Genomic DNA, 130,750 nt, shown 5'->3' on the forward strand with positions numbered 1-130,750 from the left:
ATGGGGCCAGCCAATGTCTAAGATCACACATTTGATCTTCTGCACTACCAGCGGCGTTGCGTTGCCTGGCGTTGATTATGAACTCATCGTACTCTTAGGGCTCGACCCATGCGTCAAGAGGTACATGATGTACCACCAAGGTTGCTTCGCTGGCGGCACTGTCCTTCGTTTGGCTAAGGACTTGGCTGAAAACAACAAGGATGCTCGTGTACTTATCGTTTGTTCTGAGAATACTGCGGTCACTTTCCGCGGTCCCAGTGAGACAGACATGGATAGTCTTGTAGGGCAAGCATTATTTGCTGATGGAGCTGCTGCGATTATCATTGGTTCTGATCCTGTGCCAGAGGTTGAGAAGCCTATCTTTGAGCTTGTTTCGACTGATCAAAAACTTGTCCCTGGCAGCCATGGAGCCATCGGTGGTCTCCTTCGTGAAGTTGGGCTTACATTCTATCTTAACAAGAGTGTTCCTGATATTATTTCGCAAAATATCAATGACGCACTCAGTAAAGCTTTTGATCCATTGGGCATATCTGATTATAACTCAATATTTTGGATTGCACACCCTGGTGGACGTGCAATTTTAGACCAGGTTGAACAGAAGGTGAACTTGAAACCAGAAAAAATGAAAGCTACTAGAGATGTGCTTAGCAATTATGGTAATATGTCAAGTGCATGTGTGTTCTTCATTATGGATTTGATGAGGAAGAAGTCTCTTGAAGAAGGACTTAAAACCACTGGTGAAGGACTTGATTGGGGTGTGCTTTTTGGCTTTGGTCCTGGCCTTACTATTGAAACTGTCGTTCTCCGCAGCGTGGCCATATAATGCACTTAATTCTGCATATATGCGATTGTGTCATTTTTTAATAATTTTTTTCCTCTAAAATAAGGTCCTAAATGGCTCATATATTATTAGATGAGTGAAAAATTAGAAAAAGATGTCTAAATTTAATTCTTTATGCAAAGATCATTCAATATCAAAGTTTGTAATTGTTAGTAAAAAATATATCAAATTCTTTTCCATTGAGCAGCATAACACATGCTATTATTGATTGGGTTGTAATTTCATCTAAAAACAACTATAAACACCTTCGGATGAGGTTTCATTAAGATAAAGTCATAAAAGAATTAGGTATGATAGTACAAGGCTTGATGTGTTATGTTTGTAATTTTTTATGTTATCGTGTACACATGTGTTTGAACTTGGAAGCATCTCATATAATTATGTCATAATGTTAGTTACTTTTATTGTCTAATTTTCAATATGTTGTTATACAAGCTTAAATATAATAAAATTAATTTTATTGAAAAAGAATACTCATGTCATGTTTTTTCCTGTCTCTCAAAACAAATGCAGTCTATGTGACCAACTGACCATTTTGTTTAAACGTAACCCCCCCCCCTCTCCTCTTCCCGGGTTTCTAATTTAAGACTGATTGCACTGTGCACAACATTTCAAAAGTATATGTCTCCTATTCTCAATCATATGAAACCGTTAGAGTACACAGCATTTTTTGATAGGGTTGGTAATTTTGATTTGTTAGATTAGTTTGTTAGGGTTTTGTTTTTCATTTTTAGAGAATTTTTATTCTAATTTAAATATACTGATTTTTAGGGATTTTTGTATTTTAAATATATGAGAAAAAAAGTGAGACGTTAATTTCTAAAAAAACGAAGTGCTAATTTGGTTCGACAAAACTTTGGAAGATCAATTTGAATTACGTATGTGAAATTTGATAAATTATTTTGGCTATTTACTCCTAAAAAGTTATACAATGTGTCGTTGTATTTATAATTTTTTTTATATTAACAACGGAACTTAAAATCCAAAAAAAGAATAAATTAAAAGACAACAATTTTTGAAAATGGGATGCCGATAAAATCATCATGAAGACGGAGAGATACAAAAAAGTAAATTAAAAATTTACAGTATTCATACTAATTAAAGTAATATATTTATTGATATCTCTTTTTCTAAAATTTAGCTGGTATATGTATCTGTGTTTTGCACAGAATAATACAAAAATATATAGGCATTTTTTAAAATTTTTTAAATAAAAACATACATAGTAACTTTTATTATAAAAATTTTATAAAATTAATTAAATTTAAATTTTAACTATTTACAATACTAAAAATAAGAAAATCAATGCTAATGATTTTTTATTTATTTTTAAAGTATAACAATCACTCATTAATAATAATATATAGTTTGTGATTAAATTAAAATATTTATATTATAATTCTATCTTTTTAAAGATTTCTTTTTAAATAATAAATAACATTATAGGTTGAATTTGTAGGTTTTTTCTCATGATTTATGAGTAAAACTTTCAAATCCTCTTACTCTAATTTTAAAACCGATTTGAGCAAGTATAATTTAACATGAGATAAAAAAAAATTTCTTGAATTACCTTTTTTGTTATCATATCCAAAGAAAGTATTATGGAAAACTATTTTTGTTAAAATCTACTTAGAATAATTGTTTTATATTCTAGTAACATATTCATTTTTGGAATTAAAGTAATATGACCAACATTGTCATTTGTTTAAACTTACCAATATATTTTGTCTATTCTTGAGTTAAAGTAGCTGTATTTATACCTAAAAACGGTTTTATATTTTTTTTGTTAGTTTAACACTTACCAAAACTGCTAAAGATAAGATAAACGCACAACACTACAAAAAAAACGCTGAGTACTGTCGTGTTCTTCAAATATATCCGACGGCAATGAATTCACCGTTGAAAATGACTAGACGATATAAATCTTGCCGGTAAATATTTACCATTGGATTTATTTCGTCCAACGGTAATTACCGTCAATCACCGTCGAATTTTGTGATGGATTGCCAGCTCAGGAAATCAATTGGTTACCGGTGAATTTTTCTAATGATAACGTTGGTGCCAAAAAATATTGTTTCGCTCCATGTTACCGTTGGATTATTCCTACGGTAATTCCGACGGTAACGTCACTTTTTCGAATTTTAAATAAATGGTCAATTTTAATTTTAAATTTAAAATTTTTCATACAATTAGTGGTCAATTCATAAATATTGCATAATTTTTATTTAAAATTAGTAAATAATACAATGTGTAAAATAAAAGTCAGGTACACCAAATAAATGTATGAAACAATAATACAAAAACCTAATATCTACATATCCAGGTAGTCATCGTCGTCAGACAAAAAACTTGATGAAGAGATTAATGCCGATTTAGAATTTCTCAGTAGAAAAGAACTTCGTTGCAAGTATAGTCCAAATTGACAATTAAACTCTAAATCAAAGTTTAAATATAGGTTGTCACTAAGTCAAACCAATATAAAAAAATCGAGAGTATTTAAACCTCGGGTCGTTCTCCCTAGAAATTGCAATCAAGTGCTCAATTATTGGCTATGAGGGAAAAAAGGGATTTGATGGTAATTGACAAGAAAATTAAAAGTTAAGAAAGTAAATAAGCATGCAAGGGAATTAAAACTCAAAGCACGTAAATCAAAAATGGAATTCAAATGGCAAAAAGAAACTCTTTGCAACGGTTGAGAATTAAGGATTCCTATCCTAGTCATCGACCATAAACATGGTAATTGTGAAGAATTAATCCCAATTAGTCAACCCTAGTATCGAGGATAAGTCAAAAGGGCATAATTGATCTCAATCCACAAATCCTAATCAACTCACTAATTAACTTAGTGAAATGCTAGCGTCAGTGGAAATGGCCCTAAGTCAGCGGTGCAGGAGGCGGTGACGATGTCCATGTGCCACCAGCATTACCGTTGCCACTAACAGGGTCGATGCTAGCGGTGCGTATCTGGGCCTGGTACACCTCCATCGGAGCCTCCATACGTTGCATCCACTTCAGCGACTCCTTAAACTCCAGCCTGAGCTCATCCGTAGAAGATGTGCGGGTGAGGATTTCCTGATACCTCTCTCAATAATCGTTAAGCTCCTGAGCATGCTGGTGAAGGCTGCGCTGTAGCTCCTACACCTGGAGCCTCAAATCCATGCCTTCATCAAATCCATCGACGACGTCCTCCCCACTTTGATGAGACTGTTAAATCGCGGTCTCCAATCTCTGTGTGTAGGACTCCTATACAATTAACACAAATTACTGTGTGATTAGTAAGCTAAGACAGATATACAGTTAATATCTAATAATTTCATAGCAAAAGATAATCAGACGTATGTTTACTTACATAATAGTCCTGAGACTGCTAATCAACAAATCCCGTTTTTTTCTCCTTCAGCATGTGGGTGTACTTGAAGGTCTCTGCCAATATGGCCCCGCAGTCTAACGCCTTCAACTTCACAAGTTACATTGAAATACAAAATTATTAGAATTCCTAGTAATGATATGAAAAACAGATAACATAACGAAGTTATTAATAATATTAAGGAACTACATACCAGCCTGGTCTTCGACTTCATGAAGGTTGCTGAGCCGCCAGTGTACTTTGACAACCTCTCCGATGTCCTGTTAGCTCGGTTGGTGAGACCGCCGATGCTTGAACCCCGCATCGGTCTCCCAATGAGAAAACATGCCCTTCTTTACCTCCGGTTGGATCTAGCACATCCGCTGGTCCTGGCCGTGGCGAACATCATCCAGCATCTACTGGAGCCGCCGACCCATCCTATAGTCGAATATCTTCCATATGGTCAAGTCATGCTCAACATCCTAAATAAAGTGCAGTTGCAACAAAGAAACTTTAAATTTAGTTAGACAGGATAGAGAATATAAACTAGATAAAAAGAATTAAAATAGAAATAATGAAAGTAATTACCGCCCATTTCTCAAACCAACGCTTCCTGGTCTCAGCGGGGATCTTCGTGTAGCTAGGCCAGGACTGGTCATACATCAGCTTGATGACATTCGTCATCTCCTGAGTACACCCGTTCGGGTTCAGTAAAAACCTAACAACAACCCATAAAAAGGAATCAACCTAAATTCATTAAACAGGAATCAATTTTTAGGAAGTCTCAGCAACAACAGGAACCATAAACAATAAAACTAGATAACAATAACCAACAGCATTCCAAATCAACCTAAATCCACTAAACATGAATCAATTTTCAGAAAATCTCAGCAATAACAGGAATCATAATCAATAAAACTAGAAAACAATAACCAGTAGCATTTTAAATCAACCTAAATCCACTAAACAGGAATCAATTTTTAGGAAATCTCAACAACAACAGGAATTATAATCAATAAAACTAGAAAACAATAACCAACAGCATTCCTAATAAACTTAAATGCACTAAACAACAATCAATTTTTAAGAAATCTTAGCAACAACAGGAATCATAATCAATAAAACTAGAAAACAAAAACCAATAGCATTTCAAATCAACCTAAATCCACTAAACATGAATCAAATTTTAGGAAATCTCAGCAACAACAGGAATCATAATCAATAAAACTAGAAAATAATTACCAACAACATTCGAAAGCAACCTAAATCCACTAAACGAGAATCAATTTTTAGGAAATCTCAGCAACAACAGGAATCATAATCAATAAAACTAGAAAACAATAAACAACAGCATTACAAATCAACCTAAATCCACTAAACAGGAAATCTCAGCAACAACAGGAATCATAATCAATAAAACTAAAAAACAATAACCAGCAGAATTTCAAACCTAAATCCACTAAACAGGAATCAATTTTCAGGAAATCTCAACAACAACAAGAATCATAATTAATAAAACTAGAAAATAATAAACAAGAATTACATGAGCATTGAACGTGATACTTACCCCGTGCCGCCATCAGGCCAAATGCGCAACCGTACGATGGTAGGTGGTGGAGGGGCATTAGCTGCTGCCTCATTGCCGTGGCTGGACTCGGCGTCGTCGTAGATGCGAGCTGCTGAGCAGTAGGAGGCGGCGTCATTACCGTGGACGACAGTACGTAGTTGTGGTTAGGGACCATGATGAGCGGCTAGTCTACTAAAACCGCAACATGTGGCGTGACCGGGTTAGTCGGAGCAAAGGGAGAAGATCCGGAAGTCCTGAGGGTACTGGAGGAAACCCTCCCTCTACCCCGACCATGGCTATGACCATGACCGGCAGCCTAATTCGCAATATCTCTGTCTGTAGACATGTCTGCAAATAACAGTCATCAACACAGCAATTAACGCAATTAGACAATTCCAAACACTTCAACAATTCAAGACCTAATGTATTGAATCTAACCTAACTTAATCAACCTAAGTCAACCAAGATTAGAAAACTAACACTGAACTAACTTTGAAACTGATTCAAAATTGAAATTGAAATACTAACCAAACCTAAACTAAATTAAACTGAAATTAAACAATTAGTAAATAATCTCAGCAACAATTTCTCAGCAAAACAGTTATCAACTCAGAAAATAACAAAATTAGTGAATTCTAAACACTTGAACAATTTAAAACCTAATGTATTGAATCTAACCTAAATTAATCAAACTAAATTACAAACCCTAAACAAATTGAAATTACAAACCCAAGAATCACAATAGCATGCTTAATTACCTATGAACCAAGAGAAATCCTAATAAAAAAATTCTAATTTTACTCTAAATAATCCTAACAGCAAAAAGTAGTTTAACTAAACCAAATTAATAATGAAAAATTAAAATCTAATTAAACCATAATGAATTTAAAATAGAGAAGATTAAATTAGGAATTGACAAAATTTTAAAACCAACCTCAGAGCAAGAAGCGTGGAGCAACGGTGGAGATGCAAGTTGCGGCAGTGGAGGTGGCTCGCCGGAGTGTACCTCGGTAGAGAGAGCGGCGGATGTTGCAGTGATGGAGGCTTGACATCGTAGTGGAGAGAGTGTTGAACGCGAAGGTTCTGGCTCACTGAGAACGATGGAGCGGCGGCGGCAGCGATGGTAGGGGGCCGAGAATCGGCGGCAATGGTGGAGGCAGTGATGAGAAAGAGGGTGGAGATGTAAAGAGAAAGGAGGAAATTCGAAATGGGAGAGATGAAGGTTCAAGCTATAATTAAGGGCACGTTACCGTCGGATTTACCGTCGGACAAATTCGACGGTAACGTTTTTTTGTGTGCCTAAAACGCAGCGTTTCACTAAACAAGGTTACCGTCGTATTTACCAACGGTAGTGGTGCACGCCATAATTTCCTTTTTTCCTGCCACATATTATCGTCGAAACAACAATTCTGATGATTATATTTGACGGTTACGAGTTCATAGCCATATTCGGCGATAAATTCAACGGCAAACTCATTGCTAACGTTCTCTAAATCCAACGGTACTCAGCGTTTTTCTTGTAGTGCAATATCTTGTCTTAACTCTTTTGAAATGATAAAAAGAATTTGTGTCTAAAGTCTTGAATTGTCCATACCTAAAATAATAATTCATGATAGAAATAGAATAGATACTGATTATTCAAAAATTGAAGTCGATTTTTCCGTCTAGTACAACTACTTTTTCTCCAAGAGGAAAACCTTTGATATGTGTAAACAAAATCAAGATATCACTCAAGTATTTATCAACTAATTTTATGAGTTTGATTTTCGCTAACAACATTGTTTGAGGATAGTCGAGTTAGATCTTGAATATAGAATCTTCAATTACATTTGGTAGTATTGTGAATCTTAAGTGTACCACATATTTCTATTATGAAGGAGTAAAGATGCAGTAATATTAATTGAATTAAAATTTAGTGCATTACCCTTTGAGTAAATTTTAACTAAAATCAATTTTCAAAGAAATGATGTTGTCGCACCCATGATCATAAATAAAGTCAAAACCTCTTCTTCACGATACACAATCGTGATAACTTTATCAAATGTGTAATTTCCTTTTTAGATGTGTTACAAAGATCAATGTGGTTGAGATTATTTATTTTAACTCATTCCTCTTAAAGTTTAGTTCTCCTATAGCTATTCTTTTAGATAACAAAGAACTATATACTTCAGTTGCTAAAGACATAAGATGATAGTCTTTTAGAATTTTATCACAAGATTGTGAAATTTTATCTAAATCAAATAAGTAAAACTTCTTAATCTCATTATTTTACATGGTTAATTCTACACATAATATATAATAGTGTTAAAATTCAATCAACTTAAAATGATCAATATAATTAAAAAATTATATTTATTATAGTTAATAAAATTCATCCTTCATGTTTAGTACTATTCTTTATTGATATAAAATATCATTAAAAGCTCATGTCAATAACTATTACTATTCTATACGTGTTTTGGTCTTGAGAAATTGTTGGAAGGTAATCAAATGACAAACAACCTCGTGATATATGATATTGAGGCCTATGTACTTGCTTCTTTATTAGCATCATTAAATTCTCTATCCTCTTGTATTAATCCAAAAGAAAAATATGCATCCGTATAAAATTATAAATAGCATAGAATATTCTTTGTATTATCCTTATGTCTTGAAAATTCATACATTTTTTTAAAAATATTTAAGAGAAATTGATGGTAAAATCTTTAACATTTAAAGAAACATCAATTAGAATTAAACTTCTCAGATATTTATGTGGTAATTACATATGCATATAAAATAGCACTAAATTATAGTAGCTAGCTAGAAGTTACCTGAATCACAACTAGAAAATTGCTTAATATAGACAGATTTACAGACAGATTTGGTCTTTATTACAGACAGATTTTTGGTTACTGACGAAATTACCGATGGATTTCTCAGGTACTTCCTGTTATATAAAGATATTCAAGCAGCAATTATGAATAAAAACTCATTCAACCAAGTTGTAAACTATAAATGTTAATATCCTTTTTTGTCAAACCTGTCTAGCAACCCCCAAAGATCGGATCCCACGGTCAGCAAACTTAACAATAGTTGCATAGCCTTTCTCCTCACATCCTCTTTGCAGTTGCAGAGGTTCAATATCTAAACCGGGAGAAAAGAATATTGTTAAGTCCCCTGCACAAACATAATCAGCTGGTGCCAATAGCAAAATATTTTTACCTGCTCAGGAGCACCTTTGCTGGATCTATGCCAATTTCCATCAGATTCAATGTAAGTTAGAGCAGTCCTCTTGTCTCCATGATTGAAAGGGAAAAAATGGACCTCCCTGATTCCAGCCTTTGCCTGCAAAATTTAAATTAAGATTTAGAAATTCTTACCTTTAAATTCAACATATATTTTTTCCCTTTTAATTTCTTATATTGAAAAATCAATTTGGGAATATATTTACCTCCTTTGGATCAGCAAGCATACCAACAATTGCGGCATATATAGCATCTTGATTCTCAGTCCTATATGGAAGACCAAGTTAACATGGACACTAGTCTTCAATCGCTGAGACACTATGAATCAACAAAAACCTAAACCCCAAAAAATTCAACCAAAATGAAACTAGTCAATGCATTCAGGAACCTTGATTTCACAAACAAGTTTATAAGAACACAAAATAAAGAACTGTAACCGTTACTAGTTCTTATCATAGAATAGGAAATAGAATTAGAGTTAGCGATGGAACATAGGATAATATAATTAGAGTTAGCAGTGAGATTGAATGAAAGAAAACAGCGATGAAAGATAAAGGAGATTAGGGTTACGTGCACAGCTGAGGCAAGATCGAAGAGAGAAACGCAGCAACACACGGAGAAGAGCAAGCACTAGTGGCGGGATCGAAGAGAGAAACGCACATTAGGGTTCAAAAGGGAGCGATGCGAGCAAGGCCGACGGAAGGGGTGCGACGGAGAAGAACCGGGAAGAGGTATGATAGAGCCTTGGTGCGATAGAAGTTCAGTGCAATGGAAGTTCGGTGTGACGGCGATGCAAGGCTGATAGCACCGCCGATGGAGCATTTAGAGGGGATGATTGTGGAGGAGCAAAAGTGTGGTTTGAAATGAAGAGGAGAACGTGATCCTAAATCTTTATTTTAATATTTCCGATGGAATATTTTAAATTATAGATAGATTTTTTGTCTGTAATAATTTAATAAAATGCAGTGTATTTGTTCATTTAATTACAGACGGATTTTTCGTCGGTAATTATATCCCACGAAAAAAATTAATTTTTTCTACAGAATTATCGACGGATTTTCTTTTCTATTTGTAATTTATGCTAATTCATTTTTCTACGTTTCTGACAAAAAATCCCTCGCAAAATCTATTTGTATTTCCGTGGGATAAAATCTGTCGGAAATATCCATCTGTAATAACTAGTTTCTAGTAGTGTATATCAGTAAAAATTTTTTATATCATTAGTAAATGAAAAACCTTAAAATAAAAATTATAATCTAACTTAATATTTAACTTATTGTTATTGTTTCACAAATTATAATATTAAATTCTCTAATCTCATCTTGAATATAATTTTGATTTGCATAAATTTAAAATAAAAAAATTAATAATCTTTTATTTCATGATTCTTTGTATTGAATTTCTTGTATTCCATCTGGTTAAATATTTGTTTGAGATTGAATTTTGATTATTAACATTTTAGAATAGTGAATAACCATATTATACAATCAATGCAACTATAACCACAATTAGTTTTAAATTAATTTTAAAATTGAAAACAAATAAATAAAAATTCATTTTTTAAATTTCTATCTTCCTTTCTTAATTGCATTAATCAATCATAATTGAATTTTTAAAACGCCTTCTTTCATGTTTTTTTAATTTGATTTGCATATAGAAATATTTTTAATATGTATTAGAACTAATTTCCTAAAACATAAAAATTAAATATTTATATTAATCTGAATTTTTTATTATACAAGTCATGATATGAAACTATATGCATGACGAATAAACGTCTCACTAAGTTAATTATAAAAATATAATTGAAAATACAATCATCATCTCATACTCTAAATTATAAAAATAATTGTATCACACAAGTTTATTAACCCAAATAGCTATTTACATTCAATCTCTTGCATCTATATATGCCTAAATAAATACACAAACGAAAGTAAAAAATTATATATGTAATTTACTTTAATCAAAATAAAAAAGAGAAGCGAACGAACACTACAATATTTTGGGTCTATGCCTATGATTTTTTTGGTCACGGTAAAAAACCGTGACTATAGACCCTCTATGGTCACGGTTTTTCAGCGTGACAAAAAAAAGCTATGGTCACGGTTTTTTTGGAAAGGGTGACCATAGAGTATCTATTATGGTCACGATTTTTTAAAAAAAGGTGGCCTAAAATGGTCTATGGTCACGGTTTTGAGGGGTGGCCTAAAAGGGTCTACGGTCACGGTTTTTTACAGTAACAAAAAAAGGTCTATGGTCACGGTTTTTCAAAAAAGGGTAACCTAAAAGGGTCTATGGTCACGGTTTTGGAGGGTGACCTAAAGGGGTCTATAATCACGATTTTGGGGGTGGCCTAAAAGGGTCTATGGTCACGGTTTTGGAGGTGACCTAAAGGGGTCTATGGTCACGGTTTGGGGTGGCCTAAAAGGGTCTATAGTCACGGTTTTGGGGGTGACCTAAAGGTGTTTATGGTCACGGTTTTTTATGGTGACAAAAAAGGGTCTATGGTCACGGTTTTTCGGAAGGGTGACCTAAAAGGGTCTATGGTCACGGTTTTTCGGAAGGGTGACCTAAAAGGGTCTATGGTCACGGTTTTAGGGGGGTGACCTAAAGGAGTCTATGGTCACGGTTTTATGGGTGACTGATACGCGAAAAATTAATTCTCACGTATTTACTACCGGCAAGTATACCGGGTCGTATCAAGTAGTAAAACTCACTTAGAGTGAGGTCGATCCCACGAGGATTGGTGGATTAAGCAACTTTAGTTAAATGGTATTTTAGTTAAGCGAACGATGTCTTAATTTCATGAGATTTGAACACTTGAAAGAAATTGCAAAGAATTAAATGACAAGAAATTTAAAGAACTAAAGTAATGAAGGAAAATTAAATGACTAAAAGTAAATAACGGAAACTTAGATTGCAAGAAACTTAAATGACATCAAAAGTAAATTGCAAGAATGTAAAAATGCGGGAATATAAAGTGCAAAAAATAAATTGCAAGTAATTGAGAGCTGAATTTAAATGGCAGGAATGCTAAATTACTTTAATATAAGAGGGAATTGGGTAGTGGGCAATCAAATAACTAGAGAACAAAAGAAATGAGAATTAATGATGGAAGAGATCATTAGGGATCAGAGATGCAAATTCTCATGAATTGATGTTGATCAATTCCTTCTCAATCATGGGTATAGATCCATGGCAGATTGTAGGTAATTGAGTTCCAATCTCTTGGTAACTCAATTTCTCTCAACATAACCAATTGCCACTCTCGTGATCTAATTGTTCATGAGAAGAGATGAAGCTCATTAACTAATCCTTCAAGCCACACAATTCCCAGGATCTCAACCAAGGGTGGTTACATCTCACATACCAACCCAAAGTGTATTAATCAAGGAAATTATGAAAGGATGAACTCTAAACTGAAATATATGGCTCCTTTCTCAAGTTCACCACACAATTCATATAGATTCAACCCCTCTCTCGATGGTGATTGAAGCTTTGAAGAACAAGAGTTTCCTCATGGATGAACCACTTGAAGTGAGAAGGAAAAGAAGAGTTATCAACCCATTCAAATAAACAAAGCTCCTCCCCCTAATGAAAATGGGGTTTAGTGAATCATAGCTCCAATTTCAACAATAATTGCCATAGATGAAAATTAAACTAAATGTCGAGAAGAATGAAGAAGAAGAAGAAGAAGTTCTTAAAACTGAAATTCAAAGTTGCAAGAAAAACAAAATAGAAGACCGGTGAGAAAAAGTAAAAATGCTAATGTAATAGAAAAAATGTCTAAGTGTCAAAGAGTCCCCCTAAAGTACAAACTCCTTCTGTATTTATACTAGTCCTAAGAGCCCTTAGAGAGATCCTCAATTGGGTTAACAATGTGGGCTTTATCCTTGTTGAATTCGCTGCCCCTTGGAGTGGAGTTGCTGGCCTTTTTCAGAAAGAGAGGAAGCAGAGCCAATTATCATCAATTCTGGCCCAGTGAATGGGTGTTACTGGCAAACACGCCAGTGTAAACGCACGTTGGCAACGTGCTCATGGGTTTCCTGGGCTGGGAGCTTTGTGTTGGGCGTTGTTAGCCTAAGTTGTTGCTAACAACTTGGCTTTTCTTCTTCTTGGCTCCACTTTTCATGCCTAATGTTGCCTAGAATTTGAGCTTCAATCCTCAGCTTTAATATGGACTATCATACATCATTGGAAATTTCAGAATGTCTTCTTTCTAATGCACTTGGGCTCATCTCAATTGGATCTTTCTAACTCAAGTTATGCTCCATTGAAGAAGGCAAGGTCAAGTTGCCTTGGTTGTGGGCGTTTTTATCAAACACGCCAGTTCATTCCAAGTTGGCAACGTGCTAGTGCCCTTCCTTGGCCCAAATTCATAATTCTTGACCCCTTGGCATTGTTGATGAACACGCCTTCTTGCTTCCAAGTTGGCAATGTGCCAAACCTTCCAAGGCTGAGACATAGAGCTGGCGTTGTTGATGAACATGCCAGTTCATCCTCAAGTTGGCAACGCCCTCGAGCTCTTCCTTGGTCCAGCATCCTTGCTTGCCTGCGTTGCCAAGGAACACGCCCCCTTTCTTCAAGTTGGCAACGCCCAAATTCACTCTCCAGGGCTGCCTTGCATTGTTGATGAACACGCCTCCTTGCTAGCACGTTGGCAACGTGCTCGATGCGTGTGAAATTGTCTTCCAGGGATGCCTTGCTTGTTTGGCGTTGCTAGCAAGCACGCCCATGTTGCCAGCGTTGGCAACGCTAGCTTCTTGCATGGTCAGGCTTTCTTGCTTGGCGTTGTTTGCTGGCGTTAGTCTCAAACATGCCTTTGCTCACCCAATGTCAACAACATGCTCGAGTCTTCCTTATGGTGTCGAACTTCGCTTGCTACGTTGCCTTGGAAAACGCCCATGGAACTTGGCGTTGGCAACGTACCCCTTCTTGGACCAAGTCTTCTAGCTCAGCGTTGCCTTGAAACATGCCAATGGAGGCTGGCGTTGGCAACGTGCTCGAGTGGAAGCCAGGGTTGCCTTGAGTGAGTGCCCAGCGTTGCCTTGAAACACGCCAATGGAAGCTGGCGTTGGCAACGTGCTTCTCCCTTTCCTGGGCAAGCTTTCTTGCTGCGTTGCTTGCCTGTGTTGCCATCAAACACGCCCCTACATCTCTTGGCTGGCAACGTGCTCGAGGTTAGAAGTTGCCCTCCAAGGTTGCTTGGTGCGTTGCCAAGGAACACGCCTTCAGAACTTGGCGTTGACAACGTGCTCCACATCATTCCTATCCAAGCCTTCTTGCTGCTGGCGTTGTCACCAAACACGCCCTTGTTGGTGGCGTTGGGAACATGCTCGAGCCCTCTCCCCTCTTGCCATGTCTTGCCTCTTGACGTTATTGCCAAGCACTCAAGTAGTAGTGCAAGTTGGCAACGTGCAAACTCCTCTAGGATCACTCTCCAGGGCTGCTGGCGTTATCATCAAACACACAAGTGGTAGCCCAAGTTGGCAACGTGCGATCCTCTGCTTCCTTGCCAAGCTTGATGTGTCTTCAAGCCTTCTTGCTCCAATTCTTGCTGGCTTGACCTTGCTATTCTATCACCTATCATTAACCAAAGAAACTTCCTCAAAGTCTTGCCATTCTATGCAAAAAATTTCAAGGGAATCATTCACATCAATTTGTTTATTAACTCCTTGAATTTGCATGAATTATGCCAAATTTCACCTAGTTCTTGGTATATGAATGCATGGAGACATAACCCATAAAAATACTTGTTTATTTCAAAGATAATGGATGAAATTAAGCTAAAACTAATTAAATTAACCAACTAATATAGCAAATATGCGAATGCATCAGTGACCTAAAGGAGTCTATGGTCACGGTTTTTTACAGTGACAAAAAGGGGTCTATGGTCACGGTTTTTCAGAAGAGTGACCTAAAAGGGTCTATGGTCACGGTTTTGGGAGTGACCTAAAGGGATCTATGGTCACGGTTTTAGGCGGTGACCTAAAGTCTATGGTCACAGTTTTGGGGGGTGACCTAAAGGGGTCTATAGTCACGATTTTGAGGGTGACCCAAAAGGGTCTATGGTCACAGTTTTTTGAAATGGTGACCTAAAAGGGTCTATAGTCATGATTTTGGGGGGGTGACCTAAAGGTGTCTATGGTCACGATTTTGGGGAGTGACCTAAAAGGGTCTATGGTCATGGTTTTAAGGGGAGATCTAAAATGGTCTATGATAACAGTTTTGAGAGTTATTCTAAAAGGATCTATAGTCACAGTTTTAATCATTTGAATTTAAATTAATTAATATTTTTATATATTTTTTATAATTTTAAATATTTTATATATTTAAAATTTAAAAATTTTAATAATTAAAATTTAATAAAAATTTTATGTGATTTACTTTAAAATATTAAAATTTTAAATTTAATTTTATAAATAAAAAATTAAGTTGAATATTATTAATTTTAAATTAAAAAATGATTTAAAACTTAATAATTATTAAGTTTTGTGCTTTTCTAGGAAAAAAAAACAAATAAACGTCAAAACCCTAAAACTAAAGAAGCTAAGGAAACCAACGCAGCCACACCCACACTCACCCAGCACCACGATCCTCTCCTCTCTGAAACTACACAGCATCAACGAACTAAACCTAGCCCCCAGCCATCTAGCACTGTAGCCCGCCCCCCGTAGCCATCGCAGTCTCTGCCGCTGTAACATCCCGCATTTTTGAAAATCTAAATATGAATAAATTGTGATTTTATCTTATTAAGTTTAAACTTTATAATTTTAGAAATTATTTTATTAGAAATAATTAAATAGATTCGGAGATAATTTTATTTTGAATTAATTAATATTCTTAAGTAATCTTATTATAATGAAATTTTTTGTATAATTTTAGTAATTAAAAAAAATAGAAAGAATTGTAGAATTTAATTTAAGTAACTTTTATTACGAATGAATTATGGTTTATTTTATTAGTTTGAGCTTTTAGAGATTAATTTATTAGAAATGATTAAATTGATTTTTATAAATACTTTGAGTTTAAGTTAATTAATGTTTATGTAAAATTTTTATTATAATAAGTTATTTTATATAAATTAAAATTAAAGTTTCGATGATAGAAAAATAATGAAAGGTCATGATTTAATTTAGATAATTAATATTTTGAGTTTAAACTATATTTTATAAAATGTGATTAGTATGCTTACTTTATGATTTAAATTAAAGATAATTATTTGAGTTCATTGATATATTGATAAATAAAATCTTACGTATTTTGAAAGTAATCTTTATAGTATTATATTTGATTTCTGAATTGTTATTTTATCTCAAATATTTTATAAAATTATTATATTACTTGTATATATTTTATCCTAATCCTAAAAATTTCTAATAAAAACCCTAATATCCCAAATTTCCCAATTTACTACCCTAAATCCCTAACCCTACGTTCAGAAAGGGAAAAAAAGAGTAAGGAGAAACAGAGAGGGAGCAGAGGGGAAACGAGAAAATAGAGAAAAGGGAGAAGAGGGATCGGGGAAGCCAGAGGAGAGGGTTCGTGGTCGCCACTGTCGTTGATGACGGACTAGGTTGCGTCCTAGCTGCCGGAGCCGCCATCACCATGACCTTGTTGCTTCGGGTCAACCATGTCTCTGCCTCTGATGAACCTTGTCGTGCCATATCTGTTGGAACTACCATGGTTGGAGCTTGTTATTAGATAAAGCAATTTGCTGCCACCATCTTTCAGTCTAGCCAGCATCATCCTCTTTGTTCCAGTTCCAATGCCAATTTTCTGTTTCTTAAGCCTGTACGCTTTCTTCTTTACTCTTCTATCATTTTGTTCATCCGTTATACTCTGTCCTAATTATAGTAGCATATGGTTTTGTTTTAGTTGTCAATTTATCTCCTGAGCAATCACAATTGGTGTTGAGGTCGTTGATGTTGCTGCTGTTATGCTATAGCTAGTCGCAAGAGTTTTACTACTGCGGGATTACGTTGAAATTGTCGCTGCTGCTGTGAATTCAAAATAAGTGGGCTTATCGTGGTCAATTCGTGCGAGTTCAGCTAATCGAGGTAGGGGGTTTAATTTAAACGGTTTTAATTTAAAAATGCCCACAAAGTTTATTGGATAACCGCAAATAGGTATAATAGTTGTGAGTAATTGATTGATTATGTGAACGTTGAATTGTGGCTGAAATTGTGATTGGAATGATTGAGATTGAGATTTGGAATTGTTGATTTAGTGCTATTGAATGATTATGTGGATTGTGAATTGTTTGACAAATAATTGTTGTGAATGCTGAGTTTGATGGATTATATTGGTTGATTACTATTGAGTTGGTTACTAAGTATATTGTAATGGTGGTGGAATTGATTGGTGATTGTTTTGAGATTTGATTTTGAGAGGTATTAAAGGGGTTGAATTTTAAAACACTAAACTACTTGTTGAAAATCTGAGTTTTGAAATAAAACGGCAACTTTGAAAGTGAACCAGCAACTTAATAGAGATTGGAATGATATGAGACTAAAATCTAAGCAAACTATAACAAGTATAGTTATTAATATTCAATTTTGAAGGTTTCGTATTAACTGAAAAATTAGTTATGATTTTTCAAAGTTGAATTATAAAATCTGATTTTCTGCATTACTTTTAAACGAAGTCAGAAACTTTGAAAAGCTATAACTAATTCCGTGATGATCGGAATTGTATGGGACCAAGTTTGGATTAAACTTGGGAATATGTAGAACTGGACTGAAAAATTTAAGGTCTTTTTGTTAAATACACAATTTATGGAAAATTTTTAAAGTTGAGTCATCAAATTTGTCCTGCAGCAGAGGAGTTCAAACAGGGCAGCAACTTGTTTGTCTTGCTGCGACTCCTCCGAGCTGAGTTTTGGAGCGAAACTAATTTTGTTTTAAAATTTGATTAACTTGGTTTATTTCTCTAAAATTTCAGGATTTTAGGAGTTAAGGATTGGAGTTGTGAATTTTTGAAAATTGGTGATCAAAGCTGGAAAGAATCAGTTTTCAGCAAGTTATGCATCAACTTCCAATGCTTGTAACTCTTAGAATTGAGTAGCAATTGGGTTGCAACCAAGACACACTTGTTTCCAAACAAGTTAGGAGTCTCCAAACCAAATTTTAGCCTAATTGAGATTTTGTAGTAAAAGTTGTACAAGTTCAAAGATACTAAGCTCGTTGGTGCAGTTTCTCTGGCTTTTCTTGCTTTGGGTCAATTGCTTGTGTCTTCATAGTTAACTAAAATTCTACTAGCTAGAAACTTAGACTTCATTTTTCTAGTCCTTTATCTTAAATTTAAATTATCAGTAGGTGTTGGGAAAAAATATAAATAAAAAATTGTCTCTGCTATTGAACAAGGTAGCTCCTTTGATTTCAAAAATTAGGAAAGATAATAAAGATGATGAAGCTTAGTAGAAGAGGTGATAATAAAAAGAAGAAAATAGCATTTGATTTGATTAGTAGGTAGTATTTACATTAAGGAGTTGAATGAGTTAATAAGAAGTAGTAGCTAGTGATGGTAAGAGAGTTGAAGACGGTGAGAGCAGAGGGTACAAAAGTACTGTCGCTTGATGTTGAAGCACATGGGCAAGAAGCTAAAGCAGTGGAGTTGTTTGTATGTATTAAGGCTACATTATTTTAGCTTGAATTTTTAATATAGCTGGTAAAAATAATATTTTATTTTAATCGGATTGAAACTGTTAAAACTATTTTTGCTTATTCAAGTTTCTATTATCATATGTGTGTATTTGTTGTTAAAACTATTAATCTTCTTCTCAATTCTCATCCACTACCACTGAAAGTTCATATTAACACTCACATTTGTCATACCCAGAAAGCATTCGCTGTTTTTGATATAAAAATTTTACTTTTTTGAGAACTGGGTAGATTTCGGTTCTTTATTTTGTGTGTTACCCATAGTCAAAGATCTGAGCTTTTTGGGTTTGGTCTCTTTGTGTAAAAGGGGTGACTCATGTTAAGGGATTTCAGAGATCTGGAATTTGTTTGACCTTGTGAATCTGAGTCTGTAGAAATAGGTAAGAGTTAGAAAGACTATGTTCGAATACTTGTATTACTTAGAATGCTTATACTTATGTAATAATATCTGCTAACACAAGTTGGTTTATGATGTAAGTGCTGGATATTCTGTTTCCTTTTTTAGCCTAATTATGTTGTTGTAAGGCATTATGATGCTTGCTCACATTGCTTTTTAGTTAAATGGTATCCATCAATTAAGATTCCAGGGTCTGATATACGCATGATGTTACCTATTAATTAACGAAAAAATTGAATGTTGATGCGATTTGTTTAATGTTTCTTTCTTATCCAAATTTTGTTTGTTTGTTTTGTTACATATATTGTAGGCATCAAGGCTTTTTCTAAGAAATGGGTTCTGATCTGAAAGTTGAAATGTCCAAGAGAACTCCTTTTTTTGTTATTAGTTTAATTAGTTTTAATTTAGGTCTTTTGTGAAATTGTAGCAGTGTAGCACTAATGCTGTCCGTTCCTTTCTTTTAATCAGTTTTTATGTATAACTAAAATTGCTCTAAGTTATTCTTAGTAATTTATGAGTGTCAAAATAGGTAAAAGTTAATGTTGCATTCTTTTAGAATTAAATTGAATAAATAATATATAGTTCAACACAAAGTTATCATCATCGAATTATTATATTTTATTGAAATCATATTAAACAACAAGGACTGCTATATGGAATTTGGTTGTGTTAGTGTTAATAATTATTTGAAGTACAACTAAGAAGAGAAGAAAAATTAAAGTCTTCATGCAGACTTTCTTTTTCATTTTTCTGTTGGGATAATTTAATTACTTTCATGCAATTGGGTTCTAAGTTCTTGTATCTTGATGGAGATAACTATGTAGGGAATGCTTTTTTCTTTTATCTTTTTCTTTTCGTTTCTTTTAGGATTAGTATTTGTTAATTGATTATTTTGTTTTCCTACTCTCGAATGTTCTTTACCTTCTCTTGAAATTTGTTTTGGCTTTGTTTTGTGTACAGGATAATTTTTTCGTACTGGTAAAGACAACAGGAGTTGACTAGTTGCTGTGGCACCGTTTATAACAACTTTGAATGTTCTTTACTTTTTGACAAGAGACTTTATCTGATATTACATGAAATGGATAAATTACACCTTATTTTGATTAGTGTTGTAATGGATATCTAGTTTTTAATGAAACTTTTATGATTTAGTTTTATTGAATTTCTCATTCTTAGATTTATTTTGTGATTATCGTCATTTTGGAATGTGATTATGCTTTTAAAAAAATTAAATCTCATAAAACAAAATAGGCTATGGTCACCATTTAAAAATAGGGTGACCATAGATAAGCTATGGCCACGGTGAAAACGGTGACCATAGATAAGGCTATGGTCACGGCGAAAAACCGTGACCATAGATAAGGCTATGGTCACGGTTTTAAGGAGGGGTGACCATAGATAAGGCTATGGTCACGGTTTTAAGGTGGGGTGACAATAGATAAGGCTATGGTCACGGTTTTAAGGCTATGGTCACGGCGAAAAACCGTGACCATAGATAAGGCTATGGTCACGGTTTTAAACGAGGTGACCATAGAAGCTATGATCACGGTAAAAAAACGTGGCCTAAAGTGTCAGATTTTGAAAATTGAAACCGTGACCATAGATAAAAAAATCATGACCATAGACCTATGGCCACGAGAGAATAGACCACGGTAAAAAATCGTAACTATAGATCCAAAACCGTGACCATAGATCTATGATCACCCTTTTTACTAACTATGATCATGGTTTTTTTACCGTGACCATAGACCTTTTTTTTTTGTAGTGGAAAAAATTCGCCTATAAACAAATGTGACTACTGATTGAGAAGAAAGAAAGTTGTCAAAAAAAATTTGTATAAGTAATAAAAGTGATGACCATTAATAGGAGTGCACTAATAGTGTTAAAATTAGTTTAGCTTAAAAAAGTCAATAATATAATAACATAATAAACACGTACTTAAAATAAAACAATGAATTAATGAATATAAGGTATCATAACTGGTAGGAAAAAAAATTAATATTTTTTTTTGTATTTTGGTGTTGAATATGAAAAAAAAAATAGTTTTATGTTTTTCTCTTTTTCATAGCTTCAATCTTTCACATTGTAGGGTCAAAGTTAAATAAGAGAATTTTTCTAGTGAATAGTAGAATTAGGTGAGAAGTAAAAATTTTTATTAAATTTAGAAAGAAAATGTGTATTACACATAATAAATTTTTATTGATAAAATCTTTCTATTATAAAAAAAAATATTTACTATTCACCAAGATTTCACTCTTGTCTTTAGTGTTATCCGTCAAATAACATTAGTTAGTTCCGTATCTATACTATACTAATATGGATAGGTCACAGATATAGTTGGTCGTAGAGGAACAAAAATAAAAGACATCATGAAGGTCAAAGAAAAAAACCAATAAAAAAAGCTATAAAGTTATTGAGATATTGTAAATACTAAATACACTAATTTGAGTTTTGATCAAAATAAAACACATTCCCGTATAGGTTGAAAATTAAAATTTTTCAAAATTTTATGAAAGAAAATAAATCTGATAATGATTATTTTAGCTAACTGGCATTTTATTCTCAATATTATTTTCAATATGATAATAAATAAATGATTCAATTGAACATCAATTATGTTATAAATTATTATATTAATACCAAAAAATTAATTTAAATAGTTTGATATTTATTCTAATCAAATCAATTATATATATATATATATATATATATATATATATATATATATATATATATATATATTAGACAAACTATAATTAATAAGTTTAATAAAATCATTTGTATGTTGTTTTACACTTTTAAAAGTTAAGGTATTTTTGAAAGCTAATTTATGCTTATTAAAATTAAAAATTTTAACATAATCTTATATATTGATAAAATTTAAATTTATTTTTATATTTATGTCTATCATATATTTTAAATTTTAAAATTTATTTTACTAAAAAAATTTTAGTTTTTTGTGCTTACTAAAAATAATTTATTTTTAGTTTAATTTATCAAATTAAATATAAATGTTACAATTTTTTAAAAATCAAATTTGATAAGTTATTTTCGATAATTAAAAGTTTTAGTAAAATGACAAAGTAAAATATTCTAAAAATATTATTTGACTGAAATTCCTATACAAGTATATGAATAATTATTGAATTTGAAAAGTAAATATATAATTATTAAATTATGTATTGTACAATAGACTATTTTAATATAAAATAAAGATAGTAAAAATTAACTAATATTAAAGTAATTATTAGGAGCTCTAAGAGTATAAATGTTCTACTCTCGCAATTATTTAACTATGCCATATATACTAAAGTGACTTTGTTATAGATACGTATTAATAATGGTAAAATATAAGGTAAAGAGCAAAATTTAAAGATGTGCTTAGGTGGCAAAATCCAAACCATACATTCTAAAACCACACTTTTCACTTAAAACCGTAACTCTTCACAAAAGCGTCACCTAATGGAAAAAAGTAAATTAGAAGATTTAAGAGAAGAAATAATTAAGTTATCAAAATTAATAGATAAAAAATTAATGATTTTAACTAATGTTAACTGTAATGACACCGAATTCTTAAAATCAATACAAAATGATTTTTCTCAAAATCTTTATTTTACTATAAGTTTTATTGAAGGACTTCAAAAACCTGAAAAAACTTATTTTTCACATGGAATTTCTAAAAAATGTTACCATGGAAATGATTCACCACATCTTCATCATACCTTTAACCCACAATTAAATTCTATAATAGACATGCTTGAAGAAATATTAGTATCTATAAAATTTCAAAGAAATAAGGAAAAAGAGAATCCCAAAGAAGAAAAATTTCACAATATAATCAACATAACAGATTTAAAAGTAAAACCACCACTAAAATTATGAATATTGAAGAAAAATTAGAAGAAGTTACAATGCTTTTTAAACAATTAAAGATGGCTCAAGAAAATAATATTATGGAACAAGGTTTTCAAATAGAAGAAGAATTAGTAAATTCTGAAAATATAGACAATGAAGAACACATCCTAGATTATTCAAGTGACGAAGAACCAGCAATTCCAATACAAGTAAAAAATGAAGCTGGAACATCTAAGGATAATCAATCTCAATTTAAATGGGAAACAGGTTTTGATAATTATGCTTTTAAAAAAGGGTTTACAAATAAAGATTCAAAATATATTCCTAAAATCCAGGAAATGGAAGGAGAAAGAATGCTCGATTTAGACTGTAAAAAGAACGAAAAAGAAATTTTCGAAAATTGGTTGAATTCCTTTTTATTAGAAGCCTTTACTAATCCAAAACTTAGTGAATTGTCTGGAAGAGATATTTGGAATTACATAGGGTTTCATACTAAAGGAACTATAAGAGATTATATGACATCAATAGAAAACCAAATAATAGAAGAATTAGCAACAAAAACTACAGCTTATGATAAGATATTATATATAATGATGATTCTATATAAAGAATTTTTTGGTAAAAATATTATAGATCATAGACAAGAAGTTTATAATAAAGAATATCAAGAAGCAAAAAACCATTTAGCTAATATTCAAATATATGATCTATGTAATGTGGAGTCTTATATATGTGAATATAGAATACATTATTACAAATTAAAAGAAGAAGATAAAAATCATTATCTTAGTATGTATATAACAAAACTTCCATATCCTGCTAATGAATTTATAATGGGAAGATTTATAAGAGAAATAAATAGAGGAACAATTGAAAATAACTTTGGTGGAGCAACCTCTGCAATAAGAGAGGAAATAAAAGAACGTTGTATGCAAGAAGTAACTCAAAAAAGATTTGCAAATATAATTAGAATTTGATGTCAAGATAATGAAGAGATACCTCAAAAATATGGTCTTAATAAAAATTTTCAAAGAAAAAGAAAATATCAATTTAGAAAAAGAAAATACTATCCAAACTGGAGAAAAAAGAGATATTTTAGAAAGGAAAATAATAATAAAAACAAAAGACAAAGAAATAAATATTGCCCAAATAAAAAAGAAAATTGTAAATGTTGGTATTGCCAAGAAGAAGGACACTATGCAAATGAATGTCCGAAAAAGAAGGATAAAAAGGATCTTACTAAACAAATAGAAATTGCCAAGTCTTGTTTCATGGAACCTTTAGAGGAATCTGATGATAACTTAGACTATATTTTTGAATATGTCTCGGAAATAGACTCAGAGACTGAGTAATAATGCTACATTTATTACTATAAAAATAACAGAAAAGTTTATAAATGCTTTCATAGATTCTGGAGCAACACAATGCTTTGCTAGTTCAAATATAAAACTTGATTGGAAAAAATTAAAGAAACCATTAAGAGTTAGAATAGCTGACAAATCAATACATAAAATTGACCAAAAAGCAGAGATGGTTGAAATCTTTATTCAAAATTATAGGTTCATTGTTCCATCTATATATATGTTAGATTCTGGAATGGATTTTATTATAGGAAATAATTTTTTAAAGCTATATCATCCATTCATTCAAGAATTAACATATATAGTTTTAAAAGCTCCACACAATTCTTCAATAAATCAAAAATCAAAACGTATAAAAATACCGACTACTACTATAGATAAGATCTTAAAATTTAAAATATTTTCTATATTAGAAACATGTTATTTAAATTTATACTTTCAGATAAATATCCCAAAAAATAATCTTGAAATAAAGATAGAAGAACTTTTGGATGAAATTTGTGCTAAAAATCCTTTAGATATTAAAAATACAAATAACGAATTAGTAAGTATTAAATTAAAAGATCCTACAAAAGAGATAAATGTTTCAAATAAAATTCCTTATTCCGCAAGAGATAGAGAAGAGTTTTCACTAGAATGTAGAGATCTTTTGGAAAAAGGAATTATAAGATTAAGTAAAAGTCCTCATGCGGCTCCAGCCTTTTATGTTGAAAACAATAATGAAATTAAAAGGGGAAAACGAAGAATGGTTATTAACTATAAGAAGATGAATGAAGCAACTATTGGTGATGCTCATAAACTTCCAAGAAAAGATTCTATTTTAGAAAAAATCAAAGGAGCAACTTGGTTTTCATCTCTTGATGCAAAATCAGGATATTGGCAACTTCGTTTAGACGAAGAAACAAAGAAATTAACTGCTTTTACTTGCCCAACAAAAGAATCAACAAGTGTGTTGCTCTATGAATGGAATGTATTGCCATTCGGATTAAAACAAGTCCCAGGTATTTATCAAAGATTTATGGAAGAAAATCTAAAAGAGTTAAATGAATTTGTTTTAGTGTACATTGATGATATACTAATTTTTACAAAACAGGATAGAGAAGATCATCTTCAAAAATTATTAATAGTTTTAGAAAGATGTAAAGAAAAAGGATTAGTTCTTAGCAAAAAGAAAGCAAGAATAGCAAAACAAGAAATAGAGTTTCTTGGATTAATTCTATCCACTCAAGGAAAGCTAAAACTTCAGCCAAATGTCCTAGAAAAGGTAAATTTATTTCCTAATAAAATAGAAGATAGAAAACAATTACAAAGATTTTTAGGGTGTATAAATTATATTTCTGATCAAGGATTTTTAAAGAATATAACAGAATACACTAAAAACTTATTTCCAAAAATAAGTACTAAAAAAGAATGGAAATGGGATGAAAAAGATAGTATGAAAATTCAAAGGATTAAAGAATTATGTGAAAAACTTCCAGAACTTTATATTCCAGAAGAAAATGACTACTTAATAGTAGAAACAGATGCTTCAGACATAACCTGGTCAGGATGTCTAAAAGCTAAGAAAGCTATAAAAAGTTTGGAACAAGAAAAAGAATCACTAGATTCTAAAGATTCCCCAAAGAAATTACTTTGTAGGTATATTTCAGGGACTTTTACTCCAACAGAACAGAGATATACCACTCATGAAAAGGAAACTCTAGCAGCAATTAAATCTCTTAAGAAATGGAAAATTGATTTACTACCCAGAGAATTTACATTAAGGACAGATTCAAGTTACCTAACAGGTTTCATACGATATAATTTAAAAGTTGATTATAATCATGGACGATTGGTAAGATGGCAATTATTTTTGTTACAATATCCAATAAAAATTGAATATATTAAGGGTGACAAAAATGTTATTGCAGATACACTAATAAGAGAATGGAGTTCGTCTACAACGCATTAGATCAAGAAATTCAAAAATATGAGCAAGAACTTGAAAAATGCAAGCATTGTCAGCAAATAAGGACACAGATCCAATCTCTCAAGAAGGCCATCGAAACAATGAAATCAACACAACAAGCAAAACCATCAGAGTTCAGCCAGCTAAGCGTGGTGGACAAATCAGGTGAAGAAAAAATTTCAGAAAATAAAACAATTGCTGAAATCATTAAAAAATCCACCCAAGATAAAAAATATTATGTAATTTATAATGGCCCCATGAAAGGAGTATATGATGCCTGGGAAAAAGCAGCACCATTCACACATCAATCAAGGATAATTCATAAAGGAGGGTTTCTAACACTGGAAGAGGCAAAGGAATCCTTCAGGGAATATGAAGCTCTCCATCCAGAGCAAACCTTAAAAAGAGCAGATAAAGCTCCAATTCAAACCCAGAGAACAGGGATAATAAGAAACATTCCTACAAGGGCTGAAATCAAGGAAAAGAAAAGGGTCTGTAGATCAAATCTCAGAGAAACCCTTAACATAGTCCTGAATTGGACTGAAGAAAAAAGGACAATTTTGGGATATTATCCTATTGCCAAAGAACAGCTAACAAAGCTGGTTATATTCCCAGATGCTTCCCCATCTGACACCTATCAGTTTTTCCAATATGGATTAATTGATACAATTTTAATTTTTAATGATCTAAAAATTATTAGTGAGTTTCCTGCAGGATTCGTTGATGCAGTAAAGAGATTTAAAAATATGATTGATAATGTAAATCCAAGGGATATATCCCTAAAATTTACAAACAGTCAACCTATTTTTAATGAAGAAGAAGAATGCTTGGTTCCAGCACACCAAGTAATATTCATGTCCATCTTCCCAGGAAATTTTCAACCAATTGATCAGATTCAAGATTTAACAATTTACAGTCATGAAGGAAGGTTAGCCAGCACATTAGCAAGGGTCTTTGAAAGAACTCAAAAAATAACGAAGGAATCTCACACAAGGATTAATTATAAAAGTAGAAATACTCTGCTTGTGTCCAGTAAAAGAAATGAAATTGAAGAAAGAGAGATGAGACTCTTGGTAGAATTTGAATCAGCATTCTATAACTTATCTGGACTTTTAGAAAAGCTCCTTGAAGGGATAAAGAGGAATCTCTGCTATTTGATAAAAGACAGAGAAGACCATAAGTGCCAGCTATGTGCCTCAGAGATATCTGAAGAAAGCAATAATGAAACGGAATCAACTCACATGATGAAAGAAGGAGATAATGCATCTGAGGGTCACATGATAAAAGAGGAGGACAGTGCATCTGAAGCATCTCTCAACATTATTGCATAGTGACGTAAGCACTTAGGTCATAGAGCACCAACAATGTAGCTGGTGCAAAAGAACAAACAATGACGTAAGCAATGACGTCATAAGAAGGGTAAGGATGGGAATTGTCCATCAAATCCAACTATTATAAATAGGTTGCTTAGGCAATTGTAGAGGCATCAGACAATAGAAAGCAGGAGGCTAAGAGTACTCATATGCTAGGAGAGCAAGGAGGAAGCTGCCAAGGCGATTCTATAGTCTGAAGAAGAATTCCCTTAGGGAAAATAATTCTAAACTCCCCTCTGGAGTTAGTATCTACAATCTCCCCTCTGGAGATAAAAACCCCTTATGTAAAATATACTAAATAAAGGAAGTTTTTCTCCAGAAAGGTACATCTTCATCTTAATCTTTAAATTATGAATTATTTAGAAAGTTTAGAATTAACAGAAGAATCTGATTATTATAGATTAACTGCTTTATTAGATAATGAAAAACAGGCTGTTCTAAAAACAGAATTAAATCTCAAATCAAATGAAAACTTTAATAAACAAAATCTCTTAAAAGAAGTTTTTAATAGAAAAAATATAATATACTATAGAAAAATTCAACTTGAAGCCCCTATAAAGATAAAATCCGCCAATGGAGAACTTGAAATAGCTTTGATAAATGATGAAGAATTAAGTAAGCAGATTGAGAAAATTAAGGATCAACAAAAAAGATCTAAAATTGGATGGATTCATATTAGTACTATACAAGTCTTAATCAAATCTACATATATGAAAGGAATTAATTCACCAATAAGCTTAGCAATCTGTGACAAAAGAATTACTGATGATCCAATAGATCAAATAATTGGAATTGTTCATGGAAACTTGGCAAACGTAAATGTTAAATTCAATGCTCATCTTGGATATGCTATACCTTTATCAACTGAAAATCTTGGAAGATCTATAAGTTTAGCTTATAAATTTCACAGAAAGAATCTAATGGAACAAGACGATGAACCATTTTCGATTACATATGCAATAAATTATGCTTTAACAAATAGCCATCATAGTATAATATTTAAAAACAGAGAAAGAATTTATGTCGATGAATTATTTCAGAAAATTGTAAAAACAGAAATACCAAAATATAAAGCTATTGAAAACCCAGTTCTATTATTAAAAGAACCATCAGGAAAATTAGTTTCATCGAATTTCCAAATAAGAGAATCTAAAATTAATAGCCCTTTAAGTCTATCTAAGTTAAAAATTAAAGAAGAAAATTCTGAAATAAAAGAATTAACAAAAAAGGTCGAAAAGTTAAATGAAACCCTAAACACTAAATTATGACAATAAATAAAGAAGAAATATATATAACTTATCAAGACAAGAAACAAGAGCTCTTTGAAAGAGAAAATCGTTTAAATTATTTATAGTTTTCTGGAATAAATCAAAGGGCATTTGAAGCTCTAAAAATAATTTATGACAAGTTGAAAAGAGAAGTTGAAGAGCTAGAGAAATTAATAGAATCTCTGGAAAATAGTGATGAATCGATGATAGAGTTCGCAGAAATTCTAAAATAAATAATGAAGCATAAAAAGATTGAAAAACCAGAAAATAAAATAAAAAGAAAAAGGACGGAAAAATTAAAAAGTAAAATAAAGGAATATAAAAGGGAATTAAATAATCTTCAGATCGAAATTGATGACCTTATAATAAAAAGGATAGAAATAAGAATAAATATAAACAAGTTGGAATTAAACTTAAAAAATTTATAAATGCCTGGAAAACCATATTATGACTTAAAAGAATTAAAACTATTGAAAGAAAAAATGGAGAATGAAGTTGAAAAATTAAAAAGATATTTAGAAACAACAGAAAGTGTAGAAATAAAAGAAGTTCTTGAGGATTTAAGAAATTATATTAAAGAAAAAGACAAACAGATAAAAGATTTTATATACAATAATCCATGCAAAAAAGAATATTATAAACTAAAACAAGATTGAAAAACTATATAAATCAGAATTATAAATCAAGGACTAGTAAAAAATTGGATAGAAATGGTAAAATTTGGTATCAGAGCCAAGTTAACGATTAAGGGTAACACTTTTTCTTTAAGCAACACTTTTAGTGACACGCTTTTCAGCCACAAAAAGACAAAAATCTGTACACCCACATCTGTACACTATAAGGCCCCTTCAATTTTATATAGTATTGTGTATTGTTCCATAGCTTGAGTTACACACATTGAAGTAGCATATATAGTAGTTGAAATATATCCAGCATGAGGTTATCTGATTTTGTACCTCTATGAGCAGAATATGTTGAGAAAATAGCGGCATTTTTTGCAACGCCGGTATCTACAACTTTTGAAATGAAATTCAAATTTTTAGTTTTAATTCAATTAAACAACTTTAATTCAAGAAAGATATTTTAATCTTTTTATTGGGATAAATTATCAAAATAATATTCAAAAATTAATTTAGTTTATAAAAATAATCTAAAAAATTACGAAAAGCAAATAAGATTTTGAAAAAAATTAAAAACAACAAAAATATTTTCTTTTAATAAGTAATAAATTAATTTTGTATTTAAAATAATACTTATATATTTAATCTAAATTTTTGTAGAAATATTTGGATAAGTATTTAGAATCTGCATGCAAAAATCAAAACAAAATTTGATCACAAGATTTCTTTTCAGTTTTTTAAATTTGTTTTTTCAGTTTTCTACAAAAAGTTTACTTGGAACAAAATCACTAAAAATTTGAGGATAGAAATGTTCGAGCATATATTTGGTGTTCATATTTTGCCGTTGATGGAAAATAACTTGCATGGTATATATTTTATTCTTTTTATAATTAATTTTAAAAGATTTTGTCTTTTTAAAATTAACAAAAAAATATTTTAATCTTTTATACTCAAATTTTAATTTTGAATACAGAACCTTAATCCTGAAAAGAGTATTTTAGATCTTTTAAAATTAACAAAAAAGGAATATTAATTTTTTATTCAATTATGTTTTTTTCGTTTGCCTGTAATTCCTAACAAGAAAGTATATTATATAAATAAGAAAAGAACAACATAATAATATTTACATAGTTGCCAAAGAAGAATATGATAACGATATATGCCTCATACTATACATACACTAGAGGAGATGTATTATTGCATGCTGATGTGGACATAAATAGTGAAATATCTTAAACAAATATGATATGTTTTGCCGAACGTTTTATATGCCAATATCAACATGGTTGCCGCCATGTTCCTGTTGGGCCAACCGTGGAGAGTTTTCGACTATCGAAGAGACTTCGGGAAGGAATCAAGTAAGAGAACATAAGATGAGAAGACAACACATCCAACTCAAAACATTAAAATATTAAATTAATGGGTTTCTCTTCTTATAAACTCCTTACTCTTTCTTACTTTTTTTAATGTAGGACTAACTTCAACACTCCTCACACTTACGACGCTAACAGTTAATACATTCATCTACCCTTGATGCAAATCAAAACTGCATAATAGAATGTAGTGTTTTTCTTTTCTTAAATATATCGTAACAGAAATGATAGAGTTCATTACAGGATTTATAATTTTTATTTATTATTTAATTATTAATTCAGTTTTTTAGGTTTAATTTTTTTAGTTTAGTAATTTAACAGCGTATATTATTTTATATTTTTAGATATTAATAATTAACTGATGACTATATATGAATAATAATTTCTAATAATTTTTTAATATTTATCTACACCATAATATTATTAATACATACAACTGGCATAAAATGTTATTATATATTGTTTAAAAGTGATGCACAATTAAATGGATTCTGTGCACATTGTCATAAAACCAATTCTTTAATTATATAAAATAATAGTCAATTATATTATTGTTTAATTTGGTCAAGCAAGACTAATTAAATAAGACCAGCAGACTCATATATGGTGGTAGACTCCATTGTCATCCACCAAACTCCATCCTCACACACCCAGTCAAACTACATCATGTTTAATTTTAATATTGAAATTTATATAAAAATATACAATAAGTATCACTAATTATAATAATACACAAACATTTTTGCTTTGACGAGATTTCAAAATGACATGGATATAATAATGGTACTATGAAGCACGTGATGGCCAGCTATCTTTTTTTTTTTTAAGTAGAAATAGGTATTTAATTAATTACAAGGTCCAAAATATTACAAAAGGTCAAATTACAATTTTTATTGGTGCTTCTTCTTCCACCTACACTGTACTTAGTATGGTAAAGAAAATGTATCACTAAATTTCCTTTCCATTTCACATTTGGCTAATCGGATAAAATCTCACACCATTAAAAACATTAATAATAACTAATTGATGGCTATAAATAAAAAAATTTGCTGATCCCTAACATTTCTCTTTTAAATCTGTGTAAAAAAAGTTTTACAATTTGATATAATACCACCAAAATAAATTATATATGATAAAAGATATTTTAAAAAATAAAATTTATACACGGAATTCTTCCTACTCCCATTATATATAGGGTTTTTTACTTAAATAAATTAAATGCATTTCAAAATTACTTAATTCCCCTGAATCAGATTCTGCAACGTGATTATCCTTTTTGTATTATTATATAAATCGTCCCAGGGTGCAAAGGATTATATTAAACGTAAATCATCTCACCCTAGGACGATTAATGAATAAATTTGTGATGCAAAATAAGAGTAAATCGTGGTAGGGCTTCTTGGGTTAGGAGTTGAGCATAAATCGTCCCAGGGTAGTAGGTTTTACGAGTTAATGGGCTAAACCAAACTGGGCTGGCACGATTTACTTGTTTTTTCAGACCCTCAGGACCCTGGGACGATTTATGTGTTACTCTGTAACACTCAAAGGGGTGGGACGATTTATGGCCAAGTGATAACCCTAAGGACTCAACCACGATTTATGCAGCCAGAAACTCTATAAATAAACGAGTTTCAAACAGACGATACACACAAAACATATGTTGAGGTTGTGAGAGATGGCAGAGAGTATTTTCTTGTTAGTGCATCACCGGGGAAAAATAGATGAAAACACAAGTGAGGGTGTAACTTTTTCTAGCAAAAAGCAGATAGGAGTGTTTATTACTCCGTCGACGACGTTGATGGATCTGCATAGTAGTATATTAGAGAAGGCTGGAAATTGTGGCAAGAAGCGCGTGAAGCAATTATTTTTTCGTATTCCGATATCGTTGAAGCCAGGTTATGTTAAGTTTGGGAAGTACGCGATGTTGGGTGATGACGACATGCGAGTTATATTTCATAGTCAATCAAAATTTCCCGACTTAGGCGCGCTGGAGTTGTTTGTCAGAATGGTTGACGTGGAGGGCAGTAGCGGGGGGACTGCTCCGAATCTGCCCACTGGCATCATAGAAGGAACTTCCACCGCCGTTCCAACAAGGCAACCGGCGACTCCACTTGTTTTGTCCCCATCTTTTGCTGCTGATTTGCCTGTCTCGGGTGATGACTTGGGTGATGGGCGTAGCTTCGGCCAGGTTGCAGCTGCGATGGGAGCTGATCCTGTAGGGGACGGTGCACCCACATTCATGGAGGTAAGAGAGAGAGATCCGTTTGTGGAGGCTATAGGTGATGATGGGTCAGATTCGGAGCCACCAATTATTGGTGACGAGAGCGACGCTGACGATGACACCGCAGTTGCCGTGGGAGCTCAAACCCATGGTAGCAGTGGAACGCAGCAGTACCCTCGACACTTTACCACATTGAACCTTGAAGCAATGAACCCGGCCGCAAACTTAGATCAGCATCACCCGGTGATTCACGGAGAAAGGCCTAGCGTGATTGGCACGGACGAGTTTGAGGTTGGGCAAAGGTTTGAAACAAAAGAGGAAGCTGTACTGACAATAAAGAGTTATAATATTCGGCGGGGAGTCGAGTATAAAGTGTTTGAGTCCGACCAGTTGAAGTATCATGGGAAGTGTGTCCAGTTCGGGAATGGTTGTAATTGGCTGATCCGTGTCACTATGAGACAGAGAAAAGGCTACTGGGAAGTTAGAAAGTACAATGGACCACACACGTGTCTAGCAACGGAGATATCAATGGATCACAGGCAGCTCGATTACCATGTCATATGTGCCTCGATTTTATCATTGGTGATGGCTGATGCATCGGTGTCGGTTAAGGTGTTACAGAATGCGGTGTCATCGAAGTTTGGGTTCAAGCCAAGCTACAGGAAGGTTTGGATGGGCAAGCAGAAGGCAATTGCGCAGATATATGGAGATTGGGAGGAGTCTTATAACCACATACCACGGTGGATCATGGGGGTTCAGTTGTATATGCCAGGTACAATTGCGCTTTTGCGTACTTCGCCAGTGAGGATAGGTAATACCGTTGATGCGTCAACGGTTTTCTTTCATCGACTATTTTGGACGTTTCCTCCATGCATTGAGGCATTTAAGTATTGCAAGCCACTTATATCCATTGATGGGACCCATTTGTATGGGAAGTATGGCGGCACTCTGCTAATGGCTATTGCCCAAGATGGAAACTCGAACATTCTTCCAGTGGCTTTCGGGTTAGTTGAAGGCGAAAACACGGATTCATGGAAGTTTTTCCTCACTAATCTCCGCCAGCATGTCACCCCTCAGCCCGGCATTTTAGTCATCTCTGATCGGCACAATGCCATCAAGGCTGCCTTGCTGGCAGAGGACGGTGGATGGCTCCCACCGTCGGCATACCGGGCATTTTGTGTGCGACACATCGCGTCTAACTTCGCACTGTCATACAAGTCTAAGGAAGCCCGGAGGATTCTAGTGAATGCCGCATACGCAAAGACTGAGGAGGATCACCGGTATTACATGGATATTTTGAGGAAGGAAGATCCTGCGATGGTTGCATGGTGCGACAGGATTGGGTTGGAGTTGTGGACCCAATATCGGGATGGTGGTCGTCGATATGGTCATATGACGACAAACATCTCTGAGTGTATCAATGCCGTGTTTAAAGGCACACGCAACCTCCCGGTGGGTTCATTAGTTAAGTCAACATATGGGCGGTTGGCCGAACTCTTTGTGAGGAAAGGAAAGGAGGCCGAGTCTCAAGTCGGAGCAAATCAAGAATTCTGTCAGACCCTTGTGAAGGCGATCGAGAGGAATCTACAAGCCTCAAGGAATATGCGGGTGGATCTATATGACAGGGGAAACTCCGAGTTTGTCGTTGAGGAACTTGCGCCGACCGCGGGTAGGATTGCAATGAGTGTGTGTCGGGTGTCTCTATCCGCCCGCACATGCGACTGTGGGAACTTTCAAGCACTCCACTATCCGTGTCGTCATGTGCTTGCCGCATGCTCATTTTGCAGACTGGATTGGAGGACATACGTTGATGATGTATACCGCATGAAGACCGTGTTCAATGTTTACAAGATGGGTTTCTCTCCGCCTATCCACGATGATCTCTTACCCGTGTATGAGGGACCTCGTGTCATCCCCGATCCTGGCATGATGCGGGCTGTAGTTGGAAGACCTCGGAGCACTAGGATAAGGAATAGTATGGATGAGGCGGATCCAGATAGACCCAAGAGATGCGGACTGTGCAGGACCCCTGGTCATACCAGAAGAAACTGTCCACAGCGCCCGGGGGCTTCTGAATCGCACGAAGGTAGCAATGCGTAGGCACGGTTGGCTTAGGAATGTTTACTATACCTCATGCCTCTTTATAGTTTGTCGTCTATTTTTTAAGTTCACATTCGTGGTAAACCTTTGTTAACGTGATATATATGTATTTCAATTCGGTTGTTTTTAATTTGCGTTGACTTTGCTTTTTGTTTGGACTTATACTTAGAGTTGTTATTACCTCATGCTAGTGATACGCGAACTTTATATATACGAATTGAAGGAACATAAACATATACCGAATGGAAAGATACAAAACCATAAAGTAGCATAAACATGTACCAAGCACAAACATGTCCCCAAACGTAAAGATAAATAACAATGAACAAGCATCAACATAGACGAAATAAAAATAACAACTCTAAAAACAACAAAACTCCAATAACTAACACATGTGTGAACCAGTGCCACACTTTGCCGGCTTGATCACGCGCTTCCTCCGCTGTGTGACTGGGACAAATGCATCTGGGGGCCTGCTATCAGCGGCATCTGCAGGCTCCGGCTCAACAGGCGGTGGGTGTTGTCTCAGAACCCCAATGGCGGATGCCGGAGTGCCTCCCAAGGCAAATTCGCCTCCGTGATAACCAGTCGGCACCTCATTCAAGTCGACGTTGAGGTCCACGGTAACACCATCAAACTGTGGCCTGTAATCACCAGCTGGGCTCCCAAACTGGGCAAAATCTGCAAAGAACTCTGAACCAGCACCAAATACCTGCTCCATCTGGTTCGGGCTGCCGAAGTCGGAGAACAGCGTGGCCGCATCGGCCTGGACACCCCCACTCCCACCCTCAGTAGTACAATGGAATAAAGTGCCCTCAACCCCTACAACACCTGCATCAACTTGATGCCCAGTAACATGCCCTCCGGAGGTACTACCACCTCCCCGTGCTGACCCACCTCCTCCTCCACTGTCTCCTCCCCCACTGCCACCACCCCAACCCCAAACAGCTCCGCTAGCACCCCCACCACCACCGCCACCCAACCCAGATCCACTCGCACCCCCTCCCCAACCAGAACCCCCACCACCTCCTCCTCCCCAACCATCTCGACCACCCCAACCCAACCAAATGGCATGTGGAAGGTATGTGTTTCGGGACGCCATCTCTCCACAAAAGCACTGATCAGTGGCTCATCAAGCTTGAACCAGTAATCATTCAACCGAGCAACATGTAATAGGTTCGCACGATCTAAGTACGGGAGTATACGATCATGCAGTATCATCTTCTGTTGCCGATGCACGCTCCTAACGCACCGTGTAGGCTGAAAATACGCAAGAATAACCACATCATTATTTCGGGTACTTATACACACACACATAGAAAATAACTTATGCCATGACAGATATCCAACTCACAGATGCCATCAAAATGGATATGTTCATAATAACATCTCATGTTCAAATCGACATTACCAATACAATGTAAGAACCATAAAAGTCACAACCGAACCGATCATTTCAACAAGTTAACGGTTCAACCGGAAATTCACCGGTTGAACAGATTGACCTCGTCCTATATATTTAAAAAATAAAACATATTAATAATTTTCAAAACTTAAATTTAAATACATATTTTCACCATTAATATCTCTACAACTTTTTTAAAAAAATTTTGAAACTCAGGCGGTTCGGTCGACCCGGTCTTACTAACTGATATCAGTTTAAACCATTTCATTCCGGGTTTGACCACACCGAACCGGTTCTTTCCCTCATCCGGTCATATCATCAGACTGGCCCGGTTCAGGATCCCATTGGCCGGTTTAACCCTCCGACCGCTTCGTTCCGGTCCGGTTCGAACCGGTCCGGTTCGTTCCGGTCCGGTTCAGTCCGGTTCGAGCCGGTCCGAACTCCATAGTAAAATCAGCAAATTCCATGGGATTCTACCGTCAGAACCATCACCCTATGATGAGTGAATTCCATGATCTTTTAAGACCACTGATTTCTAACATCTTATACTAAACCAAAAACTAACTAAATCACTATACATGATATCCGGCAACGTCTTAATAAAAAAATATTCTAAGATGCATATTCACCCTATACAATATCATCCAACATACTAATATCATCCAAAATTTAAAACCATTACAAAATTTATAAGATTACCTCTTGATCGATAAATCCGGCAACATGCGCAACGCCGTTCAGGCGGTACATATCTCCTTGGTTCGCGGCCATTACCACCGCCGGAGAGATCCCCCAACTCCTCCTGCCGACCACCTGCGGCCCGCTGCCACCACCCCCGGTGCCACTCAGACGCCTCTGCCCACCACCAGTTGCACCTCCGCCACCGGCTGGTCCCACACCCAAAACCACTTCTCCACCCAAACTCTCTCCGGTCAACAATGGTGGCTCCAATACCTCCCTCAACCGTTTACGCCGCAGCAACAACAAAGATGACTCGTGGTTGAGTCCTTAGGGTTATCACTTGGCCATAAATCGTCCCACCCCTTTGAGTGTTACAGAGTAACACATAAATCGTCTCAGGGTCCTGAGGGTCTGAAAAAACAAGTAAATCGTGCCAGCCCAGTTTGGTTTAGCCCATTAACTCGTAAAACCTACTACCCTGGGACGATTTATGCTCAACTCCTAACCCAAGAAGCCCTGCCACGATTTACTCTTATTTTGCATCACAAATTCATTCATTAATCGTCCTAGGGTGAGATGATTTACGTTTAATATAATCCTTTGCACCCTGGGACGATTTATATAATAATACAAAAAGGACAATCACGTTGCAGAATCTGATTCAGGGAAATTGGGTAATTTTGAAATGCATTTAATTTATTTAAGTAAAAAACCCTTATATATATATATATATGGCCACGTCTCTGGTACTTCCATTTAAGGTGGCTATTGGTGACTATATGTTGACTCTTCAATTGAGAGTTGACATGTGGCATTATCTATTAGAGTGATTAAATGAGATATAAAAATGGTTAAGTATGATATTGTGACAATCTCGATATATTAACCTATGGCCGTTTGAAAATTTATTATATCTTATTAATTTTAACCAAAAATATTAGATGTTATTTTTTTATTGTAATTAAAATTAAATCAATTTGCCAATGAGTAATAGTTCAAATGGCATAGTCTCTTCATACTCAATTAAGAGGTTACGGGTTCGAGTCTCCTATCTTTGGTAAAAAAAAATAAAAAATAAAATTAAATCAATTTTTTAAATTAAAAAATTCTCACATTTTTCTTATTAATTTTACAACTAAAATGTGTCATATGTTATTCCTTCATTACAGTTGAAATCAAAATTTTTTTTCCAAAATTAAAGAGTTTTCTCTTTCTTTTTTTTCCTTTTTCTATCTCTCTCATTCCTTCAACTACTTTATCTATATCATTATCAATGACTAATTACGAATTTGACAATCAAAATGTGCAACATGACATTTTTTAATTGCATTTAAATTAAAATTAAAATATTAAAATTGAAATTGAAATATACCTATATTATGTATCATATATTACTATCTCATATATTACTATCTAATTTAATAACCAAATGTGTCACATGATACCCTCTTACTAAAATTGAGAGAAAATATTTTTCTCCAAAATTAATATACCCCCTTCCTAAATTCTCTCATCTATCTCTCTCCATTTTTCTATTTCTCTCTACCATTTTCATTCAATATATAATTTATATTTTATATTAATAATTTGACAAATCAAAATATGTCATCCGATATTTTTTATTACAATTAAAATAATTTTTTTTTCTAAAATTAAAAAATTCTCACTCTTATTTTTTATTTTTATCTTTTTCTCTATTTTCTCTCATTCGCTATTTGTTCTACTTTTCTGTTCTATAAAAAATAAAATTAACAAAATAATATAATTTAAATAAAAATTATTATTATTATATATATATTTTTTAAATTTTTATTTATTTTTAAATTTTTACTAGTTATTTTTTTAATTTATATTTTAATTTTTTTATTTTAAATATTTATTACTAAAAAATACTAATATTATAATTAAAAATTCGAATCAAGATTCAATTGTTTAAAAAAAATTAATTTTAAATTAATACATATCCCTCATTGTAGAAATGCACATTTTTAGATTGCATAGAATTAACACATTAATTACCAAAAAAAAAAGAATTAACATATTTACCCAATTCAATTAACACATTTACTTCAGTGTAATAGGGTCATAAATACGGTCAATAAGACAACACTCCTCCAGGTGTCAAACTCTCATAAAAGTCACGCACTAGCCATCATAGCCACCACACTGGAGTGGCCACCACAGACAGCACCTATATATATATATATATATATATATATATTGCAATTCGTTATTTATTTATTAAATTAAATTTATATCGTAATTAACAAATTTGGAATTAGTTAAGCTAGTAACGTCACGTTATCACAAAGAAATCGTAGAAAGTACAAATTTATTTTAATAAAAATTTATTATATATAATAAAAAATAGGTAACAGATAATAAATAATTAAAAGCATAAATAATGTATATCTAAAAATAAAAATAGAAGATAACAATAAATTTCCTCCCGTGCCTCCAAATGACCAGGTACATTATTGGTCAAGAATTGCAGCGGGGACATTATTGCTGAACAGGGACATTATTCGGAGTCTACTATACTATATGATTGAGAACATCGTCTTTGAAGTTAACTAATTAAATAATAATCATTGTCATTTTGTCACTATCATCACTACACTTTTAAGATGAGCACGTTTTCTATATATCCAATATTGACCATTTAATTCCACATATGCCCCGACTCTCATGCATATAAATATCCCCTCTCCCTGCCCAAGTCTTCATCAAATCAAAATACCTTTCTTATTCCAAAGAACATATCTAAGCTTTTCTATCCCAAAAAACACAGCTAAGAAAAGATGGTGTCTGTGAGTGGAATTCGCAAGGTTCAAAGGGCAGAAGGTCCAGCAACTGTATTGGCAATTGGAACAGCAAATCCACCGAACTGTATTGATCAGAGTACATATGCAGATTATTATTTTAGAGTAACCAATAGCGAACACATGACTGATCTCAAGAAGAAATTTCAGCGCATCTGTATGTATTTTTATTAAGCATTCTATATTTGTTTTATTTAATATTTATCAAAGTAAAATTCATTCTTTTATTTTTATATTAATTAATACGCAATAATTTAACATATTATACAACATATCATATTTGCTGCTTAATATTAACAATAATAATTACTTAATAATAAATTATTTCAATAGTTATAAAATAAATTATTTCAATAGTTATAAATTTGGATAAACTATTAAAATAATGAGACATGAACGTTCAAGTCACTATAAAAATAACTCAAAAATAACATTATTATTGATGTGTGTATGTGTATGTCGTTTTCTAAATGTCATCAAGGGTATTGATGGATGTGAATTTCATATTATTATTTCAGGTGAGAGAACACAGATCAAGAACAGACATATGTACTTAACAGAAGAGATACTGAAAGAGAACCCTAACATATGCGCATACAAGGCACCGTCGTTGGATGCAAGAGAAGACATGATGATCAGGGAGGTACCAAGGGTTGGAAAAGAGGCTGCAACCAAGGCCATCAAGGAATGGGGCCAGCCAATGTCTAAGATCACACATTTGATCTTTTGCACTACCAGCGGCGTTGCGTTGCCCGGCGTTGATTACGAACTCATCGTACTCTTAGGGCTCGACCCAAGCGTCAAGAGGTACATGATGTACCACCAAGGCTGCTTCGCTGGTGGCACTGTCCTTCGTTTGGCTAAGGATTTAGCTGAAAACAACAAGGATGCTCGTGTGCTTATTGTTTGTTCTGAAAATACTTCAGTCACTTTTCGTGGTCCTAGTGAGACAGACATGGACAGTCTTGTAGGGCAAGCATTGTTTGCCGATGGAGCTGCTGCAATTATCATTGGTTCTGATCCTATACCAGAGGTTGAGAATCCTATCTTTGAGATTGTCTCGACCGATCAAAAACTTGTCCCTGGCAGCCATGGAGCCATCGGTGGTCTCCTTCGTGAAGTTGGGCTTACATTCTATCTTAACAAGAGTGTTCCTGATATTATTTCACAAAACATCAACGACGCACTCAGTAAAGCTTTTGATCCATTGGGTATATCTGATTATAACTCAATATTTTGGATTGCACACCCTGGTGGACGTGCAATTCTGGACCAGGTTGAACAAAAGGTAAACTTGAAGCCAGAGAAGATGAAAGCCACCAGAGATGTGCTTAGCAATTATGGTAATATGTCAAGTGCATGTGTGTTTTTCATCATGGATTTGATGAGGAAGAGATCTCTTGAAGGCAAACTTAAAACTACTGGAGAAGGATTTGATTGGGGTGTGCTTTTTGGCTTTGGTCCTGGTCTCACTATTGAAACCGTTGTCCTTCGTAGCGTGACCATATAATACCCTTAATTATATTTTGCTCGTCGTGAAAATTTAGACAAAGATGTCCAAAGTTATTTCTTTATCCGAAGATTCAATGTCAAAGTTTGTAATTGTTAGTGAAATACATTACAAAATTAATATTTAAATTTTGGCTTCCCGAAAGTTTAAATTGATTTTCGGATTCACCAAGGATTGAACTCTTGACCTTTCGAATCTAGAGTTCTAATATCATGTCATGATACCACTCATCCCAAAAGCTTCAGCTAATAAGAAAAGGTAACACTAATAATTATATCTCTAATACTCTCTAAACCTCCATTGTACACATTGTACAAATATTCCATTGGCTCCTCATACTTTCCCTTTGTAAAATATGCGTTATTCCTTTAGACATATACCATAGGGTCACCAAAAGTAAGATAAGTCTTTTTTGCATGAACTCGAATGAAATAATATTGCCAAATCAACTACATTTCATGGTTTCTACCTTTTAATAGATTTTTCTTTTTTAATTTCGCGAAATGTATATGTGAAATTGTTTTGTCCACAAAATTGACTAATAATATATAAAAATATAAATTAATGAATTTTTATTTAAATAAAAACCCAATTTTAGGCACACTATTAATCTAGAAATAGGTGATAACAAAGATAAATAAAAGTCGACAAAATACCGATAAAAGAGATAAAAGAAAAGTTAAAAAAAAATAATTTTAAGTGTGTTCTATATCTACTATAACAATATAACAATATGTACAAGGGGATCGTCTATTTTGACAAAATTTCCCCGTTTTTGACCTTCATATTATTTATTTAACAATTATCAATAAGATCCATTCTAACGAAATTGACCATTTGCACGCGCAACTACTACTTTTGAAATCACACACTACTTACATTTTAATTTATTATTTTGCATGTTGCGGACTCTTTTGCCTTAGAAAAGCAACCTTCGTTCTTTCCTTTTATAAGAGAGTAGCTTATAAACAGGTATAACACTAATTCAAAACGTTTTATTTATTAAATATATTATATTAATAAAAATGAGATCAGTTAAAATGAAAAAGTTTATAAATAAACTAAGAGATATTGGATAATTTGAAAATTAAAAATAATAAAAAAATACATCTTTTTAATTAGATATAGATGATGATAAAAGATGTTATTAAAATAAAAATAAAAATTTTATATACAAATTAAACTCCAATCCCTGTTATATATATTGGTGGTGGCAAGCTTCAGACTACAACATTTTTTTTCTTTAAGTTGCATTTTAAAATTGTGAATATAAGTATAAAAAACTGTGACGTTTGATATATGGTCACCCTTTTTTATCAAATGTTACGGTTTTCAACCGTGGCCAATATCGCCGTGACCATACAATGGTCACGACTTTTTGAGCAAAGGTCATGGTCCTTTTCTTACAAAGTGAAAAACGTAACTTTTGATCTATGGTTGCATAACCGTGACCTTAATTAGTCCTGCTATAGTAACGGTTCTTAACCGTGACATTAATCCTTTTATAGTCACATTATTAATCTTTTTATAGTCACATTTTTTAACCATATTCTTAGTCTTTTTATTGTCACGGTTTCTAACCGTAACCCTAACTCTATTCTATGGTCACAATTTTAACCGTGGCATTGAACTACTCTATGCCAACGGTTTTTGACGGTGACATGAGACTACTCTAATGGTCGTGGTTTATAAACGTGACATTTGAGTATTTATTATTATTTTAGTCTAAAAGAAAAATCAAATAACTTTTTCTCAACTATCCTACATAATCTATCAAACAAGTTTAATAAAAGACACAAATCTAACTCTTGATAAATTGTATTTTCATATATGTAATACAAATAAATATAATAACTTGACAATGAAATTTAGATTAGATACCAAATAGGTCTCAAATTATATAAGTCTAGTTACATTATATATATTATCACAATGTTTATAGGAAAAACCTCTAACAAAAAATCCTAATGATACCAAAATATTAATTAAGTAGTTGCAACTAACATATAACCAAGAATAATGTATCTAAACTAGTATTCTTTAATTATATCATCGTCCGATCCTTTGGCTGGCGACTGAAGAAGTTCTTGCATTGCTTTCTTGGGGAATAGAGAAATTCAATTGATAAAATCATTTTGAGACTGGGAACACAGTATACTTGAGTTTCCCTGTATCACACAAACCAAGATATTGATACACTTGTAACTAATAACTAACTACTGCTAATTACAGCTATTTACTAACGAGAATCATGCATGGACAACTTTAACTCTTGTCATTTTCTTTGGTATTCAAAAAACCAAATTATCAAAGTAGTAAGTACTTTCCAAACTTCCACTTTCAAGGAACACAAATCCAAAACTAAATCGTAAGATAAAAAATTGAAACTTGAAAACCTTAGTAGACACTTTTAAATCACAATTTTTAAATACGACATAACAAAAATTGATCTAAAGTCTGAAATAATTCTATTAAAAAAGGTGAACATTCAAAACCTTGATCTTTGACATCTATTGTTACGTTTTTTAAAATTATGTGACAAAAATCTATTTTCTAAAAGCACTATTCAAAATTGTTACTATAAATAAAAAATTATGACTATAGACTAGTGTTCTAAAAATCGAACCGGACTGACCGGTTTGATAAGATTAATCAGGAACCGATTCTCTAGTCTATTCGATTGACACAAAAAACCACTTGACAAAAAACTAGTGAAAAAAGGGTCGAACCGGCAATAAACCGGTGAACTGATCAGTTTTTTAACGCTTTTTATAATTTTAATTAAGAAAAAAAAAAACTCAAGCTGAGTTACAACAACGCTAGCCCCGCCGTCTCCTCTTCAAGGGTCTCCTCGCGTTGCCAGGTCTGCTCGGGGCTGCTGTTGGTGTCGTCGTCTTTGCCTTCATCGGAGGTGGCCGCTCTGAAGTTGTGTCTCTGTCATTGTGCCATCGCAACCAGAAGTGGTCTCTACAGATCGGTCCTCTTCTCGCGTTGCGATCGGAGCTCTTCTCCTTAATTACCATCGTGAAGGTCTCCTCGGAGATCTTCTCCTCGCTGTCGCATCTCTCTCCCACGATTATTGCTTACTCACAGTAGCAACCCTTGCTTTCACCTTCATCCTCCAACGGTTGTTCAGGTCCACTGCTCTTCTGACTTTGACTTAATTTTTCTAAAATAATTTTGTTGATTGCTGAAGGTACTTCTTTTAATTTTTTTGTTGATTTCTGATTTTATTGTTTAATTGTAATGGATTTTGACTTCTGAGTTTGTCTTCTGAATTTCTAGATGTAATTGTTGATTGTGTTCTAATGATGCATGTGCTGTTGGTTTGTTGATGTGATTAAAAATTGTATAAATCTTTGTTACTAATTCATACTTAATTGTTGACTGCATTTAATTTGTATAAGTTTGTGTTTGTGATTGTTGCTAATTATAAATTTTTATTTTTGAAAATAGAATTTTTAATAATTTTATTTTATATTTAATTAAACCGGTTGAATTCCAATTGAACTATTGAACTAATCATCTTACCGGTTTATTGATCGATTTGGTTTTCGAAACCTTGCTATAGACTATCTCTATTGTTACGGTTTTTAAACATGACATAAAAAAACCGTAGCTTAATTAAAGCTAAAAATGTTATAGTGAGTTTCGAATTCAGTGAATATAAATGTTGAGATGATATATATATATATATATATATATATATATATATATATATATTTAGGAATATTTGTGATTCTACAGTTTTACAAGTTTGTAAGTTGTGAATTGCACTATTTTTTTATGAAAATATATTTTCCATTGGTAAAATGATGAGCGAGAGAGTGACTAGTAATAAAAATTCTAGTAGTATAAAATAATATAGTCAATTATATTATTATTATTTTATTTGTTCAAGCAAGACTACTGCTTAATTAAAGACCGGAATCATATATGGTGGTATGTAGACTCCATTATTGTCATCCACCCACCAAACTCCTCACACATCCAGTCAAATACATCGTCTTTGAATATTGAAATTTATATAAAATGACAAGATCACCTTAATTATAAATATACTTAAGTACCACTAGTTAATAAATCAGACACAAATATTTTTGCTTCTAAGAGATTTAATTTCAACAAGACTTGGATGTAATGGAAATAATAAGCACGTGTGTGCAACTTTAATTTCAACATGACTTGGATAATGTTAGAGATATATCTATCTATATTATCTTTTTTTATTAGTTTAAATTTTTAGAATGAATGATATATATCATGATATGATATCAAAATTTTATATCCAAAAAATTTAAAATTCAATCCTTGATAAATTCTAAAAGTAAAAAAAAAATTATACAAAAATTAAGTAAATTCAAAAAAAATTTACTTAAAAAAAAAATTAAAGTATCAAAAATATAATTATTAATTCATGTTATCTTTTGTTGTCAACGTAATGTTTTGGCACCAGTAGTATCATGATAGATGTAATGGAAATAATATGCATGTGTGCCCAACTACCTACTGGATGCACCTATTCATATCCTTCGTAATTGGATGCAAATATATAAAATATTAGGTAAAAACTCAAGTGAAGTCGACTTCACGTGAAGTTGATATTTGAGAGCCGTTAGATGAAAATTTAGTCAAATCAGTCAAATTATTTAACGGCTCTCAGGTATCAACTTTACGTGAAATCAACTGCACCTAAGTTTTCACTAAAATATTATGGTGCGTTCGGGCGTTTTTATTTTTTATTTTTATTTTTAATATTTTTTATTTTTTAAATTTTATAAAAATAAGAGATAAAAATAAAAAAACAAAAATTTATTATTTTTACTATTTTTACTTTTTTGTTTTATAAAATTTAAAAAACAAAATACTACAAATAAAACGAAAAAATAAAAACGGAAATCAAACCCGCACCCTTGTCTTCCCCTAACGATTCTGCAGCACAGTACACCCTATCCAACTTTGATTAAATAAACAGAGCCGCCACACATTAAATAAAAAATTTTTATTATATAATTGGATGCATGAAATAAAAGAAAGGAAATCTTTTACAAAAAATATAAAAAAAGATAAAATATCTATATTTCTTACAACAAATAAAACACGTTAAATACCACAAAATTTTATTTTTTTTTAATGTAAATTTTTTTAAAAAATTCTTTAATAATATTTTCATGTTAAATGCAAGCTTTCAAAAATTAAGATATTTTTAACCAACCAAATTAAAGTTGACTGAAAAGAGAGAGAGAGAGAGAGAGAGAGAGAGAGAGAGAGAGAGAGAGAGAGAAATAAATACTTTATTCTACCAACCACAAAAAAATGGACCCATACATCAATTACTAAAGACGAAAAGATCTCTAAACAAATATGCCGCCAATCTGGTCCGCCATCCACACAATATCATGAATTAAATAACACTAAAACTACACAATATGTAAGTAACATGATACATGCACAATTAATCAATCAAAGTCAAAGCAAAAGAATACTTCGTTTTTGAAGTTAACTAATTAAATAATAATCATTGTCACCATTACGACACTTTGAGTTAGCACGTTTTCAATTGAAAGTTCCAATTCACCCATTTAATTCCACATATGCCCCTACTCATGCATATAAATATTCCCCTTCTCCCTGCCTAAGTCTTCACCAAAATACAAAGCACATAGCTAAAGTTTGCTCTCCCAAACAACATAGCTAAGCTTTGTTGTCCCAAAGAACACAGCTAGGAAAAGATGGTCGCTGTTAGTGAGATCCGCAAGGCTCAAAGGGCAGAAGGCCCTGCAACGGTACTGGCAATTGGCACAGCAAATCCATCAAACTGTGTTGATCAGAGTACATATGCAGATTATTATTTTAGAGTCACCAACAGCGAACACATGACCGATCTTAAGAAGAAGTTTCAACGTATTTGTATGTATTTTTTATTTTTACTTTTGTTTTATTTAATATTTATCAAAGTAAAATTTATTATTTTATTATTATATTAATTAATACACAATATATAACATATCATATCAAACAGTAAAAAAAAAATTTAGTAAAGATAAAAAAGTGAAATTGTCATGCATATTAGTTTCATTAAAAATATTAATAAACTTGTACAACGTATTGGGTAAACTCTAATAATATTTTAAACTATCATTTTATTATTTCACCATAAAGGATTTAGGGAGAAATGAGAATTATTAGCTATTCAAATACAAGGTAAACGTAAAGAAAAAATTTTGTCCATCGTCAAATATTTTCATAAATTTAAACACTGATAATTAAAACAATGAAAAATATAAACCAACTTATATCCTATAAAAATTGGGTTAGTTTAACAAAATTATATACAAATGAAAATTTACATACTTTACGGTCACCATTTAAATTTTCATAATTAGAAATAATAACTTGTTCAATACATATATTTACCATTTTTGAAACTTCATCAAGGATATTGATAGATGTGAATTACATATTATTACAGGTGAGAGAACACAGATCAAGAACAGACATATGTATTTAACAGAAGAGATACTGAAGGAGAACCCCAATATGTGCGCATACAAGGCACCGTCGTTGGATGCAAGGGAAGACATGATGATCAGAGAGGTACCAAGAGTTGGAAAAGAGGCTGCAACCAAGGCCATCAAGGAATGGGGTCAGCCAATGTCTAAGATCACACATTTGATTTTCTGCACCACCAGCGGTGTTGCGTTGCCTGGCGTTGATTACGAACTCATCGTACTCTTAGGGCTCGACCCAAGCGTCAAGAGGTACATGATGTACCACCAAGGCTGCTTCGCTGGTGGCACTGTCCTTCGTTTGGCTAAGGATTTAGCTGAAAACAACAAGGATGCTCGTGTGCTTATTGTTTGTTCTGAAAATACTTCAGTCACTTTTCGTGGTCCTAGTGAGACAGACATGGATAGTCTTGTAGGGCAAGCATTGTTTGCCGATGGAGCTGCTGCAATTATCATTGGTTCTGATCCTGTTCCAGAGGTTGAGAATCCTCTCTTTGAGATTGTTTCAACTGATCAACAACTTGTCCCTAACAGCCATGGAGCCATCGGTGGTCTCCTTCGTGAAGTTGGACTTACATTCTATCTTAACAAGAGTGTTCCGGATATTATTTCACAAAATATCAATGATGCACTCAGTAAAGCTTTCGATCCACTGGGTATATCTGATTATAACTCAATATTTTGGATTGCACATCCTGGTGGACGTGCAATTTTGGACCAGGTTGAAGAGAAGGTGAACTTGAAGCCAGAGAAGATGAAAGCCACTAGAGATGTGCTTAGCAATTATGGTAACATGTCAAGTGCGTGTGTGTTCTTCATTATGGATTTGATGAGAAAGAAGTCACTTGAAGCTGGACTTAAAACCACCGGAGAAGGACTTGATTGGGGTGTGCTTTTTGGTTTTGGTCCTGGTCTCACTATTGAAACCGTTGTTCTCCGCAGCATGTCCATATAATGCGCTTAATTATATATCTCTGCATATATGCAATTATGTTATTTTTTAATAATTTTTTTTTACTCTAAAATAAGATTCTAAATGTCTCATATTCTTAGATGAGTGAAAAATTAGACAAAGATGTCTAAAGTTAATTCGTTATGCGAAGATTCAATATCAAAATTTGTAATTGTTATTAAAAAATATATCAAATTCTTTTCAATTGATGAGCAACATGACACATACCAATATTTGGGTTGTAATTTTATCTAAAAACAACTATAAACACCTTTGTATGAGGTTCCATTAAGATAAAGTTTAAAGTATTAGGTATGATAGTACAAGGCTTGATGTTGTATTATGTTTGTAAGTTTTTATATTATCGCTCGTGTGTTTGATGCCTCTCATATAATTATCTAATAATGTCACTTTTATTGTCTAATTTTTAATATGTTGTCACTTGATACAAGATTGAATATAACAAAATTAATTTTATTGAAAAAGAATACTCATGTTATCTTATATATTATTCATGTTATCTTTTATTGATAGTTGATTTTGATTTGTTAGATTAGTTTGTTCGTGTTTTATTTTTTATTTAGAGAATTTTGATTCTAATTAATATACTGATTTTTAAGGATTTTTTTATTCTAAATATATGAGAAAAAAATGTGAGACGTTAATTTCTAAAAAAAAAACACGATGCTAGTTTGTGTGGTAATATAAAAGAAATGGTGAAATGTGTTTTATGGGTAAATATTCACTTTTTTTTTTCCGTAAGATATAGTGTACCTTAACCATCTTTAAACTTCAGCAAAGTCTCCACTCATCAAGAAAAATAGACAGTAATAATAACTATATATTTTATACTATTAGTATTATCCTTTCATTACAAGAAAATCACTCATTCAACAATACTTTTTTAAGCTACATTTAAAAAGAGTAGCCTATTCATAGAACTAGAATAAGACCCACGCGATACGTGGGACGGTAATAAATATTAGAAATTGCTATGTTTTATAGAATTAAATTAAATATGTGTAAACTAAAGTTAAATTTGAAAGGTGTTTTATTTAAAATAATTTGTAGTACAAAAGATTTGGATGTTAGAATTGTACAAATTAATATTTTTATTTGGTAGTTTGATTTTGCATTTGCTTTTGTTGATGGACTTAGTCTTCTTATGTAGTGCTCATCCTCTTTTTTTTTATTGGTTGTTGTTAGAGTTGTTGCTTTCTTCTTTCTATCGTAGATTCTTGTGAAGGCATATTCTTTATGAATTGTTGAATTGTATGCACTTTCTATTGTGTTATTTGTTCCATCTTTGCATGTATGTTCTTCTTCCGAAGATGTGTCTTGAATTTGTATGATTTTCTTTCTCCTTAATCTCTTGATGGGTATGTGATCTTCGTCTGATGATATTAGTGTTGGCGAAGTTGGTTCCTATAATCAATGAATAATTTAAATTAGAAATAAAAATGATGTCTTGAATAAGTGAACTTTTTCTAGAGTATTACTTGTTTTATTTGTTGTAATAATGGGTGTTGAGGTTCAGTGTATTGTTGAAAATCTTTTTTGAGATTAAAATCATTTACTTTGACTTCAAATATAAGTGTAAGGTTGCACAAGTTTTTCAATTGGGATGTTGTTTCAATGTCATTATTTTTCTGGAGTGTCATTAGATTTGAAGCAGTTGTGCCCAACACTTTTTTTTCTTCGCCATCAAATAGTACAAAAATTGTTGTAGCACTTTGATATGAAATAAGTATTGGGTTGGTAACTAATAATTTGATAGATGAGATTATGAAAAGTATATAGGGTTACCTTATTGTTGGATATTGTGGTGTTTGATTACATGTGCCACAAATGTAGTTGTCTCATTTTTATCTAATATAATCATTTCTAAGCAAAGAGGTTCCTCTTCGTTTGTGGTTGTTAATGTTTTTTACAGACGAATCATGCAAATTTTGATAAACCAATTGTCTGTTTGTTTAGTAATATTGTCCAAGGAATGATACTTCATTAAGTAAGTTTGAGATGTTATGTAGTTTGGAAATAAATTTGTCGTGCTAAATATTCCCCTTCTCCCTGCCTAAGTCTTCACCAAAATACAAAGCACATAGCTAAAGTTTGCTCTCCCAAAGAACATAGCTAAGCTTTGTTGTCCCAAAGAACACAGCTAGGAAAAAGATGGTCGCTGTTAGTGAGATCCGCAAAGCTCAAAGGGCAGAAGGTCCTGCAACGGTACTCGCGATTGGCACAGCAAATCCACCAAACTGTGTTGATCAGAGTACATATGCAGATTATTATTTTAGAGTCACCAACAGCGAACACATGACCGATCTTAAGAAGAAGTTTCAGCGCATTTGTATGTATTTTTATTAATTAAGCGTTTTAGCTTTATTTATTTAATATTTATCAAAAAAAATTATCGTTTTACTTTTATATTACTTAAAACAGAAAATTAACATATTATACAATATATTATATTCACTGATTGATATAATAATAATAATAACTATATAACATTATTTCCATAATTATAAATTTATATAAACTATATATTCAAATGGTATTTAAAGATTTAAGTCACTACAAAAATAACTCAAGAATAACATTATTACTATATATATCATTTTCTCAACTTTATCAAAGGTAATGATGGATGTGAATTACACATTTTTATTTCAGGTGAGAGAACACAGATCAAGAACAGACATATGTACTTAACAGAAGAGATACTAAAAGAGAACCCTAACATGTGCGCATACAAGGCACCGTCGTTGGATGCAAGAGAAGACATGATGATCAGGGAGGTACCAAGGGTTGGAAAAGAGGCTGCAACCAAGGCCATCAAGGAATAGGGCCAGCCAATGTCTAAGATCACACATTTGATCTTCTGCACCACCAGCGGCGTTGCATTGCCTGGTGTTGATTATGAACTCATCGTACTCTTAGGGCTCGACCCATGCGTCAAGAGGTACATGATGTACCACCAAGGTTGCTTCGCTGGCGGCACTGTCCTTCGTTTGGCTAAGGACTTAGCTGAAAACAACAAGGATGCTCGTGTACTTATCGTTTGTTATTAGAATACTGCGGTCACTTTTCGCGGTCCTAGTGAGACAGACATGGATAGTCTTGTAGGGCAAGCATTGTTTGCTGATGGAGCTGCTGCGATTATCATTGGTTCTGATCCTGCGCCAGAGGTTGAGAAGCCTATCTTTGAGCTTGTTTCGACCGATCAAAAACTTGTCCCTGGCAGCCATGGAGCCATCGGTGGTCTCCTTCGTGAAGTTGGGCTTACATTCTATCTTAACAAGAGTGTTCCTGATATTATTTCACAAAATATCAACGACGCACTCAATAAAGCTTTTGATCCATTGGGTATTTCTGATTATAACTCAATATTTTGGATTGCACACCCTGGTGGGCGTGCAATTTTGGACCAGGTTGAACAGAAGGTGAACTTAAAGCCAGAGAAGATGAAAGCCACTAGAGATGTGCTTAGTAATTATGGTAACATGTCAAGTGCATGTGTGTTCTTCATTATGGATTTGATGAGAAAGAGGTCCCTTGAAAGAGGACTTAAAACTACCGGAGAAGGACTTGATTGGGGTGTGCTTTTTGGCTTTGGTCCTGGCCTTACTATTGAAACTGTCGTTCTCCGCAGCGTGGCCATATAATGCACTTAATTCTGCATATATGCGATTGTGTCATTTTTTAATAATTTTTTTCCTCTAAAATAAGGTCCTAAATGGCTCATATGTTATTAGATGAGTGAAAAATTAGAAAAAGATGTATAAATTAATTCTTTATGCAAAGATCATTCAATATCAAAGTTTGTAATTGTTAGTAAAAAATATATCAAATTCTTTTCCATTGAGCAGCATAACACATGCTATTATTGATTGGGTTGTAATTTCATCTAAAAACAACTATAAACACCTTCGGATGAGGTTTCATTAAGATAAAGTCATAAAAGAATTAGGTATGATAGTACAAGGCTTGATGTGTTATGTTTGTAATTTTTTATGTTATCTTGTACACATGTGTTTGAACTTTGAAGCATCTCATATAATTATGTCATAATGTTAGTTACTTTTATTGTCTAATTTTCAATATGTTGTTATACAAGCTTAAATATAATAAAATTAATTTTATTGAAAAAGAATACTCATGTCATGTTTTCTCCTGTCTCTCAAAACAAACGCAGTCTATGTGACCAACTGACCATTTTGTTTAAACGTAACCCCCCCTTCCTCTTCCCGGGTTTCTAATTTAAGACTGATTGCACTGTGCACAACATTTCAAAAGTATATGTCTCCTATTCTCAATCATATGAAACCGTTAGAGTACACAGCATTTTTTGATAGGGTTGGTAATTTTGATTTGTTAGATTAGTTTGTTAGGGTTTTGTTTTTCATTTTTAGAGAATTTTTATTCTAATTTAAATATACTGATTTTTAGGGATTTTTGTATTTTAAATATATGAGAAAAAAAGTGAGACGTTAATTTCTAAAAAAACGAAGTGCTAATTTGGTTCGACAAAACTTTGGAAGATCAATTTGAATTACGTATGTGAAATTTGATAAATTATTTTGGCTATTTACTCCTAAAAAGTTATACAATGTGTCGTTGTATTTATAATTTTTTTTATATTAACAACGGAACTTAAAATCCAAAAAAAGAATAAATTAAAAGACAACAATTTTTGAAAATGGGATGCCGATAAAATCATCATGAAGACGGAGAGATACAAAAAAGTAAATTAAAAATTTACAGTATTCATACTAAAGTAATATATTTATTGATATCTCTTTTTCTAAAATTTAGCTGGTATATGTATCTGTGTTTTGCACAGAATAATACAAAAATATATAGGCATTTTTTAAAATTTTTTAAATAAAAACATACATAGTAACTTTTATTATAAAAATTTTATAAAATTAATTAAATTTAAATTTTAACTATTTACAATACTAAAAATAAGAAAATCAATGCTAATGATTTTTTATTTATTTTTAAAGTATAACAATCACTCATTAATAATAATATATAGTTTGTGATTAAATTAAAATATTTATATTATAATTCTATCTTTTTAAAGATTTCTTTTCAAATAACATTATGGGTTGAATTTGTAGGTTTTTTCTCATGATTTATGAGTAAAACTTTCAAATCCTCTTACTCTAATTTTAAAACCGATTTGAGCAAGTACAATTTAACATGAGATAAAAAAAATTTCTTGAATTACCTTTTTTGTTATCATATCCAAAGAAAGTATTATGGAAAACTATTTTTGTTAAAATCTACTTAGAATAATTGTTTTATATTCTAGTAACATATTCATTCTTGGAATTAAAGTAATATGACCAACATTGTCACTTGTTAAAACTTACCCATATATTTTGTCTATTCTTGAGTTAAAGTAGCTGTATTTATACCTAAAAACGGTTTTATATTTTTTTTTGTTAGTTTAACACTTACTAAAACTGCTAAAGATAAGATGAACGCACAACACTACAAGAAAAACGCTGAGTACTGTCGGATTCTTCAAATATATCCGACGGCAATGAATTCACCGTTGGAAACGACTAGACGATATAAATCTTGCTGGTAAATGTTTACCATTAGATTTATTTCGTCCAACGGTAATTACTGTCAATTACCGTCGAATTTTGCGACGAATTGCCAGCTTAGGAAACCAATTGGTTACCGGTGAATTTTTCTAATGATAATGTTGGTGCCAAAAAATTTTGTTTCGCTCCATGTTACCATTGGATTATTCCTACGGTAATTCCGACGGTAACGTCACTTTTTCGAATTTTAAATAAATGGTCAATTTTAATTTTAAATTTAAATTTTTTCATACAATTAGTGGTCAATTCATAAATATTGGATAATTTTTATTTAAAATAAATAAATAAATAAATAATACAACGTGTAAAATAAAAGTCAGGTACACCAAATAAATGTATGAAACAATAATACAAAAACCTAATATCTACATATCCAGGTAGTCATCGTCATCAGACAAAAAAATTGATAAAGAGATTAATGCCGATTTAGAATTTCTCAGTAGAAAAGAACTTCGTTGCAAGTATAGTCCAAATTGACAATTAAACTCTAAATCAAAGTTTAAATATAGGTTGTCACTAAGTCAAACCAATATAAAAAAATCGAGAGTATTTAAACCTCGGGTCGTTCTCCCTAGAAATTGCAATCAAGTGCTCAATTATTGGCTATAAGGGAAAAAAGGGGTTTGATGGTAATTGAAAAGAAAATTAAAAGTTAAGAAAGTAAATAAGCATGCAAGGGAATTAAAACTCAAAGCACGTAAATCAAAAATGGAATTTAAATGGAAAAAAAAACTCTTTGCAAGGGTTGAGAATTAAAGATTCCTATCCTAGTCATCGACCATAAACATGGTAATTCTGAAGAATTAATCCCAATTAGTCAACCCTAACATCGAGGATAAGTCAAAAGGGCATAATTGATCTCAATCCACAAATCCTAATCAACTCACTAATTAACTTAGTGAAATGCTAGCGTCAGTGGAAATGGCCCTAAGTCAGCAGTGCAGGAGGCGGTGACGATGTCCATGTGCCACCAGCATTACCGTTGCCTCCAACAGGGTCGATGCTAGCGGTGCGTATCTGGGCCTGGTACACCTCCATCGGAGCCTCCATACGTTGCGTCCACTTCAGCAACTCCTTAAACTCCAGCCTGAGCTCATCCGTAGACGATGCGCGGGTGAGGATTTCCTGATACCTCTCCCAATAATCGTTAAGCTCCTGAGCATGCTGGTGAAGGCTGCGTTGTAGCTCTTGCACCTGGAGCCTCAAATCCATGCCTTCCTCAGGTAGGACAGCTCGACTGGTGGCGGAGCCTGATGATGGCCTCAACATCGAGGTGCGGAGGCTGCTGGCGAAGAATGACCCCATCCCGTATACGTGGTTCTTGTACGGGGAAGAGGCGGTCTCACGTAAAACCGCATCGGGGTCGTCGATTGAGGCCGCAGATCCATTGACGACGTCCTCCCCACTTTGCTGAGACTGTTAAATCGCGGTCTCCAATCTCTGTGTGTAGGACTCCTATACAATTAACACAAATTACTGTGTGATTAGTAAGCCAAGACAGATATACAGTTAATATCTAATAATTTCATAGCAGAAGATAATCAAACGTATGTTTACTTACATAATAGTCCTGAGACTGCTGATCAACAAATCCCGTTTTGTTCTCCTTCAGCATGTGGGTGTACTTGAAGGTCTCTGCCAATATGGCCCCGCAGTCTAACGCCTTCAACTTCACAAGTTGCATTGAAATACAAAATTATTAGGATTCCTAGTAATGATATGAAAAATAGATAACATAACGAAGTTATTAACAATATTAAGGAACTACATACCAGCCTGGTCTTCGACTTCATGAAGGTTGCTGAGCCGCCGGTGTACTTTGACGACCTCTCCGATGTCCTGTTAGCTCGGTTGGAGAGACGCCGATGCCTGAACCCCGCATCGGTCTCCCAATGAGTGAACATGCCCTTCTTTACCTCCGGTTGGATCCAGCGCATCCGCTGGTCCTGGCCATGGCGAACATCATCCAACATCTACTAGAGCCGCCGACCCATCCTATAGTCAAATATCTTCCATATGGTCAAGTCATGCTCAGCATCCTAAATGAAGTGCAGTTGCAACAAAGAAACTTTAAATTTAGTTAGACGGGATAGAGGATATAAACTAGATAAAAATAATTAAAATAGAAATAATGAAAGTAATTACCGCCCATTTCTCAAACCAGCGCTTCCTGGTCTCAGCGGGGATCTTCGTGTAACTAGGCCAGAACTGGTCATACATCAACTTGATGACATTCGTCATCTCCTGAGTACACCTGTTCGGGTTCAGTAAAAACCTAACAACAACCCATAAAAAGGAATCAACCTAAATCCACTAAATATGAATCAATTTTCAGGAAATCTCAGTAATAATAGGAATCATAATCAATAAAACTAGAAAACAATAACCAATAGTATTTTAAATCAACCTAAATCCACTAAACAGGAATCAATTTTTAGGAAATCTCAACAACAACATGAATTATAATCAATAAAACTAGAAAACAATAACCAACAGCATTCCTAATCAACTTAAATGCACTAAACAACAATCAATTTTTAAGAAATCTCAGCAACAACAGGAATCATAATCAATAAAACTAGAAAACAAAAACCAACAACATTCCAAATCAACCTAAATCCACTAAACATGAATTAATTTTTAGGAAATCTCAGCAACAACAGGAATCATAATCAATAAAACTAGAAAATAATTACCAGCAGCATTCGAAAGTAACCTAAATCCACTAAACGGGAATCAATTTTTAGGAAATCTCAGCAACAACAGGAATCATAATCAATAAAACTAGAAAACAATAAACAGCAGCATTCCAAATCAACCTAAATCCACTAAACAAGAAATCTCAGCAACAACAGGAATCATAATCAATAAAACTAAAAAACAATAACCAGCAGAATTTCAAACCTAAATCCACTAAACAGGAATCAATTTTCAGGAAATCTCAGCAACAACAAGAATCATAATTAATAAAACTAGAAAATAATAAACAAGAAATACATGAGCATTGAACGTGATACTTACCCCGTGCCGCCATCAGGCCAAATGCGCAACCGTACAATGGTAGGTGGTAGAGCGGATTTAGCTGCTGCCTCATTGCCGTGGCTGGACTCGGCGTCGTCGTAGATGCGAGTTGCTGAGCGGTAGGAGATGGCGTCATAACCGTGGACGGCAGTACGTAGTTGTGGTTAGGGACTATGATGAACGGCTAGTCTACTAAAACCGCAACATGTGGCGTGACCGGGTTAGTCGGAGCAAAGGGAGAAGATCCGGAAGTCCTGAGGGTACTGGAGGAAACCCTCCCTCTACCCCGACCATGGCTGCGACCATGACCGGCAGCCTAATTCGCAATATCTCTATCTGTCGACATGTCTGCAAATAACAGTCATCAACATAGCAATTAATGCAATTAGACAATTCCAAACACTTCAACAATTCAAGACCTAATATATTGAATCTAACCAAACTTAATCAACCTAAGTTAACCAAGATTAGAAAACTAACACTAAACTAACTTTGAAATTGATTCAAAATTGAAATTGAAATACTAACCAAACCTAAACTAAATTAAACTGAAATTAAACAATTAGCAAATAATCTCAGCAACAATTTCTCAGCAAAACAATTATCAACTCGGAAAATAACAAAATTAGTGAATCCTAAACACTTGAACAATTTAAAACCTAATGTATTGAATCTAACCTAAATTAATCAAACTAAATTACAAACCCTAAACAAATTCAAATTACAAACCCAAGAATCATAATAGCATGCTTAATTACCTATGAACCAAGAGAAATCCTAATAAAAAAAATTCTAATTTTACTCTAAATAAACCTAACAGAAAAAAGTAGTTTAACTAAACCAAATTAATAATGAAAAATTAAAATCTAATTAAACCATAATGAATTTAAAATAGAGAAGATTAAATTAGGAATTGACAAAATTTTAAAACCAACCTCAGAGCAAGAAGGGTGGAGCAACGGTGGAGATGCAGGTTGCAGCAGTGGAGGTGGCTCGCCGGAGTGTGCCTCGGTAGAGAGAGTGGCGGATGTCGCAGTGATGGAGGCTTGACGTCGCAGTGGAGAGAGCGTTGAGCGCGAAGGTTCTGGCTCGCTGAGAACGATGGAGCGGCGGCGGCAGCGACGGTAGGGGGCCGAGAATCGGCGGCAATGGTGGAGGCAGTGATGAGAGAAAGGGTGGAGATGTAAAGAGAAAGGATGAAATTCGAAATGGGAGAGAAGAAGGTTCAAGCTATCATTTAGGGCACGTTACCGTCGGATTTACCGTCGGACAAATCGACGGTAACGTTTTTCGTGTGCCTAAAACGCAGCGTTTCACTAAACAAGGTTACCGTTGTATTTACCAACGGTAGTGGTGCGCGCCATAATTTCCTTTTCTCCTGCCACATATTACTGTCGGAACAACAATTTTGATGATTATATTTGACGGTTACGAGTTCATAGCCATATCCGGCGATAAATTCGACGGCAAACTCGTTGCTAATGTTCTCTAAATCCAACAGTACTCAGCGTTTTTCTTGTAGTGCAATATCTTGTCCTAACTCGTTTGAAATGATAAAAAGAATTTGTGTCTAAAGTCTTGAATTGTCCATACCTAAAATAATAATTCATGATAGAAATAGAAGAGATACTGATTATTCAAAAATTGAAGTCGATTTTTCCGTCTAGTACAACTACTTTTTCTCCAAGAGGAAAATCTTTGATATGTGTAAACAAAATCAAGATATCACTCAAGTATTTATCAACTACTTTTATGAGTTTGATTTTCGCTAACAACATTGTTTGAGGATAGTCGAGTTAGATCTTGAATATAGAATCTTCAATTACATTTGGTAGTATTGTGAATCTTAAGTGTACCACATATTTCTATTATGAAGGAGTAAAGATGCAGTAATATTAATTGAATTAAAATTTAGTGCATTTCACCCTTTGAGTAAATTTTAACTAAAATTAATTTTCAAAGAAATGATGTTGTCGCACCCGTGATCATAAATAAAGTCAAAACCCCTTCTTACGATACACAATCGTGATAACTTTATCAAATGTGTAATTTCCTTTTTAGATGTGTTACAAAGATCAATGTGGTTGAGATTATTTATTTTAACTCATTCCTCTTAAAGTTTAGTTCTCCTATAGCTATTTTTTCAGATAACAAAGAACTATATACTTCAGTTGCTAAAGACATAAGATGATAGTCTTTTAGAATTTTATCACAAGATTGTGAAATTTTATCTAAATCAAATAAGTAGAACTTCTTAATCTCATTATCTTACATGGTTAATTCTACACATAATATATAATAATGTTAAAATTCAATCAACTTAAAATGATCAATATAATTAAAAAATTATATTTATTATAGTTAATAAAATTCATCCTTCATGTTTAGTACTATTCTTTATTGATATAAAATATCATTAAAAGCTCATGCCAATAACTATTACTATCCTATACATGTTTTGGTCTTGAAAAATTGTTGGAAGGTAATCAAATGACAAACAACCTCGTGATATGTGATATTAAGGCCTATGTACTTGCTTCATTATTAGCATCATTAAATTCTCTATCCTCTTGTATTAATCCAAAAGAAAAATATGCATCCGTATAAAATTATAAATAGCATAGAATATTGCTTTGTATTATCCTTATGTCTTGAAAATTCATACATTTTTTTAAAAATATTTAAGAGAAATTGATGGTAAAATCTTTAACATTTAAAGAAACATCAATTAGCATTAAACTTCTCAAATATTTATGTGGCAATTACATATGCATATAAAATAACACTAAATTATAGTAGCTAGCTAGAAGTTACCTGAATCACAACTAAAAAATTGCTTAATATAGACAGATTTACAGACAGATTTTGTCTTTATTACAGACAGATTTTTAGTTATCGACGAAATTACCGACGAATTTCTCAGGTACTTCCTGTTATATAAAGATATTCAAGCAGCAATTATGAATAAAAACTCATTCAACCAAGTTGTAAACTATAAATGTTAATATCCTTTTTTTTGTCAAACCTGTCTAGCAACCCCCAAAGATCGGAGCCCACGGTCAGCAAACTTAACAATAGTTGCATAGCCTTTCTCCTCACATCCTCTTTGCAGTTGCAGAGGTTCAATATCTAAACCGGGAGAAAAGAATATTGTTAAGTCCCCTGCACAAACATAATCAGCTGGTGCCAATAGCAAAATATTTTTACCTGCTCAGGAGCACCTTTGCTAGATCTATGCCAATTTCCATCAGATTCAATGTAAGTTAGAGCAGTCCTCTTGTCTCCAGGATTGAAAGGGAAAAAATAGACCTCCTTGATTCCAGCTCTTGCCTGCAAAATTTACATTAAGATTTAGAAATTCTTACCTTTAAATTCAACATATATTTTTCCCTTTTAATTTCTTATTGAAAAATCAATTTGGGAATATATTTACCTCCTTTGGATCAGCAAGCATACCAACAATTGCGGCATCAATAACATCTTGATTCTCAGTCCCATATGGAAGACCAAGTTAACATGGACACTAGTCTTCAATCGCTGAGACACTGTGAATCAATAAAAACCTAAACCCCAAAAAATTCAACCAAAATGAAACTAGTCAATGCATTCAGGAACCTTGATTTCACAAATAAGTTTATAAGAACACAAAATAAAAAACTGTAACCGTTACAAGTTCTTATCATAGAATAGGAAATAGAATTAGAGTTAGCGATGAAAAATAGGATAATATAATTAGAGTTAGTGATGGAATTGAATGAAAGAAAACAGCGATGAAAGAGAAAGGAGATTAGGGTTACGTGCACAGCTGAGGCAAGATCGAAGAGAGAAACGCAGCAACACGCGAAGAAGAGCAAGCTCTAGTGGCGAGATCGAAGAGAGAAACGCCAATTAAGGTTCAAAAGGGAGCGACGCGAGCAAGGCTGACAGAAGGGGTGCGACAGAGAAAAACCAGGAAGGGGTACGATAGAGCCTCGGTGCGATGGAAGTTCAGTGCAATGGAAGTTCGGTGCGACGGCGGTGCAAGGCTGATAGCGCCGTCGATGGAGCATTTAGAGGGGATGATTGTGGAGGAGCAAAAGTGTGGTTTGAAATGAAGAGGAGAACGTGATCCTAAATCTTTATTTTAATATTTCCGATAGAATATTTTAAATTATAGATATATTTTTTGTCTGTAATAATTTAATAAAATGCAGTGTATTTGTTCATTTAATTACAGAAGGATTTTTCGTCGGTAATTATATCCCACGAAAAAAAAATTAATTTTTTCGACAGAATTATTGACGGATTTTTTTCGTTTGTAATTTATGCTAATTCATTTTTCTACGTTTCCGACAAAAAATCCCTCGCAAAATCTGTCTGTATTTCCGTGGGATAAAATCTGTCGTAAATATCCATCTGTAATAACTAGTTTCTAGTAGTGTATATTAGTAAATTTTTTTTATATCATTAGTAAATGAAAAACCTTAAAATAAAAATTATAATCTAACTTAATATTTAACTTATTATTATTGTTTCACAAATTATAATATTAAATTCTCTAATCTCATCTTGAATATAATTTTGATTTGCATAAATTTAAAATAAAAAAAATTAATAATCTTTTATTTCATGATTCTTTGTATTGAATTTCTTGTATTCCATCTAGTTAAATATTTGTTTGAGATTGACTTTTGATTATTAACATTTTAGAATAGTGAATAACCATATTATACAATCAATGCAACTATAACCACAATTAGTTTTAAATTAATTTTAAAATTGAAAACAAATAAATAAAAATTCATTTTTTAAATTTCTATCTTCCTTTCTTAATTTCATTAATCAATCATAATTGAATTTTTAAAACGCCTTCTTTCATGTTTTATTAATTTGATTTGCATATAGAAATATTTTTAATATGTATTAGAACTAATTTCCTAAAACATAAAAATTAAATATTTATATTAATCTGAATTTTTTATTATATAAGTCATGATATGAAACTATATGCATGACGAATAAACGTCTCACTAAGTTAATTATAAAAATATAATTGAAAATACAATCATCATCTCATACTCTAAATTATAAAAATAATTGTATCACACAAGTTTATTAACCCAAATAGCTATTTACATTCAATCTCTTGCATCTATATATGCCTAAATAAATACACAAACGAAAGTAAAAAATTATATATGTAATTTACTTTAATCAAAATAAAAAAGAGAAGCGAACGAACACTACAATATTTTGGGTCTATGCCTACGGTTTTTTTGGTCACGGTAAAAAATCGTGACTAAAGATCCTCTATGGTCACGGTTTTTCAGGGTGATAAAAAAAAAGCTATGGTCACGGTTTTTTTGGAAAGGGTGACCATAGAGTATCTATGGTCACGATTTTTTAAAAAAGGGTGGCCTAAAAGGGTCTATGGTGACGGTTTTGAGGGGTGACCTAAAGGGGTCTACAGTCACGGTTTTTCAAAAAAGGGTAACCTAAAAGGGTCTATGGTCACGGTTTTGGAGGGTGACTTAAAGGGGTCTGTAGTCACAGTTTTGGGGGTGGCCTAAAAGGGTCTATGGTCACGGTTTTGGGGGTGACCTAAAAAGGTCTATGGTCACAGTTTTCAAAAAAGGGTGACCTAAAAGGATCTATGGTCACGGTTTTGGGGATGACCTAAAGGTGTTTATGGTCACGGTTTTTTACGGTGACAAAAAAGGGTCTATGGTCACGGTTTTTCGGTAGGGTGACCTAAAAGGGTCTATGGTCACGGTTTTGGGGGTGACCTAAAGGGGGCTATGGTCACGGTTTTTCAGAAGGGTGACCTAAAAGGGTTTATGGTCACGATTTTGGGGGTGACCTAAAGGGGTCTATGGTCACAGTTTTGGGGGGTGACCTAAAAGGGTCTATAGTCACGGTTTTGGGGGTGACCCAAAAGGGTCTATGGTCACAGTTTTTTGAAATGGTGACCTAAAAGGGTCTATAGTCACGATTTTGGGGGGTGACCTAAAGGTGTCTATGGTCACGATTTTGGGGAGTGACCTAAAAGGGTCTATGGTCATGGTTTTAAGGGGTGATCTAAAATGGTCTATGATAACAGTTTTGAGAGTTAATCTAAAAGGATCTATAGTCACAGTTTTAATCATTTGAATTTAAATTAATTAAGATTTTTATATATTTTTTATAATTTTAAATATTTTATATATTTAAAATTTAAAAATTTTAATAATTAAAATTTAATAAAAATTTTATGTGATTTACTTTAAAATATTAAAATTTTAAATTTAATTTTATAAATAAAAAATTAAGTTGAATATTATTAATTTTAAATTAAAAAGTTTTGTGCTTTTTTAGAAAAAAAAAACAAACAAATGTCAAAACCCTAAAACTAAAGAAGCTAAGGAAACCAACGCAGCCACACCCACACTCACCCAGCACCACGATCCTCTCCTCTCTAAAACTACACAGCATCAACGAACTAAACCTAGCCCCCAGCCATCTAGCACTGCAGCCCGCCCCCCGTAGCCATCGCAGTCTCTGTCGCTGTAATATCCCGTATTTTTGAAAATCTAAATATGAATAAATTGTGATTTTATCTTATTAAGTTTAAACTTTATAATTTTAGAAATTATTTTATTAGAAATAATTAAATAGATTCGGAGATAATTTTATTTTGAATCGATTAATATTCTTAAGTAATCTTATTATAATGGAATATTTTGTATAATTTTAGTAATTGAAAAAAATAGAAAGAATTGTAATTTAATTTAAGTAACTTTTATTACGAATGAATTACGGTTTATTTTATTAGTTTGAGCTTTTAGAGATTAATTTATTAGAAATGATTAAATTAATTTTTATAAATACTTTGAGTTTAAGTTAATTAATGTTTATGTAAAATTTTTATTATAATAAGTTATTTTATATAAATTAAAATTAAAGTTTCGATGATAGAAAAATAATGAAAGGTCATGATTTAATTTAGATAATTAATATTTTGAGTTTAAACTATATTTTATAAAATGTGATTAGTATGCTTACTTTATGATTAAATTAAAGATAATTATTTGAGTTCATTGATATATTGATAAATAAAATCTTACGTATTTTGAAAGTAATCTTTATAGTATTATATTTGATTTCTGAAGTGTTATTTTATCTCAAATATTTTATAAAATTATTATATTACTTGTCTATATTTTATCCTAATCCTAAAAATTTCTAATAAAAACCCTAATATCCCAAATTTCCCAATTTACTACCCTAAATCCCTAAACCTACGTTCATAAAGGGAAAAAGAGAGAAAGGGAAAACAGAGAGGGAGCTGAGGGGAAACAAGAAAATAGAGAAAAGGGAGAAGAGGGATCAGGGAAGCCAGAGGAGAGGGTTCGTGGTCGCCACTGTCGTTGATGACGGACTAGGTTGCGTCCTAGCTGCCGAAGCCGCCATCACCGTGACCTTGTTGCTTCGGGTCAACCATGTCTCTGCCTCTGATGAACCTTGTCGTGCCATATCTGTTGGAACTACTGTGGTTGGAGCTTGTTATTAGAGAAAGCAATTTGCTGCCACCATCTTTCAGTCTAGTCAGCATCATCCTTTTTGTTCCAGTTCCAATGCCAATTTTCTGTTTCTTAAGCCTGTAACACTTTCTTCTTTACTCTTCTATCATTTTGTTCATCCGTTATACTCTGTCCTAATTATAGTAGCATATGGTTTTGTTTTAGTTGTCAATTTATCTCCTGAGCAATCACAATTGGTGTTGAGGTCGTTGATGTTGCTGCTGTTATGCTATAGCTAGTCGCAAGAGTTTTACTACTGCGGGATTACGCTGAAATTGTCGCTGCTGCTGTGATTTCAAAATAAGCGGGCTTATCGTGGTCAATTCGTGTGAGTTCAGCTAATCGAGGTAAGGTTTAATTTAAACGGTTTTAATTTAAGAATACCCACAAAGTTTATTGGATAACTGCAAATAGGTATAATAGTTGTAAGTAATTGATTGATTATGCGAACGTTGAATTGTGGCTGAAATTGTGATTGGAATGGTTGAGATTGTGATTTGAAATTGTTGATTTAGTGCTATTGAATGATTATGTGGATTGTGAATTGTTTGACAAGTAATTGTTGTGAATGCTGAGTTTGATGGATTATATTGGTTGATTACTGTTGAGCTGGTAACTAAGTATATTATAATGGTGGTGGAATTGATTGTTGATTGTTTTGAGATTTGATTTTGAGAGGTATTAAAGCGGTTGAATTTTGAAACACTAAACTACTTGTTGAAAATCTGAGTTTTGAAATAAAACGGCAACTTTAAAAGTGAACCAGCAACTTAATAGAGATTGGAATGATATGAGACTAAAAGCTAAGCAAACTATAACAAGTATAGTTATTAATATTCAATTTTGAAGGTTTCGTATTAACTGGAGAATTAGTTATGATTTTTTAAAGTTGAATTATAAAATATGATTTTCTGCATTACTTTTAAACGAAGTCAGAAACTTTGAAAAGCTATAACTAATTCCGTGATGATCGGAATTGTATGGGACCAAGTTTGGATTAATCTTGGGAATATGTAGAACTGGACTGAAAAATTTAAGGTCTTTTTGTTAAATACACAATTTATGGCAAATTTTTAAAGTTGAGTTGTCAAATCTGTCCTGCAGCAGAAGAGTTCAAACAGGGCAGCAACTTGTTTGTCTTGCTGCGACTCCTCCGAGCTGAGTTTTGGAGCGAAACTAATTTTGTTTTAAAATTTGATTAACTTGGTTTATTTCTCTAAAATTTCAGGATTTTAGGAGTTAAGGATTGGAGTTGTGAATTTTTGAAAATTGGTGATCAAAGCTGGAAAGAATCAGTTTTCAGCAAGTTATGCATCAACTTCCAATGCTTGTAACTCTTAGAATTGAGTAGCAATTGGGTTGCAACCAATACACACTTGTTTCCAAACAAGTTAGGAGTCTCCAAACCAAATTTTACCCTAATTGAGATTTTGTAGTAAAAGTTGTACAAGTTCAAAGATACTAAGCTCGTTGGTGTAGTTCCTCTGGCTTTTCTTGCTTTGGGTCAATTGCTTGTGTCTTCATAGTTAACTAAAATTCTACTAGCTAGCAACTTAGACTTCATTTTTCTAGTCTTTGATCTTAAATTTAAATTATCAGTAGTTGTTGGGAAAAAAATATAAATAAAAAATTGTCTCTGCTGTTGAACAAGGTAGCTAGCTTTGATTTCAAAAATTAGGAAAGATAATAAAGATGATGAAGCTTAGTAGAAGAGGTGATAATAAAAAGAAGAAAATAGCATTTGATTTGATTAGTAGGTAGTATTTACATTAAGGAGTTGAATGAGTTAATAAGAAGTAGTAGCTAGTGATGGTAGGAGAGTTGAAGACGGTGAGAGCAGAGGTACAAAAGTACTGTCACTTGAGTTGAAGCACATGGGCAAGAAGCTAAAGCAGTGGTGTTGTTTGTATGTATTAAGGCTACATTAGTTTAGCTTGAATTTTTAATATAGCTGGTAAAAACAATATTTTATTTTAATCGAATTGAAACTGTTAAAACTATTTTTGCTTATTCAAGTTTCTATTATCATATGTGTGTATTTGTTGTTAAAACTGTTAATCTTCTTCTCAATTCTCATCCACCACCACTGAAAGTTCAGATTTACACTCACATTTGCCATACCCAGAAAGCATTCGCTGTTTTTGATATAAAAAGTTTACTTTTTTGAGAACTGGGTAGATTTCGGTTCTTTGTTTTGTGTGTTACCCATAGTCAAAGATCTGAGCCTTTTGGGTTTGGTCTCTTTGTGTAAAAGGGGTGACTCATGTTAAGGGATTTCAGAGATCTGGGATTTGTGGTTTTGAACTTGTGAATCTGAGTCCGTAGAAATAGGTAAGAGTTAGAAAGACTATGTTCGAATGCTTGTATTACTTAGAATGCTTATACTTATGTAATAATATCTGCTAACACAAGTTGGTTTATGATGTAAGTGCTGGATATTCTGTTTCCTTTTTTAGCCTAATTGTGTTGTTGTAAGGCATTATGATGCTTGCTCACATTGCTTTTTAGTTAAATGGTATCCATCAATTAAGATTCCAGGGTCTGATATATGCATGATGTTACCTATTAATTAACGAAAAAATTGAATGTTGATGCAATTTGTTTAATGTTTCTTTCTTATCCAAATTTTGTTTGTTTGTTTTGTTACATATATTGTAGGCATCAAGGCTTTTTCTAAGAAATGGGTTCTGATCTGAAAGTTGAAATGTCCAAGAGAACTCCTTTTTTGTTATTAGTTTAATTAGTTTTAATTTAGGTCTTTTGTAAAATTGTAGCAGTGTAGCACTAATGCTGTCCGTTCCTTTCTTTTAATCAGTTTTTATGTATAACTAAAATTGCTCTAAGTTATTCTTAGTAATTTATGAGTGTCAAAATAGGTAAAAGTTAATGTTTCATTCTTTTAGAATTAAATTGAATAAATAATATATAGTTCAACACAAAGTTATCATCATCGGATTATTATATTTTATTGAAATCATATTAAACAACAAGGACTGCTATATGGAATTTGGTTGTGTTAGTGTTAATTATTTGAAGTACAACTAAGAAGAGAAGAAAAATTAAAGTCTTCATGCAGACTTTCTTTTTCATTTTTCTGTTGGGATAATTTAATTACTTTCATGCAATTAGGTTCTAAGTTCTTGTATCTTGATGGAGATAACTATGTAGGAAATGCTTTTTTCTTTTATCTTTTTCTTTTCGTTTCTTTTAGGATTAGTATTTGTTAATTGATTATTTTGTTTTCCTACTCTTGAATGTTCTTTACCTTCTCTTGAAATTTGTTTTGCCTTTGTTTTGTGTACAGTATAATTTTTTTGTACTGGTAAAGACAACAGGAGTTGACTAGTTGCTGCAGCACCGTTTATAACAACTTTGAATGTTCTTTACTTTTTGACAAGAGACTTTATCCGATATTACATGTAATGGATAAATTACACCTTATTTTGATTAGTGTTGTAATGGATATCTAGTTTTTAATGAAACTTTTATGATTTAATTAGATTTATTGAATTTCTCATTCTTAGATTTATTTTGTAATTATCATTATTTTAGAATGTGATTATGCTTTTAAAAAAAATAAATCTCATAAAACAAAATAGGCTATGGTCACCATTTAAAAATAGGGTGACCATAGATAAGCTATGGCCACGGTGAAAACGGCTATGGTCATGGCGAAAAACCGTGACTATAGATAAGGCTATGGTCACGGTTTTAAGGAGGGGTGACCATAGATAAGGCTATGGTCACGGTTTTAAGGTGGGGTGACCATAGAGGCTATGGTCACGGCGAAAAACCATGACCATAGATAAGGCTATGGTCACGGTTTAAGGAGGGGTGACCATAACTAAGGCTATGGTCACGGTTTTAGGTGGGTGACCATAGAGGCTATTGTTACGGCCAAAATCGTGACCATAGATAAGGCTATGGTCACGGTTTTAGAGAGGGATGACCATAGAGACTATGGTCACGGTTTTAGGGAGGGGTGACCATAGAGGCTATGGTCATGGTGAAAAAACGTGGCCTAAAGTGTCAAATTTTGAAAATTGAAACCGAGACCATAAAAACCGTGACCATAGATAAAAAAATCGTGACCATAGACCTATGGCCACGAGAGAATAGGCCACAGTAAAAAATCGTAACCATAGATCCAAAACCGTGACCATAGATTATGGTCACCTTTTTTACTAGCTATGATCACGGTTTTTTACCGTGACCATAGACCTTTTTTGTAGTGGAAAAAATTCGCCTATAAACAAATGTGACTACTGATTGAGAAGAAAGAAAGTTCTGTCAAAAAAAATTTGTATAAGTAATAAAAGTGATGACCATTAATAGGAGTGCACTAATAGTGTTAAAATTAGTTTAGCTTAAAAAAGTCAATAATATAATAACATAATAAACACGTACTTAAAATAAAACAATGAATTAATGAATATAAGGTATCATAAGTGGTAGGAAAAAAATTAATATATATATATTTTTTGTATTTTGGTGTTGAATATGAAAAAAAAATAGTTTTATGTTTTTCTCTTTTTCATAGCTTCAATCTTTCACATTGTAGGCTCAAAGTTAAATAAGAGAATTTTTCTAGTGAATAGTAGAATTAGGTGAGAAGTAAAAATTTTTATTAAATTTAGAAAGAAAATGTGTATTACACATAATAAATTTTTATTGATAAAATCACTCTTGTCTTTAGTGTTAGTTCCGTATCTATACTATACTAATATGGATAGGTCACAGATATAGTTGGTCGTAGAGGAACAAAAATAAAAGACATCATGAAGGTCAAAGAAAAAAACCAATAAAAAAAGCTATAAAGTTATTGAGATATTGTAAATACTAAATACACTAATTTGAGTTTTGATCAAAATAAAACACATTCCTGTATAGGTTGAAAATTAAAATTTTTCAAAATTTTATGAAAGAAAATAAATCTGATAAGGATTATTTTAGCTAACTGGCATTTTATTCTCAATATTATTTTCAATATGATAATAAATAAATGATTCAATTGAACATCAATTATGTTATAAATTATTATATTAATACCAAAAAATTAATTTAAATAGTTTGATATTTATTCTAATCAAATCAATTAAATATATATATATATATATATATATATATATATATATATATATATTAGACAAACTATAATTAATAAGTTTAATAAAATCATTTGTATGTTGTTTTACACTTTTAAAAGTAAAGGTATTTTTGAAAGCTAATTTATGCTTATTAAAATTAAAAAATTTAACATAATCTTATATATTGATAAAATTTAAATTTATTTTTATATTTATGTCTATCATATATTTTTAAATTTTTAAATTTATTTTACTAAAAAAATTTTAGTTTTTTGTGCTTACTAAAAATAATTTATTTTTAGTTTAATTTATCAAATTAAATATAAATGTTACAATTTTTTAAAAATCAAATTTGATAAGTTATTTTCGATAATTAAAAGTTTTAGTAAAATGATAAAGTAAAATATTCTAAAAATATTATTTGACTGAAATTCCTATACAAGTATATGAATAATTATTGAACTTGAAAAGTAAATATATAATTATTAAATTATGTATTGTACAATAGATCATTTTAATATAAAATAAAGATAGTAAAAATTAACTAATATTAAAGTAATTATTAGGAGCTCTAAGAGTATAAATGTTCTACTCTCTGCAATTATTTAACTATGCCATATATACTAAAGTGACTTTGTTATAGATACGTATTAATAATTTGTAATTCAATTAATATATAAAAATAACAATTATAATTTGTACAGATAGCATCTAATAATTTTTTTTAATACTATATCACAACATTTTATATAAATGTAACAATAATCATGTTTCATCACTCAAGTAAAAAATAAAAAATATTAGATAATTAAGATACTATATAACCTATTTCACTATTTTTTAAATAATTAATTAAAAAGGAAAGTCTTAAATTTTTGTGTAAAGTAGAATGGAGTAAAATAAAATACATGAATCAAATAAGTATAAATATAGAGATTATAAAATTTTATAATTTATAAAAAAATCAAAGAGTAAAAATAATGGATTGTAGGAGAAAAAAAATATTATCAAAGAATAGAGCAATTAGTAAAAAAAATGAGATTCTCTTTTAGTATATATAGTTTTTTCACAGAAAAAAAGTTATAAAATATAAAAACACGTAAAATAAAAAAAAGAAAAAAATGAAATTATGATTTTTTAATTAATTGAAGAAATATTCATGACCATATATATGATGATGGGTATATATAATTATTAAACAATAAATTACAATCAAATATTAATAGAAATATTAGATTTGATATTAAAATAGAAAAAGAAAATATAAACAATGAATAAAAATAATAAAATTTAAAATCAAAATATTTAAGATAAAAAAAGAAAATAAAAAATAACTTTTGGTAAATAATAATTCAAATATTAACATGACATTAAATTGAATCAAATAACATATATTTAAATTAATTAAATTAAATAATTAATATAATAATTATAATTGTTTAGCTAAATAAAATAAGTTAAATAAATAAATGCTAAATAACTTGCCTTATTTAGCATTCATTAATTGTTGTGACAATTAATTAATGCTAAATAAGGCAAGTTCTGACTATTTTTTTTTGTCTACCTAGCATTACCTAAAAAAAACTTATGATGATCTTGTGCAATAATATAAAAGAAATATTGAATGTGTAATTTATTCGTCAAGTTAAGTGTATACATATATCGAATATAAATTTTTAGATTTGGATCCGATTCGATACATAAATTTAATTTGCAAAACTAGTCGAATATTAAATATTATCGGTAGTCAACAAATAAAAAATTAAAAATATCTTTAAAATTCAAAAATTAAAATATAAAAAAATTATTACTATTTACTTTTATATTTATTTATTTTCAAAATATTATTAAATAATATTATGAAATAATACTTTTAAATAATAAAAATTAAACAATCATACATATATCAATAATAATAGAAATAAAACAACTAAATCTAACTTTTTTATATATTTTTTATTTTTTATTAAGATCAGCAGATTAAACTCATATATACATATTTAAAATCGAATCATATCTACAAATTTTAGATCGAATACAGATAACTAATTCAGATCCTGTGAATTGGATTCAGATCAGATTTATACAATCCTAGGTGTAGCACTAAAGCATCACCCTATTTCATTCATTTTATGTAATGTTATTAATTAGGCCATCCAAATTTTGTCAAGTTATTATTTTTTATTCAATTATGTTTGATTCATCATTTAACTGTAATAATTCTTAACAAGAGAGTATATTATATAAATTAAGAAAAGAGCAACATAATATTTATATAGTTGGCAATGAAGAATATAATAACGACCTATGCCTCTTACATACACTAAAGGGGGGGTGTATTATTGCATGCTAATGTTGACATAAATAGTGGAATATCTTAAACAAATGTATGTGATATGTTTTTCCGAAGGTGGAAACTCAGGTGCAGTCGACTTCACGTGAAGTTGATATCTGAGAGTCGTTAGATAATTGGACTGATTTGACTAAATTTTAATCTAACGGCTCTGAGGTATCAATTTCACGTAAAGTCGACTTCACCTGAGTTTTCACCTTTTCTGAATGATAATATAAATATCAATATGGCCACCGTGTTAGTAAATAGTAATAGTACATTCATCTATCCTTGATGCAAATCAAAACTGTAGAATAGGAATTTAAGTGGGTTTTTACCATAATACATGCAATAGACTAAATTAATTTATTATTGGGATAATTGAGATTTTATATATATATATATATATATATATATATATATATATATATATATATATATCGAGGAATATTTATGTTTTCGCAGTTTTACAAATTTATAAGTTGTACTTTTAAAGAAAAAAATCCTTTAAAATAAAGATACTAGCTAGTAGTATAAAATAATATAGTCAATTATATTATTGTTTAATTTGGTCAAGCAAGGCTAATTAATTAAGACCACCAAATTATATAATCTAGTATTTATGACCTTTAAAATTTAAAGTAAAACAATTAAACAATATGAAAGTCAGTCAACATCGTTTTTGAATCCAGGGAGGGACATTATTCGAATTTGCAATATAAGTTCCAATTCGTCCATTTCATTTTGTTGTGACAAGAATGTTTTATCACATCTTATGTGGATGTTCATTTTCAAAGATAATTGTATTTAATATAGTTTGAAAAAATAAAACCTTGCACATGTATAAATAGGTGCATAGACTGGTTTTTTACACAACAAGAAGAAGCAATAAAATACTCTCTCTCTCTTTTACGATGCAATACTTCTTTCTCTTTCTTTATATTTCTTAATTTTTGTTACCTCTTCTTTATTTATTTATTTAGTTATTTTATAACACGTTATCAGCACGAAGCTCTAACGAAGTTTTAGGAAGACTTCAGGTAACAAATTTTTATTATGTCGAAACTCTTTCATCTTGAATATAATGCTCTTGATATATCTGAAAATAATTATTTATCATGGATACTAGATGTTAAAATCCATCTTGATTCAATGGATCTTGGAGATACCATTAAGGCTAAAAATAATACATCCCAGAAGGATAAAGCCAAGGCCATGATTTTTCTTCATCGTCATCTTGACGTGTGATTGAAATATGAATATCCCATATTAAAAGATCCTGCAGATCTGTGGAAAGACCTTAAAGAAAGGTACAATCATGTGATACTTCCTCAAGCCCGATATATTAGGAAAAACTTTCTTGACCTTCCATGCCTCGAATGTGCTCCTGCAGTAGCAATCGAGAAAAATGATTTAAAAAACTTTTTTGAGCTAATTTATTGCCTTTTTGTTGCTAAACACAACAATGAGCTACTTTTGAGAAATCATGAAGCGCGCCCTGCTGGCACCGCCCCATTTCTTGAAGCAAATGCGGCAAATCATAACCCCAGAAGAGGTAAATGGCAATGCTTTGGTAGTAAGAAAAATTATGGAAGGAAAAGAAATTATGTTCACAAGAAAGAATCTCACCAGAAGTGGGATAAAGAAAGAAACACTGGGCAAAGTAAATCAATTGAGGATAAATGCTTCAGTTGTGGTGGAAAGGGCCATTGGTCACGTACCTATCGTACCCAAAGGCACCTAGTTGATCTTTATCAAGCATCCTTGAAAAGGGATGACAAAGAAAAGGAAACAAATTTTGTTTCAAATGATGAAAATTCCACCACTCATTATGATGTATCTAATTTCTTTAAGGATTCTAAAGGAAATATTGGCTATTTGATCAATGATAGAATAGTTTGATATGTGTATGTGTTTGTTAAGTATTCATGTGAATAATTTTACTATGCATGTACTTCTACTCATTTTATTATTATTATCATTTGTATTTGAAGAAAAATGGCAAGGACATATTCTGAAGATATTTGCCTTGCGGATAGTGCAAGTTCGCACACTATTCTTAAAAGTGATATATATTTTATCCATCTTATGCCAAAAGAAGAGTATGTTAATACTATTATTGGCTCGGGCAATGTGATAGAAGGCTCTGGAAGAGCTATAATTTTGTTTCCTGGAGAAACAAAATTCATAATAAATAATGCACTATTGTCTACCAAGTCTTGAAGAAACTTGTTGAGTTTTAAAGATATTCGCCGAAATGGATATCATATTGAGACTATGAATGAGGGAAATCATGAGTACTTATGTATCACAACTCATGATTCAAATAAGAAAGTTATATTAGAAAAGTTGCCCTCACTTTCATCTGGGTTATATTATACCAAGATTAGTGCAATTGAATCACATGCCATTGTAAACCAGAAGTTTACTAGCCCAAATGAATTCATAACTTGGCACGATCGATTAGGTCATCCGGGAACAACCATGATGAGAAGAATTATTGAAAACTCCCATGGACATTCACTAAAGAACTAGAAGATTCTTAAAACTAGTGAATTTTGTTGTGCTGCATGTTCTCAAGGGAAGTTAATTTTAAGGCCATCACCAGTAAAGGTTGGATTTGAGTCCCCTGAATTCCTAGAAAGGATTCAAGGTGATATATGTGGACCTATTCATCCACCATGTGGATTTTTTAGATATTTTATGGTCCTGATAGATGCATCTTCAAGATGGTCACATGTGTGCTTATTGTCCTCTCGCAACCTGCGTTTGCGAGATTACTGGCTCAAATTATTTGATTAAAAGCACAATTTTCAGAAAATCCAATCAAAGTAATTCGTCTTGATAATGCTGGTGAATTTACTTACCAAGCTTTTGATGCTTATTGTATGGCTAATAGAATAAGTGTTGAACATCCAGAAACTTATGTTCACATACAAAATGGGTTAGCAGAATCACTTATTAAACGCCTCCAATTAATTGTTAGACCCTTGCTTATGAGAACAAATCTCCCAACCTCGGTTTGGGGGCATGCTATTTTACATGCCGCAGCACTTATTCGTTTGAAGCCAACGAGTTACCATCAGTTTTCTCCTATGCAATTAGCTTTTGGCCAGCAGCCAAATATTTCCCATTTAAGAATATTTGGGTGTGCGATATATGTTCCCATTGCACCACCTAATCGCACCAAAATGGGACTCCAAAGAAAATTGGGGATATATGTTGGATATGATTTTTCCTCTATAGTGAGGTATCTTGAGATACAAACGGGAGATGTATTTAAAACCCGGTTTGTGGATTGTCATTTTGATGAATCAAAATTTCTAACATTAGGGGGAGAGAATAAGCTTCCTGAAAAGGAACTTAATTGGAATGCATCATCGTTGATGCATTTAGATCCTCGATTAGGGCAATGTAAACTAGAAGTTCAAAAGAGTATACATTTGCAAAGAATAGCAAATGAATTTCCTGATGCATTTTCCAATACAAAGAGGATAACCAAATCTTATATACCAGCGGAAAATGTCCCAATTCGAATTGATGTCCCAGTAGGACAAGTAGCCACTGATGTGCGGAAAACAATCCGACACAAAACTCACCGGCAAGTGCACCGGGTCGCATCAAGTAATAATAACTCACGGGAGTGAGGTCGATCCCACAGGATTGAAGGATTGAGCAATTTTAGTTTAGTGGTTGATTTAGTCAAGCGAATCAAGATTTGGTTGGGAGATTTGTGATTTGCAGAATTTAAATTACATGGAAAGTAAAGGGAATGGGTAATTCGCATGAAATTAAAGAGAATTGAAATTTAAAGTGCTGAATCTTAAAGAGCAAGAAATTAAAGAGCAGAAACTTAGAACGCAAGAAATGTAAATTGCAGAATCTTAGAGTGCAAGAAATGTAAAATGACTTGAATTGTAAAGGGAATGGGGAATTGGATTTGCAGAAATTAAACAAGGAAGAGTAAAATTCAACACACATAAGAATGGAAGATGCCTTGGGTTGAATCGGATCTAAAACAGAAATATAAAGAGCTTGAAAAGCAGTAAACAGAGAAATTGAAAATGGAAATCCAGATCTCAGGACTCAAGAGACTAGATAACCAAGTCTAGATCTCAATGCCTTCCTAGATCCAACAAGAGCAATTGCAAAGGAAATGTAAATTGCAGAGAAAGTAGAAGAAGAAGCAATTAACAGAAAAGGAAATTCAATTAAGCAGAAAATTAAACAAGATCTCAAGGTGAGATTGAAACAGAATTTCTTCAATTCTCCACCCAAGATCCGAAGCAAGAAAAGTAAAGAGTGCTCAAGCAAGAACAAGGAAGAAGAGAGATCAATTCTCCTCCCCAATTCTCTTGAATTCTAAAACAACAATGCCAAAATGTAAAAGTGAGCTCTCTACAAACTACCAAATCAAAACCGAAAAGAAAGCTCTACTAGAAACTTAAATCCTAATCTATTTATACACTTTCTTCAAATGGTCTTCAAGCCTTGAATTGGGCCTTTGCTCTTGATGGAATTGGGTTGATAGAGGCCTTGGTTGAGTGCTCTTGGAGTTGGAAAAAGAACCGAAGTGAACCGGGTTGGGAATTATAAAAGCTTGAGTAAAAGTTTGAGTAAAAGTTTGAGGCAAACTTTTACTCAAACTTTTTACATCAGCAACCCCATTCTTGCTGCTACCAACGTTTGAGCTAAAGTTCGGGGTCAAACTTTTGCTCAAACGTTGGCCCCCTTATGCACACTCATGGCGCCAACGTTTGCCAAAAAGTTTGAGGCAAACGTTGGCGCAAACTTTTTGTCTCCAGGGTGTGTTGTTGATGGTGCCAACGTTTGCCAAAAAGTTTGAGGCAAACGTTGGCGCAAACTTTTTCTCTCCAGGGTGTTGATTTGTGATGCCAACGTTTGCCAAAAAGTTTGAGGCAAACGTTGGCTCAAGCTTTTTGTTCCCTGGTGTGTTTTCACTTATCCGAAAGTTTGAGGCAAACTTTTGCTCAAAATTTTTGTTCTCTTTTGCTCCTAGCCACTCCTTCTTGCTTCAACCTTTCTCCAAGCTTTCTTCACCTATCATTAATCAACCAAACACATCAAAGCTATGCTCAAAATCATGAGATTGTCATTCTTTCATAATATGTGGCAATTATAGCATAAATCCTCATGAAATTGCATTAATTCATCTATGGTTGATTAAATCAAAGGAAACATGGAAATCTACCCAATTGGCTTGCTTATGGCTCAAGAAAGTGCATAATTCAATTGAAAATAAAAGAAAAAGGCTAGTGAAACTAGGCTGAGATGACTTGTCATCAGCCACTGAAGCAAATTCACGCCAGAAGTGTGGCAGGGCGGAAAATGCCCCAATTCAAATTGATGTCCCAGTTGGACAAATAGCCACTGAAGCAAATACACGCCAGAAGCGTAGCAGGCCTGTCGGTTCCAAAGATAAAAATCCTCGAAAGAGAAAAGAGGTAAATACTATTCCTGTTGAAAAAGACACAGTAAAGACACCTGCAGTTGTCCAAAATTCTTATATAATTTTAACGATAGAAGACGTTCAGGTACCTGAAAATTGTGAAAATGATGAGATCTCGATAAATTATGTCTTTACATGAGAGAAATGGGACCGAAATAAGACAATTGTCAATGAAATATTTGCATATAATGTGGCATTAAATATCATGCATGAAAGTAAGGATCTTGAGCCAAGATCAGTCGAAGAATGTCGACAAAGGAATGATTGGACAAAATAGAAAGAAGTCATGAAGGCTGAATTAGACTCACTTGCAAAACGTGAAGTCTTTGGACCTGTAGTCCGTACACCTGAAGATGTAAAACCTGTTGGATACCAATGGATATTTGTGAGAAAACGAAATGAGAAAAATGAAGTTGTGCGCTACAAAGCCCGACTTGTGGCACGAGGTTTTTCACAAAGGTCCGGTATAGATTATGAAGAAACGTATTCCCCTGTAATGGATGCGATAACATTGCGTTATTTGGTCAGTTTATCTGCATATTATAAATTGCATATGCATTTAATGGATGTGGTAACAGCCTACTTATACGGCTCATTAGATCGGGATATCTATATGAAAGTCCCTGAAGGACTAAAGATATCTAAACCATCCAGTGAATATTCGTAAGGGTTATACTCAGTTAAATTGCAAAGATCTTTATATGGTCTAAAGCAATATGGACGAATGTGGTATAATCGTCTTACTGAGTATCTGGCCAAAAACGGATTCAAGAATGATGATATCTGTCCCTGTGTTTTCATAAAGAAAACTGCATCTGGATTCATTATTATTGTTGTGTACGTTGATGATTTAAATATTATTGGGACTCTTGAAGAGATTCCAACAATTATAAAAACTCTAAAAGAAGAGTTTGAGATAAAAGATCTTGGAAAGACTAAATTTTGTCTCGGCCTGCAGATCGAGCATATAAAAAATGGGATCTTTATTCATCAAACAACATACACAGAAAAGATCTTGAAAAGATTTTATATGGATAAGTCACATCCATTAAGTACCCCAATTATTGTAAGATCTTTAGATGTGGAAAATGATCAATTCCGTCCTAAAGAAGAGAATGAAGATATCCTTGGTCCTGAAGTACCATATCTTAGTGCCATTGGAGCGCTAATGTATCTTGCTAATAATACGCGACCTGACATATCATTCGCGGTGAATTTACTAGCAAGATATAGTTCCTTTCCAACCAGAAGACATTGGAGTGGAATCAAACAAATTTTTCGATATCTTCATGGAACGGTTGATATGGGATTGTTTTATCCCTATGGATCCAAGTCACAACTAGTTGGCTATGCAGATGCCGGATACTTGTCTGATCCACATAAAAGGAGATCTCAAACAGGATACCTATTCACATATGGTGGTACAGCTATATCATGGAGGTCCACGAAACAGACGATAGCAGCAACCTCCTCGAATCATGCTGAAATACTGGCGATTCATGAAGCTAGTCGCGAGTGTTTTTGGCTGAGGAGTCTGATTCAATATATTCTGTCATCATGTGGACTGATTCATCATAAGATAGCTCCAACTGTCCTGTTTGAAGATAATACAGCATGCATTGTGATAAACCACTATTTTATGGTTTATCTTGTGCTCAATTGAGTGGTTTTTATCTACTCTTTACCCACTTATTCATATTATTTGCATGGTTTTACATTTGCCTTCCTAATTATGTGCTTTGATTGAAAACATGCTTCTTTGATCTTATATTTGCTTATTATTAATCCTCTCTTATTACCATTAGATGCATTGATATGTGTGTTAAGTGTTTTCAGATATTATAAGGCAGGAATGGCTTGGAGGATGGGAAGAAAGCATGCAAAAGTGGAAGGAATGCAAGAAGATTAGAGAAATTGCTAAGCTGTACAGCCTGACCTCTCTGCACTCAAACGGCTATAACTTTAGCTACAGAGATCCAAATGATGCGGTTCCAGTTGCGTTGGAAAGATAACGTCTGGGGCTTCAATTTGATATATAATATGTTATAGTTTCTTTGACGCTAGGCGACGCGACCGCGTGATCCATGCGGCCACGTCGCAGTGACGGAAATCCAGCGTGGCAAAATTCGAAACCAGCGAATTCTGGACTATTTCTGACCCAGTTTGCGGCCCAGAAAACACATATTAGAGGCTATAAAGTGGAGGAATGCATCCATTCATAGGAGGCTTCAATAATTCACAATTTTAGGAGTAGATGTAGTTTTTAGAGAGAGAGGTTCTCTCCTCTCTCTTAGGATTAGGATTTAGGATTTCTCTTAGTTTTAGGAGTAGCTCTCAATCCCAGGTTCTTTATTTTTATTTATTTTTCCAATTTAATTTATGAATTCCCATGTTATGATTTGAATATTTTATTTAATATAATTCGAAGTATTTCAGACTTATGATTGCTCTCTTTAATTTATTAATGCCGTGTGTTTATCCAAATTATTTTCATTCAAGTAGAATTTCTCCCCTTTTGGCTTTGGTTAAATAATTGGTGACTCTTGAGTTATCAAACTCATTGTTGATTGAAAATTGGAATTCTTCAAGAATTAATTCACCCACTTAACTTACCTTCATAGTTAGAGGTTAATAAAGTGGGAGAAAAATCCAATTCTCATTACAATTGATAAGGATAACTGGGATAGGACCTCCAGTCCTCATACCTTGCCAAGAGTTTATTTTATTATTATTATTTTATTTTACTTGTTACTTAACTAACTTTTTACCTTGATCCAAAACCCCCAATTTACAAACTCATAACCAATAATAAGAACATACCTCCCTGCAATTCCTTGAGAAGACGACCCGAGGTTTGAATACTCGGTTATCAATTTCAAAGGGGTTTGTTACTTGTGACAACCAAAACGTTTGTATGAAAGGACTTTTGAAGGTTTAGAAACTATACTTGCAACGAGGATTTATCCGCAAATTTCTAGACCACGCAAAAGTTCCTCTCATCAAAATGGCGCCGTTGCCGGGGAATTGCAAACGTGTGCCTTATTATTGGTTATTGTAAATATTTTATTTTGATTTTTGCTTGTTTATTTGTTTTTATTTTTGTTTTTATTTTTGCTTTTTTCTTAAGTTAAGAGGTTATTTGTTTTTATTTAGTTATTAAAAAAAATTTTCAAAAATTTGTTCTTAGTGTTCATCTTGATCTTCAAGTTGTTCTTCACGTTCATCTTGACCTTCAAGCTGTTCTTCGTTTTGATCTAAAAATTTGAAATTTGGTGTCATTTTATTGTTTTTCTCTTTCCTCATTAAATTCAAAAATATTTTTAATTAATTTTTTTTCGAGAAAAAAAATTCAGATTTTTATTTTTAAAATTTTTATCTTATCTTATCTTATTTCAAAAATCAAATTTCAAATTTCAAAAATTTCAAATTTCAAAAATTTAAAATTCAAATTTCAAAATTTAATTTTCAAATTCAAAATTTAAATAACCTTTTAATTTAAATTTTTTTATTTTTGTTTTTATTTTTTTATTTTCTACTATGAACTCTCACCCCTTTGGCTATGAGTCTGGTTACAATTATGTTGCAAGAAGAAGAAATTACAATGAGAACAGGCATCAAGGTTGGAACAATCAAAGATGGGAGGAGCCACAAGGATTTGATCAACTCTCATGGCAACAACCACCTCCAATGGACTATCAACAACCACCACCATATGCCTATGAACCCTTTCCTCAACACAACTTTGAACTACCACACTCACAAGCCAACTACCACCATTCACCTCCATATGACCCTAACCCTCAACCACCATACCAACCACCTTATGAGCCATATGAACCATATATAGAACCACCCCAATTCTAATCCAATCACTTCCAACCACCACCACTTTCTTTTGTAGCATGTCCAAGTCCGGCAACCCGAGAAGCAGAGGATCGCCTAAGGGAAACAGTAATTAAATTTCAGGCAACCGTTCAACAACTGGAGCAAGCATTAATTCAATGGGCTTCTAGATGCTCAAATATACAAGGGTCAGCCACAGCCCCATGTGAACAGTCTAACGAAGAGCGTAGCATGAAGGAGATACTAGAGGCTCTAGTGGACAAGACAGAGCATGAATTCATACTAGAACAAGTAGAAGAAGCTGCCATTGTTTAAGAAGAAGAGTTGGTTGAAGACTTAGGAGATGCAGAACCTCCATGGGAAAGTCAAGACATAGAGCCTCATTCCAAGACGGTTGAAATTGATGCTGAGGAGGGTGTACAACCTCCAAAGCATATCATAGTTGAAGACTTGGAAGAGGTTGATCAAGAGATGGAGATTCAAGAAGAAGAAGCACAACCTCCCATGCCCTTGAAAAGCAATGAAGAGGAGATTAAATTGGAAGAGAGCTACCAAGAGGAAGAGGTTGAAATTGAAGAAGTTTGCAAAGAGGTGGTAATTATCAGAGAAGAGCACAAGGGAGTGGAACTTGCAATTTCATTAAAAATACCTCCCCCTAAGTTGCCATCATCCTTCACAACATTCAAGTGGGTAAAATTCATATCACATAGCTTTCTAATCCCACTTGAATATGGGCTACTGGAGACGGATGGTCAACTTAGAGCTCTTTGTGGCATTAAGAGTAAGAGGAAGATGGCCAGTGGTAAGAAGTGTCCTGCAAGGTTCATTATGGTTGGAAGCTTTAAGTTTAAACGCAAAGGTTGGTGTAAAGCTCAACTGAATGGGTCTAGGAAGCTGTTTGGTCGCTGCAGTGAGAATTCAGATCACCTTTCACCCGGCTGGAAAAATGCAGATCGAGACAAAACAGGTGTAAAAGTAAAGTTCGGGATCCTGGAATCTGTTCTGGCAGTTGTCACCCCGGGAGCCTAAGAATCTGTTTGAAGCTTCTTAAGGGCTTTACATGCTTAGTTTGGGACCCCGGAGGTTACTGGAGATACAAACATTGGTGGAGATTCCTGGATGAATACAAGCATAAGCCACCATAACAGGGAGCTCACCAAATGTCCAACTTAAGGACTTTAACTAAAAGTGCTAGGTGGGAGACAACCCACCATGGTATAATCATTCCTTTCTCAATTTTAATTTTATTTAGTTTTGTTTGTTTTTGAAATTTTATTTTATTTTATTATATTGAACCTGGAGTTTTTCATCACATTCATATTAACACTGCATTCTGCATCTTTTCAGATTTAAAAAAAAAAAAGCGAGCACGCGACGCGACCGCATCAGCGACGCGTCCGCGTCGCAAGGAGATGAGAGAATAATAAATTGAACAGAGAGTTATGCAGGAACAGGGCTGGAGGCGCGCCATTAGCACAAATTGACTCCACGCGACCGCGTCGATGACGCGTCCGCGTCATTTGGAAAAATAGCCTCCCATGCGACCGCGTCACCCACGAGGCCGCGTGACCTGAAATCGGCGTAAAAAGGATGTATGGCAGAAAGTTGAGCTGGAGTTGGGCTGGACTCGTGCTGGAAGCCCAAGCCTCACCACGCGAACGCGTGCCCCATCCGTTCGCGTCATATCCCCAGGATGGCTACTCACGCGATCGCGTCGACCACGCGATCACGTCACCCAGAATTTTGGCAAAAAGAGTTCGAACAGAGAGTTGCGCGACCACGAGGCTGCACTCGCGCCAATCGCACAAAACAGGCCACGCGTCCGCATCACCTGACCTTATCGCGCACCACGCGACCGCGTCACTCATGCGACCGCGTCACAAGCGGCGCACAGAATATCCAGATCAGCCAAATTTCTTATCTTTTCTTCTCTAATCCTTATTTTTCTTATCCTTTCTTATTTCTTTCTTCTTCCTTTCTTATTTTCTTTCACCTTCATTTTATTTTTTCTTCATTTATTTGCATACTTCATTCATTGCATTATTTTCATGGGTGTTAGAAATTTATTTGGGTCATTATTTTCTATATTTTTGTGGATTATTAAAATGGTTTGACAATTATATATTACTTTTTAAAGGGTTGCTTGCATGTTCAATTTAATACTTTCGATAGCTTATTTACCATGCTTGCTATATATTTATGAAAAAAGCCCGTATGGCATTGAACACTATTTTAAATTATTCTACTACTAATGCATGTTGTTTTTCACAAAGTCCCTTTCACGTTTTATTGATTAAATATAATTGTTATTACAAACATGTTGATAGTCTGAAAGACTTGGTAATCTAATTTAGACATGAAATGCATGATCTATGCTACTCATGCCTTTGCCAACATGCCAATAACATCTTGCATTTAATTGTCAGTACATGCACTTGCTATATTTCCATTGATGACCATTTCACATGTAGTCATGACCATGTGCTAACGTCATTCTTCTTTATTGTGCATTGATTACCACCTTTCCCACTCTCTTCCTTGCTCTATCCCTTTAAATTCAAGTTACTTTCCTTTTTCCCTTTTCAGGATGGCCACCAAGAAGGGTAAAGAGAAAGCTACTCCCAAACCGCCGGCAAGGAAAGGAACAAAAAGAGCCCCAGCTGAGGACCCACAACCCCCCATCCACTTGCACATCTTAGCATGCACCAAGGACGGTGCAATCTTTAAGTGTGGGGAGGTCGACACCGATCTCCATGGGTTAGTTACCTTCTTCTCAACACCATTGTTTTATTTTCTTTGTTTGTTTGTTCATTGTTGCATTTGCATGATTGATTGCATATTTGTTTGATTTTTGCATATTTTACCACTTGGTTAAAGTAATATTTTCTTTTTCAAGAAACCTTTTAAAGTATTTCACTAATTTGAATAAAATTTTTGTTACACTTGTTTGAAGAAATATTATATTGGAACATGGTTTAGAGCTCGAACACACAAAACCTGTGAGATCTTTGAGCCTATTTGAATTGGTTGCATTTTACCAACCAATATTTTGTTTTAGTGTGTTTTTCTCTCTAAAATTGTGATCTTTGTCTTGCTTGATTTTATATTTTCATGGTTTGATGTATGCATGCACTTACATGATTGAGGCCTTTGTTTCACTGAGCTTACATACCCATATGGCCTTACCTTTCATTATCCTTTGCAAACCAATTTGAGCCTATTATACCCTTTGTTCCTTACTTTAGCACATCATTAACTCTAAGCGGAAAATAATATTGTCCTTAATTTGAATCCTTAGTTAGCTTAGACTAGTGAGAGTGCTCATAAATTAAGTGTGGGGAAGCGAATTTGGAAACAATTGGTTTGAGAATTGAGTATGTTAGAATTTTCTGAAAATGTGAAAAAAAAATGTTTAGGACATGATTCATGCATCCAATAATTTAATCATATGCATTGAGAAAAATAAAAGAAAAATAAAAATTATGTATAAAAAAAAAAGAGGAAAAAGAGCAAATAAGAAAAAGGGGACAAAATGCCCCAAAGTAAATGTTGAAAACAATGCATATGAATTGTACTTGAAATTAGAATGCATGAATATGTGGAAAACATGGTTGATGGATAGTTAGATTTTGTACTGTGATTACATGGATTGTTTAAGTTAGGTGGAAAGTTTAAGTTAATTAAGGATTCAGATTTTAGTCCACTTGGCCAAATACAATCCTACCTTAACCCTAACCCCATTACAACCCTTAAAAGACCTCTTGATATGTGTATTTGTGCATTAAAATTATGTTGATTGTTAGATGAAGAGCAAGCCTTAGAAAGCAAGGTTAGTAGAGAATTGAGAGAATCGAACCTTAAACACTTGAGTGACTAGAGTGTATACACTACCAGTGAGGGTTTGATGCTCAATTCCTTGTTCCCTGCTTTCATGAGCTATTTTCTTCTACAAGTCTATTTGTACTTCATTTTTTATGATTTGAATTAGTGAAATCCAGTTCATATTTATTCTTGGAGAACTTATTTACTCTTAACCAAGTAAGTAAAAGCATTTAGCATGTAGTTGCATTCATAGGTTGCATTTCATGCATTCTACCATTCCTCTTCATTTCTTTATAGCTTCTCTTGAGCTTAGCATGAGGACATGCTATTGTTTAAGTGTGGAGAGGTTGATAAACTACTATTTTATGGTTTATCTTGTGCTCAATTGAGTGGTTTTTATCTACTCTTTACCCACTTATTCATATTATTTGCATGGTTTTACATTTGCCTTCCTAATTATGTGCTTTGATTGAAAATATGCTTCTTTGATCTTATATTTGCTTATTATTAATCCTCTCTTATTACCATTAGATGCCTTGATATGTGTGTTAAGTGTTTTCAGATATTATAAGGCAGGAATGGCTTGGAGGATGGGAAGAAAGCATGCAAAAGTGGAAGGAATGCAAGAAGATTGGAGAAATTGCTAAGCTGTCCAGCCTGACCTCTCTGCACTCAAATGGCTATAACTTTAGCTACAGAGGTCCAAACGATGCGGTTCCAATTGTGTTGGAAAGATAACGTCTGGGGCTTTGATTTGATATATAATATGTTATAGTTTCCCTGAAGCTAGGCGACGCGACCGCGTGATCCATGCGGCCGCGTCGCAGTGACGGAAATCCAGCGTGGCAAAATTCGAAACCAGCGAATTCTGGACTGTTTCTGACCCAGTTTGCGGCCCATAAAACACATATTAGAGGCTATAAAGTGGAGGAATGCATCCATTCATAGGAGGCTTCAATAATTCACAATTTTAGGAGTAGATGTAGTTTTTAGAGAGAGAGGTTCTCTCCTCTCTCTTAGGATTAGGATTTAGGATTTCTCTTAGTTTTAGGAGTAGCTCTTAATCCCAGGTTCTTTATTTTTATTTATTTTTCCAATTTAATTTATGAATTCCCATGTTATGATTTGAACATTTTATTTAATATAATTTGAAGTATTTCAGATTTATGATTGCTCTCTTTAATTTATTAATGCTCTGTGTTTATCCAAATTATTTTCATTCAAGTAGAATTTCTCCCCTTTTGGCTTTGGTTAAATAATTGGTGACTCTTGAGTTATCAAACTCATTGTTGATTGAAAATTGGAATTTTTCAAGAATTAATTCACCCACTTAACTTACCTTCATAGTTAGAGGTTAATAAAGTGGGAGAAAAATCCAATTCTCATTACAATTAATAAGGATAACTGGGATAGGACCTCCAGTCCTCATACCTTGCCAAGAGTTTATTTTATTATTATTATTTTATTTTACTTGTTACTTAACTAACTTTTTACCTTGATCCAAAACCCCCAATTTACAAACTCATAACCAATAATAAGAACATACCTCCCTGCAATTCCTTGAGAAGACGACCCGAGGTTTGAATACTCGGTTATCAATTTCAAAGGGGTTTGTTACTTATGACAACCAAAACGTTTGTATGAAAGGACTTTTGAAGGTTTAGAAACTATACTTGCAACGAGGATTTATCCGCAAATTTCTAGACCACGCAAAAGTTCCTCTCATCACATTGCTCAACTTAAAGGCGGATACATCAAAGGCAATAGAACAAAGCATATTTCTCTCAAATTCTTCTTCACTCATAATCTTCAAAATCAAGGGACAATTGATGTCCAACAGATCCGTTCAAGTGACAATCTGGCAGATTTATTCACAAAGTCACTCCCAAAATTCTCCTTTGAAAGATTGGTATATGAGATTGGGATGCGCCGATTTCGAGACATTAAATGATGTCGGCAAGAGGGGGAGACTGTACTCTTTTTTCCTTAGTCAGGTTTTTTTTCAATTGGATTTTTCTTGACAAGGTTTTTAATGAGGTAGTCCCCATCACAAAGGATATTGTACTCTTTTTCCTTCACTAAGGTTTTTTCCCACTGGGTTTTTCTTTAGTAAGGTTTTAATGAGGCAATAATCCTAAATGGTCATCCAAGGGGGAGTGTTGTGATAAGAATGCTTTATCACATCTTATGTGGATGCCCATTCTCAAGGATGATTGTATTTAATATATTTTGAAAAAGTAAAGCCTTGCACATGTATAAATAGGGGCATAGACTGAGGCTTTTTACACAACAACAAGAAGCAATAAAATACTCTCTCTCTCTCTTTTACGTTGCAATACTTCTTTCTCTCCTTTATATTTCTTAATTTTTGTTACCTCTTCTTTATTTATTTATTTAGTTATTTTATAACACATTCCACATATGGCCCTACTCTCATTCATATAAATATCCCCCTCTCCCATGCCTAAATATTCATCCAAATATCTTTGTTATTACAAAGATAAGCTTTGCCATCCCAGAGAACATATCTAAGCTTTGCTATTCCGACCCAAACAACACAGCTAAGAAAATATGGTTGTCGTGAGTGAGATCCGCAAGGTTCAAAGGACAGAAGGCCCTGCAAATGTATTGGCGATTGGCATAGCAAATCCATCAAATTGTGTTGATCAAAATACATATGCAGATTATTATTTTAGAGTAACCAATAGCGAGCACATTATCGAACTCAAAAAGAAGTTTCAACGTATTTGTATGTATTCTCATTAAGCATTTTAATTTTTTTTATATAATATTTGTAAGACCCGGTTAATTAACGACTAATTAACCCATAAATGAGAATTTATTCTAGAAAGCCAAAAATGTTATTTTTATGGCTAAATGTGATAGAGGAGATTGGGACGAGAATTTCGGTACCAATTTTATAGAAATCGGACCAAGATTGGACCGAACGGGCCAAACCGGACCAACCGGACCCAAAGTGGGCCCTTGGCCCAACATAACTAAACCAAAACCCTAGTTTTCAGCACTCTCTCTCCTCACAATACACTCAAACACGCTGAAATGGTGGAGGGGAAGGGAAGAACTCTCTCTCAAGTTCTATCTCTCACTTGATCTTCAAACCACCATAACTTTTGATCTAGAGCTCCGATTGTCGCTCCGTTTGCGGCCACGCGTTCACCGCGGAGAGCTCTACAAAACCCATACAACTAATCTTGAGGTAAGTCACGTGTTTCTGTCGAAATTCCAGCCCTTATTTTCGAGTTTCATGGGTAAAATGTTGAGATTTTGGGTTCTTTGATGTTATAGGACCCAACTTTCTTGAAGGAGAAGGTTAATCTTGTCTCCTTGGACCTTGGGTGTGGTAAGATTCTCAACCCTAGTGTGATTTTGTTGTTCTATGATGTTTGGGTTTTGAGATGTTGTGTATGAGTATGATGGTTGTGGCTTAGGTTGTGTATGTGTGGGTATTGGAGCTTGATTGGTGACTTTGAAAAGCTTGGAAAGGGTTTGGTGGTGAAAAATCTGTTCTTGGAGGTGTTGAGGCCTTGAGAGCTTGTGGATAAGTGGTTTGGAAGTGCTCCGGGGGAGCTTGGGAAAATCGGCTAAGGTATGGTTTCAGTTTCCCGTATCTAATATGTAATGTGGTAGGAAATACTTAGGCTAGAGGCCCTAAGATAGGCATTGAATTGTTGATGTTGTTGAATGATTGAGATATATGATGTGGTCATATATGTGATGATGATTATTAATGCCTTAGTGGTATGATGTATGAGAAATATGCATGTTGTGATATATATACTTGATGACTGGTTATGGTTGAATTGTGGGTTGAACCATGTTGATGGTGAGTATGATGTTGATTGTGTACAATAATAATTTATTGGAATTGGTGTTGTTGAGAATCGGCATGAGGAATAGTATATGATATGTCAATGTGTTTGAGTTTGAGCCACTTGGGTGAAGTGGGGTAAAATGATGAGATAGTGATTTTGGTAATTTGTGGTAATGTGTCAATGTGTGAGTTGAGGAGGCTTGATGTTGAATTTGATATATTTTGATTGATTTCAAAGAAACGGGATGAACTTGGCATGTTTTGATTGGTTTTGAAAAGAGTTGGAAATGGCTTGTTTTGAAATTGGCACTTTGTGGTTTTGTATGAAAATATGGTTTTTGGGCACACTTTGGCGGGACATAACTTGGACTACGGATCTCCGTTTTGTACCAAATCTGTTTAGAAATGAAATTGGATCCGGGATGTCCATGCCGTTCAAAGAACGGGTGAAAGACGATTTAAAATGAGGAAGTTATGTCCGTTGGAAGATTGGGGTTTAAATCTGTGAATTCTGCAGCTTTTAACTTAGAAAATTTTTAGCAGAATGACCCCTTGCGCGTGGGCGTACCTGGCGCGTACGCGCCGATCTTCCAGAAAGCGCCATCCACGCGTGCGCGTGATGTGCGCGGGCGCGCCGATTGTGCTGTACCCAATGCCCAGCCATTTTCCAGAGAGTTATGCCAGAACTGTGCCAGTGTTGTGCCTGGGGCACGAGAACACCCGCGCGTACGCGTGGTTGGCGCGTGCGCGTCGATTGGCAAATCTTTAATCCACGCGTTAGCGTGCATGACGCTTGCGCGTCGATGAGTTTTTGAGGCCATCCACGCGTACGCGTGGAGTGCGCGTACGCGTGGCCCTGTTTTCATCCCAAAGTTGATTTTTGAGTTTTAAAAGCCAAATCTCATACTTCTAAGCCTCCGATCTCACCATTTATGTCTTAAATCATTATGACATGCCTAGCTATTAAAAAGGGGCTAGTGAATGAGGTAACTTGCGAGTGAAGCAAGGGAAAAATGAATGATCAATGAGGATCAAGATGATTATGTGAGATGCGGAGGATGGTGGTGGAAGTGCTTGTTAAGCCATGGGCCGAAAGGCTGTAATTGCTAATGAAACGGCTGGTTATGGATTTAACCGTGAGCCGGAAAGGCTGTGTATAATATGAATATTGGCTGGTTCTGGACTGAACCGTGAGCCGGATGGCTGATATGGATGTTGATCCATGGATGAGAATTTATGCATGCTTATGCTGAATTATTGATAATTGAGATTTGCACTTCCACTATCAGAGGCACGAGATCCCTGGGAGGAAGCAGTGGCTAGCTACCACGTGCTCCAGGTGGAGGCTCGAGACTCTGTTGACCCTATGTCGTAAGTGTGGCCGGGCACTGTGAAAGACCCGGATGAGCTCGCCCCCGAAATATTCACCAGTGAGGGTGATAGATATGGATCATGTTTATGATCAAGTTTATAACGAGTATAACTCGAGTTGGGGATGCGCGACAGAGGGACAGTCCAATGGTTAGCTACCAGGACTTGTCGGGTTGGCTCTATAACCGACAGATGATATCATCAGCCACTAGGGACAGGCATTCATCATATGCATACTATGTGAATTGTTTGAGATTGCCTATTTGACTGCATATTACTTGCTAATTGTCTAAATGTCTTAACTGCTCCTATTTGTATATTCTTTGTCTGATATAATTGTGTTTGCTATTATATACTCCTGCTGGTGGTTGGGAGGTTTGAAGGAATTGGAAAGGGAAGTATTAGTTAGACTGAAGAATCTTTAGTCAGATACCCTTATATGGTTTAGCTTGTTTATAAGCTTTGATATTATCTGGAGGAAGTTCTAGGATTGCCTTTGGCTTTCCTCTATTATTATGTATTATATATGTGGAAGCTGTTACCGTGCTGGGGACCTCTGGTTCTCACCCATGCGGATTTTGTGGTTTTCAGATGCAGGACGCGAGGCTTCTCGTTGAGGCATGCTGGAGACTTCTGGATTAGCGAAGATCTTTGTTCTCGGGGCTCTGTTTTGGTTTATATATCTTGTTTAGATACTTTTATCTCCATTAAATAATACAAACTGTGATGACTCCTTCTAGAGGGGATTTTTGGAGAATAGGTTTTCTGTATTTGTGTCCTTTTGGGTTTCCTTTGGGGTTTCCTTATTTTATTATATGTATATATTGCTATGCTCGGACCGGTTATCTTCGCAACCGGATTTTGAGTCTTGATATTCCTATTTTTGACACTCTTTTGTATATATATGATCTTGCGTTAGCTTGTCCCTGTTTGTTACGTTATCGATCAGAGTGTTGCGTTTTCGAGTTACGGTTTTTGTTTACCCCTTTTTCTACAAAGGCTCCTAGTTATAATCAATTATTCATACTACTATACGTACTAAATTTTTGTTTTAGAGGTCGTAATACCTTGCCATCTCTGTCTTATGACTTAAGCATAAGACTCTGTATGGTAGGGTGTTACATTATGGTATCAGAGCAGTTCGTTCCTGTAGAGCCTGAGGAATGGACTGACTATGCTTCTGTGCATTCTCTGTATGTGTGTTATGTGCTGTTAGTATATCAGCTTGATATAATGGGCATAAACGTTCATGAGTATGCATTTGGGACTTTGAAGCACTAGACTTCCGATATTGAGACTGATCAACTTAATATCGATTGTTGGGTGTGTATAGGAACCAGATGGCGCCTCGTGGACGCGGTAGAGGTAGTGTGAGAGGTCGTACGAATGCTCTTGCACCGGATAATAACCCTAATGACCCGGTGAACTTTATGACTGCGTTGGAGAATATGGCTGCTGCTATGCAAGCCACTGCTGAGGCTCTTGGTCAATAGATGAATAACCATGGTAATGACGGAGGTGGAGTTCAAGGCCCGATGACACTGGCAAACTTTTTGAAGGTTAATCCCCCGAAGTTCAAGGGAACTACTAGCCCGACTGAGGCCGATACATAGTTTCAGGCTATGGAACGAGCACTGCAAGCGCAGGTGGTGCCTGAAGGACAGCATGTTGAGTTTGCTACCTATTTGCTCACTGGTGAAGTGTCGCATTGGTGGCAGGGTATCCGACGCCTCCTGCAGCAGGGTGATGACTATATCACCTGGGATGTCTTCCAAGAGGAGTTCTATAAGAAGTACTTTCCGACTTCTGCTAGGACAGCCAATGAGCTTGAATTGTTGCAGCTAAAGCAGGGTGCTATGTCCGTATCTGAGTATACTGACAAGTTTGAGGAGCTGTTCAGATTCTCTCGTATGTGTCAAGGGACTCCGGTGGAATATGAGGAATGGAAGTGTGTTAAGTACGAAGGAGGACTCTGGAGCGATATTTTCAGTTCAGTGGGACCAATGGAGATTAGGACTTTCTCCGAATTGGTGAACAAGTGTAGGGTTGCTGAAGAGTGTGTGAAGAGGGCAGTCGTTGAGAAAGGAAGTCACAAAGGATCATTTCCACAGAACCGAGGGAAGAGCTTTGCACCTAGAGGTCCACCCTTCAAGAGGGGAGGTTCTTTTAGGAGGCCCAACAACAAAAACTCCCAAGGGAAAAGGTTTGGGAAGCAGCCTCAGAATGATCAAGCTTGTACTAGGTGTGGAAGTCACCATCCGGGAGTACCATGCAAGGCCGGATGGGGTTTGTGCTACAATTGTGGAAAGGCGGGGCATAAAGCCGCAAGTTGTCCAGAGAAGCAAAAGCAAGGTGCTGGGAAAGCACAACAGACTGGTCGGGTGTTCATCACCTCAGCTATGGGTGCAGAAGGATCTGAGACACTCATTCGAGGTAACTGTGAAATGGCTGGTCAAACTTTAAATGCTTTATTTGATTCGGGAACATCGCATTCATTTATTGCATTTGAGAAAGCCCATGAATTAGGATTGAAGATCGTAACCTTAGGTTATGACTTAAAAGTGTATAATGCTACCCATGAAGCCATGGTAACTAGACTAGGATGCCCGAAAGTTTCGTTTAGGTTCAAGCAGTGTGATTTTGTCCATAATCTAATCTGCTTACCGATGATCGGTCTTGATCTTATCTTGGGATTGGACTGGTTATCCGAAAACCATGTCCTGCTTGATTGTTCTACCAAGTCGGTGTACTTTATGCCGGAGGATACAGAAGGGCCGGTTGTGGTGAATAATTATTACTTGAATTCAATGATGGTGAACTGTTCTGGAACCGAATGTCAGGGTATCCTGTTGTTAACCGCGGGTGTTTCGGGTGATGATCAAAGGTTAGATCAGATTCCGGTAGTGTGTGAGTTTCCGGAAGTGTTTCCCGATGATATTGAGGAATTTCCACCTAACCGAGAGGTCGAGTTTGCTATTGAATTGGTGCCTGGGGCGGGACCAATCTCAAGTGCTCCTTATAGGATGTCACCGTTAGAGATGGCCGAGCTAAAGTCTCAGTTAGAGGAATTGTTGGGTAAGAACTTTATTCGACCAAGTGTATCCCCGTGGGGTGCTCCAGTGTTACTGGTAAAGAAGAAAGATGGAAGTATGCGACTCTGCGTGGATTACAGGCAGCTGAACAAGGTCACCATAAAGAATAAGTACCCATTGCCGAGGATTGATGATCTCATGGATCAGTTACAAGGAGCTGGGGTTTTCTCCAAGATCGATTTGGGATCCGATTATCACCAGATAAGGGTGAAGGGTGAGGATATCCCTAAGACCGCTTTCAGGACTCGTTATGGTCATTACGAGTATACTGTAATGTCTTTTGGTTTGACGAACGCTCCTGTAGTGTTTATGGATTACATGAATAGAGTATTCCGTCCGTTTCTGGATAAATTCGTTGTTGTCTTCATTGACGATATACTAATTTACTCCAAGACTGAAGAAGAGCATGCGGAACACTTGCGGACCGTGTTGTAGATTTTAAAGGAGAAGAAACTCTATTCGAAACTGTCTAAGTGTGAGTTTTGGAAGAGTGAGGTAAAGTTTTTGGGTCACGTGGTGAGTAAGAAGGGAATAGCCGTAGATCCAACTAAGGTGGAGGCTGTGATGGATTGGAAGCAACCAACCACAGTAACTGAGATAAGGAGTTTTCTGGGTTTAGCTGGCTATTACCGAAGGTTCATCAAAGGCTTTTCGCAATTAGCTTTGCCGTTGACAAAGTTAACTCGCAAAGACACTCCGTTTGTTTGGACTCCTGAGTGCGAGGAGAGCTTTCAGACATTGAAGAAAAAGTTGACCACTGCACCTGTGTTAGTGTTACCTGAGCCGAATGAGCCATTTGAGGTGTATTGTGACGCCTCATTGAAGGGTCTAGGGTGCGTGCTGATGCAGCACCATAATGTGGTGGCGTATGCCTCACGACAGTTGAGACCTCATGAAGTTAGTTACCCTACGCACAATTTGGAACTCGCTGCGGTTGTGTTTGCCTTGAAGGTGTGGAGGCATTATCTCTATGGGGTTAAGTTCCAAGTTTTCTCTGATCATAAGAGCTTGAAGTATCTCTTTGATCAGAAAGAGCTTAATATGAGGCAGAGAAGGTGGATGGAATTGTTGAAGGACTACGACTTTGAGTTAAATTACCATCCTGGAAAGGCGAATATAGTGGCGGATGCGTTAAGTCGAAAGTCGTTATATGCGTCTTGGATGATGCTTCAAGAGGAGAAGTTGCTCAAGGGATTCGAGAGTCTAAAAATTGGTGCTCGAGAAGTATCTGGAACCTTGTGTTTGAGCCGATTAGAAATCTCGAGTGACTTTAAGTCCAAACTCCTAAAGGCTCATGAAAATGATGAAGCGTTATGGAAGGTGTTACCGGCTATCGAGCAAGGAAAACAGTGGAGAGTGTCGGAAGAAAAAGATGGGTTATGGAGATTCAAGGGTAGGATCATTATGCCGGATGTTGGCACTTTGAGGCAAGATATCTTAAAGGAGGCACACAAAAGCGGATTCTCCATTCACCCGGGAAGTACTAAGATGTACCATGATTTAAAGGCGATGTTTTGGTGGCCGGGTATGAAGAATGATGTGGCGGAATATGTTTCAAAGTGCTTAACTTGTCAAAAGGTAAAGATTGAACATCAAAGACCTTCCGGGATGTTGCAACCCTTAGAGGTTCCGCAATGGAAGTGGGAAAGTATTGCAATGGACTTTGTGTCGGGATTGCCAAGGACTAGGACTGGTTTTGATGCTATCTGGGTGATTGTGGACCGACTGACCAAGTCAGCTCACTTTTTGCCCATTCGGATGACTTACACCCTTGAGGAGTTAGCACGGTTATACATAAAGGAAATTGTGAGACTTCATGGTGTACCTGCTACTATAATCTCTGATAGAGATCCTCGTTTTACTTCGAGATTCTGGGGTGTATTTCAGAAAGCTTTTGGAACCCGATTAAGCTTGAGTACAGCTTACCATCCTCAAACAGATGGTCAATCCGAGAGGACGATCCAAACACTAGAGGATATGTTGAGAGCTTATGTTTTGGACCAACCGGCGAGTTGGGATCGGTATATGCCGTTAGTGGAGTTTGCATACAATAATAGTTACCATGCGAGCATCGGAATGGCTCCGTATGAGACATTGTATGGGAGGAAATGTCAATCTCCTCTATGTTGGTATGAAGCTGGAGAGAAAGGCTTGTTGGGGCCAGAGATGATAGCTGAGACCACTGAACAAGTCAAGAAAATCCGAGATAGGATGCTTACGGCGCAGAGTCGTTAGAAGAGTTACGCCGATCAGAGGCGGAAGCCCTTGGAATTTGAGGCAGGAGATCATGTTTTCCTTAAGGTTACTCCGACCACAGGAGTAGGTAGAGCGATTAAAGCAAAGAAGTTGAATCCTCGATACATTGGTCCATTTCAGATCCTGGAGAGGATTGGACCGGTGGCGTATCGGGTGGCTCTACCACCTCATCTTTTGAACCTGCATGATGTGTTTCACGTGTCGCAGCTTTGGAAGTACACTCCTGATGCTAGCCATGTGTTAGAACCCGAATTGGTTCAGTTAAGGGAAGATATGACGCTTCCAGTGGCTCCAGTCAGAATCGATGATACTAGTATCAAACGGTTGCGTGGAAAAGAGGTTTCATTAGTCAAAGTGGCATGGAGTCGAGGCGGTGTTGAGGAACACACTTGGGAACTTGAGTCGGAGATGCGTACGGATTATCCGCACTTATTCTCAGGTAATTTGATTTGAATTTTGTGGGCAAAATTCCCAATTAGGTGGGTAGAATGTAAGACCCGGTTAATTAACGACTAATTAACCCATAAATGAGAATTTATTCTAGAAAGCCAAAAATGTTATTTTTATGGCTAAATGTGATAGAGGAGATTGGGACGAGAATTTCGGTACCAATTTTATAGAAATCGGACCAAGATTGGACCGAACGGGCCAAACCGGACCAACCGGACCCAAAGTGGGCCCTTGGCCCAACATAACTAAACCAAAACCCTAGTTTTCAGCACTCTCTCTCCTCACAATACACTCAAACACGCTGAAATGGTGGAGGGGAAGGGAAGAACTCTCTCTCAAGTTCTATCTCTCACTTGATCTTCAAACCACCATAACTTTTGATCTAGAGCTCCGATTGTCGCTCCGTTTGCGGCCACGCGTTCACCGCGGAGAGCTCTACAAAACCCATACAACTAATCTTGAGGTAAGTCACGTGTTTCTGTTCGAAATTCCAGCCCTTATTTTCGAGTTTCATGGGTAAAATGTTGAGATTTTGGGTTCTTTGATGTTATAGGACCCAACTTTCTTGAAGGAGAAGGTTAATCTTGTCTCCTTGGACCTTGGGTGTGGTAAGATTCTCAACCCTAGTGTGATTTTGTTGTTCTATGATGTTTGGGTTTTGAGATGTTGTGTATGAGTATGATGGTTGTGGCTTAGGTTGTGTATGTGTGGGTATTGGAGCTTGATTGGTGACTTTGAAAAGGTTGGAAAGGGTTTGGTGGTGAAAAATCTGTTCTTGGAGGTGTTGAGGCCTTGAGAGCTTGTGGATAAGTGGTTTGGAAGTGCTCCGGGGGAGCTTGGGAAAATCGGCTAAGGTATGGTTTCAGTTTCCCGTATCTAATATGTAATGTGGTAGGAAATACTTAGGCTAGAGGCCCTAAGATAGGCATTGAATTGTTGATGTTGTTGAATGATTGAGATATATGATGTGGTCATATATGTGATGATGATTATTAATGCCTTAGTGGTATGATGTATGAGAAATATGCATGTTGTGATATATATACTTGATGACTGGTTATGGTTGAATTGTGGGTTGAACCATGTTGATGGTGAGTATGATGTTGATTGTGTACAATAATAATTTATTGGAATTGGTGTTGTTGAGAATCGGCATGAGGAATAGTATATGATATGTCAATGTGTTTGAGTTTGAGCCACTTGGGTGAAGTGGGGTAAAATGATGAGATAGTGATTTTGGTAATTTGTGGTAATGTGTCAATGTGTGAGTTGAGGAGGCTTGATGTTGAATTTGATATATTTTGATTGATTTCAAAGAAACGGGATGAACTTGGCATGTTTTGATTGGTTTTGAAAAGAGTTGGAAATGGCTTGTTTTGAAATTGGCACTTTGTGGTTTTGTATGAAAATATGGTTTTTGGGCACACTTTGGCGGGACATAACTTGGACTACGGATCTCCGTTTTGTACCAAATCTGTTTAGAAATGAAATTGGATCCGGGATGTCCATGCCGTTCAAAGAACGGGTGAAAGACGATTTAAAATGAGGAAGTTATGTCCGTTGGAAGATTGGGGTTTAAATCTGTGAATTCTGCAGCTTTTAACTTAGAAAATTTTTAGCAGAATGACCCCTTGCGCGTGGGCGTACCTGGCGCGTACGCGCCGATCTTCCAGAAAGCGCCATCCACGCGTGCGCGTGATGTGCGCGGGCGCGCCGATTGTGCTGTACCCAATGCCCAGCCATTTTCCAGAGAGTTATGCCAGAACTGTGCCAGTGTTGTGCCTGGGGCACGAGAACACCCGCGCGTACGCGTGGTTGGCGCGTGCGCGTCGATTGGCAAATCTTTAATCCACGCGTTAGCGTGCATGACGCTTGCGCGTCGATGAGTTTTTGAGGCCATCCACGCGTACGCGTGGAGTGCGCGTACGCGTGGCCCTGTTTTCATCCCAAAGTTGATTTTTGAGTTTTAAAAGCCAAATCTCATACTTCTAAGCCTCCGATCTCACCATTTATGTCTTAAATCATTATGACATGCCTAGCTATTAAAAAGGGGCTAGTGAATGAGGTAACTTGCGAGTGAAGCAAGGGAAAAATGAATGATCAATGAGGATCAAGATGATTATGTGAGATGCGGAGGATGGTGGTGGAAGTGCTTGTTAAGCCATGGGCCGAAAGGCTGTAATTGCTAATGAAACGGCTGGTTATGGATTTAACCGTGAGCCGGAAAGGCTGTGTATAATATGAATATTGGCTGGTTCTGGACTGAACCGTGAGCCGGATGGCTGATATGGATGTTGATCCATGGATGAGAATTTATGCATGCTTATGCTGAATTATTGATAATTGAGATTTGCACTTCCACTATCAGAGGCACGAGATCCCTGGGAGGAAGCAGTGGCTAGCCACCACGTGCTCCAGGTGGAGGCTCGAGACTCTGTTGACCCTATGTCGTAAGTGTGGCCGGGCACTGTGAAAGACCCGGATGAGCTCGCCCCCGAAATATTCACCAGTGAGGGTGATAGATATGGATCATGTTTATGATCAAGTTTATAACGAGTATAACTCGAGTTGGGGATGCGCGACAGAGGGACAGTCCAATGGTTAGCTACCAGGACTTGTCGGGTTGGCTCTATAACCGACAGATGATATCATCAGCCACTAGGGACAGGCATTCATCATATGCATACTATGTGAATTGTTTGAGATTGCCTATTTGACTGCATATTACTTGCTAATTGTCTAAATGTCTTAACTGCTCCTATTTGTATATTCTTTGTCTGATATAATTGTGTTTGCTATTATATACTCCTGCTGGTGGTTGGGAGGTTTGAAGGAATTGGAAAGGGAAGTATTAGTTAGACTGAAGAATCTTTAGTCAGATACCCTTATATGGTTTAGCTTGTTTATAAGCTTTGATATTATCTGGAGGAAGTTCTAGGATTGCCTTTGGCTTTCCTCTATTATTATGTATTATATATGTGGAAGCTGTTACCGTGCTGGGGACCTCTGGTTCTCACCCATGCGGATTTTGTGGTTTTCAGATGCAGGACGCGAGGCTTCTCGTTGAGGCATGCTGGAGACTTCTGGATTAGCGAAGATCTTTGTTCTCGGGGCTCTGTTTTGGTTTATATATCTTGTTTAGATACTTTTATCTCCATTAAATAATACAAACTGTGATGACTCCTTCTAGAGGGGATTTTTGGAGAATAGGTTTTCTGTATTTGTGTCCTTTTGGGTTTCCTTTGGGGTTTCCTTATTTTATTATATGTATATATTGCTATGCTCGGACCGGTTATCTTCGCAACCGGATTTTGAGTCTTGATATTCCTATTTTTGACACTCTTTTGTATATATATGATCTTGCGTTAGCTTGTCCCTGTTTGTTACGTTATCGATCAGAGTGTTGCGTTTTCGAGTTACGGTTTTTGTTTACCCCTTTTTCTACAAAGGCTCCTAGTTATAATCAATTATTCATACTACTATACGTACTAAATTTTTGTTTTAGAGGTCGTAATACCTTGCCATCTCTGTCTTATGACTTAAGCATAAGACTCTGTATGGTAGGGTGTTACAATATTTATCAAGTAAAATTCATTGTTTACTTTCACGAATAAAAATATTTGAAAATAGAAAAAAAATACTTCTTGTATAAGTGACATAATTTTTGTATTTGGCTAATAACTTGTGCTGATCCGAATTTAAAATGCCAAAATCTAAGTCTTTTTTTAGTATATAAGTAGATAATTTTTTTAACATATCTAGGGTATTGATGGATTTGAAGTACATATCATTTTTAGGTGAGAAAATAATGATCAAGAACAAACATATGTACTTAACAGAAGAGATATTGAAAGAGAATCCTAACATGTGCGCATACAAGGCATCGTCGTTAGATGCAAGGGAAGATATGCTGATCAGAGAAGTACCAAGGCTTGGAAAAGAGGCTACAACTAAGGGCATCAAAGAATGGGGGCCAGCCAAAGTCTAAGATCACACATTTGATCCTCTGCACCACCAGTGGTGTTGCGTTACCTGGTGTTGATTACGAACTTATCGTACTCTTAGGCCTCGACCCATGCGTCAAGAGATACATGATGTACCACCAAGGCTGTTTCACCGGTGGCATGGTCCTTCGTTTGGCTAAGGACTTGGCCGAAAACAACAAGGATGCCCGTGTGCTTATTGTTTGTTCTGAGAATACATCAATTATTTTTCATGGTCCTAGTGAGACAGACATAGATAGTCTTGTAGCGCAAGCATTGTTTTCTGATGGAGCTGCTGCGATTATCATTGGTTCTGATCATGTTCCACAGGTTGAGAAGCCTATCTTTGAGCTTGTTTCAACTGATCAAAAACTTATCCCTAATAGCCAAGGAGCCATCGGTGGTCTCCTTCGTGAAGTCGAGCTTACATTCTATCTTAATAAAAGTGTTCCTAATATTATTTCACAAAACATCAACGACGCACTTAGTAAAGCTTTTGATCCATTGGGTATATCTGATTATAACTCAATATTTTGGATTGCACACCCTGGTGGACGTGCAATTCTGGACCAGATTGAACAAAAAGTGAACTTAAAGCCAGAGAAGATGAAAGCCACTAGAGATGTACTTAGCAATTATGGTAACATGTCAAGTGCATGTGTATTTTTTTATTATGGATTTGATGAGGAAGAAGTCCCTTGAAGAAGGACTTAAAACTACCGGAGAAGGACTTGATTGGGGTGTACTTTTTGGCGTTGGTCTTGGTCTCACTATTGAAACCGTTGTTCTTCGCAGCGTAGCCATATGAATGTATGATGCATTTAATTATATATATATATGTTATCTTCTAATAATATTTTTTTCTCAAGAATAAGTCCCCGGTGTGCATATATATAATTAAGATGTCTAAAGTTATTTTTTTTATGCTACGATTCAATGTCAAAGTTTGTAACTACTGTTAGTAAAAAATATATCAAATTCTTTTCGATAGAGCAACATGACATATACCAAAGTTTGGGTTTCATTCTCATCTTAAAACAACTATAAACACCTTCGTATGAGGTTCCATTTAATATGAAGTAAAAAAGTATTATGTACGATAGTACAAGGCTTGATAGTATTATGCTCATACGCTACAAGAAAATAGACATGTGGCCATATTTTTTTCTTGTCACGCTTTACAAGCGTGGCCAAAAAAGTCAATGACCATATTTTTACGAGAATGGGGATTGATTAGAGATTCGGTCACATTTTTTTGTATGGCAAAACGGGTCAATGGTCACACTTTTATGAGGGTTGGAATTAATTAAAGATTTTGCCACGCAAACAGGCACACTTTTAAAGCGTGGCGACATGGTTTTGTTATAGTGATGTTTTAAAGCGTGGCCAAAAAGTTCCAAAAAACAAACTTTCATTCGGATATAAAAAAAAAGCTTTGGTTCTTTTATCAAATCCCTAACACTCCTAATAACCTAATAACAAAACCCCTAACCCTAAGTGAAACTCACTCACGCAACGCCTCCCTCAGTCCCTCCCTCAATCCCTAACCCCTATTCTTAGAATCTCTATTCTCCTCCATAGCGCCTCCCTCCCTCTATTCGTAGAGTCGTAGACCGTAGCGCGTCCTTCCCTCCTCCTCCATCCACGGCGCCCTTCTCCTTCCCCACCATCCTTCTCACGCAATCCGTAGTGGTGGCGCGTTCCATGTCACCAAGAAGACTACGCTGTCACCAAGCACCTCTCCGTTGCTGTCACCGAACAGATCTCTCCGTCGCCAAGAACCCCACGAAGTTGCTAGCTGAGAACAGCATCCACAACCTCTTAATTCTCGAAGCTTCCGACCGAATCGGCGGTAGAATCCCGCAAGAAGGTGAAGGATGGGAGAATCATGAAGTCGGTGATGAAGTCCATGGTATGAATATCTCTCTCTTTCACTTCCTTTTTTGTTTGCTTCGATTGGATTTGTTTTTAGTTACGTTCTTTTCTTAGTGAAGATCAAATTTATTTTTGAAATAATAATTGAAATAGTAGTAGTAGTAGTAGTAGTAGTAGTAGTAGTAGTAGTAGTAGTAGTAGTAGTAGTAGTAGTAGTAGTAGTGCGTTTATAAAATTTACTTATTATTGTTGTTTGGTTTATTTACTTATTTATTGGCAGTTCACTATACAGGGACTCTGCTTGATGGCACCAAGTTTAATTCCAACAGAGATAGGGGAACCCCTTTCACGTTCACACTTGGACAAGGTGAGTGATGTGCTTGCTTTAATCTTTGTTGATTTTGTTAGGATTTTTGGTGTTGTCATTGAAAGTTTCGGAATTTGAAAGAGTGACTGCTTGATTGGTTTATGAACTGATTTAGCTGTTAGCAATGCATGATTGTCTGATAGATTTTGTGTTGTTTTTATTGTTAATTTGAAATCAACTTTGTGCAACTGATACTAAAGTGCACCAAATAGATGCACATTTATGAGACGCACCTCTAGTCATCATTTAATATATTTCTAAGTGACACTTTGAAATATGTAGGGCAAGTAATTAAAGGATGGGATCAAGGTATTAGAAGCATGAAGAAAGGTGAAAATGCCTTTTCAACCATCCCACCTGAGCTAGCTTATGGTGAATCCGGTTCTCCTCCAACAATTCTGCCCAAAGCAACTCTTCAATTTGAGATTCAACCAAGGTTGCGAAAACCGGACCGATCAATGAACCGGTGAGGCGACTGGTTCACTGGTTCAGTGGTTCGACCGGGATTCAATCGGGTTCAACCGGTTTAATTAATATTAAATAAAATTATTAAAAATTTAATATATAATTTTATATATTTAAATTCATTAAAATTCATGAATTTTTAAGTAAAAAAATTTTAATAGAATTTAAGATATAAAAAAAATTGAAGATGAAAAGTTCATTGATAATATTCAGATTGAGTTAAATTTATTGATAACTTTAAAACAACTAACTGAGGCAGAATTTCCACTCAAGCTGCAAAAAATTAAAGATCTTGCAAGCAACATTGTCAAGCCAAGGCTAATTATTCAACATCAATTCTCTTATACAATTCAATTATCCCTTTTTGGGCTGCCAATATACAATTCAATTGAATAACACATTGATGAAATTTCTTATTGTGCAACAAGCCTCTTATAACTAACCAAACCCTAACTAGATTCAACAAATTCAATGCTTTTCAACAACAAAAACTCAGAATACAGAGTTACAGACAACTCAACCTCCAAATCCAGAAACAGAAAAACTAAGTGAAACAATTCAAATTAAATTCAGACTCACATTAAGGAACAACCCAACTCAGAACACAATCCCAATTCAGAATCTAGTACAAAAAATCAACTCAGAAGCCAGAATCTTAGAAATTAAAACTAAAGAAGCAGCGGCTTACTGGAGACACGGCGAGGGAGGAATGACGGTGGTGACAGTGAGCTCAGAAGAGGATCATCAGTTTTTTTTATTTTAATTAAAGTTTCAAAACCAGATCAATTTCAGTACTGCACCATTCAAACAAAACAAATCAAATTCAAAACAACACAATTTACACAAAAATATATACATATATACACAAAATTGAATCAGAGGAAACAGATCTAGAGAGAAAAATAAACTGTTCATAATATATGTAATTTGTTCATGCAGCTTGACAGTCACAGAAATCAACTGATTCAGGTAAAATAAAAATTTCAAACTATTTCCATTCAGAAGCAACAAAAATATTCATGAAGCAGCAAACCGAAGCAGCAAACAGAACAAGCAGCATAGAAAATCAAAAACAAAAATCAAGATCAGAACATATTCAGAAGCAGCAAACAGATTGAAAGGGTAATAAAAGTGTTCGAGACTCGACACGACTTGAAAAACAGATTGAACCTGAAGCATATTTAACTGGATTCATATGGTTTTTTTTTTAAACTCAGATGCCCTGTTATTTATTTTTTTTCAAACAGAACAGGCGGGCTCGGCCGGTGGTGGTCGCGGCTGCTGTGGTTGGTTGTGGGTGGCGAATGAGGAGGCGGGCTAGGTGACGTTCAGCGACGAGGAGGCGGGCTCGGCCGGTGGTGGTCGCGGCTACTGTGGTTGGTTGTGGGTGGCAATAGTGGCCTTGGTGGGTGAAAGGAGGCTGGCGCCGAATGCTCAGATTAGGTTAAGGGAAAGGGGAAGAAAGGGTAGCTCAGATTAGGGTTAGTCATTAGTGGCATAGTGGGTTACAAGGTTAGGTTCGCGTACGCCTTTGTCTTTTTTTTTTTTAAGCCAAACGACGTCGTTTGGCATTGAAGTTGCAAACCACTAAACCGCCAAAAAACCCGGACGGTTCTTCCGGTTCGCCGGTTAACTGCCGGTTCGACCGGTTTTTCCACCGGTTTTTTGCCAGGCGGTTTTCTACGTTACCCGGACCGGCTAGGTAACCGGTTTCTAGTTTTTCTGATTGAACCGGCCGGTCCAGTCCAGTTTTCAGAACCATGGGTTCAACTGTTGTCTTGGACTAGTGTGAAGGACATATGTAAAGATGGTGGTTTGTTTAAGAAGATACTTGTTAAGGGAGAGAAATGGGAGAACCCTAAGGATCCTGATGAAGTTCTAGGTATGAATTTTTATCAATTCTTTTTATTTTCTAAATTCTTTATATCAATTGATTTTTCTCCTAACAAGACATTTTGTTCTTTTCTCATTCAAAAGTTGCTGAGATTTCTATCAGAGATTCACAGGATTATAGAACTAAACTTTGATTATTGTTGTGTTTGCAAAATTCAAATTTCACAATTTGACAAATGAACCCTTAATTATATGTGTCAGTGATCAATGTAGCATTAATCTCATTAGTAGATCAATCCATTTTGTGTTAGAACTGGTATCACATAGGGATAATGAACAATAAGCCATAACTAAATTGAGCAGAGGATATGAAACATGTAACTGGTTTCTGTTTTATTTGAGTCATGTTGCCTTAAATACTCTCGTTATGTTAAAGAAATGCCTATTCATATATGTATGTCTAACTATGGTGGAAAGTGGAACTAACTATGCTCAATTACCAAATTAACTAGATTCTGGATCTTCATGAATTCCATAATAATAAATTAACAATTTGGCTTCGGAGTATTTCTTTTCATTTTCATAGCTTGCATAATCCATATTTTGTTGGCAAATGTAATATTATGGTACTCTTAACATATATCACTTTGTTTCCAGTAAAGAGAAGTTTGGGGACGGCAGTTGTGATCTACATAGACAGTGATGAAGATGAGTGTAATTCACAGCGAACATTGCAGAGGAAGACAGTAAGCCAAAGGTTATGCCGGATAATGAGATTCCGAGTTCTTAAGTTGCTGTCAAGCGAAAGCAGCATCCAAGTGCTTCTATAAGTGATGTCGGTAGGAACAACAATGTCTTGGATGACTCAGATTGTGATACAGCCTTAATAGTTGCAGTTCTTCTTTTGGTTCATTATATGATATGGATCAGCTTCCTTCGAGTTCACTTACAAGTAAAAAGAGAATGAGAATTAAGCGAGACACTCTTTTTGTTCAAACTCTTCACCAAAGTAAGTGACAAGCGTGTGCATAAGAAATATATGTATGAAATATTGAATGTCTTGAATATATTCGTTTTTGCTCGGCATTTCATGTTTTGTCTATATCAAAGTGTAATGAGACGTCCCCTTTAAAAAGAAAATGTCCAAAAGTTCTTAATTTTGTTTCAATTTTAATAGCCTTCCCCTAGATACTTAGAATCTTTTTGTTTTGCAATTTGGGTGTTTGATTGATTCAATAATTTTTCTATTTTTGATGTGGGTTTGGTGGTTTGCTTTGAATCTTGTTGTGAGATTTGGTGATGTATAACGGTGATGAAGATGGTTTATTTGTTTTTGATTTGCATATTCCATCTAATTTTAGGAGTTAAATACTTACATGGCAGCTAAGCTCGAATATTCTTCCAAAGTGGAAAGTTCCATTCTTTAATTGAAGTATTTCTTTCTCTATTTTGTGGTTATTAGACACTAATATTTATGTCTTTTAGTTTTATTCAGATATATAGCTGAAGACCATGCAAAAATGAAGCAAAGACTATTTCTTTACAATAAAGATTGCAAGGGTAATATGGAAAAATGAAGCAATATGTCGTTTAGGAATTAGATTAATTTTTTCTAATATAGAATTATAATGTTTTTTAAATGTTTATTTTGAAAGTTGAATTATTTTTTCTTAAACGTTTCATTCATATTTTATTATGTACATAATTCATATAAATCAATGGAAGATTAATGTTTTAGTATTTTATTTTAAAAATTAACTTATTAATATTTTTATTTTTTCTTTTTTTATTTGAAAATGATTAGGCCACACTTTGAAAGCGTGGCCTTATGTCCATTTTTCGCCACGCTTTAAAAGCGTAGTTGTATGTCCATTTTTCACCACGCTTTAAAAGTGTGGCTACATAGTATACATACGGCCACGCTTAAAGCGTGGAAAAAAATAAAGCGTGCCAATAGAGTAAACGGCACCATGCAGATGTGACCTTTTCAAAAGCGTGGCGAAAAGTTATCGCCACATTTCAAAAACGTGGCAATAAAGCTGTTTTCTTGTAGTAGTAGTTTTTTAAATTATCGTGTGTGTGAAGTATCTCATATATATATATAATGATAAATAGTCTAATTAAGATTTTATAATTATCTTTATTTAAAAAAAATTTATTATTGAATTGTAAATTGTATAGTTTAATTTTGGTATATTATAAAAGTATTATCTTTATCTAAAAATGTTGTTATTTCCTTTTAACCGTTACTTTCTTTCATAAAATTACACTTTTAAAACGTGGTTAAATAAATTTTTTCATGAAAAATATCTTTGGCATCTTTATTGAAGTAGATGCCTTATATAATAATATGATGTTACTTTGTTGTATAATTTTTAATATGTTATTGTACAAGCTTTACTATAATAAAATTATTTATAGAAAAAGAATAATCATCCTGCCATCTTGTACTGTATCAAATATGTAATAGGATTCAATTTTAGAAAATTATATGGTACAGATCTAAATCTGTACAGATTTAAAGATTTGCTTACTTAAACCATACTTTCTAAAGCCACACTTTTCACTTAAAACCGTAACTCTTTACAAAGAAAAGCGTCACCTAATGGAAAAAAGTAAATTAGAAGATTTAAGAGAAGAAATAATTAAGTTATCAAAATTAATAGATCAAAAATTAATGATTTTAACTCATGTTAACTGTAATGACACCGAATTCTTAAAATCAATACAAAATGATTTTTCTCAAAATCTTTATTTTACTATAAGCTTTATTGAAGGACTTCAAAAACCTGAAAAAACTTATTTTTCACACGGAATTTCTAAGAAATGTTATCATGGAAATGATTCCCCACATCTTTATCATACTTTTAACCCACAATTAAATTCTATAGTAGATATGCTTGAAGAAATACTAGTATCCATAAAATTTCAAAGAAGTAAGGAAAAAGAAAATTCAAAAGAAGAAAAATTTCAAAATATAATCAACATAACAGATTTAAAAGTAAAACCACCACTAAAATTATGAATATCGAAGAAAAATTAGAAGAAGTTACAATGCTTTTTAAACAATTAAAAATGGCTCAAGAAAATAATATTATGGAACAGGGATTTCAGATAGAAGAAGAAATAGTAAATTCTGAAAATATAGAAAATGAAGAACACATCCTAGATTATTCAAGTGACGAAGAACCAGCAATTCCAATACAAGTAAAAAATGAAGCTGGAACATCTAAGGATAATCAATCTCAATTTAAATGGGAAACAGGTTTTGATAATTATGCTTTTAAAAAAGGGTTTATAAATAAAGATTCAAAATATACAAAAATACCATCAAAATACGTTCCTAAAATCCAGGAAATGGAAGGAGAAAGAATGCTCGATTTAGACTGTAAAACGAATGAAAAAGAAATTTTCGAAAACTGGTTGAATTCCTTCTTATTAGAAGCCTTTACTAATCCAAAACTTAATGAATTATCTGGAAGAGACATTTGGAATTACATAGGGTTTCATACTAAAGGAGCTATAAGAGATTATATGACATCAATAGAAAACCAAATAATAGAAGAATTAGCAACAAAAATAACAGCTTATGATAAGATATTATATATAATGATGATTCTATATAAAGAATTTTTTGGAAAAAATATTATAGATCATAAACAAGAAGTCTATAATAAAGAATATCAAGAAGCAAAAAACCATTTAGCTAACATTCACATATATGATCTATGTAATGTGGAGTCTTATATATGTGAATATAGAATACATTATTACAAATTAAAAGAAGAAGATAAAAATCATTATCTTAGTATGTATATAACAAAACTTCCATATCCTGCTAACGAATTTATTATAGGAAGATTTATAAGAGAAGTAAATAGAGGAACAATTGAAAATAATTTTGGTGGAGCAACCTCTGCAATAAGAGAGGAAATAAAAGAACGTTGTATGCAAGAAGCAACTCAAAAAAGATTTGCAAATATAATTAGAATTTGCTGTCAGGATAATGAAGAGATACCTCAAAAATATGGTCTTAACAAAAATTTTCAAAGAAAAAGAAAATATCAATTTAGAAAAAGAAAATACTATCCAAACTGGAGAAAAAAGAGGTATTTTAGAAAAAGAAATAACAATAAAAATAAGAGACAAAAAAGTGATTATTGCCCAAATAAAAAAGAAAATTGTAAGTGTTGGTATTGCCAAGAAGAAGGACACTATGCAAATGAATGTCCGAAAAAGAAAGATAAAAAGGATCTTACTAAACAAATAGAAATTGCTAAGTCTTGTTTCATGGAACCTTTAGAAGAATCTGATGATAACTTAGACTATATTTTTGAATATGTCTCGGAAACAGACTCAGAGACTGAGTAATAATGCTACATTTATTACTATAAAAATAACAGAAAAATTTATAAAGGCTTTCATAGATTCTGGAGCAACACAATGCTTTGCTAGTTCAAATATAAAACTTGATTGGAAAAAATTAAAGAAACCATTAAGAGTTAGAATAGCTGACAAATCAATACATAAAATTGACCAAAAAGCAGAGATGGTTGAAATTTTTATTCAAAATTATAGGTTCATTGTTCCATCTATATACATGTTAGATTCTGGAATGGATTTTATCATAGGAAATAACTTTTTAAAGCTATATCATCCATTCATTCAAGAACTAACATATATAGTTTTAAAAGCTCCACACGATTCTTCAATAAATCAAAAATCAAAACGTATAAAAATACCGACTACTACTATAGATAAGATCTTAAAATTTAAAATATTTTCTATATTAGAGACATGTTATTTAAATTTATACTTTCAAATAAATATCCCAAAAAATAATCTTGAAATAAAGATAGAAGAACTTTTGGATGAAATTTGTGCTGAAAATCCTTTAGATATTAAAAATACAAATAACGAATTAGTAAGCATTAAATTAAAAGATCCAACAAAAGAGATAAATGTTCCAAATAAAATCCCTTATTCCGCAAGAGATAGAGAAGAGTTTTCATTAGAATGTAGAGATCTTTTGGAAAAAGGAATTATAAGATTAAGTAAAAGTCCTCATGCGGCTCCAGCCTTTTATGTCGAAAACAATAATGAAATTAAAAGGGGAAAACGAAGAATGGTTATTAACTATAAGAAGATGAATGAAGCAACTATTGGTGATGCTCATAAACTTCCAAGAAAAGATTCTATTTTAGAAAAAATCAAAGGAGCAACTTGGTTTTCATCTCTTGATGCAAAATCAGGATATTGGCAACTTCGTTTAGACGAAGAAACAAAGAAACTAACTGCTTTTACTTGTCCAACAAAAGAATCAACAAGTGTGTTGCTCTATGAATGGAATGTATTGCCATTCGGATTAAAACAAGCTCCAGGTATTTATCAAAGATTTATGGAAGAAAATCTAAAAGAGTTAAATGAATTTGTTTTAGTGTACATTGATGATATACTAATTTTTACAAAACAGGATAGAGAAGATCATCTTCAAAAATTATTAATAGTTTTAGAAAGATGTAAAGAAAAAGGATTAGTTCTTAGCAAAAAGAAAGCAAGAATAGCAAAACAAGAAATAGAGTTTCTTGGATTAATTCTATCCACTCAAGGAAAGCTAAAACTTCAGCCAAATGTCCTAGAAAAGGTAAATTTATTTCCTAATAAAATAGAAGATAGAAAACAATTACAAAGATTTTTAGGGTGTATAAATTATATTTCTGATCAAGGATTCTTAAAAAATATAACAGAATACACTAAAAGCTTATTTCTAAAAATAAGTACTAAAAAAGAATGGAAATGGGATGAAAAAGATAGTATGCAAATTCAAAAGATTAAAGAATTATGTGAAAAACTTCCAGAACTTTATATTCCAGAAGAAAATGACTACTTAATAGTAGAAACAGATGCTTCAGACATAACCTGGTCAGGATGTCTAAAAGCTAAGAAAGCTATAAAAAGTTTGGAGCAAGGAAAAGAATCACTAGATTCTAAAAATTCCCCAAAGGAACTACTTTGCAGGTATATTTCAGGAACTTTTACTCCAACAGAACAGAGATATACCACTCATGAAAAGGAAACTCTAGCAGCAATTAAATCTCTTAAGAAATGGAAAATTGATTTACTACCCAGAGAATTTACATTAAGGACAGATTCAAGCTACCTAACAGATACATTAACAAGAGAATGGAGTTCGTCTACAACGCATTAGATCAAGAAATTCAGAAATACGAACAAGAACTCGAAAAATGCAAGCATTGTCAGCAAATAAGGACACAGATCCAATCCCTCAAGAAGGCCATCGAGGCAATGAAATCAACACAACAACCAAAACCATCAGAGCTCAGCCAGCTAAGCGTGGTGGACAAATCAGGTGAAGAAAAAATTCCAGAAAATAAAACAATTGCTGAAATTATCAAAAAATCCACCCAAGATAAAAAATATTATGTAATTTATAATGGCCCCATGAAAGGAGTATATGATGCCTGGGAAAAAGCAGCACCATTTACACATCAATCAAGGATAATTCATAAAGGAGGATTTTTAACACTGGAAGAAGCAAAGGAATCTTTCAGGGAATATGAAGCTCTTCATCCAGAGCAAACCCTAAAAAGAACAGATAAAGCTCCAATTCAAACCCAGAGAACAGGGATAATAAGAAACATTCCTACAAGGGCTGAAATCAAAGAAAAGAAAAGGGTCTGTAGATCAAATCTCAGAGAAACCCTTAATATAGTCCTGAACTGGACTGAAGAAAGAAGAGCAATTTTGGGATATTATCCTATTGCCAAAGAACAGCTAACAAAGCTGGTTATATTTCCAGATGCATCCCCATCGGACACCTATCAGTTTTTCCAGTATGGATTAATTGATACAATTTTAATTTTTAATGATCTAAAAATTATTAGTGAGTTTCCTGCAGGATTCGTTGATGCAGTGAAGAGATTTAAAAATATGATTGACAATGTAAATCCAAGGGATATATCCCTAAAATTTACGAACAGTCAACCTATTTTTAATGAAGAAGAAGAATGCTTGGTTCCAGCACACCAAGTAATATTCATGTCCGTCTTCCCAGGAAATTTTCAACCAATTGATCAAGTTCAAGATCTAACAATCTACAGTCATGAAGGAAGGCTAGCCAGCACACTAGCAAGGGTCTTCGAAAGAACTCAAAAGATAACAAGGGAATCTCACACAAGAATTAATTATAAAAGCAGAAATACTTTGCTTGTGTCTAGTAAAAGGAATGAAATTGAAGAAAGAGAGATGAGACTCTTAGTGGAATTTGAATCAGCATTCTACAACTTATCTGGACTCTTAGAAAAGCTCCCTGAAGGGATAAAGAGGAATCTCTGCTATTTGATAAAAGACAGAGAAGACCACAAGTGCCAGCTATGCGTCTCAGAGCTATCTGAAGAAAGCAATAATAAAACGGAATCAACCCACATGATAAAGGAAGAAGACAACGCATCTGAAGGTCACATAATGAAAGAGGAAGACAGCACATCTGAAGCATCTCTCAACATTATTGCATAGTGACGTAAGCGCTTAGGTCATAGAGCACCAACAATGTAGCTGGTGCAAGATAATAAACAATGACGTAAGCAATGACGTCATAAGAAGGGTAAGGATGGGAATTGTCCATCAGACCCAACCATTATAAATAGGTTGCTTAGGCAATTGTAGAAGGCATCAGAAAATAGAAAGCAGGAGGCTAAGAGTACTCATATGCTAGGAGAGCAAGGAGGAAGCAGTCGAGGCGATTCTATAGTCTGAAGAAGAATTTCCTTAAGGGAAAAATAGTTCTAAACTCCCCTCTGGAGTTAGTATTTACAATCTCCCCTCTGGAGATAAAAACATCTTATGTAAAATATACTAAATAAAGGAAGTTTTTCTCCAGAAAGGTACATCTTCATCCTAGTCTTTCATCTATGAATTATTTAGAAAGTTTAGAATTAACAGAAGAATCTGATTATTATAGATTAACTGCTTTATTAGATAATGAAAAACAGGCTGTTCTAAAAACAGAATTAAATCTCAAATCAAATGAAAATTTTAATAAACAGAACCTTTTAAAAGAAGTTTTTAATAGAAAAAATATAATATACTATGGAAAAATTCAACTTGAAGCCCCTATAAAGATAAAATCCGCCAATGGAGAACTTGAAATAGCTTTAATAAATGATGAAGAATTAAGTAAACAGATTGGAAAAATTAAGGATCAACAAAAAAGATCTAAAATTGGATGGATTCATATTAGTACTATACAAGTTTTAATCAAATCTACATATATGAAAGGAATTAATTCACCAATAAGCTTAGCAATCTGTGACAAAAGAATTACTGATGACCCAATAGATCAAATAATTGGAATTGTTCATGGAAACTTGGCAAACGTAAATGTTAAATTCAATGCCCATCTTGGGTATGCTATACCTTTATCAACTGAAAATCTTGGAAGATCTATAAGTTTGGCTTATAAATTTCACAGAAAGAATCTAACGGAACAAGATGATGAACCATTTTCAATTACATATGCAATAAATTATGCTTTAACAAATAGCCATCATAGTATAATATTTAAAAACAGAGAAAGAATTTATGTCGATGAATTATTTCAGAAAATTGTAAAAACAAAAATACCAAAATATAAAGCTATTGAAAACCCAGTTCTATTATTAAAAGAACCATCAGAAAAATTATTTTCATCGAATTTTCAAATAAGAGAATCTAAAATTAATAGCCCTTTAAGTTTATCTAAGTTAAAGATTAAAGAAGAAAATTCTGAAATAAAAGAATTAACAAAATAGGTCGAAAAATTAAATGAAACCCTAAACACTAAATTATGACAATAAATAAAGAAAAAATATATGTAACTTATCAAGACAAGAAACAAGAGCTCTTTGAAAGAGAAAATCGTTTGAATTATTTACAGTTTTCTGAAATAAATCAAAGAGCATTTGAAGCTCTAAAAGTAATCTATGACAAGTTAAGAAAAGAAGTTGAAGAGCTAGAAAAATTAATAGAATCTCTAGAAAATAGTGATGAATCAATGATAGAGTTTGCAGAAATTTTAAAATAAATAATGAAGCATAAAAAGATTGAAAAACCAGAAAATAAAATAAAAAGAAAAAGGGCGGAAAAATTAAAAAGTAAAATAAAAGAGTATAAAAGGGAATTAAATAACCTTCAGATCGAAATTGATGACCCTATAATAAAAAGGATAAAAATAAGAATAAATATAAACAAGTTGGAATTAAATTTAAAAAATTTATAAATGCCTGGAAAACCATATTATGACTTAAAAGAATTAAAACTGTTGAAAGAAAAAATGGAGAATGAAGTCGAAAAATTAAGAAGGTATTTAGAAACAACAGAAAGTGTAGAAATAAAAGAAGTTTTTGAGGATTTGAGAAATTATATTAAAGAAAAAGACAAACAGATAAAAGATTTTATATACAATAATCCATGCAAAAAAGAATATTATAAACTAAAACAAGATTAAAAACTATAAAAATGAAATCACAATATACATCAAGGACTAGTAAAAAATTGGATAGAAATGGTAAAATTTGGTATCAGAGCCAAGTTAACGATTAAGGGTAACACTTTTTCTTTAAGCAACACTTTTAGTGACACGCTTTTCAGCCACAAAAAGACAAAAATCTGTACACCCACATCTGTACACTATAAGGCCCCTTCAATTTTATATAGTATTGTGTATTGTTCCATAGCTTGAGTTACACACATTGAAGTAGCATATATAGTAGTTGAAATATATCCAGCATGAGGTTATCTGATTTTGTACCTCTATGAGCAGAATATGTTGAGAAAATAGCGGCATTTTTTGCAACGCCGGTATCTACAACTTTTGAAATGAAATTCAAATTTTTAGTTTTAATTCAATTAAACAACTTTAATTCAAGAAAGATATTTTAATCTTTTTATTGGGATAAATTATCAAAATAATATTCAAAAATTAATTTAGTTTATAAAAATAATCTAAAAAATTACGAAAAGCAAATAAGATTTTGAAAAAAATTAAAAACAACAAAAATATTTTCTTTTAATAAGTAATAAATTAATTTTGTATTTAAAATAATACTTATATATTTAATCTAAATTTTTGTAGAAATATTTGGATAAGTATTTAGAATCTGCATGCAAAAATCAAAACAAAATTTGATCACAAGATTTCTTTTCAGTTTTTTAAATTTGTTTTTTCAGTTTTCTACAAAAAGTTTACTTGGAACAAAATCACTAAAAATTTGAGGATAGAAATGTTCGAGCATATATTTGGTGTTCATATTTTGCCGTTGATGGAAAATAACTTGCATGGTATATATTTTATTCTTTTTATAATTAATTTTAAAAGATTTTGTCTTTTTAAAATTAACAAAAAAATATTTTAATCTTTTATACTCAAATTTTAATTTTGAATACAGAACCTTAATCCTGAAAAGAGTATTTTAGATCTTTTAAAATTAACAAAAAAGGAATATTAATTTTTTATTCAATTATGTTTTTTTCGTTTGCCTGTAATTCCTAACAAGAAAGTATATTATATAAATAAGAAAAGAACAACATAATAATATTTACATAGTTGCCAAAGAAGAATATGATAACGATATATGCCTCATACTATACATACACTAGAGGAGATGTATTATTGCATGCTGATGTGGACATAAATAGTGAAATATCTTAAACAAATATGATATGTTTTGCCGAACGTTTTATATGCCAATATCAACATGGTTGCCGCCATGTTCCTGTTGGGCCAACCGTGGAGAGTTTTCGACTATCGAAGAGACTTCGGGAAGGAATCAAGTAAGAGAACATAAGATGAGAAGACAACACATCCAACTCAAAACATTAAAATATTAAATTAATGGGTTTCTCTTCTTATAAACTCCTTACTCTTTCTTACTTTTTTTAATGTAGGACTAACTTCAACACTCCTCACACTTACGACGCTAACAGTTAATACATTCATCTACCCTTGATGCAAATCAAAACTGCATAATAGAATGTAGTGTTTTTCTTTTCTTAAATATATCGTAACAGAAATGATAGAGTTCATTACAGGATTTATAATTTTTATTTATTATTTAATTATTAATTCAGTTTTTTAGGTTTAATTTTTTTAGTTTAGTAATTTAACAGCGTATATTATTTTATATTTTTAGATATTAATAATTAACTGATGACTATATATGAATAATAATTTCTAATAATTTTTTAATATTTATCTACACCATAATATTATTAATACATACAACTGGCATAAAATGTTATTATATATTGTTTAAAAGTGATGCACAATTAAATGGATTCTGTGCACATTGTCATAAAACCAATTCTTTAATTATATAAAATAATAGTCAATTATATTATTGTTTAATTTGGTCAAGCAAGACTAATTAAATAAGACCAGCAGACTCATATATGGTGGTAGACTCCATTGTCATCCACCAAACTCCATCCTCACACACCCAGTCAAACTACATCATGTTTAATTTTAATATTGAAATTTATATAAAAATATACAATAAGTATCACTAATTATAATAATACACAAACATTTTTGCTTTGACGAGATTTCAAAATGACATGGATATAATAATGGTACTATGAAGCACGTGATGGCCAGCTATCTTTTTTTTTTTTAAGTAGAAATAGGTATTTAATTAATTACAAGGTCCAAAATATTACAAAAGGTCAAATTACAATTTTTATTGGTGCTTCTTCTTCCACCTACACTGTACTTAGTATGGTAAAGAAAATGTATCACTAAATTTCCTTTCCATTTCACATTTGGCTAATCGGATAAAATCTCACACCATTAAAAACATTAATAATAACTAATTGATGGCTATAAATAAAAAAATTTGCTGATCCCTAACATTTCTCTTTTAAATTTGTGTAAAAAAAGTTTTACAATTTGATATAATACCACCAAAATAAATTATATATGATAAAAGATATTTTAAAAAATAAAATTTATACACGGAATTCTTCCTACTCCCATTATATATAGGGTTTTTTACTTAAATAAATTAAATGCATTTCAAAATTACTCAATTCCCCTGAATCAGATTCTGCAACGTGATTATCCTTTTTGTATTATTATATAAATCGTCCCAGGGTGCAAAGGATTATATTAAACGTAAATCATCTCACCCTAGGACGATTAATGAATAAATTTGTGATGCAAAATAAGAGTAAATCGTGGTAGGGCTTCTTGGGTTAGGAGTTGAGCATAAATCGTCCCAGGGTAGTAGGTTTTACGAGTTAATGGGCTAAACCAAACTGGGCTGGCACGATTTACTTGTTTTTTCAGACCCTCAGGACCCTGGGACGATTTATGTGTTACTCTGTAACACTCAAAGGGGTGGGACGATTTATGGCCAAGTGATAACCCTAAGGACTCAACCACGATTTATGCAGCCAGAAACTCTATAAATAAACGAGTTTCAAACAGACGATACACACAAAACATATGTTGAGGTTGTGAGAGATGGCAGAGAGTATTTTCTTGTTAGTGCATCACCGGGGAAAAATAGATGAAAACACAAGTGAGGGTGTAACTTTTTCTAGCAAAAAGCAGATAGGAGTGTTTATTACTCCGTCGACGACGTTGATGGATCTGCATAGTAGTATATTAGAGAAGGCTGGAAATTGTGGCAAGAAGCGCGTGAAGCAATTATTTTTTCGTATTCCGATATCGTTGAAGCCAGGTTATGTTAAGTTTGGGAAGTACGCGATGTTGGGTGATGACGACATGCGAGTTATATTTCATAGTCAATCAAAATTTCCCGACTTAGGCGCGCTGGAGTTGTTTGTCAGAATGGTTGACGTGGAGGGCAGTAGCGGGGGGACTGCTCCGAATCTGCCCACTGGCATCATAGAAGGAACTTCCACCGCCGTTCCAACAAGGCAACCGGCGACTCCACTTGTTTTGTCCCCATCTTTTGCTGCTGATTTGCCTGTCTCGGGTGATGACTTGGGTGATGGGCGTAGCTTCGGCCAGGTTGCAGCTGCAATGGGAGCTGATCCTGTAGGGGACGGTGCACCCACATTCATGGAGGTAAGAGAGAGAGATCCGTTTGTGGAGGCTATAGGTGATGATGGGTCAGATTCGGAGCCACCAATTATTGGTGACGAGAGCGACGCTGACGATGACACCGCAGTTGCCGTGGGAGCTCAAACCCATGGTAGCAGTGGAACGCAGCAGTACCCTCGACACTTTACCACATTGAACCTTGAAGCAATGAACCCGGCCGCAAACTTAGATCAGCATCACCCGGTGATTCACGGAGAAAGGCCTAGCGTGATTGGCACGGACGAGTTTGAGGTTGGGCAAAGGTTTGAAACAAAAGAGGAAGCTGTACTGACAATAAAGAGTTATAATATTCGGCGGGGAGTCGAGTATAAAGTGTTTGAGTCCGACCAGTTGAAGTATCATGGGAAGTGTGTCCAGTTCGGGAATGGTTGTAATTGGCTGATCCGTGTCACTATGAGACAGAGAAAAGGCTACTGGGAAGTTAGAAAGTACAATGGACCACACACGTGTCTAGCAACGGAGATATCAATGGATCACAGGCAGCTCGATTACCATGTCATATGTGCCTCGATTTTATCATTGGTGATGGCTGATGCATCGGTGTCGGTTAAGGTGTTACAGAATGCGGTGTCATCGAAGTTTGGGTTCAAGCCAAGCTACAGGAAGGTTTGGATGGGCAAGCAGAAGGCAATTGCGCAGATATATGGAGATTGGGAGGAGTCTTATAACCACATACCACGGTGGATCATGGGGGTTCAGTTGTATATGCCAGGTACAATTGCGCTTTTGCGTACTTCGCCAGTGAGGATAGGTAATACCGTTGATGCGTCAACGGTTTTCTTTCATCGACTATTTTGGACGTTTCCTCCATGCATTGAGGCATTTAAGTATTGCAAGCCACTTATATCCATTGATGGGACCCATTTGTATGGGAAGTATGGCGGCACTCTGCTAATGGCTATTGCCCAAGATGGAAACTCGAACATTCTTCCAGTGGCTTTCGGGTTAGTTGAAGGCGAAAACACGGATTCATGGAAGTTTTTCCTCACTAATCTCCGCCAGCATGTCACCCCTCAGCCCGGCATTTTAGTCATCTCTGATCGGCACAATGCCATCAAGGCTGCCTTGCTGGCAGAGGACGGTGGATGGCTCCCACCGTCGGCATACCGGGCATTTTGTGTGCGACACATCGCGTCTAACTTCGCACTGTCATACAAGTCTAAGGAAGCCCGGAGGATTCTAGTGAATGCCGCATACGCAAAGACTGAGGAGGATCACCGGTATTACATGGATATTTTGAGGAAGGAAGATCCTGCGATGGTTGCATGGTGCGACAGGATTGGGTTGGAGTTGTGGACCCAATATCGGGATGGTGGTCGTCGATATGGTCATATGACGACAAACATCTCTGAGTGTATCAATGCCGTGTTTAAAGGCACACGCAACCTCCCGGTGGGTTCATTAGTTAAGTCAACATATGGGCGGTTGGCCGAACTCTTTGTGAGGAAAGGAAAGGAGGCCGAGTCTCAAGTCGGAGCAAATCAAGAATTCTGTCAGACCCTTGTGAAGGCGATCGAGAGGAATCTACAAGCCTCAAGGAATATGCGGGTGGATCTATATGACAGGGGAAACTCCGAGTTTGTCGTTGAGGAACTTGCGCCGACCGCGGGTAGGATTGCAATGAGTGTGTGTCGGGTGTCTCTATCCGCCCGCACATGCGACTGTGGGAACTTTCAAGCACTCCACTATCCGTGTCGTCATGTGCTTGCCGCATGCTCATTTTGCAGACTGGATTGGAGGACATACGTTGATGATGTATACCGCATGAAGACCGTGTTCAATGTTTACAAGATGGGTTTCTCTCCGCCTATCCACGATGATCTCTTACCCGTGTATGAGGGACCTCGTGTCATCCCCGATCCTGGCATGATGCGGGCTGCAGTTGGAAGACCTCGGAGCACTAGGATAAGGAATAGTATGGATGAGGCGGATCCAGATAGACCCAAGAGATGCGGACTGTGCAGGACCCCTGGTCATACCAGAAGAAACTGTCCACAGCGCCCGGGGGCTTCTGAATCGCACGAAGGTAGCAATGCGTAGGCACGGTTGGCTTAGGAATGTTTACTATACCTCATGCCTCTTTATAGTTTGTCGTCTATTTTTTAAGTTCACATTCGTGGTAAACCTTTGTTAACGTGATATATATGTATTTCAATTCGGTTGTTTTTAATTTGCGTTGACTTTGCTTTTTGTTTGGACTTATACTTAGAGTTGTTATTACCTCATGCTAGTGATACGCGAACTTTATATATACGAATTGAAGGAACATAAACATATACCGAATGGAAAGATACAAAACCATAAAGTAGCATAAACATGTACCAAGCACAAACATGTCCCCAAACGTAAAGATAAATAACAATGAACAAGCATCAACATAGACGAAATAAAAATAACAACTCTAAAAACAACAAAACTCCAATAACTAACACATGTGTGAACCAGTGCCACACTTTGCCGGCTTGATCACGTGCTTCCTCCGCTGTGTGACTGGGACAAATGCATCTGGGGGCCTGCTATCAGCGGCATCTGCAGGCTCCGGCTCAACAGGCGGTGGGTGTTGTCTCAGAACCCCAATGGCGGATGCCGGAGTGCCTCCCAAGGCAAATTCGCCTCCGTGATAACCAGTCGGCACCTCATTCAAGTCGACGTTGAGGTCCACGGTAACACCATCAAACTGTGGCCTGTAATCACCAGCTGGGCTCCCAAACTGGGCAAAATCTGCAAAGAACTCTGAACCAGCACCAAATACCTGCTCCATCTGGTTCGGGCTGCCGAAGTCGGAGAACAGCGTGGCCGCATCGGCCTGGACACCCCCACTCCCACCCTCAGTAGTACAATGGAATAAAGTGCCCTCAACCCCTACAACACCTGCATCAACTTGATGCCCAGTAACATGCCCTCCGGAGGTACTACCACCTCCCCGTGCTGACCCACCTCCTCCTCCACTGTCTCCTCCCCCACTGCCACCACCCCAACCCCAAACAGCTCCGCTAGCACCCCCACCACCACCGCCACCCAACCCAGATCCACTCGCACCCCCTCCCCAACCAGAACCCCCACCACCTCCTCCTCCCCAACCATCTCGACCACCCCAACCCCAACCAAATGGCATGTGGAAGGTATGTGTTTCGGGACGCCATCTCTCCACAAAAGCACTGATCAGTGGCTCATCAAGCTTGAACCAGTAATCATTCAACCGAGCAACATGTAATAGGTTCGCACGATCTAAGTACGGGAGTATACGATCATGCAGTATCATCTTCTGTTGCCGATGCACGCTCCTAACGCACCGTGTAGGCTGAAAATACGCAAGAATAACCACATCATTATTTCGGGTACTTATACACACACACATAGAAAATAACTTATGCCATGACAGATATCCAACTCACAGATGCCATCAAAATGGATATGTTCATAATAACATCTCATGTTCAAATCGACATTACCAATACAATGTAAGAACCATAAAAGTCACAACCGAACCGATCATTTCAACAAGTTAACGGTTCAACCGGAAATTCACCGGTTGAACAGATTGACCTCGTCCTATATATTTAAAAAATAAAACATATTAATAATTTTCAAAACTTAAATTTAAATACATATTTTCACCATTAATATCTCTACAACTTTTTTAAAAAAATTTTGAAACTCAGGCGGTTCGGTCGACCCGGTCTTACTAACTGATATCAGTTTAAACCATTTCATTCCGGGTTTGACCACACCGAACCGGTTCTTTCCCTCATCCGGTCATATCATCAGACTGGCCCGGTTCAGGATCCCATTGGCCGGTTTAACCCTCCGACCGCTTCGTTCCGGTTCGGTTCGAACCGGTCCGGTTCGTTCCGGTCCGGTTCAGTCCGGTTCGAGCCGGTCCGAACTCCATAGTAAAATCAGCAAATTCCATGGGATTCTACCGTCAGAACCATCACCCTATGATGAGTGAATTCCATGATCTTTTAAGACCACTGATTTCTAACATCTTATACTAAACCAAAAACTAACTAAATCACTATACATGATATCCGGCAACGTCTTAATAAAAAAATATTCTAAGATGCATATTCACCCTATACAATATCATCCAACATACTAATATCATCCAAAATTTAAAACCATTACAAAATTTATAAGATTACCTCTTGATCGATAAATCCGGCAACATGCGCAACGCCGTTCAGGCGGTACATATCTCCTTGGTTCGCGGCCATTACCACCGCCGGAGAGATCCCCCAACTCCTCCTGCCGACCACCTGCGGCCCGCTGCCACCACCCCCGGTGCCACTCAGACGCCTCTGCCCACCACCAGTTGCACCTCCGCCACCGGCTGGTCCCACACCCAAAACCACTTCTCCACCCAAACTCTCTCCGGTCAACAATGGTGGCTCCAATACCTCCCTCAACCGTTTACGCCGCAGCAACAACAAAGATGACTCGTGGTTGAGTCCTTAGGGTTATCACTTGGCCATAAATCGTCCCACCCCTTTGAGTGTTACAGAGTAACACATAAATCGTCTCAGGGTCCTGAGGGTCTGAAAAAACAAGTAAATCGTGCCAGCCCAGTTTGGTTTAGCCCATTAACTCGTAAAACCTACTACCCTGGGACGATTTATGCTCAACTCCTAACCCAAGAAGCCCTGCCACGATTTACTCTTATTTTGCATCACAAATTCATTCATTAATCGTCCTAGGGTGAGATGATTTACGTTTAATATAATCCTTTGCACCCTGGGACGATTTATATAATAATACAAAAAGGACAATCACGTTGCAGAATCTGATTCAGGGAAATTGGGTAATTTTGAAATGCATTTAATTTATTTAAGTAAAAAACCCTTATATATATATATATATATATGGCCACGTCTCTGGTACTTCCATTTAAGGTGGCTATTGGTGACTATATGTTGACTCTTCAATTGAGAGTTGACATGTGGCATTATCTATTAGAGTGATTAAATGAGATATAAAAATGGTTAAGTATGATATTGTGACAATCTCGATATATTAACCTATGGCCGTTTGAAAATTTATTATATCTTATTAATTTTAACCAAAAATATTAGATGTTATTTTTTTATTGTAATTAAAATTAAATCAATTTGCTAATGAGTAATAGTTCAAATGGCATAGTCTCTTCATACTCAATTAAGAGGTTACGGGTTCGAGTCTCCTATCTTTGGTAAAAAAAAATAAAAAATAAAATTAAATCAATTTTTTAAATTAAAAAATTCTCACATTTTTCTTATTAATTTTACAACTAAAATGTGTCATATGTTATTCCTTCATTACAGTTGAAATCAAAATTTTTTTTCCAAAATTAAAGAGTTTTCTCTTTCTTTTTTTTCCTTTTTCTATCTCTCTCATTCCTTCAACTACTTTATCTATATCATTATCAATGACTAATTACGAATTTGACAATCAAAATGTGCAACATGACATTTTTTAATTGCATTTAAATTAAAATTAAAATATTAAAATTGAAATTGAAATATACCTATATTATGTATCATATATTACTATCTCATATATTACTATCTAATTTAATAACCAAATGTGTCACATGATACCCTCTTACTAAAATTGAGAGAAAATATTTTTCTCCAAAATTAATATACCCCCTTCCTAAATTCTCTCATCTATCTCTCTCCATTTTTCTATTTCTCTCTACCATTTTCATTCAATATATAATTTATATTTTATATTAATAATTTGACAAATCAAAATATGTCATCCGATATTTTTTATTACAATTAAAATAATTTTTTTTTCTAAAATTAAAAAATTCTCACTCTTATTTTTTATTTTTATCTTTTTCTCTATTTTCTCTCATTCGCTATTTGTTCTACTTTTCTGTTCTATAAAAAATAAAATTAACAAAATAATATAATTTAAATAAAAAATATTATTATTATATATATTTTTTAAATTTTTATTTATTTTTTAATTTTTACTAGTTATTTTTTTAATTTATATTTTAATTTTTTTATTTTAAATATTTATTACTAAAAAATACTAATATTATAATTAAAAATTCGAATCAAGATTCAATTGTTTAAAAAAAATTAATTTTAAATTAATACATATCCCTCATTGTAGAAATGCACATTTTTAGATTGCATAGAATTAACACATTAATTACCAAAAAAAAAAAGAATTAACATATTTACCCAATTCAATTAACACATTTACTTCAGTGTAATAGAGTCATAAATACGGTCAATAAGACAACACTCCTCCAGGTGTCAAACTCTCATAAAAGTCACGCACTAGCCATCATAGCCACCACACTGGAGTGGCCACCACAGACAGCACCTATATATATATATATATATATATATATATTGCAATTCGTTATTTATTTATTAAATTAAATTTATATCGTAATTAACAAATTTGGAATTAGTTAAGCTAGTAACGTCACGTTATCACAAAGAAATCGTAGAAAGTACAAATTTATTTTAATAAAAATTTATTATATATAATAAAAAATAGGTAACAGATAATAAATAATTAAAAGCATAAATAATGTATATCTAAAAATAAAAATAGAAGATAACAATAAATTTCCTCCCGTGCCTCCAAATGACCAGGTACATTATTGGTCAAGAATTGCAGCGGGGACATTATTGCTGAACAGGGACATTATTCGGAGTCTACTATACTATATGATTGAGAACATCGTCTTTGAAGTTAACTAATTAAATAATAATCATTGTCATTTTGTCACTATCATCACTACACTTTTAAGATGAGCACGTTTTCTATATATCCAATATTGACCATTTAATTCCACATATGCCCCGACTCTCATGCATATAAATATCCCCTCTCCCTGCCCAAGTCTTCATCAAATCAAAATACCTTTCTTATTCCAAAGAACATATCTAAGCTTTTCTATCCCAAAAAACACAGCTAAGAAAAGATGGTGTCTGTGAATGGAATTCGCAAGGTTCAAAGGGCAGAAGGTCCAGCAACTGTATTGGCAATTGGAACAGCAAATCCACCGAACTGTATTGATCAGAGTACATATGCAGATTATTATTTTAGAGTAACCAATAGCGAACACATGACTGATCTCAAGAAGAAATTTCAGCGCATCTGTATGTATTTTTATTAAGCATTCTATATTTGTTTTATTTAATATTTATCAAAGTAAAATTCATTCTTTTATTTTTATATTAATTAATACGCAATAATTTAACATATTATACAACATATCATATTTGCTGCTTAATATTAACAATAATAATTACTTAATAATAAATTATTTCAATAGTTATAAAATAAATTATTTCAATAGTTATAAATTTGGATAAACTATTAAAATAATGAGACATGAACGTTCAAGTCACTATAAAAATAACTCAAAAATAACATTATTATTGATGTGTGTATGTGTATGTCGTTTTCTAAATGTCATCAAGGGTATTGATGGATGTGAATTTCATATTATTATTTCAGGTGAGAGAACACAGATCAAGAACAGACATATGTACTTAACAGAAGAGATACTAAAAGAGAACCCTAACATATGCGCATACAAGGCACCGTCGTTGGATGCAAGAGAAGACATGATGATCAGGGAGGTACCAAGGGTTGGAAAAGAGGCTGCAACCAAGGCCATCAAGGAATGGGGCCAGCCAATGTCTAAGATCACACATTTGATCTTCTGCACTACCAGCGGCGTTGCGTTGCCCGGCGTTGATTACGAACTCATCGTACTCTTAGGGCTCGACCCATGTGTTAAGAGGTACATGATGTACCACCAAGGCTGCTTCGCTGGTGGCACTGTCCTTCGTTTGGCTAAGGACTTGGCAGAGAACAACAAAGATGCTCGTGTGCTTATTGTTTGTTCTGAGAATACTGCAGTCACTTTCCGTGGTCCTAGTGAGACAGATATGGATAGTCTTGTAGGGCAAGCATTGTTTGCCGATGGAGCTGCTGCGATTATCATTGGTTCTGATCCTATACCAGAGGTTGAGAATCCTATCTTTGAGATTGTTTCGACCGATCAAAAACTTGTCTCTGGCAGCCATGGAGCCATCGGTGGTCTCCTTCGTGAAGTTGGGCTTACATTCTATCTTAACAAGAGTGTTCCTGATATTATTTCACAAAACATCAACGACGCACTCAGTAAAGCTTTTGATCCATTGGGTATATCTGATTATAACTCAATATTTTGGATTGCACACCCTGGTGGACGTGCAATTCTGGACCAGGTTGAACAAAAGGTAAACTTGAAGCCAGAGAAGATGAAAGCCACCAGAGATGTGCTTAGCAATTATGGTAACATGTCAAGTGCATGTGTGCTTTTCATCATGGATTTGATGAGGAAGAGATCTCTTGAAGACAAACTTAAAACTACTGGAGAAGGATTTGATTGGGGTGTGCTTTTTGGCTTTGGTCCTGGTCTCACTATTGAAACCGTTGTCCTCCGTAGCGTGACAATATAATACCCTTAATTATATTTTGCTCGTCGTGAAAATTTAGACAAAGATGTCCAAAGTTATTTCTTTATCTGAAGATTCAATGTCAAAGTTTGTAATTGTTAGTGAAATACATTACAAAATTTATATTTAAATTTTTTCTTCCCAAAAATTTAAACTGATTTTCGGATTCACCAAGGATTAAACTCTTGACATTTCGAATCTAGAGTTCTAATATCATGTCATGATACCACTCATCCCAAAAGCTTCAGCTAATGGAAAAAGATAACACTAATGATTATATCTCTAATACTCCCTAAACCTCCATTGTACACATTGTACAAATATTCCATTGGCTCCTCATACTTTCCCTTTGTAAAATATGCGTTATTCCTTTAGACATATACCATAGGGTCACCAAAAGTAAGATAAGTCTTTTTTGCATGAACTCGAATGAAATAATATTGCCAAATCAACTACATTTCATGGTTTCTACCTTTTAATAGATTTTTCTTTTTTAATTTCGCGAAATGTATATGTGAAATTGTTTTGTCCACAAAATTGACTAATAATATATAAAAATATAAATTAATGAATTTTTATTTAAATAAAAACCCAATTTTAGGCACACTATTAATCTAGAAATAGGTGATAACAAAGATAAATAAAAGTCGACAAAATACCGATAAAAGAGATAAAAAAAAAGTTTAAAAAAAAATAATTTTAAGTGTGTTCTATATCTACTATAACCATATAACAATATGTACAAGGGGATCGTCTATTTTGACAAAATTTCCCCTTTTTGACCTTCATATTATTTATTTAACAATTATTTAGATACCAAATAGGTCTCAAATTATATAAGTCTAGTTACATTATATATATTATCACAATGTTTATAGGAAAAACCTCTAACAAAAAATCCTAATGATACCAAAATATTAATTAAGTAGTTGCAACTAACATATAACCAAGAATAATGTATCTAAACTAGTATTCTTTAATTATATCATCGTCCGATCCTTTGGCTGGCGACTGAAGAAGTTCTTGCATTGCTTTCTTGGGGAATAGAGAAATTCAATTGATAAAATCATTTTGAGACTGGGAACACAGTATACTTGAGTTTCCCTGTATCACACAAACCAAGATATTGATACACTTGTAACTAATAACTAACTAATGCTAATTACAGCTATTTACTAACGAGAATCATGCATGGACAACTTTAACTCTTGTCATTTTCTTTGGTATTCAAAAAACCGAATTATCAAAGTAGTAAGTACTTTCCAGACTTCCACTTTCAAGGAACACAAATCCAAAACTAAATCGTAATAAGATAAAAAAAATTGAAACTTGAAAACCTTAGACACTTTTAAATCACAATTTTTAAATACGACATAAAAAAATTTGATCTAAAGTCTGAAATAATTCTATTAAAAAAGGTGAACATTCAAAACCTTGATCTTTGACATCTATTGTTACGTTTTTTTTTTTTAATTATGTGACAAAAATCTATTGTCTAAAATCACTATTCAAAACTGTTACTATAAATAAAAAATTATGACTATAGACCAGTGTTCTGAAAATCGAACCGAACTGACCGGTTTGATCAGATTAATCAGGAACTGATTCTCTAGTCTAGCCGATTAACACAAAAAATCACTTGACAAAAAACTAGTAAAAAAATGGTCGAACCGGCAATAAACTGGTGAATTGATCAGTTTTTTAACGTTTTTTAGAATTTTAATTTTTAAAAAAAAACCTCAAGCGGTCAAGTATATCCGCTAGCCCTCTTTCTTTCTCTCTCACTCATAAAAGAAAGAACCCAACACTAAATACCCCTCTCTCTCTAAGTTACAATGCCGCTAGCCCCGCCGTCTCCTCTTCAAGGGTCTCCTCGCGTTGCCAAGTCTGCTCGGGGCTGATGTTGGCGTCGCCGTCTTTGCCCTCGTCATCAAGCCCGCCTCTGTCTTCGTCGGCGGTGGCCGCTCTAAAGTTGTGTCTCTGTCATTGTGCCATCGCAAACAGAAGTGGTCTCTACAGATCGGTCCTCTTCTCGCCGTCGTGCTCGGAGCTCTTCTCCTTAATTACCATCGTTAAGGTCTCCTCAGAGGTCTTCTCCTCGCTGTCACGTCTCTCACCCACGATTATTGCTTACTCACAGTAGCAACCCTTGCTTTCGCCTTCATCCTCCAACGGTTGTTCAAGTCCACTGCTCTTCTGACTTTGAGTTAATTTTTCTGAAATAATTTTGTTGATTGCTGAAGGTACTTTTAATTTTTTTTTGTTGATTTCTGATTTTATTGTCTAATTGTAATGGATTTTGACTTCTGAATTTATCTTCTGAATTTCTAGATATAATTGTTGATTGTGTTCTAATGATGCATGTGTTGTTGATTTGGGATTCTACAGTTTTACAAGTTTGTAAGTTGTGAATTGCACTATTTTTTTATGAAAATATATTTTCCATTGGTAAAATGATGAGCGAGAGAGTGACTAGTAATAAAAATTCTAGTAGTATAAAATAATATAGTCAATTATATTATTAATTTATTTGTTCAAGCAAGACTACTGCTTAATTAAAGACCGGAATCATATATGGTGGTAGACTCCATTATTGTCATCCACCCACCAAACTCCTCACACATCCAGTCAAATACATTGTCTTTGAATATTGAAATTTATATAAAATGACAAGATCGCCTTAATTATAAATATACTTAAGTACCACTAGTTAATAAATCAGACACAAATATTTTTGCTTCTAAGAGATTTAATTTCAACAAGACTTGGATGTAATGGAAATAATAAGCACGTGTGTGCAACTTTAATTTCAACATGACTTGGATAATGTTAGAGATATATCTATCTATATTATCTTTTTTTATTAGTTTAAATTTTTAGAATGAATGGTATATATCATGATATGATATCAAAATTTTATATCCAAAAATTTAAAATTCAACTCTTGATAAATTCTAAAAGAAAAAAATAAAATTATACAAAAATTAAGTAAATTCAAAAAAAATTTACTTAAAAAAATTAAAGTATCAAAAATATAATTATTAATTCATTTATCTTTTGTTGTCAACGTAATGTTTTGGCACCAATAGTATCATGATAGATGTAATGGAAATAATATGCATGTGTGCCCAACTACCTACTGGATGCACCTATTCATATCCTTCGTAATTGGATGCAAATATATAAAATATTAGGTAAAAACTCAGGTGAAGTCGACTTCACATGAAGTTGATATTTGAGAGTCGTTAGATGAAAATTTAGTCAAATCAGTCAAATCATTTAACGGCTTTCAGGTATCAACTTTACGTAAAATCAATTACACTTAAGTTTTTATTTTGTTTTTTAAATTTTATAAAACAAAAAAGTAAAAATAGTAAAAATAATAAATTTTTATTTTTTATTTTTATTTTTAATATTTTTACTTTTTTGTTTTATAAAATTTAAAAAACAAAATACTAAAAATAAAACGAAAAAATAAAAACGGAAATCAAACCCGCACCCTTGTCTTCCCCTAACAATTCTGCAGCACAGTACACCCTATCCAACTTTGATTAAATAAACAGAGCCGCCACACATTAAATAAAAAATTTTTATTATATAATTGGATGCATGAAATAAAAGAAAGGAAATCTTTTACAAAAAATAAAAAAAAAAAGATAAAATATCTATATTCTTACAACAAATAAAACACGTTAAATACCACAAAATTTTATTTTTTTTATGTAAATTTTTTTAAAAAATTCTTTAATAATATTTTCATGTTAAATGCAAGCTTTCAAAAATTAAGATATTTTTAACCAACCAAATTAAAGTTGACTGAAAAGAAAGAGAGAGAGAGAGAGAGAGAAATAAATACTTTATTCTAC

The 130,750-nt window shown here is 34.1% G+C and overlaps 5 protein-coding genes and 2 pseudogenes across 7 annotated transcripts in view; all 7 read left to right on the forward strand.

Annotated features, from left to right (window-relative positions):
• Positions 1 to 1,030, forward strand: part of LOC107638914 (stilbene synthase 3-like) — a 1,803-nt gene extending 773 nt beyond the window's left edge. The window contains exon 2 of the mRNA XM_016342312.3: positions 1 to 1,030. This exon is cut by the window's left edge and continues 169 nt beyond it. Coding sequence (XP_016197798.1) covers positions 1 to 823 — 823 coding nt within the window. The 3' untranslated portion in view covers positions 824 to 1,030.
• Positions 1,031 to 39,973: 38,943 nt separating this feature from the next.
• Positions 39,974 to 101,755, forward strand: LOC107636081 (stilbene synthase 3-like). 2 transcript variants are annotated; one of them, XR_015880541.1, is made up of 3 exons: positions 39,974 to 40,227; positions 40,589 to 41,678; positions 101,722 to 101,755. XR_015880541.1 is itself a non-coding variant. In XM_088483006.1 (2 exons), the coding sequence occupies exons 1-2, from the start codon at positions 40,050 to 40,052 to the stop codon at positions 41,578 to 41,580; spliced, it is 1,170 nt and encodes a 389-aa protein (XP_088339132.1). In that variant the 5' UTR covers positions 39,990 to 40,049; the 3' UTR covers positions 41,581 to 41,708. The 2 variants fall into 2 exon arrangements, 1 of the variants encoding a protein (XP_088339132.1); XM_088483006.1 differs by lacking the exon at positions 101,722 to 101,755 and having other exon boundaries at positions 39,990 to 40,227; positions 40,589 to 41,708.
• Positions 47,226 to 49,257, forward strand: LOC107638908 (stilbene synthase 1). The gene is made up of 2 exons (XM_016342307.3): positions 47,226 to 47,490; positions 48,053 to 49,257. The coding sequence occupies exons 1-2, from the start codon at positions 47,313 to 47,315 to the stop codon at positions 49,042 to 49,044; spliced, it is 1,170 nt and encodes a 389-aa protein (XP_016197793.2). The 5' UTR covers positions 47,226 to 47,312; the 3' UTR covers positions 49,045 to 49,257.
• LOC107638912 (stilbene synthase 3-like) lies at positions 51,214 to 52,912 on the forward strand. Its single transcript, XM_088485297.1, has 2 exons — positions 51,214 to 51,391; positions 51,715 to 52,912. Exons 1-2 carry the CDS (start codon positions 51,214 to 51,216, stop codon positions 51,885 to 51,887), a joined length of 351 nt encoding a protein of 116 aa, XP_088341423.1. The 3' UTR covers positions 51,888 to 52,912.
• Positions 52,152 to 52,912, forward strand: LOC148566690 (stilbene synthase 3 pseudogene; annotated as a pseudogene). Its single transcript, XR_015881094.1, has one exon. The product of XR_015881094.1 is annotated as a stilbene synthase 3 pseudogene (transcript).
• On the forward strand, positions 88,347 to 101,567 carry LOC148566691 (stilbene synthase 3-like; annotated as a pseudogene).
• A 23,525-nt stretch (positions 101,756 to 125,280) lies between the features above and the next one.
• LOC107638915 (stilbene synthase 3-like) lies at positions 125,281 to 127,015 on the forward strand. Its single transcript, XM_088484913.1, has 2 exons — positions 125,281 to 125,534; positions 125,896 to 127,015. Exons 1-2 carry the CDS (start codon positions 125,357 to 125,359, stop codon positions 126,885 to 126,887), a joined length of 1,170 nt encoding a protein of 389 aa, XP_088341039.1. The 5' UTR covers positions 125,281 to 125,356; the 3' UTR covers positions 126,888 to 127,015.
• Positions 127,016 to 130,750: the final 3,735 nt, after the last annotated feature.

Source organism: Arachis ipaensis, chromosome B4 (genome assembly GCF_059453495.1).
Source record: "Arachis ipaensis isolate K30076 ecotype BB chromosome B4, ASM5945349v1, whole genome shotgun sequence".
Classification (NCBI taxonomy): domain Eukaryota; kingdom Viridiplantae; phylum Streptophyta; class Magnoliopsida; order Fabales; family Fabaceae; genus Arachis; species Arachis ipaensis.

What these genes read in the sequence shown, in the direction of transcription:
- LOC107636081 (XM_088483006.1), top strand. Translation starts at nt 40,050, where the DNA reads ATGGTGTCTGTGAGTGGAATTCGCAAGGTTCAAAGGGCAGAAGGTCCA. An exon ending in GAAGAAATTTCAGCGCATCT is followed by an intron (nt 40,228 to 40,588) that starts GTATGTATTTTT and finishes TTATTATTTCAG; the next exon opens with GTGAGAGAACACAGATCAAG.
- LOC107638908 (XM_016342307.3), top strand. Translation starts at nt 47,313, where the DNA reads ATGGTCGCTGTTAGTGAGATCCGCAAGGCTCAAAGGGCAGAAGGCCCT. An exon ending in GAAGAAGTTTCAACGTATTT is followed by an intron (nt 47,491 to 48,052) that starts GTATGTATTTTT and finishes ATATTATTACAG; the next exon opens with GTGAGAGAACACAGATCAAG.
- LOC107638912 (XM_088485297.1), top strand. Translation starts at nt 51,214, where the DNA reads ATGGTCGCTGTTAGTGAGATCCGCAAAGCTCAAAGGGCAGAAGGTCCT. An exon ending in GAAGAAGTTTCAGCGCATTT is followed by an intron (nt 51,392 to 51,714) that starts GTATGTATTTTT and finishes TTTTTATTTCAG; the next exon opens with GTGAGAGAACACAGATCAAG.
- LOC107638915 (XM_088484913.1), top strand. Translation starts at nt 125,357, where the DNA reads ATGGTGTCTGTGAATGGAATTCGCAAGGTTCAAAGGGCAGAAGGTCCA. An exon ending in GAAGAAATTTCAGCGCATCT is followed by an intron (nt 125,535 to 125,895) that starts GTATGTATTTTT and finishes TTATTATTTCAG; the next exon opens with GTGAGAGAACACAGATCAAG.